General features: G+C 37.8%; 2 protein-coding genes across 5 annotated transcripts; both read left to right on the top strand.

The window, feature by feature from the left end:
- Positions 1-65,303: 65,303 nt before the first annotated feature.
- Positions 65,304-87,530, top strand: LOC124158670. The gene is made up of 7 exons (XM_046533888.1): positions 65,304-65,474; positions 65,562-65,756; positions 65,848-66,180; positions 67,578-67,698; positions 71,453-71,614; positions 73,678-74,303; positions 87,075-87,530. Exons 1-7 carry the CDS (start codon positions 65,406-65,408, stop codon positions 87,297-87,299), a joined length of 1,731 nt encoding a protein of 576 aa, XP_046389844.1. The 5' UTR covers positions 65,304-65,405; the 3' UTR covers positions 87,300-87,530.
- Positions 87,531-90,465: 2,935 nt separating this feature from the next.
- On the top strand, positions 90,466-136,245 carry LOC124158669 (inositol polyphosphate-4-phosphatase type I A-like). 4 transcript variants are annotated; one of them, XM_046533884.1, is made up of 23 exons: positions 90,466-90,717; positions 90,888-91,005; positions 103,819-103,890; positions 107,837-108,085; positions 109,612-109,890; positions 111,596-111,750; positions 112,087-112,461; positions 112,632-112,912; positions 113,005-113,165; positions 115,586-115,772; positions 116,426-116,519; positions 116,927-117,040; positions 117,771-118,022; positions 121,375-121,434; positions 123,372-123,548; positions 124,383-124,595; positions 125,189-125,626; positions 127,139-127,369; positions 128,061-128,300; positions 129,219-129,552; positions 130,718-130,849; positions 131,364-131,499; positions 134,759-136,245. In XM_046533884.1, the coding sequence occupies exons 2-23, from the start codon at positions 90,888-90,890 to the stop codon at positions 134,889-134,891; spliced, it is 4,431 nt and encodes a 1,476-aa protein (XP_046389840.1). In that variant the 5' UTR covers positions 90,466-90,717; the 3' UTR covers positions 134,892-136,245. The 4 variants fall into 4 exon arrangements, with proteins under 4 accessions (XP_046389840.1, XP_046389839.1, XP_046389842.1 ...); XM_046533883.1 differs by having other exon boundaries at positions 112,629-112,912; XM_046533886.1 differs by lacking the exon at positions 103,819-103,890 and having other exon boundaries at positions 90,467-90,717; positions 112,629-112,912.
- The last annotated feature ends 7,934 nt before the right edge of the window (positions 136,246-144,179 follow it).

The raw sequence follows: 144,179 nt of genomic DNA, 5'->3' as shown, positions 1-144,179 counted from the left end.
GCTGACCAAGTTTGCCAGTGTGAGGTTTAATAGCTGGTGATTACGATAGCCAACGAACAATGACAGACCTCTTGCAAAAAGTGAAGGGGAAAAGGTTTAAGAGCATTCTGGTGTATGTTATGGTAGTGTATGGAAGACTCGGAGAGAAATGAGCGATAAAGGTTATTAATCATTTTTTGAAAATTCGTTACCATATAATAATTATTACTCGTCATCTTTGTCTTTAAAAATTTATCGGTCGGTATTATCCTTCTCCTTGTATTGTCCTTCGTATTTTTATAAATGCTTTGCTATACATATCAATGACTCAATTGATTTGTAACTATTTAATAATTAATTAATAAAGTTTAATTAAAAATAGGCTGAATAGTTCGCTCCTATCATGTCGGGGTCTTTCGTCGACAACTAGATACCCTTGGTTCTGCACTCAACGGTGATACTTTATGTACGAATTTAAGCGTTACTTTTATGGTAGTTGTTAGCCTATTTCTGGCCACCTTAACCATATGGCTACGTCCTACCATTCTGAGCATATGACGTTCTTGAAGACAACCCGCACTTCTTTTTCATGTCGAATTGTCACAAACATGTTCTTGAAGCTTCCAGTAACTTAATCCATTTTTAGTTTATTTTTGGAGCTGGTCAAAATAAGTCCACTGATGGAAAGAGGTGAGTGCGTAATAGAAAGTCAATATGTTCGCATACTGCCTGTAAATTACATGCAAAGAGGCACAAAAGTAAACAGGAAATAGCATTGTATAGATTATTTTAACTTTCGGTCATTCAAAAATAAGCTTAACTGAAGATTCATGCCTTCTATCAAGCTCACTCATAGAAATTAATCAAGAATAGATTCTGACCTCGTTACCTCCCAGTGTAACTATATGACAACGGGTCACTCTGAAGGAAAAAGTTGGTGTATCAGCAGAATATTTCACTAGATTAATAAAGACAATCATAGGAACCAATATCGCAGCTAGGGGGTTTTGTGGGATAAACCCCTTCCCCCCCCCCAAGAGCTCAGAGAAATTATTAAGTTAAATCCATTTTAACTTAATTGGAATAATATTACGTATAGAATATTGTAAGGATTAATAAAATATCCCTCAGAAAGCCGTAAAACTCACCATTTTGAACCATTTATGTTAAAAAATGTCTAGAGGAGGGCGCCCGCACCTCCATCTTACCCTCGCGTGTATTCCTTTACATCTTGAACACCCTGTATTAAGGCCGCTATACACGGTGAATGATCAGGCAAATGATCATTCACCGTAATGCGAATGAAATCATTCGCCGTGTATAGCGGCCTTTAGTTGCGCTTAAACCCCCCTAGCCTTAATTCCTAGCTGCGCCCCTGATAGTAACGACGCACCTTCACAATCGAAAGCAGAAAGTTTTCTAGGCGGAAATATGTTAATGCTCGCGATGAAACTCAATTGTCAGTTCCGCACGTTATTTAACATTTACCGTCCGTTTTTTGGCAGCTCAGTGCCATTTTCTATTTCCAATTTTCACCATGTGATAATTTATCCATTTCTGCTAGTAGTGGGCCAAGTTTTGTTTGAAAAATTGCGCTTCAGTGCAATTTAATCGTAGTCTCTAGTTGAGTAAAAGAAACTAGGTGCTGTACATCTACATAATACCCCGCAAGCCGCCTAAAAGGCGGGTGGCAGGGGGTGTTAGGACACCAGCCGTTTACAACTATAAAGAAAAGAAGTACTCTAAAGAGGCTGGGACTAGCGTTTATTAAAGTCCTTTATGGTTCGGGGGAAAAACGAATTCCCATATCTATCCGTTCAAAACATCTCTCTTAATTTATCGCTTCTATCGGACCTGGAGAGGACCTGTATTCGGCTGCTGCAGCGCGCTTTGGCAAACAAAAAAAATGACACGTTTGCGTGTTAGCTAAGTGTAAAAAAAAAGCAGGCCCTTATAATTTTTTTCATGGCGCTTAGAAGCTACTTATGTCGCTTATCTTTCTTTCACCGTTCTTCCATGCGTGCGAAAGGACTCGCGTGCCGTACCTTTGTTTGCCGTGTTACTTTTGCGTCCTAAAAAATTCTCTCGGCATTTGCGCTGTCTGCGAGTTGTCCTCCTGGGCTGAGTGCACGCCCATTTCAAACAGCTGGGACATCACATCGTCAGTAGTAGGGTGTGGTCGGGGTGTGAAGACCACCGAAAACCGTGGAAAGGATACGTTTATGAGAATGCTAAAAATGAGAACTTGATGGCCCCGGTATTTTTTTACCATTCCTTTTACTATTCTCGTACAGATTAACTGCTGGTCTCCTAACAATTCCTGCCACACTCGGCTTGTGGGGTAGTATGTGGTGGTAGATATATATTCCAATATTGTACTCAATTTATACCTGGCGATTGATCGCATCCAATATTCTAAGGTAGTTGGACTGATTTTGAAAATACACTGCTCCGTGAAACACATTACACACGTTTTATATTGTTATCTATATGCATTAAAGTGAATAAATTAATGTCACCCCCATTCATATATAAATATTTTCTGCGGTCGTGACTTGTTTTGTTTATGGAACTTATCAGGTTCCCGTAATTTGTGAAGAATAATACGTAAAATTTAATGAAAAAAGTTCCCAAAAATTAACAAATGTTACCTGTTATCTATAAATTAAGTAAATAAAACAATTTTATGATTGTAAGTTACTGATAAAGTTAACAAATTTTACCTGTTTGTTTCCAATTTCGAAAAGACACGCCAGAATATATTTTTGAAGTGACGATCAGTTAATAAGTTGAATCGTATTTCAAAGAAGATAAAACTATTATTATTTTGTTGCTTCGATTACTTAGAGATAGTGTATGCTAATGTTATGTGAACTGAGGATGATTCTGGAAAAAAATTGAACTCGATATTAGCTGAAATTTGCATTTAGAGTGCTCCCTCTTTCACCTCGGTGATTTGGTCGTTGAGGAAATGATAGGTAATTTTATTTGGCTAAAACCTATTCAAATATGTGGGTGGGTGCGTTGAAGGCTGGAGGCGAAGAAGTCACGCTGAGTGAGCGGAAAAACTGGAGGAGAGAAGGGAGAGGAATTGGATGTGGCGTACGGAGAACGCGGAATGACTGGATTATGAACATATTGATAGGAAACGGCATATCCTAGAGACGGAATGCGACGTGATCTATCGCGACGGAATACTACCATGACCCAGTTTTGAAATTAGATTTTTTGAAATAAAACTGATGACATATAATCCCGACGAGGCGGAGATTATTGTGTGATGGAGTTGGCCCTGTAGATAAAAAAATAGTTAGGTGATTGTATGCATGAATCGCCTTAATAAAATGAGAACTACCTTTATTCGAGACTCATGGCTAAAACTCATTGCATCGCGAACGCGTTTCTCTTTAATTTCACTCGTTGGTTCGATTAACAGGTTAGTTTTTTTTAAATAGCAGTGAAAGGGTCGGCGCTGTATTCGAAAACTAAACGAGGGTAATAGTTTACGTTAAACCGTGAAAAAATATTTTCCATTACGACTCAGGAATAGTATTTTTCTATTAAAAAATCTTTCAAAATTTTATTTTAGTATTCAATACCTGGGGATTCCTTTGTTTAGAATTAGATCAGAATATGTCATATAACTGTCTGTTTGTGAATTGAGATTAACAAAAAAGAGATGTGAGATGCTGAAAACCTGAAGAGGTGGCTAAACATGAGAAGAATTCTTCTCTGGATTTTCGATAAAATGGCGAGAACGTTCTTGTAAAGGCAAAAATTTTGCCTGGCTATCTTCTTGGGGCCCCAACCACGAAAATTTATAGATGCTCCTATGTCATATGGTTTCTTTAGGGACCAGAAACTGCTCTTGGAATTTCGCCAAAAACTACGGAATCCCCCGATAAATTTCCGCGAGAAAATTGTCCTTCCGAAAGAGACGTCCTCCGAAAATGCTCAGGAGACCTGAGAAGTCGCACGTGAAAGGTAAAGAGGTGTCGCATCCAAACGTGTATTTGTCGTAAATGGAAAAAATGTATCCGCCTGGGCTGGATTAAAAATCCAGGTAAAGGTGAGAGATCACTTAAATTAGTTCAATGTTAATCATTTTAGAAATGAAATAATTGGCTAAAAATAGTGTGACCATTGATGTTCATAAATACTGTTGATGAATATTTGAATTGGAAGTAGGTATGTCTTTCACCGTCCATACTCTATCTTTAGAATTCAAACGAGCGTGCTGCGCCCGCTCTCAGCGGGCTTCCCCCGCTCTTTTCAATGCAGGTCCACAGAGGGATAGGCACGTTTCTAATTTTAAAATGTATAAAAAAAGGCAGGGTCTTATGTACAAATTTAATTGGAATGTTCATGTACATATTGAGGTCAGAGGACCTCTTTAAACACAACATTGGAAGTAATTACACCATCCTCTGTTAAACGCACATGATGACTCATACTTAAGTATCAACAGGAGACTTGAATGTGGAGTCAGCCGCATTTTGATAAAAGTTATTTAAAGAATGCGAGATATTGTTGAAAAATGAACAAATGTATCAGTTTATGCGCCGTTAACGTCAGGAATATATACAGTTTTTTTTTCGTTTTTTTAAATTATTTAAAAACCAATTTTAGGAAACAATAGCAATATTTATGAAGTAAGATATGCCGTCGCATGTTCTCTGATAAATTCTATGCATTTTGGTACCTCATTTGTAGAGTTTGGTAGCGTATAAGTTGAGAAAAAGGTATATATACAGTAGAGATAATATCGAAGATATATATCTAGGTAATTCGTGAAATTTGAAAGCATTATTAAAATAATAAATATGCTTATGAGCGTGATGCCATGAAGGTTGTTCTTCAAATAAGCTTTGTTCCTGTTAAAATGGATCTACAAGCGATGATCCCAGGTATTCGCTCTCGTAAATATAGTGTGTACATATTTTCCAAAGCATTTTACTGCGATGGAGTGTTGCTAACGGAAAAACAGGTTCGCGACTGTTATTTTGGTTGTGAAAGCGTTCAACTTAAGAATTGAAACAGAAAAGTATGGGAAATCATGAATGAGTAAAACAAACTATATTTGAACTTCTTGAATATTTTCCTGGATTTCGCTTTTTCGTTTGAAACTAGCTTATCATTTAAAAATTCAGTGGCTTCAGAAATCATTTCGTTTTACCCATTCATCATGAACTTCCATTATAAGCTTCATATGAATGAATTTAAGTGATTATCCGTTCGCTGGCACTAATTCATAGGTAGAGGTCAACCACCGTGAATCAAGGGCGGAAATGACATTTGGAAATCGAATTGAAAGTTTTATTGTTAATTATTTGGTAAACACTCAATATGCTGTCATCGCTTGCGAGCATGCAGCTCAAACAGTGAAACATACAAAAAGTATGGGAAAACAAGATTGAGTGAAGCATTAAACTTCTCGACTATTTCAAGGGATTTCTCCTTTTCGTTGAAACCAGCTTATCAATAAAAAATTCTGTAGTTTCAAAAATTATTTCGTTTTCCCCATTCATCATGAACTTCCGCAATATAATCTAAGGGAATGAATCTAAGCGATTTTCGGTTCACTCGCACTAATTAATTTGCAGAGGTCAACCACCGTGAATCAGTTTCGAATGTGGCATTTTGAAATCAATTCGGAAATTTTTATATTTAGGATTTGCGTAACAATGGACGGAATCACTATTGACGTCGCCCATCAAAAGATTTAAGTCCAATCCGAAATCGACCTCTGCTCTTCTATGAAATTCTACGCTCTGGCTTTATCTCCTTGTTTGCTGGATGCTCGTATTCGTGGGGGAGAAGTCCTCAGAGTGATTTACTAAGGGCTCCTTCTCTTTGCAGGATCTTTTCTGAGGGAAAACAGTCGACTCGGTCCGTTCCCAATTCCTCCTCGTTTATTCCATCCTCCCCGATGTCTCAACAGTTGGACGCCGACCATTACTTTGCCTGCGCTGCCACCGATGTGTAAATATATTCAGAGTTGTGGAAGGTCGAACGCCCTCTTCCCATGACATTGTGTTTGGACCGAGTCCGGACGAATCTTCCGTCGAGGAGAGGACTTTGATCACTCCAGATCATTCTCGTAATCTTTGATTTCTCCGGAGTACGAATGCGTTTGAATGATGAAAGTCCTCCGCGCATATTATAATGAGAAGAAGAAAACTTTGATGATATCTTCAGAAATGCTTAATATTTGAAGTTTGTTTCGGTAAAATGCTCTCTCAGGTTTTATGTGGATTTGTACATGTTTTTACCTAAAATATTTTTAGGCTTCCTGGAAGGTATCCACCATAAAAATACTTATTTCTGCCAAATCTTTCACTGACATCAAAACTTTACACTGAAAAAAACTGTGGCAAAGTTTACTATTTTTCGACGGAATTTTTAAGTTTTATTACGTCAAAGTTTTGCCATTATATGAAGTAAAAACTTAGATTGTTTTGCTATAAATCGTATTCCATAGTTTTTTATGCATTCCAATATTTTTCATACTTTACCTTTAATCAGGCGCGGTTCGACGTGTCATGTTGAGCTGAAACTTAGTCAGTATCAGTTTTAGGCCGACTGGCAACTTTTATACACTCCTCGGTGTATGATATATAAGAAAGAACTCTTGTCATCTACTTAAACCTCAACGACTATCTTATTCAGACCATTAAGGTCTTCAGGTCTCAAGATATGGCCGCTATGGTTGTTTCATCTTTTTATCAAGGTTTTCAATTTCTCTTTTCTCCTAATCTTCTTAGTACTTCCTCATTACCAATTCGGTCGATCCATTTGATCCTCTTCTGTGACACTTCATTTCGAAAGCTTCAACTCTTGATTTCTGCGCTGCTATCATTGTTCATGCCTAACTTCCTTAGGGAAGATTCTGAGTTTCTGATAAACCGTTTCTTTCTTCTATGCTTAAAATTCCCGATCTAAGTAGTTCTTTTGGTGGAGTGCTCTCTTTGTTTGGGCTATTCTGCTGATAATTTCTCTCTTTCTCCTCCTATCGCTTTTATTCTGTTTCCCAGAGAATTCATTCGTCTATTCCTGTTTTTTTCTTTGTTTCATGTCCGTCTTCACTTCTATTTATCTAATGAAAACTAACATCTTGGTTTTCTTTGTGTTTATTTTCAAGTGATATCTACCTATCTTCCCACTCATATTAACCAGAATCTTTTTCAAATCCTTCTCTGTCACTATACGTCATCGGAATATCGAGTCATGCGAATTTTTTCCTTCATGAACAATCAGTCCTGACTCCTTTTGTTTGATTTCATTGATGCTTTTTCGATGTAAACGTTAAAATTACAGGTAACAAAGGACAGCCTTGTCTCAATCCTTTCCTAATTCTTGCTTCTTCACAGCTGGGCCCTGATTTTTATCACCGCTTTTTGGTTTGTGCATACACTGTGGATGATTCTCCTATCATTGTAAAGAACTGAAATGCCTTTCAGGATTGAGTTCAAATTTACGTTGTCTCTAAGTCCACCACGCAACGAGCGTGGACTTTTTCCTTTTCATTCACTTTTCTATGAGCAGCCTTAGGGCCAATGTTGCTTCCATTGTTCCTTTACCTATTCTTATTCCGAATTGGTTCTCATTCAGGAACTCTTCTGCTCTTCGTTCTATTCTTCTGCAGATGATCCTCGTCAGTATCTTGGACGCATCTTTCGTCAGGAAAATGTTCATATTTCTTCGCCCTTTATCCTTGGGGAATTGGGATTAGCATGTTCCTCTCGAAGTCCTTCGGTATGACAACGATTGTATACATTTCACATATGATTTTCTACACCTGGTTCAAGGTCTTTCCTCCTGCATTTTTGATTAGCTCTGTTGGAATATCATAAATTCCAGATGCTTTATTCATCCGCAAATCTCTAACTGCCGCATCACGTTCGGATATTAAAGTTGGGGCTCCCTTGCCATCTTCATCCACTTCCCCTTCTTTATCCATATTCAGCTTTCGTTCTGACACTGTATACGTTGTACAAACCTTCCAGATCTTCTTCACCTTTTCTTCGTTTTTAATCATGAGTTCTCCATTTTTGTCCCGTAGGTATTACTTTTTTTGTGAGTAACGAGGAAGTGTTAAGAAGAGTGGCAGAAAAGAGAAACCTCCTAAAAACCTTGTGCAGAAGAAGGGACAACTTAGTTGACCACATTTTGAGGCACGATGGTCTGATGAAGACAATCGTTGAAGGACTAGTGGAAGGGAAGAAGGGCAAGGGACGGCGCCGAATGAGTTACATAGGACAGGTTATAAAGGATGTAAAAGAGAAGAAATATGTAGCTATGAAAAGATTAGCGGATAGGAGAGAGAAATGGAGAGCTGCGTCAAACCTATCTTAGGATTGTTGACTAATGATGATGATGAGGTATTACATCTTATGCCACTGTCCATGAATGGGTTCTTCACTACCGTATAAGCGCCTTTTACTTTTCCATGTACAAGATTTTCTGTACGTTCTCAAAGATAGTCTGCATTATATTCACGTTTCTTCTGAATTTCTTGCATTACGACAAATCTCTTATCTTATGCTCTTGTAATTATTCTGGCCTTCCTCTGTTTTCGCATTCTTGCACTTTTTCTTATTTCGTCAGCGAGATCTAAGATTTCCTGCATTATCCATGTTTTATTCTTAACAACCATTCTTCTACCAAAAACTATTGTTGACCATAGTCCACTTCTAATATATTTACAGCTGTCTTCCACTGATATCTTAGTATCATCTCCTAATTCTCCTTGTTCTCCTCAGTTTCTTGAAATACCAGTTGATGTTAATTCTCCAATCCTTCAACATGCCATATGTATTTTTTTTACCGATTTCTCTAGTATTTTTAAAGGTTTTTATTTTAGGTTAAATTTAAATTTTTGGGTCGAAACTGCATGCATGAGTGTATGTTGGAAAACTGGGGTACCTTTAGTTTTCAATTTATTTTCTTCAATCTTGGTGCTATAATGAACGAAATGGTTAAATCTGATGGTATTAAGCGACGATTTTCAACTTGGTAGTGTTTAGCCACGAGATTATTATTTTGTTACAAAACTAGCTCTTTTCCTTGAATATTTTGATTGGAAATTCGAAAAATAGTATATCTTTCGCACGCCCATCAATTTCCTAATTCCTAATTCAATAAGTTGGGTTTTCCCCAAGATTTTACATTATTTTCTTTCCACCACTTGACTTTATGTTGTAATAAGAGGGAGAAACGTGATAATACTTTTCCAATTGTTTTTATGAGACACATGCTTTCTTCGTTAATTTTAATTGAGAATGGCATTTCTCCATTGGAATAAATATTCACAAACTGCGAACATTTCTGGAATTAAAATTTGGTGTTTTATTTTATATTTTCTTGTCCATATGTTTCTGACTATGCTAATTTTCAAGATTATTTTTCTTGGAATTTTAGATGATCACTGACTTTATTTGAAGCGAATTAAATGGATATTCCTATCTAATTTTAAATCTGTCCCCTTTCATATCTTCCGTTGTGTTATTTCCTTATGATTTCAGTTGTCAGATTATTATCTTGCCTACGATTGGCAGTCTTTATATCTTTCTCAGCATTCCTTCTAATTGATATTTCTTGGAAATATTGACTCAATCGAAAGTTTTCACTTGTGCCGAAGAAAAATATCTCATTTCCTCGAACTACACTCTGATGACAGTGCTGATGAATTGAGGTTAGCATGGACATTCGGGAAAATGATGTAAAGCTGGGCAGCTGAAAAATTTACAAAAAAAGCTCCAAATTTTTATTCCAGAAATGTTCTGTGTGTGGACATGTGTTGAAATTGAGAAGTGTCATTCTAAGTCAGAATCTACGCACAAATCAAAATTGTCCTAAAAACAATAGGCAAAGGCTTATCAACCTAAAATTTCTCCCTCCTATTAAAACGTCTAGCCAAGAAGTGGGTCCTTGAATCTCGTGGGAAACCGAAATCATTGACTTGGGCGTGCGAAACATTTCCTACAATGTCTTATGCCTCATTAGGGTGGTCCTTATTTTATCGTGCCACCCAAAATGTCTGCCTGGGGTGGCTCGCGCTCACTCTTGGGAACCATTTGTCACAATTGGAAAATATTTTAGATGCTGCATGTCAAATGTCCATTGTATCGTTGGTTTTCCCACTGTCCCTATCTGGGATTTTTCTTCCTCATAGGAAAATCTCCTCGGGATGGTGGAAAATAAATTGCGTGTGCTTGCTTTCGCTATTCAGTGGGCCCTTTTCGCTCTGCAGCGTTGAGGTGTTTTTCCCCGTCCCCTTCCTTCCGCTCCTATCCTCTCCCAGAGGCGTCGGCGGGCTCCCATCGCGGCGGCGCACAGTGGTCCCAAATCGAAAAAAGCTGGCCAAAAGTCGTTTTTTCGAAAATTTTCAAGGAATTTTTGAACCTTATTTTCGGATTCTACAGGATATGGTCTACAAAATACACTACTAAGTTAGTATTTTTGTTCATCAGAGCGGCTGCAGTGATCAGTCAAACATGGAGCATTCGCCGTAAAAATCACAGTTGCGTGAAATCGGTCGATTTTGAGGAAGTTCAGCGTCATGCAGGACAACCTTTACGCGATATATTTGGCCAAAAACATTTTTAACTACAAATATAAACATTATTACATAGTGGAACATAACTTTTATTCGGATTTTACTATGTTTACTATTTTATATATATTTTGTAACTTTTAGTGTTTTTTACCCAAATTTTCAAATAAAATGTACAATATCGTTTAGAAAGGCACGTGAATGCACGGTGTCTTTTGCACCAATACAAAGGGAAAAGTATATGCAACGCAGTAGTGAAGAAAATTTTTGCTACTAGTTGCTACTCCGACCTCAGCATTGATTTAACTATAATGATGCAATGCGCTGACGCGGGCGGCGGCCTGGCTGGCGCGTGGTAGGGCTCGAGGAAATCCAGTATTTATGGGTGTTATTCAACATTGTTGGATATTTTATTTCTACAAAAAATATTTACCCTATGAATAAACATCTCTTGTCATACGTAGAACGTTTTATCATTAATAGTTTCCATTTGACCTTACCTTTTATTTACGCGTGCCCATGCTCTCATAAAAATTGCTTAAGGACTCGAGCGGAAGGATATATTTATGGAACGAAAGTTCGCAGCTGTGCTTATAGTAATCCTCAAAAACATGAATGCATTCAAAACAAAAAAGAATCCCTCAAATGCTACTCCACCCTTTCCTTCCGTTAGACGGGTTAGTTTTCGCCCTCACGCGGCACATTGTCCCTCTGTCGCCTCCTTAGCGGCCTCCTCAACCACATGCAGGGCAAACGACGGCCGAAAAGGCCTAGGCTATTGATTGCGCCCATCGGGAAAACACAACCACCGCTCTCCGTACACTTGTTATGAATTGCACTTTGGCCACCGGGGATGAACGGAGTAAGCCTTTTCACCTTTCAAATGTTATATTTACTAGAAAATATAGATAATAGCATCGCGAACCTCACACTGTGGAACCCCCAAATTACTTCTAGACATCGCTTGCCCGAAATTTTCTCGCCAAAACTCAGTTTTACTCAGATTTTGCCAAACGAAAGACGTGAAAGTTAGTTTCCTCAAGCGTGAAGATCGAGTCTTGAAAAAGTCGAGTATCCTCGAACTTTTTAAAGAAGACTTGTGGGGTTAAAGAAGAGTGCCCATAGTGTTTTAGTTCGATAACTCTGAAAATTTTCACGCGTCTTGAGATGCATGAAAAATTTCTTGAAATTGAAAAGGGTCCGTATCGTTTAAAAACCATTACTTATTGGATTGCTGGAGCAACAAGATAGAGTTAGATGAGGACGTTAATTCAAAAGTTATCCTAAAAAAATTGCGGAGAAGTGTTTTTTCTCTCAAATTATCTTCGCCGGTGGAAGGAAAGAAAAAGAAATGACAGGTTTCAGGAAATCGCAGTATTTTTTTCTCCACGGGTATTTATTCCGGAAGCCGTCTCTTTTGTGTAAGTGATGGCGTTCTCGATGATGACGCTGGCAGGGGTAAAGTGCATACTCCTGTTTCACTCCTTTCCTTATTTTTCTTCTGTACAACTAGACCCAGATTTAATCTCAGCTACAGGTCCTTTTTTTAAGCCTGTGGATATTTATTTTGTCACTGTAGTGCACTTCGAGTTCTTTCGGAATTTTAAGCATCGTCACAAGAGAAATGGCATTGGAGAGCAAAATATAGTGCCTAGAAAATCCCCTTGAGGATAGCGAGATTTTATTAAATCTGAACCTTGGATCATTTCCAATTTTAACGAAAGAGCTTTCGCATCCTGGTTAGGGGCTTCGCAAATCTGCGTGGTCAAAAATTTTATTTGAGTGTCGAATTTGGCTTCACTAAATTCGCTCGTTTTAAGTTAATTCAGTTTTATTCCGAAGCATTTACGTTGCTCGTAGTTTAGCTTAAAATTATTATTATAAAATTTATTCCGGACCTTGGCGTAGATGTCGCCACATCATCTTCAAGGTTCTAAACATATGGTTCAAAATGGTATGTAGTGCATTCAATTTATACAATTTTCAACCGTGGTAAATTGCAAGTGTTTATTTCAATATGGAAAAATTCCATTCCATAGCGATTGGGCCTTGAGATTTTATTATTATCGTGAGATAAAATGGCAAGTTTTGGTGGTTACACTTCGCGTCCTGCCTCTGCTTTTCTATTTCCCGTCAGCTGGGAACGTTCATTCTGCCTTCGAGTCATCCATCCCCTTCCTCTATCACACACGAGCCTCTTTGCCTTGACCGATTGCCATGCACCCAGGATCCCTAGTCTGCGATCGTTGTCCTTGCGCCCGTTAATCGAGGATATGAGGGTAATTTGTTTCCCTCTTTAGCACTCTTGAGCGCCTCTCCACTGCACTTCGGTTCAACTGCGTCAGCACGGTCGAAATTAAGCCCATGTTCTCACACCCACGGCCCAACCTCGCAATCGTCAGCGCGAACAAATTCGAGTGTCTCTGGAATCGTTGGCTTCAAATGCGGTCAGATCGTGATCTTCCGGCAAAATGGCTTACTTCTCTGTGATGGTATAGCGTTGCCCAGTGGCGTAACTAGTAATATGCTTTGGGGGGGAAATGAGATGGCCTGGGACGGGAAATTTTTTGAAAAATGACATGCCTGAATATAAATTTTACATCATTTTGGCGCTAAAAATATAAAGTTAAGCAGATGGAGTTATTATGTTTCAAAACTAGGCAATACTTTTAAAATAACTTTTTTATTTCTCTGATGCTTTTGGGGGGGGGGGGTGGGATCTATCTCCTCATCCCTCCCCCCATAGTTACGCCACCGGCGTTGCCTAGAGAAATATGTTTTCTTTGTTATCGGAAGGGTTATTAGAGATGGCATAAACTACTGGAAGCCTTTTAGAGTTACCTCAGACCCTTACATGTTCCATGTAATGTCTTGTTTTCAGAAAGTTATAGCGTTTATTTATGAATCTAAGGATAATTATTTTGTTTGTAAAGCACTTTACGAAGAATGACGTAGATAAAATGGATCTACCGTGTAAGTAATGAAGAAGTGCCAAGGAGAGAGGGAGAAAAGAGAAGTCTTCTAAAATCCTTATGCCGAAGACGGGACAACTTAGTTGGCCACACTATGAGGCATGATGGGCTGATGAAGACAATCGTTGGAGGACAGGTGGAAGGGAAGAAGGGCAAGGGACGGCCTCGATTGAGTTACATAGGACAGGTTATAAATTATATAAAAGAGAAAAAATACGTCGCTATGAAAAGGATAGCGGATAGGAGAGAGGAATGAAGAGCTACGTCAAACTAATCTTAGGATTGTTGACTAGTGATGATGAGATCACTTCGATTTCTTTCAGAATTTTAAGCATTGGCACAACAGAATTGGCATCGGAAAACAAAATATAGTGCCTGGCTAATTTGTTTAATGAAAAACGAGGGTTAATGATATACGTTTTTTCTGTCTCGATTCCTAATTTTTTATGTGAATCAATTTTCGTCCTCTACGTGACGCATTCTCGTTAAATTGTTCTCCCGTATTTCTGAGCCCAATGAATGGTCAAAATTTAAATCAATCTCATATGATATTTTTGGATAAAATTCATATGAAATTTTAAGAGAAATTAGTAGCGTGAATGGGAAATGAAATGGATGCCAAACTAAAGGGAATGAACTGTTATGCCTTCGTTTACTCATTCGAAAAGTGCAATAGTCTGAAAGACAAAGATGTCTAGCCGATTTCGGATCGAAATCTGTTAGGAAAGGATTTTCTTTAATTATCAAAGTAGAATTAAAGGAGGGAGAAATTTCCTACTTTAATTCCCTGCCCTTTCAAAAATTGGCATTTTCTTAATTTATTTATTCTTTGGGCTGAACTAATTTTGGGGTTGCCACATATTCAACGTATATTTGGATTAATAATTGGCTTTAAATTTGTTTCCGAGGTGTATGAATGGTTTATTAAATTATTAAAATACTCTCAAGTACTCTTTTATTTCTGAGAAATTAAAAATAAATCTTAAGTTCACAATGTGGCATAGCATTTATGTGTTTTCGTCAACAGTGGCTTTTTTAAGGGTATTCCCGACATAATGTGCTTTGTTTGTACTACTCTCACTTGAGGAATGGCGAAAAATAACAATTATAGAACAAAATATTGTGCCTGGCTAACCCATTTGGAGGGATTATTAAATTTGGGCCTTGGAAAGTTCCCAATTTCAACGGAAGAGCGTTCGCAAACAGGGTAGCGGCTCCTTCCACTCGATACATGATTAAGTTTTTCGTATGATATAAAAGTTGTCTGTGAGGGATGAGTCACAGACGCCATCCACTTCATCCAGCCGCTTCAACCCATGATTGTAGTCGACGTTTTAAGCTTATAAAATTTTTTGTTTTATTTTCAATTTTGTAACATTTATGTCTTTACGTAATAGCATTTGAAACGCGCCATTTTCTTCTAATATTTCAATTTAAATTATCGGGGAATATAATTTTGATCTTAGGATTGTGTCCGCACCGTCGTGTCGTTGATCTGATAGGCCAAAGGTTTGTTTTATCTGGTTTATCCTCCACAAAGGATTTCTGCGAAGTTTGGTATGAATCATGATGATTTAGAAATTTTTTATGCCGTCTTTTATAAAACGACTGCAGGATAGCCAGTAGTAAACATTTGTATAGTCTCCTGCAAGTGATCAAAATGGGCCAAGCTTCTTCTGATTGTGAGTAAAAATATTTGCCTTAAACTAAGGGAATAAATCCGCATAGGAAGGAGATTCGTTGACAGCTTACGTGGGGTTCGCGGATTTTGAGGATCCCAGTTCAAGACAAATAATTTTCCTTCTTTGGAATTTTCGCACTCTTTTAGTTAGAATAATTGGGTGAAGAGCTGTATCAAACCAATATCGGCATATTTTACCATAGTTGTGTCAATGTTTTTTATGTGTACTATGTATAGCATTCTTAGAATAAGCCTTCAACTTGTATATTTGATGTAGTAGGGATAATAAGTTCCTCACGTCTATTTTTCTTCGCCATTGTATAGGGCTCCATGTGTAAATTATATACATGAATTATGGTTTACGTATAATCAGTTTTTAATATTACCTCTCAGAAACGAAACTTTTTTATTTGAGCATTCTGAGTATTTCACACTTCCTCCTGTTGTTACTCTCCCTGCATTGTTGGCAATTGTTGAACTATTTAATTGGCATTTTTTTAAACATTTAGTGATGCCATTGTGACGCTTTTTTCTGCGTAGCGTCAGCTTATTCAGTGAGTGTTCAGGACGAATCAAGTAATCTATCTAATTATAAGCGACTGCTCTAAAGGACTATGTTAATACAATGTAGTACAATATATATTGTGAGCTACTCAGTATAAACATGAGCTCGTGTGCCCGTGAAATTTCAAGTGAAGGAAATAATTTGTTGACAGGTAAAACATTTGTCCTACTATTATGAACATTTGAGATATTCTGTTTGAGATACCAAATTTTGCGCAAAAACCTCCAATGCCTCATTTATGCTACTAGCCCCAATGGTTGGTTTGAAAATATAAGGGTACATTTTTGTGAGAGTGGCAATAAAGTGATTTTACCGGAATCAAACGTCGACTTAAACACTCTCGGGGAAGGATATTATTTACAATTTCGTCAACTCCTGAATCAAACTCGTTTTTTACGAGTCTTTGAGGAAGTAAGCTTCTTTTTTTATCCCTATTGATCGTTAAAGTCTTCACCGCATTTTCCCGGTTTATCGAATCTTGACTGGAGGAAGTTTCTTGAGGAGTTTGGGTGATTATATCTTCCACCGAAACGGTGGAGATACGAGATCCGATAAGAGTCCCATTGACGCGTCGGTATTTACGGAAAAGCTCGGAAACGGTGGATTACGCGGAATTCCTTTCTGTCGTCTTTTAACATCTCCGGTCTTGGGTTTCACCTGAAGCACGTCACTCGCAAGATCTCCGTCACTTGGTCCACGCCCTCCGACGTAATCCGTTGAGTCTACAGAATGCACTCGCAAGTCTATAATCAACGGTCGCGTCTCATGTTAATCACTTGAATCCATCCTCGGTGTGCTCGCGACAGCGTGGGCAAAAATTTCCTCGTGTTAAGCGCTATTTTTTCCGTGCTGCAACGCGTCTCGATAATCATGATTAGCGTCGCCTTACGCTGGCTTATTGGGCCCTCGGTATTCTTACCTCGCCACCTTAACATGAAGACCGAGATTACGCAGTAAGTGCGACGTTTTCTCGCAGTCAACGCCCACTTTTTAAATTGAGGCCAGTAAGGATAGATGCGTTATTGAGTGGTAGTTAATACGTACCTTCGTTTAATTTTTTCCTGTTTTAACTTCGCCTAATCATCTTCAGCAAAGGATTCGTCCAGTATACAGCTGCTCAATCGTTTAGACTTGGGTGACAATTAAATCCACAACGCCAGCAATTTTTATTCTTGGCTGCAGAAATTGCGGTTAATTAATTCATTTACTTTGTTTTCTGTGTTTTTTTCCAACGAATGGTGTGCTGGTTAATCTATACAACCGTCACATATTAAGTGCGCCTCATATTTAGACATTTGTTTCTTTAGCAATTCAGCAACTTTTTCATCCTTTGATGGTGAAATATGAGATTTTGTCATAGAAAATCATTATCCTATTGCTCGATCGTTCTCATATCAGTCATTCGTTTCAAAATGAAGAAATTTTAGTGTCGTTGACCATATCTTTTTCAAGCATCGTATCAATGGAAAGGGCTTATATTACCAAGCTCACATTTACTGCCCGAAGTAATGTTTGAAGCAACTTAAGCTATGTCATCAATGTGAATTAAAAATATGTAGCCATTGAATTTAATGTTTCTGTAAAATTTATATTGCTTGTATAATACTAATTCACAGCGAAAAATAGTGTCTCCGTGAAACATTTGAAAGTTGCGTAATTTTGTTTAGCGCTAGTGGAGTAGCCATAAGCATGTTGTGTGGAATGAAATTACATTTATATTATGGGTGCTCCTTCCTTTTTCGCGGCCTTGCCCATGTTTTAGTCGTAGGCCCTGTGGAGGGACTATCGATTGGAGGAAGTGGGTCGCTCAGTTGCGTGCAGGTTTTTAACTGGGCGTAGGACGTTGCGGCATAGCTCTCTTAGATACTTTCTATTTTCAATCCGTGGTAAGAATCGTAGAGCAACATGTTTGACTGGCTGAGTTAATGGAGAGCTCAACTGGCACGTGTATTGACATTACGGGGTGGAAGATTCTCGTTTTATGAGAGGGGGGAAAATTAATACAACTCCTCATCACTATAGTCTTTTCATTGTTCCATCATCATCATCACTGGTCAGCAAGAGAGAGCAGAATTGCCAACATTTACCTGAATAGCATGTAGATTAATCTCCTCTTCGAGAAAATCATTGCCCTCACTCAGGGACGCCGACTTACAAAAAATATTGGGGGGGCCCAAACCGGGATCTTGCCCCGGGAAATTTTATAAGTAGTGAGTTTTAAGTTTATTAAGCATTTTAGAAGTCATGTGATCAACATTAGAGCCCTGATAACTCGAATATCGATATCTGGACACTCCGGGGAAAATCAACAAGCCTGACACATTTTTTCATCAGACCTATAACGAATTTTTGAGGGGGCTCGGGCCCCCTCAGGCCCCATGGAGTCGGTGCCACTGTCCTCACTGGTCATTGAATGATGAATGACGAAGGAATGATCGATATGAGGACGATTGAGCTATAGAAAAATGCTTTTGTGCATGAAAAATGTCTCAAATTTCCGAGTTGAAGGATGAAAAGGTTGCTGAGTTTCCAAAGTCCTAAGATTAGTTCTAGCTCTCCATTCAATTCTCTTATCAGTTAATCTTTTCCCACCGACGTATTTCTTCCCTTTCACATCCTTCTCTGCCTGTTCCATATATTTCATTCGAGGTCTTCCTTTTCCGTTCTTGCTATCTACTATCGATGATAGTCTTCATCAGGTATTTTTTAGATATTGACGATTTTTTTAGAGATTGCCGATTAGGTTGTTTCGTCTTCTTATCAAGGTTTTCATGTGAATTCTCTTCTCTCCTACTCTTCTCAGTACTTCCTTATCAGTAATTCGGTTGATCCATTTAATCCTCTTCATTCTTCTGTGGCACATTCCAAATGCAAGTTCTCAACCATTCTGTGTTGAAAGTGTTCATCTCAAATTCCCTTTTCGTTTCAAAAATGAATAGGATAAAATGTATGCTTTCCACTTCCAGTTTTTGGAAACTATAAAATAATGTTGCTATTATACATACAGGGATGAATACTTAATGGTCCCTTGGCTGAATCCACCTTCAATTCTACATTGTTGTGCAAGAAATTTAAATGTGAAATCTCATCAACACCTCGAATCAAATGATGTCTTTTAATTTGGCGAATATTGTAGCCAAATATTAACCTCTATTGGTTCACATGTTTTTTTCTCTTCTTACGCGTTGTGTCGGAGCATGAAAACTAAGTTTTCATATTGAACATTTTACCCTTTCATTTTTGTACTTTTGAGGAAAGCCCTTTTTGTTTATGTAGACTGAAGACTACTTTTATATTTAATTGTGAGCGTTAAAAAACGTCTTTCGACATATTAGACCCGTATCTTTCTTGATTTTAGCATATTGATGTGGTGACATATGATTAAAGGTAAGTGTACTCGATAAGTTTTAGCCATTTTGTGCACTGTGGTTGGCATATTTAATTGGACAGGAAAAATATTTTTTTCGTTTGAGTATTACCGGCTCGATGTCTGAAAAATATGTATATGCCTGGAAAATGATAGTTTCGGTAGAAAATACTTCGTAAATATAAGCTCTTATTTCATTTAACTATATTAAACTTATTATTAGCAGCTTCTAATTGTGTCGAGAATCCTTAAAATTTTTAATCATCGAGAAATAATATCTATACCTACCACTCTCAGGTATAGCGAGTGAATTATCGATTGAAGTAATACTGAGAGGGGTCATTTTGGTTTTTATCAGTTCAAATTAGTCGCTTTAGTATTTGAAATTTCTGTGGTTAGGTGTAAGTTATGAGTATGTCCTTTTCTATGTCTAGACACATTTCATGCTAAAACTCGAGTCTTTGCTATACGCGGTAGATGACAACTATCAGCGATCACATTGATTAATAATTTGCATTAATTTTATTATATATCGCCTCGTATGCTTTTTAGCGAACCTAAAATTAAGCCTAATAATAAACATGGCTCGGAATCATATAACGTGGGATAGCACTTGTATAGTAAATGGAAAACAATAACTGTGAGTTACAGTACTAATTGCAGAAAATTGAGAACGTAATACAAGTAATATTGCTCGGAGTGACAGTATTGCGTGCATTTTTGTTACTACCCAAGCGGTCGGAATTTTTCTCAAATTTATTTTAACAATCTTATTTACAGTTATATCGTTAAAGGTTTGGTTTATCAGCCAGTGAGTAGAATTTCTCAGATATTATTTACATTCGATGTGAAGAATGGAGTTGAATACAAGGAGCGAAGCCGACGTTTTTAATACATGGATGTGAAAAGGATATAATTAACCACCCAAAGGAAAATCGTGTGCGGCTTATATCATTTGTGACATGAGATATGCAAAAATTGTGGACAGGTTTGTATGTCTGAAGATTAAAAATTAAAGGATACCATATTACTAATATGAACTATGAAGAAAAATGAACCATGGATCTCAAAAGCCTCAAGTCAAATTGCCATAGATTTGAGATGCAGATTTTACGCATATTTTTACTGTTCGGGGAACTTGAGCTGTTGCTTAGATTTTTTACATGAAGGGTAATCATGAATAGTAACATGGTAGTATCTAGCCATGGGTAAAATGTTGAACTTAACTGAACAGAGTTGTTCTGTTTTGGAATTCACGGCTTCAAATTTTTTTCTTATTAAAAATGCGGCAGATTGTTTTACTGAGGACTTATTTTACGAGTTTTTCTAGGTTTACTTATTACATTACGTTGGAATTACATTACTTACTTTGGAATGGGGTAATATTCTGATACTCAAAGTCTCAAATCTGAAAATGAAGCAATTACTTCGTATTCAAGTTCTGAGGCGGCCAAGTTGCCTGTCCCAAGTTTCATTGAAGTGCCCTCTGCAATAATTCACGCAGCGCTTCATTTGGCTCCGGAACCCGAAAGCCAACGCGTTTAGCTCAATTTAGGCCTCCAATTAGAGCCCTGCGGCAGTCGTGTCAATTTTCGCATCGGATGATACCCCTCGCTCCCTTTCCACCCTGCCGAAGGTTGCGTTCGCCGTCTCCAAGTCGCCTGCGGCCCTACCCGAGTCAAATCACTCGCATTTCACCCAAGTTTGCTTTTCGCATTCGCTTCTATTCAGGCCCCGCTATTCCCATAGCCGAGCGAAATTTATTTTGCATTAAAACTTCGATTCCTTGATTTATCGGTTGATGGAATGAAGCTGGTTTTACAAATTAGAAATGGGTTTACGCGTTCAATCCTCACACTACCCATAACCGAGCGAAATATATTTTCCATGAAAACTTCGATTGATCTATTTTTCTATTAATCGATTTTTCGATTAATCGAATTTTCGATTGTTGGAATGAAGCTGGGTTTCCAAGTTCAATCTTGGCTCTGCACATAGCCGAGCGAAATTAATTTTTTATGAAAAAATCCATCCATCGATTTTTCGATCAATCGAATGTTCTATCGTTGGAATGAGAATACGGGTTGATAATATTACCAAGCTTTTAAAAATTTAAACTTTATGTGCCTTGGAAATTTTTCTTATCAATACTCATTCATTATGTGTTGGCAAACTAAGGTATGATTTTGACGCGACTCTACATCTAAATTATATCAGCTAGTCTTTTCAATTTTACATTTGCGTTTAATTTTACCTCCTTGATATGTTTTCCGATGTAAATAAATGAAATTAATCTTTCTTTGCGAGTATTCCCGTCCAATTTTCCTTTGGCGGTTGTCTTCTATAGACTATCATGCCACATTATGTGGCCTGTCGGGTCAAATTTCTAAGGTTTTCATCAAACTTTTGTTCTCTCCAACCTTTCTTAGTACTTTCTCATCGCTAGCTGAGAAGATCCTATTTCACCCATAAATCTAGATTTATCTGAAAATGGAATTATCCTTGATACCTATTCGTTTTAGAGTATCGGTATTTTCCATTCTTATCGTGCGATTTTCAATGCACCAAATAACCTAATCACTGGATTTTGTATTCTGGGTAATATCGTGCAAAATAAGTTACGACTTTTACACATATCGATTTTCTATGAAAGTGCGGCATGATAAGCAAGCGACCACCCACACAAGCTTTCTTTGTGGTGCGGCTGATCCCGCATCTTATTGGATTTCTGAAAGTTCGATAATCCAACGATTGAAGAGCTGGTTCATTTGCCTAAAAAATCATAAGTGGAATCATTTTGAAACATTTGATGGATAACTTCTCTTTCTCTTCTTAGACAATTTTAATGTTGCATGAAAATGTTGCATGTGAACTGATGCTATTACGTAGTATTGATGTTTTCATCTCGATAGTGAACAAGTCGTTTATTCAGAACTGTTGAAAATGTATTGATATTAGTAATATTAAATAGTGTAGTATTTAAAATAAGGTTTCTTGATTCATTTATTCGTGACGAAATTCTTCCACGAATGCGATACGCTGAAAAGCCGTGATTTGATACCTTTTACCATGATTCAACGGCGCACAGCCCAACTTCTGGTTATAGAAACGTAAAGCGTTTAAAATACATACGCACTGTAGTATATTTGCATTTAATATGTATTTTTTCAGAAAATGAATGTTGGAGTTTTTTGTCCTATATTTGACCTTTAGTCCCATAAGTTTTTATTGGGAACGGTTTAAGTGTATTTCTAATGTTTTTTTTTATTTAAAATTCCCAAATACAGCATAAAAATTTATACAGCTCGAAAACTAAATACTTGCACGACTCTGTTTCTCAATCGATGTTCTTTGCCATTCGCTTATTTTCCGGAGTTCCTGTTATAAGCAAGCTAGTCGTTCATTGATTGCATCAAGTTAAATTTTGTTTTATAAATATTTCCCTGGTAATAAGGCGCTAATATGCATTAAAAATGCGGGTTCATGGGTTTTTTAGCATAGATATTCAGGACTGTATAACTGTCTCCAGTTTATTTTATGCGTGTCACCCAATTATACTTCGATTTCAGTCTTTATACCTTTTATTAATCGTGTTTTTTATTTATGTTTTACGAATTACAAAAATTTATTGAACCCACGCAAAAAATTGCAATCTTAAATTTTTTATGTTTTGACGTTTGTCGGCTTGTTCCGTGACTGGCACTCATTTTCTGCCGATATATTTTTTTACCATTAGATTTTCTTCGTTAATTCACTTGAAATTCTCCAAAACTTTTCGTCCTCAGAGCCGCTTTGAAAATGCCGCTTGTATTTCATGCATGTCTCCTTCGCTAATCATCACCTGCCCATACTATTCTCGTATTGTCTTAGCAGTGCCTTGAGGTCACAGTCGTGCAGACGAATACCCTCGGCACCTTCGATTGAACCGTTGGATTCTCACCAATCCGTTAAGGTGAGCGTGCGACATTCGCCTGTTTTCTTGCGGAGGTGTGACTCGTGTGACCCAAGGGTTAGGTCAGGGACTTTTTTCGTCACGAAAAGGAAACAATAAGAGACCGAAGGAAAACCGTCTTTGCAAAAATTCGAGGATTTCCAAGTACGAGCGGTCTTTTTTTTATCTCTTGGCTTCGATTCGATTTGTCGTCAAAATTCATCCCCTCCTTTTTGTGATAGTGGCGAGCCTTCCGCGAAGGAAAGAAAGATAAGTCATGGCTTCAATATTGAGCGAATCGCCGTATTGTTCCGGAACCCACAATCCGAGAGAAAGGGGGAGATAGGTAGAGCGAAGGCTGCTCGAATGCGTTTGTGTGGAGGGAAAATGGAGGAAATAACCTGGAGAGGAGGGCTGGAGTGCGAGATGGGGCGGAGAAAGATGGGAAAATGTCTGGAGAAAATAGAAGGGCCGACTCCTTGGGCGCACTGGAGATATTGAAAGAAAAATCGCCAGGGAATTGAAATCTGATAGCTTCGAGAATTTCGGCAGGGTTACATGAAAAAGAAGTGGTATGAATCGAGATTTCTTTATCCCTGTAACATCTGTACCATACTGTACACGTTATTTACTGCTATTATTAAATTCACATCGATAGAATAGCATAAATAATTAACATATTAAGATCTGTGCAATTTAATTGACAAATTTTACATGTTGTAAATAAAAATGGGTTATGTATATACATTAAATTGTGAATAATATGATTTTTTTACCATTATTTAATGCATGTTGGTTTTTTTATAATTATTTACAAATATGTAGAACAATTATTCATCGCTTCCAAACTTCACAGTCAGAAATTAATAAAAGGTTGGAAAGGATATATAGATCTCGAGACGCATTTGTCGCGTGAAATGGGCTTCAAAGACGAGGAACAGTTGAAATAGTCTTTTTCTACTGACATCGTAAATCACGAAATAAAATTTTTTTACGGAAAAAGAAAGGAAGCTTTGAATATTAAATCCTTTAGAAAAGTACGAAGACCTCATAGACGGTGTATATCTCCAGGTAAGATAAGGTGCGCGGATTTAACAAGAAAAGACATTCAAAGCGAGCGCTGAGAAGTAGAAGAAAACCGTGGACTTATAATGATGTATCACAACTTGAAGAAACCCACATGAAAGAAACAGTGATATGAAAGAATCATTAAGAAAGACCTGCTGAAAGCATCTTGGATGGATGATTTTTGCGGCAGATGATGGTATTTCGGACCTGCCTCTATATTGTGTACCACCGGCCCTAGTGATTCGCCTAGCTAGGATTGCAACTCACGTTTTTTTAATCCTATACGGTAATGAATCACTTTGATAAATCTATAGGCGATCGCATATCAAACAGGACTCAGATTCCGATTTCTTGTTATTTTTGAATCCGATATTCCAGATAAAGATCTTTTTAGTTTGAAGAAGTTTTATATTATTCTGTTTTTTTTTTTCAGTGATCTTTCCTCAATTTTAATTATTGTCCACTATTTACTCCTCCGCTACCTAGATATATAAATATTTGTTTTAGCCTATGTTTTGCCTTCTTGTGGATTTTTACTTTGTCCTCTTCCTTTAACTTTTGTTTCTACCTTCACATACTCTCCATGTGCTGAAAGTAAGATTGGCCTACATGACCATTCTGTATTTTTTTGCTCACTATGCATACATATTTGAGTAAAATTTAAAGTAATACGGATATTCTCTTTAACATCATTCGGTACCCAATCGCCTTGATGATAACTGATTTGCAGCTGATATAAATCATATGACGTCAGCATTTTTGATGCAATCAATGTGTAGGATATTCCTATTTTGGCTTGAGTTTTTGTGTTCGTAGTTACAAAAGCCGAATACGTAAATGCTGGGATCTGGTCCTCTTTGTGAATGCTCACTGTCGCTCAATAAGCTAGTTAATTTACGCTTCCATAATACGTTACGGTGTGTATATATACGATGCGGCATACGATTGTGTACCGTATTTAATCCGCGGTAAAACTCTTGTAGAGCCCAAGGGTAATGTGTGCCGCCAAGAGCTCTTTTGCACGCTGCAGCACTTTTCTCTCTATTTTTATTTTCATCATGCCCGAAGTAGATACCTTTTTTTCTGCTATTATCTCTTACTTCTCTCGTTACAAACACTTTGGTCACAGATTGCTCTGAGCATTAATTACTTTGAATTCAATGGGATACGTAATGTAACTCCTCTACTAATTCTTTTCTGAGACAACGCCTCCCAGGTTTGCTGTTTATTTATTTGCGCTTTATATTTGCGCAAAAATTCTTGTGGAAGTATAAAAATTCCTGTAATACTAAAGTTTACGTTAATTATATTTTTTTTAAGTTTTTTTTTTCAAAATATTGCTCGTTAATAGGTTTACCTAATATCAACTTGCCAATTACTGGGAATAAAATAACGTGGAATCATGGCAGCATGCCATCTTGTTTGTCGGTCAAATACGTCTAGTTTCCATGGAGGTGTGCTAATAATACTGTCATGTTTTTCAGTAGTTGTTGTAAATTATTGTGGTGGTATTGCCTTTTACTTTAAGATGCTAAAGTAACATTAAATTTCTGACATGTTGGTCAGTATAAGTATGGAAATAACTATAACGACGAGGGAGGTATTTGTACATGAAATTAATGAACAAAATTTTAACGCCCCGAAGATTTTTGACATGCGTCATTATCAATGTTGTCTATGTGCTGAAAATATGGCATGGATAAAAAGACCGTTGGTAAGCAGTAGACCTTTTGTTGGGTAGATAAAAATTTCTGTGTGGTTTTTCAACCGCGTGGTCGATATCCGCCCACGGAAGGGATCAAGGACCCTTAATGGAATTATGAAATGATTTCAAAATGCCAAAAGGTTGAAATAATTTTTCCCAGAATATTTGGGAGGGATGACTGGCTGAATGGCTGAATGTGATGACGTATTAATTCTTGTAAATTTCAAATGGAAGTAAATAAACAGTGTTTGTGTCATTTGTCACTTATACTAAACGGTTACGAATGTGCGGCATAAATCCTCTAAGTCAGCGATTCAATTCTACGGATGTCAGGATTAGTGAGGGTAAAGCTCTCCCGCAACCGAGCCACAAACGCGCAAATTTTCACATATTAATAGTAAGAAATACAGTTTCCAATGCTAGGACACCTAACTCAGAGCATGGGGTGTTTCAGTGTTTACCGGATTAGAACCGTAGACCTTAGGGTCTGTAGCCAAAATCTGTTCTCATCACTGGCCCACCACGCTCACAATGCTATTTAAATACGGATTCCGTTATTTAATAATTACACGTCCTTAAATAATATGTTTTGGTGTTTGTATTGATGATACCCTTTAAAAATTGAATGGCCAATAGAAATTACAAATTCCTTAGTGTAAATTGTTCGAAGTTGCAAAGAAAAAATGTTTTGCTGCATTTATGACGTTTTGTAATGTCGTGTCAGTTTTGTAATTCGTGTCAGTGTTGAAACACAAATTCATTTTCGGTAATAAGCATGTAAGAGATAATATAAAGGAAACTTTTAATTTTGTTTGTCTCTTGCAGTTTAATAATCCTTGCGATTGTGCGATCATGCAATGCTGATTTATTTTTTGCAAAATGGTAATTATAGTTATTAAAATAAATGCACATATCGCATTTTTAATGTGTTCAAAAGTCATCATTATCACTGGTCAACAATTCTAAGATTGGTTTGACGCAGCTCTCCTCTCAATTCTCCTATCAGCAAATGTTTTCTGAAATAATTATCTCTCCTCTATCATTACCTTCTTTACCTGCTCTTTGAAAGTATGAAAAAATATTGGTATTTCTTTTCGTGACGCAGGATCGAAGTTTAGTTTTTATGGAACTCTATAAGGGTTTAGGTTAAGGGTTTTCAAAATTTTGACGCACCTCACTATAAAAGGTTCGCCATCACCGTTATCGATGCTTCCATTATGCGCGCGAACGATCCGTTTGAAGTTTTTTTGAATAGGCCGTTTTTCTAGCAAGACTCAAAGAGTTCAAGCCAAGCTGTCATCTTTAATGGCTAGAGCCGTCTATTCGGGGGGATAGATGGAGGCACTAGACTATTGAGCCAGTATCCCTCTCCGTCGAGTGCAAACACCTTTTGAAGTAGGTCGCTACTCAACGGCTAAAAACCGTTCTATCCGAGAAACGCGGCAGACTCGACGAGTCGAATTTTTCGGAGGAATAAACGGCAAATTTCATGCATCTCCGCTGCAGTTGGGGTGCTTTATAACTCTTTGTTCGCTTTGAGCTGTGCCGAGCTGCGCTGCAGCGTCGAGCATAGGGGTGAGGGGTATGCCCTCAGACTCTCTTGATGCATTTCAAATTTCACTGCGGCGCAGATTCGTCGAGTTAAAGCCTCAACCGCGACCAGTAAACTAGCGTAGCATGTATTCAAAATATTTTCCTCTTGCGGAAGCGTTTTAGCGGAGAATTTTCGGCTCTTATGATGTGGGCATTGTGGGTTTTAAGGCTTATCATAACAATGATTCCGCGGGCGTTTGTTGAAAATTGTTTGAATTCGGAAACGGCTTAAATATTTGATTTGCCGTATTTGAGATGTGAGTCAGGGTAATGGATTATGTTAATATTATTCTAGAATCATTTTCGTCGAGGGCACGGGAAATTTTCCGCTAAATCGATGAATATTAATGGGTTTTAAGATAGTAACCTGGAAAATTTATTAAGGGAGGATGTGCCCACATAGCAATGAACCTCTCAGAGACGTCTCACTATGGTCTCGAATGTCTCGAATATCGCGAATGTTTCAGAGATGTAGTCGTGAGACGTTCAGGAATTAAAAAAAAACGTATTTAAACGCCATCAATGCTTTCCATGTATATTTTTCGGTGCAATTATGAGGTTTTGATTATTAAAATCACGACATTTAATACGGGTTTCTTATTTTCAAAAGGTCATCCATCAAAAATTTGTTGCTAAAAATGATCGAGATAAGTAGGCCATAACTGTATAATTTGCATTCAATTATTTTTTGCCTTCATTTTTAAGCATACCTTAGTACAAAATCTCATGAGATATCTCAGAGACTTATCTGAGACGTCCCATGAGACATCTCAGAGACCTTTTTGTTGGACATAGTGACATCTCAGAGAAGTCTCAGAGATGTCTCCGAAGCTCTCAGAATGTCTCTGAGACGTAACATGCGATATTCGAGACGTCTCAGAGACGTATTTCTGCTATGTGGGTGGTTCTGATTGAAAAATTAGGCAATTACGGCTTAAAAAATTATCTATTTCTGTGTTAGATGACAGCCACAGAGACAGTACTTTACAGCAATGGCATATTGAATGCAGTTACGCGGTAGCAGGGTTCAGTTATTTTCAGGCTACTTGATAAAAATTGACGGTTTTAAGACTAGTTTAAGTTTTGCCTAGGTAGAAAGATGCCATATTGATCTACGAATATAAAAATTGTGAATTTCACAATTAATCTATAATGATTGCAAAGAAATTGTCGAAGCTGTATGAAGACATTTTCTTTTGATCAGGTCATCAGACTCATTGGAGTATGTAAGTCCAAAATATTTGAAAGGTATTGTTTGAGATTCGAGTTAGGGTAAAATATAATAAGGCCATTTAATATTTCAATTTTTCTCATTGTATGATTTTGCCTTCTCAACTCAATCGAAAAATTAGGCTAATGTTAATTGATTACGGTAAGTAAAATTTCCTGACAAGTGCAGTTGCTTTACTAAAGACATTGAACGAATGTTGTATTGACAAAAGAAATTATTTATATTTCACTTCCGTTGCTTTGTAAATTTACTCAATCTCCTCAAGGATGGACTTATTCACCAATTTTCTTTTATTACCGATTGTAATAGGATTTAAAAAGAAGTAAGGAGATCCGTATTTTTCTGTTCTTTGATCTGACGCCCACTCCTCGAGCTATTCGCGACCAAAAAGCAACTGCGTTTACCCTTTTGTAGAAAAATTGATGAACTCACGAACTCATGCCATGCGTTTCCTCTTCGTGGGCTCCGTGTGGTTCGTTGTTATTTGCGCAATTTTTAGCGGTTACTTTCGTCGTTAAAATGTTCTACCTGCTCAAGTAAGTGAACCAAAAATATAACCACCAACTCATGAAAATTTAGCGGCAATTTTCGTGTTTTGTTCATTTTTAACGTTACGGGAAAACGCATGGATAGGTAGTATTTCTTTTTAGTATTTACTTAGCTTTAAAGATACAGTTTCCGCAATTCATTGGAAATCTTTGACATTCAGCATAATGAAAGCACTTGCTTATTTACACATTTTTACCAACCCAGGTAGAAATGAAGAAGTGCGGAAATAGACAAATGATTTCATTATGTTTAATTTACTTAGCTTCCATTTCCGTGTACCGATTTATTCAGTAAATTTACACTTGATGTTTGAATGAATGACGAATGGAATATGTTTCAGTGCTCTTTGCGGCAAGTTTACCTTAATTACAGGTTATGCCTGCGTATCACTTACATTATCAGTTGTCTCTATCTTCATAATTTAATAAGTAATCCATTTTTTTCTCGCAAGTGAAATCATTTTCTTCGCTAATATCCTGGAAAAACTCTCTTAAGCATATTGCTCTTTATGTACTGTTCATTCACAGAGGCGCTTTAAGCATAGCGTTGTACTTTTTTACGCGCTGATTTGTCGCTCATAGTTTACAGTACTAATAATTACTTCCAAAGTGCATAATGAGAGTAAGCTTTTTGTAGTAATTACTTCCTTTTGTGGAATATACTTTCTCCGCTTTGCGTATAGTAGCAATCAAATCAGATTCAATCAATTATCGCAAATATAACGTAACCGTACGTACCGTAAAAATAAACGTAACGTAAATATAATATAAATTACGTAAATATAACCTCTAATCTTGTTAAATTATCATAATCAATCGCATTCGATTTCTTTCGTGTATTCGAATATTTAATCCCCTCGTATTATGACTCGTAAAACTATAGTGGAATAATGGTTCTATTCTGCGATGTAATGCAATGCATAAAGTGTACATGGTACTCTAACCGATGTCTATATTGCTTAGTAAATTGTCTTTATCATTTACTCTATTGTTATGTTTGTAGGCGCATAGCCATTCAATGAATGTGGTGCTGGCTGGAAATAATTAATTAAACCACCTGGATATTTGGAATATTATTGTGTGCAATGTGCATGTTTGCGATTTTGGAAGAAATTAAATTGGACATTAAATTGAAATTATGTCAAACTGTAGCCGTTATTCCATTTAATTTGTTTCTTACGACTAACGTTACAAATGATACGCCAATCACTATTATTTCACAACAATATCAGTATTCACTCAATCAAAGGTCTGAGTAGGCGGCTACGAGTGTCAGGTACTTCTGAGAATATATTGTGTTGTTGATCGTTTTTGGAATACAGCTGAAAAATGGTAATGCTTGACTGAACAAAATGTAAAAATTCCATATGCATTTTGATTACAAATGGATCACTGCATATCTGCATATGTGAGGTGTCAACCGCCTTAGCGCCTTTAATAATTGGCAAAAAATAAATCCTTTAAAAAATTTGATTTCTTGACAATTCTCATGTTTAGAACATACGCTACGAACTTGATAGTTTGAGGTGTTATACAATTAGAATCGTTAACTAGAACCCCTAGTACTAAAATAAAAAAGTTACCCAGTGCCCGAAAAAATACGCGGAGCGGTTTTTTATGCGCCTTCTTGTGAAACTTAAATCGCGGCTGTGGTTATAGGCTTAGGCTTTCAGTGTGGTTTCGTGTGAATTCCGTGCTTTACGATTAGTACTTCATAATTTCGTGACTCCCATCTTGAGGTCAAGAATTTTTCGGGTTCTTCTGCCTTTCCGTGTCCTTCGTCTTCGACGTCATCATTCGTCGTTGGGTGCTAACCTCGCCAAGACGCAAAGATAAGGGGCCTCGATTGACGAAAGCACGGATCGGATTGGGAATATAGATGCGAATGTCCATTTCGAAGAAGGGGTGGGGAGGGTGGAGAGAGGAGATAGATAACGTGGAAACTCAGTCGAGAGTGAAAAAAAAGATACGAGCGATTAAAAATTGTCGTATTGCGCAATCGGAAGTCTTTTATTTTTTTCCTTACCCATTCTGTCGCTTGATTAGATGCTTGTGCACGCTGATTTTTTTTTGCGGATTTCTAATTCTTTTTTTTAGCGATACAGCCAGATATGTTTCCCCGCCGAGTTACGCCGGACCGCGTAACGATTTTTCTCCGTATCTTTACTCACTTTGGTCGTTTTCTCCTATTCCCCCTGCTCCCTACTGTACCGCCCGAGTCGGATCGCGGCGTTGGCTGCTGCCTCGGTGCATCCACTTCAAAGACACTGTCCGTGAGAGGGGCTTGTGCTCTCGGGGAGCATCGCTGATGCTGCTGCGGAACACGCACATAAAACTCCATAAAACTAACGAGTGCAGTTGAAAAATATATGTGTGCCCGCCTTCGTGAGATCACAAAAGGATCCGCCTACCTACTTGCCTTAAAAGCCATTTTCAGCGTCGGTAACGTTTTGTCATGTTGGAGAAAAAAAATATGGCGTAAATTTTCGCATTTTATGTGTTCATTAAATGAACTGGGAGATTTTTAAATCGACCGCCACATGGGAGCGCCCTGGGAATGTGTTTGTCGCGCAGGAAGACGATTCAGTGAATCGCCACGATGACACTCGTGTGATTTTGTTGCGAAATCTAAATAATTTTTAAGCGAAACTTACATTTGAAATGATTGATATATTCTCAGAGTGGTATTATTTTTTTGGTTGAGAGTCATTATATTTTATATGACACTAGTGATTTTTCAGGATGAATACATTCAGGCTAAATACATTTAGAAATTGATGTGCTATATGATTTTATTTATTTTCAAAATTATAATTGCATCATCGGGTAATTATTCTTAATCTCCTTCATCTACATACTAATCATGCGGCGGCTTCAATTGATATGTGGCGGGGGGCGTTAGGATACCAGCGGTTAACTAATAAATACCACCTAGCTTTTATCAAAGTCCTTTGTTATTCGGGGGAAAAACGAATACCCACACTTATCTGTTTTGCAAAATATTTCTGTTAATTTATCGTTTCTGTCAGACCAAGAAATATACTACTGTTTTAATATATTGTTCTTCGTGCCGCATGGGCGTACCCAGCGAGGGGCAGGAGGGGGGGGGGGCAGCTCCCCCCCTAGAAGCAAAAATCGCAATAGTCTTTAAGCAAAATCAGCACCGAATTGAAACGTAAGTATTGAACAAATTTTTTTTTAAACCCACGAACAATGATATATATTAGTGTAAGATATGTAACTAAAATAAAACTATTTTTTCAAAGGAAATAATCTAAAAAATCTCATGGCTTCCCCCCCCCCCCCCCAGTTAAGATCCTGTGTACGCCCTTGCCGTGCCGCTATAAAAGATATTAATTCTTAATTGCTGAAGCAATCTTAAGCTAAGCGCGCAGCCTCCGAAGTCATCTAGAAATTTCCTGTCTCATATAGCTTTAACATTTTAAAATGATAACGGTGTTTAATAAATATGTCTGCGGTATTTAAATTAATTAAAGTGAATAAGTAATATCTGTCTATGGCAGCCATAAAGTGGGCCCATACCGTGACGAACTGCCTCAATCAGACTTGGAGACTTTCGCAGTTCTGAGTTTTATGCATCGTATACATTTATCAGTCCTACTTTCCTTAACAAAAATGTTTTACTCGTAGTTACCTATTGATTATGCGACTACAGCATAATCTTACCTGCGTACATTTTCCCACTACCCTTGGTTGTCGCTTGCCCTAGTTCTGTTCATCGCACCAAGCAGTTTCCTTCAATTAAGCCCGCTTTCCGTTGAGTATCACTCAACGTCTTCGCCAAATCGTAGCAAAAAGCGTGGCGTCACTCACTGGCTCATTCGGAGGAATCCGTGCCTTCCACTCTGAGAGTTTGAAGCCTGTAGAAGCGCCGGAAACTTCACAGACCTCGTTCTATGGGTTCTTGTACCCGTCGCTTAAGCGAAATGGGTTCACGAACTCCATATTTTGCATCGAATATTTTTTCAGTTCAATTTTGTTAGCAAAATGTGAGTTTGATGCTGAAATTTAACATAATATATTCAAATATAACATAAAATATTATGTTATTTTTCAGCATCATATATTATGTTATTTATTGTTTATATTGCTGAATAAATACTGGAATAGATATTGGGTATATTGTATTAAGGTATTAATAGATATATGAATAGAAGAATTGGTAAGTCTTCGAATTCGATTCCAGCATATTGACGTTGTAATTTAATTCGTGAAGACAATCTTTTGTTTACGGACTTGGTTACCAAAAAATCAATTGGCCGAAAATCAACACCCGAATTTAAGGGGAGCAGAACATTTATGCAATGCAAATAATAGAATATTTTCTATTTTATGTGATTTCTATGTCAAGTTTTTGTGCGATTTGCTGAAGTAAGTCGATTCAAAGAAAGAGATTGAGATAAAGGTTTATGAATCGGATAAAAATGGCTTGGGTGTGTGTTGAAATATAAAAATTAAACTACCTCATCGGTATACAACCTTCAGCAACTGCACCGTTTTTCACCGTCTGCGACAATAACTTATGGGTATAGGTCTCTTGTGAAAAAATATTATAATAATATAAAAAAAGTGTAAAGTATTTTATTTGGATTTATTTATATCCAAAATCAATACCACGTTGGCTTTAGTCGAATGTCATGGGTAACGCTGATTTTTAAAGTGGCCCAATATACGCTAGTGTTCAATTCCTTGTGTGTTAGAATATTTTGCATGAGCTCGCATATTCCTTCTAGTTTCATTGGAAAAAATAATAAAAGACGTAGGAATTAGCTTGATTATCATTGCCTTCTCCTTTTACCAATAGAAATTTTTCATCGGATATCTCCACGAAGTGAAACAGATGTGACCTCCATTCGAGGAAGCTATGCTTTTGCTATCCAGCTGCGAGGAAGTGCTTTACTTTAAATTATCCCACCATTTTCTGATTCTGCGAAACCGTTGATAGAGGATATACAGTCCAAAGTTTATCCCACATTTTAGTTTAAGCCATCGTATTTGCAAATCATTATTTTCTCCACAGCATTTTTATCCGCCAAAGGTTACTGGAAGCCTGTTTGTTCTTCCAACGCTCGCTCGTTCATAATTTCCCTAATTTTCTTTTCCTCCCGCCCTTGCTCTTGAGTGCTACCGTGCACTCTGTTGAGTGGCTCTTGTAGCTCCATTAGAAGGATGCTGCGACGCTGAGGGGTCCACTTCAGAAACAGAAATCCGTAAAAGCCTTTAATGATGTTCTTAAATTGAAAAAAAAGATATCATTCTTTTGAAAGCCTTCAATAATTTTTTTGCAGGCGACTCCGAATAATCGATAAGCCTAATCCTGAGAATCCGCGCCCACTATCGTCATCTCGGGTATTCCACAAAAAAGGGCAATATTGGTGCATTTTCTCTCTCCCGTCGTAAGAAAAAATATATCCTCTCCGATATTGGATCGTTCTCAGCTTTTACTATCTTTTGATTCCGTTCGTAGCTCGCGACATTGTTGGTCTCCCCCTTCCTTTACCGTTCTTGCCGGTGATTTTTTTTCCATTTTTTTCATTTTTCATCGTCCTCTGCATGTCTTTACCTCTCAGTACGCAAGATCAGCCGATTCGACTGCATTCTTCCTTTCTAATTACTTTTATCTATTCCAATATATGAGTTTATTTAATGATGTTCATTTTTAGTTGTGTATCCAAATGAATACTACTGACCTTAACCTCCCGCATCATTTTTAAACCGCAGAAATGATTATCCCATCCATTTTCGTATTATTAAACTCTCTTCTCAAGATTGTCACAAATAAGTTCGTAAAACTGTTACGAAACATTAAAAGATATTAAAAATGTTGGATTATATTAATTTATATAATGGGATTAAAATGGGTTTCAAGCAAATTAAAATGATGAAAGGATTTATCCTTTAAAAAAAGAGTTCTTTCCTTTCAAAGCTCTTGTGTTAAAATAAATGATTATATAAGTGATGTAAGTATAAGTTATATATAAATGAATAAATAAGTGATGGCATAGTATGCCTAAAAGCATTACTAATATACTTAAATATGCAATTATATTTTGGAAAAGGCTAACATTAATTTCTCTTTGAAATAATTTTTTAATTTTAAATAATAATCTTCAGGTCTTATTTTTATAAACTTGTTACTGTTTGTCAATTTATATTAAAGATCACGAGCCGAAATTATCCATGTTTAGAGAAAATACGAGTGTTTCACATTTGTAGTCCTCTACAGTAGTGGCATCTACATCCTATCATAGATAAGAGACTTTCCCTGTAGAGGATTCTATTAATACTAGTTACTCAATTTTATAAATACTCAATGTACTTTTTACCAACTGTTATTATTTCATAACATGGAATGTAATTCTTTATGCGTGTAATTCAGTATTTTCCACATGCAGATGAAATCTCGAGAAATAATTGAGGTGTTCATATTCCCTGCTGGTGGAGTAGCCAGGAATTTCGTTCGGGGGGGGGGGGTCCAAAACCTGGGAAATGTTTGGAAAACAGGGTACTAATTAGAGGGTTTATACTAATTTTAACACTTTTCATAATAGAATAAAACTTCATTTGCGTAAGAAATCTTGTGTAAATTCATTATTTTTCAATATTTTCTTTTCTTTTATTAAGGAAAGTAATTGTGCTCTAATATTTCAGGGGGTCCAGGCCCCCCGGACCTCCCCTCTCGCTACACCACTGTTCCCCACCGTGTCAGTTTATTTCCCTCGCTCTCTACTATCTTCTACGTCTCCGAAACCACAATTCCAAACCCTTCAGTCAATGCCCGTCTTGCCGTGTTGGCCATGTTTCTGAGCGGTATTATCTATTGTGGATACCACTGCGAGTTTAGTGAATCTCGACTTTTGATGATCTGCTCTCATATTGAGCACAAACAATATTTTATGAATCAAACAAATAATTTCGCCGTAACTCGGTGAAACGAAGTAATGCTTCTCGTAAACACAATAAAATACGGCTCATCAAACCATTTATTATTGTCGACTAGTTTAGAAAACTATTGCGTTATTTTCAAGGGGAGAATATATAGTCTAGCCTTATATACATTTCAAATGTAACTCAGTAACCGCCTCATTGAAATGAGCCGTTGCGTTGGTGTGATTTCAATGTCAAATTGTTACATAGGTTTATATCGAAAAAGTGTTGAACTGAATGTTTTAAATATTCAGTAAATTATCAGATGCTCTGTTTAACTTAATAATCAATATCAATAGTATCAATGTTTCACTTAATATCACAATTTAATTGGTTGATGAATTTTAAATGTTTTTCAATTCTGGTCCTCTGTTTTTAAATTTTTTGTTCCTTTCTAATCTTCCCACTCCCTTCGATGACGTCATCACCTCCCTTCTCAACCCCTCATGTTTTGTCCGTTTTGACGGAACTCTTTAAATTTAACCTTTCCTTCCAATTTTCCCTTTGGTTTGACGTCAACACCGTCTGAATCTTCCTCATTGTCCTGCCCATTTTCCGTAAACTCCTAAAATTCTCCTTTGCTCGCGCCCACTCCTACTCCCTTATTCACTTTCCGTCGTCGAAACTGGTTGACAACATTTAACAGTTTGTGGAACAGTACTCAGTTTTGTTTACTAGGACTAGTATTTTATAGCCATGCAGGTAGGACTAGCGACCACCCGATGTTGCGACCAAAATTATTTAAAAAAATAAGTTTTGAAAAACCCCCTAAATTTCTTCTTAGACGTCAGTTGATTTAATATTTTCTACGACAGTGGCAGTATTTATTACCATTAATTCATACGGTATCCATTATTCGTTTCGTGGGTAGTAGTTTTCGAAATTTTATCGTCATTTATTACTCATAACGATTTTTTTTAATATTTCAAGGGTCGTGCATTGAAAGTGCGTGTACCTCACGAAGAGAATCGGCTCAGTAACTTCTTATGCTAGATTTTGGCTTGTAGATGATTGATGAATACCTGTGTATGTCATTTCCGAATTATGATCAATCCGACCTACGACTACGAATTTTGATCGAGGTCATTTATTACTCACAATGTTTTTTTTTAATATTTGAATGATCGTCCATGGAAATTACGTATACCTCTCAATTATGGTATTTTGAAGAGGCGAACCACAGTTAAGGCCATTTGCCCCATAGGAAAGGGTAAAAAGGAAGGGTGGTGAGAAACCCGACGTCGGCATTATCCTACTTCTGACGAAAGGCGACAAGGGGACCACAGCTTAACGTCCCATCCGACGGACTATGTGCTGTACTCGAAATGTCCTCCACAAGGCACTCAAGTAAGGATCGGGCAGCCTATGAAAAATCTTTGCCACCGCCCGGATTTGAACGCGGATCGAGTTGCTGGGAAGCCAGCATTATGGCCATCACACCAACCCAAGGGATTAGGTACCTGTACTTATTAACATGGGCTGTCGGAGGCTGGTGATTATCGTTCCTCCCGCCTTAATCGCCTCCGTGCCTGTCGCTAATGCGGTTGAAGGACTTCGCGATGATGACGAGATTTGATGAGCGGAGGTTGGGGAGGGGGTGAGGGGTGAAGGGATGGGGAGAGACCGAGTTAGTGGCGTTAGTAGTACTCCCGCATCCCGGATGAGGGAGCCACCCGCACCTCTGCCGCACTTTTAAAGAGCAGGCGAGAATGAGAGTCTCTTTACACGGTCGTCGTTATTGGCGGGATCATCCATTTACAAGTCTGCGGTCTCCTTAAGCCGAGCGGGAGATGAGATTGAGAGCTGTCGCATCCCGCCTACTTCATGTATTTATCCATCGGGAACGCTTCTGTCATTGACACCTCATTTTAAAGGATAATTGATGGATTCACGCCCGCTGATCGGAAAGTGCTCTCGCTAATGCACAGTAGAGAGATGTGCTAATTGTTCCATATCCGATACTCACTTTCGAAGAACGTATTTCTCAGTTGGAATCGTACATAAAATTCTTACCTCTTAAGTATTTGAGATGCATATCGCTGAGGAAATTTTTTATTCTAACTAAAAACTTTGTGAATTTTCTTCGTTTTTATTTCGAGAAGTCGCCAATTATTGCCTGTAATTTTCCTTAATGGTCACATGCATAAATCATTCACATTAAAGACAGTGTCTAATTTTTCACAACTTTAACGATACAACTAGATACATCTGACCCTATGCAGAATCTCTCCCCAAAGTGACATCTCGTTTTAGAAATCACTTATAAAATTTTGTATAAATGCTCAATACATTGCTATCAACTAATAAATACGCGTGAAGCAGTTCATTTTTGTATGTGGTGTTTTTTCCGGTGAAAATTCTACTTACACTATATCTATATGCATAAAAGAGAATGTCTGTTTTTCTGTCCGCCATGCATTTCCATACGGCTGCACGGATTTCAACCAAAGTTAATCCGTAGGCTCACCTCAAGATATCAAATCCCGCAGTATCACTCCGGGTTGTGTCCGACGCGTCCTTTGCGTTGTTTTCTCATTACCGCTTGTTACGTCACGTCATGCAACTTCTGCAGTTGGACACCCTGCCGGTTAGGCACACCTCTTGATACGCTCAAAGAGAAAACATAGGATTCTAAACTTTATTATTTATCCTCTTGATGTATACCTTTTTGCTGGGGTATGCGTTCACCGACGTTTTTGGTTTACGCACGTACGGAAACACATAACAATCAATTTGTACGAATAACGGGGTATAAGCGAATCCGGTGTACGGAAATAATTTTTTCCACTGCCAGCTGTTACATACTTATAACATCATCACACCTGTTTTGTTCTTTTTCCTAAGAATCCTGCCATGTGACCATGAATTCCAAGTTCCAAGATTCCCACTTATCTGGGTAATATTCTTTTTGAGCAACACCGGGTGGCCTTCTGGTAAATAATAATTTTCCTTCGTTTTTATTTCCAGCATCTGTCAATGGACGAGATCCATTTCCAGCATCTGCATATAAAATGGACGAGAAAAATACTTCCTTTATTTAAAAGAGCCTCTAGTTAGGCGTTATATCACTGAACCGTTACCTCACACTATTTGTATTTTCCAAGCGACAATAGAAACATACATTTCCTCTTCATAGATATAAAAAATTTGTATTTCCATCGAACTGCATTTCATCAAAGGAATACAAAAGGAGTAAAAAAGGCAATTTTCCCGGGTTCTATGTCTAGCTTGCCACTGAAGATTTTAAATATCTTATCAATGAATAAAATAAATTTTTGCCTCTTTGTCATCGAAAGGCATTCAAATGGGTTTTATTTTTTTATTTGACTTTTCTCCTAGTTATGGGTTGCGTATATGTACGTCCTATTTTTTAACGAAGGAAGTTTTATCACGTAGCGCTTGAAATGATCAGCTGCAGCTGAAAACGCAGCTGCATGATGTTGCGAGTTTAGAAGGTATTGTTTTTGCTATATCTTTTCTTTGAAACAAAATAAAGCGTAGCGAAATATAATTGGAAAAGAGCCTGTGCAGCTTGGGTTATAAGGAGTGAAATCCAGCAGCTGCAGCCTGTCTGAGTGGCGATCCTGAATGTATTTACGATTCGTGTCACAAGATTTTGGATAGAACGTAAAATTTTCTTGGTTCGAAATAGATTCATTTTCTGTCAGCTTATGAATCCCAAGTGATATAATTACATTTCTATTACGGATTTTTCAACGGTTTTTGGCACAAAATCCGGATCACCATGTCGCCGTTTCCCAGATAGTTGGCGTTGTCCGTTGGATTCTTGATGGTGCTCCGTTTCGGTCTTTAAAGGCTAATTTGGTATGAGGCTGGTTCATCATCTATATTATTACAGAAAGGCCTTTTTCTGACATTCGGTTTATGCTCCCTTAATACTGCAATTACAGTGATAAATGAGGAATCATTTTAAACGATTAAACCGGCTTCCGACGAAAAATACAATCTCAATATCACATTTCACTATTTACCCATTAATTTGACTTAAAAGTTTCGATTTTTCCATGCCGATCACTCGCTCGAGGTGTGAATCCACACATTTTTTATTCTAAACTTCAAAAAACGGCTTAAAAACCCGTTAAATCCATCACTAAACCAAAGAAAGCAGGTTAGCAAAATAATCGGGAAAAAATATTAAAAATAAATACTAAGAAGTATGAAGAAATTTTTAACGGTCTCTAAAAGAGGCATCGTGGGTAAGGCACTTAAAATATAATAAATATCACGAATAAATAAAAATATCGTGTTGAAAGTATTCAGGATTTATTATCATCAAAAATTGAAAAAAGTACGAAATGCACACAGTACATGGGTGAATGGTATAAAATTTTTCTTTAAACTAGTTTTGTAAAATGCGTGCCATTTTCAGTAACAGAAATCATGATTGTTCCTACCGGTAACAAACTCTCTGGCCTGTATTGTATTCATATGTTCAGTATATTTTTGCAAGAAAATAAGTATAAAGAAACTACTTTATGATACACCTATTTCTCTATTTAATATCCAATTACACCGTTTCCTTGACATGCTTATTCCCTGATAGCGTGAGAGTGCGAAATTTTCGCTCTGGTTACCTAGTTACATATTAATACATTTATAATTCATGTAAAAATTTTTTGCGTAAAAAACCTGCGTCCCAGTAGTTGAAGAATATGAGCTTTCGTATGCGTATTGTCTTCTCTTCAATAACTTATGATTTCCCTGTCGCACCGAACGGTGTCTTGAGTTCAGTGCAAACATAGAACGTTGGCGCGGTGATAACCGGGTGCCCCATATACAATCAGCTCTATGCATAGATCCGCATGGGACCAGCGTCGTATTTTATAGGCGCGTCGATACGCTCATGTATTGGAATCCATGGATTTTGCTTGCAACTCCAGCCAATGCTCATATTTTCACCGTGAACGTACGCGACTAAAAAAACAAAGATTCCAACCGTAGGAGGAGCATATTTTTAAAGGGAATAATCCTGTTGTCGCAAATGTGCGTGTATATTTCTATTTGGTTCTTATTTCTGATGGTTCTATAATGTCAAAGTATCGCCTTAATAGCATAGAATTATTATATTAAACCCCACATGAGAGTTTATTCTTGCACGCGGTGATAAAATAGCTGTTTCTCGTTTTTATCCCGAAAGTGCGAATGATTATGCTTAAGATTTTAATTTCTGGGAGGGTTCTGTAATTCTCATTGAGTGGTGCTGCTACTTCATTTCATTTTTAAATCCATTTTGTCCTTTTTCGTAGATCTTATCTCATCTACCATGTATTATCTCATTAAAGTAATGGAAACATTTAAGTTTAATTTATAATTTAACAAATTAATCGGACAACTTTTCTTATTTATTTTTTGAGAACTGTTAAACTGTTTAGAAGCATAAATTCTTCACAGAGTCTATCTTATTGATGAAATGCCATTTTTTAGGAAGAACCTGGCAATTTTTCCCTCATAAAATCAACTCGTTGCGTTGAAATCGATTAAATCTGATGTATGAATGATTTAATGTGAGTGGAAGGGCACAATTGTCTTCAACATTCTCTTCTTGACATTTTGAAAACTACCTCACCGTTGGTTTCAACATCCCTCTGTAATCATGGTTGATTATGTCGTGGGTTTCTTGAATATTGTTTTATACTAAATTGAACATAATAAAAGGTTATAATCACTACATTTTTCGTTGGTTGTTCAAGCAATCAAGTGTTCTATACCTACGTTGGCAGATGCGTACCACACGAAGATATAAAGTCCCATAGCATCCTGCGAGATTGATATTCCATTGCAGTCATATCCTTTAATCTAATAACTTTTAGCCGCCACTTCTTGCCCTGCATCAGTCGAGGGCTTTTAAATATAATCGCCGAAGCTTTGGTTAATGGTTTCGTGTATCTCCTTGGATTCAAATTAATATTTTGGTGAGAATGATGAAATTTATGCTGGGAAAATGGCGTTGGAAGTAGAATCCTCGAAAGATAACAGTTGCTGACGTTGATTCCATAAAATTAAAAGAGATGATCTGAGTAAGTGCCCCTGTTGTTAAGAAGCCGGCAAACTCGCGGGAAAGAGAGAGGAGATGAAAATCATGTGAGTGAAAATCGATGAAAGCGCTTTCCGTGTACTTTTCCCTCGTGTGGCAGGTAGTGTAGTTTTTTTCCCTCTGCCGCGACGTAATTAAAATGTTCTCCCTAATTAGGTTCTGTTGAGTGCTGTACGCATACCCTCAAGCTCACGAACCGCCAAGTCTACAAAACGCTTCATTTCAACTTAGAGAGGGATGGTTTATTTCAGAACACAAGCCTTAGATAGCGTTATCTCTCGAGCGAAAACAACTGTGCATTTGCTATGATCCATGAAGTGTATAATGAGATAAATGTTGTTTTTTTTCACGGTTACTTCTCTGATTTTTATCGTTATTTCCTTGGTAGAATAGATCGTATTAAAACCTGGGCATTTTAATCTTGCTCAGAATTTGTCTGCCGTGGATTGTGGAGGGAAACAAATTATTTAAGCCGTGTCAAATTTTTTAGTTTTCATCTAAAAGTCTATTCTTAATTTTTTTAATGTTGAATAATTTACCCCTACTTTAAATGAATTAATATATGCTCACACTGGATAACAAGAAAGTCTCGTTAAATTTCTACGAGTAATTAAAATGGAATTTTAAGCAGTTCTGATGAATATCCTACTTTAATTTAGGTGGTTTACAGCCAACGCTTATCGTTAAAGGGTGTAGAGTGGTAAAATCAGTAGGGTGTATGCACAACTTTGTTGGAGGCAATCTTCAAGGAGCTCTAAGTCTAAAAATAAATTGTTTTCGGCTCTACGCTACGCTCCCCTTACTAGTTTACTGCTTGCATCTTTGTGCTTTCTCATGAGCATCCATTTATACTATCCGGGTTGATACCATCATTTGCTAATTCCTCCTGTCGTAAGTTACCTTGCCTTTTTAAGGCTAAATTTATTCCCACAAAGCCTGCTAATTTATTTTGTTCTTGCAGTGGTGATCTATCTTTCTCATGTCTTCCTAGGCCTGCTCCCGAACGTAATTATCTGCATCGTTTAGCATTCTCCTCATTGGCGCCTTATTTGTACTGCGTTCAGTATTATGTTCATTTTCTACCCTGGAAAAGTTTACTACTAATTTCAGTGGGCGTCATCTACGAGCAAACGTTTAAATGTGTACCTCCATCTGCATGCGTTGCCCTCTGCTATACGTTCTCCTGGTTAAATCCTTCCGTAATTGGACTTAATGCGAACTAATTAGCTCCCTTTTTTCTCTATTCATTAAATACCAGACACTCTTAGTACCTAGATTACCATATTCTTCAACTTCTTACAATTTTCTATGTTTTTTCTTATAGGGAATTGGTCATCCTACTTTTTCTAGTACATAACTATTTTATTTCTACGTTCATGACTGAGTTTTAGCTATGGATATCCAGTATGGCCACTCAACTTGAAAACCTAGAGAGTCAGTAAATTTCATCGTGTGTATTAAGTCGTGGAAATACAAGAAAAATGGCAAAAATCTCCAGAAATCATCTTTGTCGTAGAATTAAAGTCGAGAGTTGGCTCATCCTCTAAAGCATATGCAGGCACAACATTGCCCACGTCTTCGATATTATATTATCCATTTCCGACGTCGTTCATATAGTTCTTTATAGCGTCTAAAATTAATATTATATCCTAAAATTCCTTAATTTGTTTTTGACTAATTTTTGACTCCACTTCAAAACATTTTTATCAGCGTTAAAGTTGAATACTCCATTCAGCATATATTGTAGTAACACAAAATGACACCAACATTGTCCGGCTGCACTTGGATAGCTGCAAGAGCTTGGTTGCAACAAAATTTACGTCATCGATTTTCTCAATGGCCATCTTGCTCATTTTCCAAAAGGCGAATGAAAGGTCATTTAGACACGTCATTAGGTCGATGAAATTCAATATGGCGGAATATACTGTTGGAGCATCAGACGAGAATTTCCACAACTTGAGCACTCCAGGAATGAAATTTTTGCCGGCCTAAAGGCCAGTAAAGTCCTCGCCTGCCAGACCGAGGGTCGCGGGTGCGATTCTCGCCTGGGCATGTTGTACCTGGGTTGGATGTTCATGTACGTTTAATTTTTAATTGTAATGAAAACCCCGGGGTAAAGTCCAAATCGCGCTGATTACTTTGGTGAGACATTAAATAAAACAAAATTGAATTAAAAAAATAAACTAGAGAAATGTTTAATGTCTTAATACCTATGCTTTTCGTTTTGTGAATGGAATTATATCTTAGATAAAGGAAATACTTAAAGTTACTACATGTAGCCTTATTACCATATTTTCCTCTGTAAATATTGAAATTGGTATTTTTTGTTTGCAAGTAGATTTTTTGTAGATTTTGGAACAAGGAGTATGCAGTAGCTTTAGAAATGGATGCACTAGATAAAAACCGGGGGCCATTTTTGGATTCAGTTGTAAAAAATTGGTTGTAACTCTGTATCAGATGTAATAAAACAGAACATGAATTCCGAACTACTCCTAGTTTTATTAGCCTAGCTCAATTAAGCAGTCGGCAAAAATTATATGGCTTTTCCGAGAAAGCCAGGAAATTTGAGAATGATGTTTGGATCTTAGCCTCAGTATTTGGCAGTGGTGGATACATGTGAGGGCGCACCCACCATATTGTGCCCCCCCCCCCCCCCCGCATTGACGAACATTTCAGAACCACAATTGTAACTTTTGTATATAATAAGATGTCATTGTATTGTATGTGTGTATAATCCTTCTCAGTAAATCTTTCTTAAACTTTCCATGGGACTTATTTCTTTATTACGATAAAAGTAAAGCTAGCTCTAGATATATTTTGCAACCTCCCACATGGGCGTACCCAGCGAGGGTCAGGGGGAGTCAACTGCCTCCCCTAGAAGCGGAAATAAATTTAGTTAAAAAAAAAGCTTTGAACAAATTGTCCTTTTGAAGAACCAACCATCTTCTTCATCAACCTTTTTTGTGCAAAAAAAGTTACAACTTGAACGACCACAGCTAGTTTTGCCCCCCCTCCCCCAGTTTTGATTCTGGGTACGCCCATGACCTCCCCTTTTTTCTGCATTCGCCACTGGTATGTGGTACCTATGAAAAAGGTTAGTAGGGGGGCAGTTCCATTTGTGACGGAATTACTTTTAGAGAAAACTATGCCATAGTGCATTTCGATAAAATTGTAAAATACAAAAAAAATGCAAAACTTCTAAGTGTATATGATCAAAGAACATTTATAAAGGTGATGTTCACATAGAGAAACAGAATTAATTATCGAAATACCTTCTAAATATGCCCAAAATTGACATGTGACGGAATTACTGTCAGGTCAACCTCCCAAGTGCAATGCTATGAAACTTCTTCACAACTCTAGGGAACGAAGTATAATTTGAAAACTTTTAATAAGTCCCTGAATAATTTTTCAAATACCGATTTCTTAAAATTCGATCATGTAGCTATTGATTTATCAAGATAAAATATTTCCAGCCTAAATTTTAATTCAAGAGAAAAAGTTGACATTATCATGGAAATGCCCAGGGACAAGAAGACTGCATGGGCACATTGTTGGATATCAGCTCGGTTACCCAACACCCCAATGTCGCATTATCTGAAGTGAAACTATATTCGCGGACGAACGTGATTGCATGTGACGACCTACGCGCCATTTGGAACATAAAAATCGAACTTGCGTCACGGATTGACCTGGAAACTCCGCATAAGTCACCCCCGGCGGGGGGTCACACCATTTTTATTATTGAAAACGACCGATGTGCAAGCTGAACTTGACATTTGACTTGAATTAAATGCTATCTCAAATCGCTCTGATAGTACCATCTTCGCGGGGGACTGGAATAGTTAATCGCTTTCACTTGTGGTGGCTTTAGATTTTCTTTAAATGTGTTTTTTACCCCCAGACGAGCCTTGAAAATAAATCATTTCAGTGGAGCTGAGAACTTCATACTTCAAACTCCCAATCAATTGCGGCCAGCAATAATAAAATTTTATGAGTCATGAATTGCTTTTTAACGATGATGATTCTACTGATCTAAAAGACATCGATACGTAACCTACTTCAAATACGTGTTTCTCTATATCTTGTCCATCCTCCGCGAGATGTCGATCATAAGCATTTCCTCGTTTTCGAGCATTTTAATCTTTGGATTCATAACCAGAGCAATTTTTTATCATTTGTTGCTGTTGTAAGCTTCCTCTTCAAAAAATAAAAAAAGTACTTTGTAGACAGTCGAAAATAGTAATGGGAGTAGAAAGATATATTATCTTTGGGATTAAATATATGTCACTGAATGTAAGATGCTCGTTATACTTTCTGTTATTGTTTTCGATAGTAATATCGAAAAGTTCCGCTTTCAGTTCAACAGCTTAATTTGAGATTTTGTCGACTAATATTTTTTCTATGACGTTTTTTTGCCCGTGTATTAAAAGAAATCATATCACGAGGGTAACATTTTTTTCCGTACAGATCGTAAGGTATGAGTACATATTGCAGCTATGTGTTTTTGAATTTTGAGGTGTAATAATTAATATCCTTATCACCAAGTACATATCCTCATGTGTTATCATTCACTGTATTCTGGGAGTGGAAGATTAAAATTCAGTAGCTAATATTTCTCTTTCATAACCTTGTAGGGATTTAGTTAAATAATGCCAGTTATTTGTAGAAGAGTGACGTTTTCTCATATTTTTATCACACTTGAGATATGTTTTCCTAAAAATGAAAGATACTCTTATAACATTCTTTCATTTATTTAATCTCAACTCTTTCATATGCTTTTTGTAGGATGAATTAAATTCATTTTTCGTGAACTTGCCTCGACCAAATGAAAATTTCCTCATGCACAGCTGAAATTCAATTTAGACCATCCCCATGAAAGCGTACTTCGTGTAAAATTTAATATGGTCGTGTTTGACGGCATGTGATCGGGCGAAATCGAAAATTCACGCCGCTGTCAATATACGATTCCAGGGGCGGAGTGGTGCCCATTGAAAATGTGCTCTCGTGTTTGGGCAAATTTTATTGCATTAGTGATTTATAATTAATTTTGTTAAATAAGTAATATGCGTAGCACCAAGAGCAACAGCTGAAGCATAATCATACATTAATTTCTGAAAGAAAGAAGAGACTTCTCTGACTGATTTAACCTTTCATACTAAGTTTAGAGTTAGCAGGTTTAAAGAAAGTCATTTGTGGACTAATAAAATGTATCTTGTTCTTTTCAATAATAATCCATTTAAATATTTTCGTGGAGTGAAAATTACCCTTCACTATGTTTTCATTGCGTATAATTAACAATTTCTTGTTAATCTTCGAGGATTAATGAAAATCAATTTTGTTGTGTAAAAGTCTAGACGGAACGTAACCAAACCCTTTCTCGTGCACAAATGAAGTTGAATCCGTAAAGATATCCTTGTAAGCGTGCGTCGTGTGCAATTTAATGAGGTCGTGTGTGACCACATGTAATCAGGGGAAATCGGAAACTCACGCCGCAATCAATTTTCGTCGAGATGGCTTGACATCGATGCCCATTGAAAATGTGCACACCTGCTTGGGTAAATTTTATTGCATCGATGATTTTTAATTTATTTTGTACAATAAGTAATATGCGCCGTGCAAAGACCAAAGAGCTGATGCAAAATAATCCATTGCTTTCTGTGGATTAAAGAATAGACTTCTGTTGCTGATTTCCCCTTCCATACTTGGTTTAGAGCTAGCAGACATTTAGTGTCTTAAAGTCAGTTATTTATGGAAAAATAAAATTTCTCATGTTTTTATCGATAATAATCTAATTAATCAATTTTCGTGAAATGAATTACCCTTCATCATCATCACTTTTCAACAAACCAAGATTGGTTTGACGCAGCTCTCCACTCAATTCTCCTATCAGCTAATCTTTTCGCACCTACGTATTTCTTCTCTTTCACATCCTCCTTCACCTGTTACATATATTTCTTTCTTTTCTGTCATTACCATCTACTTCTCCCTAGATGATTGTCTTGGTGAATTACCCGTCTTTATGTTTTAATTAAGTATACGATTAATTTAATTAAAAATTTCATGCAAATCTTCTAGGATCAATGAAAATCAATTTTGTTTTGGACAAGTCTAGACCGAGTATAGCCAACCATTTCTCTTGCATTAATGAATTCGTTTCCGTATAGATGTAGTCCCTTGATAGCGTACGTCGTGTGCGATTTAATGAGGTCGTGGGTGACTACATGTAAGCAGGAGAAATCGGAAACTCACGTCGCAATCAATCCGCGATCCCAGGTGCGAGACTTCTTGATTCTGATGTCTATTGAAAATGTGCACTGCTGTTTCGTGGGGAGGAAAAAAATGCAGGAGCGTACCGTATGGCATCCAGAAAAATATAATTTGGCGTTTTCCACGCCGAAACGGTCGGTGGGGCGTGTAAAAAAAATTACAACTTTCAGCGAAGAGGTTGGATAAAACTCGCATTCGCGCGTTGAAAATTCTGCCCGAGCCATTAAAAAACTTGTCCGTCATCAGGGGAACGTTTTTTTTTTGAGAGCGCAAAAGCGGAAACATGCTACCGCGCTTGAGAACTCTCAACGCCCAGCGGATAAAGCAGCATATCGCATACATTTGCGAGTGAGACTATGGAGGAGGGGTGCTTGGAGAGTATCACGGCGGGAGGAACGGGCGTCTCACTCGAAATCGCCTCATTCTTCTCCTTTAAACCAGAACACTGCTGTACGTTGTGTATATATTTTCCGCCCATTTCAAAGAGTTTCGATCATTCACTGGTCCCATACATCGCGACGTTTTGAACCAGCGAATGATTGACGCGTCGCGTCGGCTTGAAACGCAGAATAACGGTAGAGTCCCTCTTCAAATATATAATAAAACCGTTAATTTAACACTGTACAACGGATGCTAACTCCAGCTGTCTACATTTCAACCATCTCTATTCAATTATCGTTATTCGTGTTTTTGTAACGCCAGAGTTCCTCTTCAAACCTATAATAATACCGTCATTTTACCATTGTACCTACTACGGAAACTCTCTCTATCTGTCTGTAATTAAACCATCTCTATTCAATAATCGTTATTCGCATTTTTGTAGCGCAGTAGTCACTAGCATTCCTTGAAAGAATTCCATTCTTATCCTTTAAACCAGAAGACTGCTTTATGTTGTGTTTATTTACCGCCCATTTGTTTGAAATTCGCTGAATGACCGATTGACGCGTCGGCGTGAAACGCGGAATAACGGCAGAGTTCCTCTTGAAATCTATAATAATCCCATTTATAATGATTATAAATTAATTAAAAATATCACGTACTGCCCACTAATTTTATCTAACAGTTCATATTTCGATTGCCTTGCAATCATCATATGATATCTATGTTTACGTCAGGTCACGATATTTATGCTTATGATTTGATATGCTGTTCCAATTTATCTTTCCGGAAAAAGTTGACTTTATAATGCCATTATTTTATCGTTTTACAACCGTAAAATTAGTGGGATTCTCTCTTTAGCTTGTCTGCATTTTAGCCATCTCCTTGCAATTATGGTTATTCGTGTTTTCGCATCGCAGTAGTCACTAGCATTCCTTGAAGTCAAACCTGAAAATTAACTTAAATACGAAATGGTATGCGCATGTGGCATATTGAAATTGGTACAGATTTAATGACCTGGTATTGCGGTATGTACTTAATGCTATACTGTCTGATGACTTACTACTGATGATACTGACTACTTACATTCGAAGGGTTCATAAATCAGCAAACAATTACATAAAAAAAAACTATTTTTATTAATGGAAAGTACCTTGAGCGTCTTATTCGAAATTGCGTCATTTTTCTCCTTTAAAACAGAACAATGTCGTATGTCCTGTATATTTTCCGCCCATGGCCAAGAATTTCAATCATTTGACGGCCACAAAAGGTCGGCGTGGAACGCAAAATAACGACAGCGTTCTCCTTCAAATCCAAAATAATGCCATCATTTTATCTTTGTACTCCGGTAAAAGCAGTGGCTGTCCGAATTATGCTCTCTCTGTAGCTTGTCGGTATTTCTGTCGTCTCTATTCAATCATCGTTAATGGTTTTTTTTGCAGCGCAGTAGTCACTAGCATTCCCTGAAAGAATTCCATTTCAAGAGTGAAATTCAACGTACAGTTCAAAATGGCATACGAATATTGGAATTGGTACAGATGTATTGACCTAAGGTATGTATATAATGGCATACTGTCTGGTTTGCGTGTATGACCGAAGGGTTTATAAACCAACTACAAAAAAACATATTAATAAGAAAATTTGGAAACCAGGCTGAAATGAAAACAGAAATTCCATCCAAGGAAATACCCGCGTACATTCGGCGTACTTTCGTTGGCCTACCTTCGGCGGCGTAGCGTAAGGAGCGTAGCGTCGCGTCGTTTCTTTATTCATCATGATATATTTCTCCAGCTTGGCGTGTGTCCTCTCTCTCGTCCAAATATATAATTACTGTTATCTCCCGTCTCCTTCTTTACTATATCGAGACCAACTGCATCATTGTCAAAGACTTAATTGCACTTTCAACCCAAATATCTTCAGGAAGTTTACTCTCCCCTCCTATCTTTGTAATCGAATCCATTACGGCAGACATAACTGATAACTTCAGGCTTAACACTGTCAAACCTTTCAATTTTTTAATTAAAAAGAGTCATAATTTTTTCAGTGAACCCTATAAAGTTTTATTCCTTACAATTCCAAAACTTCCATATTCATTTTTCCTTTCGCCCATTTCACGGTATTCACTCCACGCTGCATTCACAGCAAAGGTGGAAACGATTCTTATTCATAGTATCCTTAGAGATGATTTATCATGGTACTGTAATCCCTGTTCTAACCTCTTTGTCGCGTTTTCCTGAAAATGTTATCGTATGTCCTCGTGATTAACTGTATGGTGTCAATTTTGTGCCAACTCGCTATCAAAATGAGGATATAAAGATAATGAGCGTTATTGATATAAAATATAATGCAGAGGAGGTTTTAGAGTAAATTCTCCGATTGATTTCTGCTGGCGTCGAGGTTAAAAAGAGAATTTTCATTATGTGCAAGAAATCAATGGTGCTTGCGCATCTGTTCATCGTAAAACATCCGTATATTTTCCCTTGGGATATATTTTTGAACTTTTTTAATGTTTAATCGGAAAAGCGATATGTCACGCCCCGTGAGAGTACATTTTCGCTGCCTGGGGTCTCAGAGTAAATATTATCAACGCTTAACGTGGCTGCGGTCCAAAAGCTGAGTACAACATTGAAATCCACAGCATCAATATTATAATGAAAATAAATAAGTTGAAATTATATATTTCTTAATTTTATGAAAACCTGCTGCCTCTCCTTCATCAAGAGTATTAAGTTTTCTTGCAAATAAAATTTTCAATGGAAATGAATTACTCGTAAACAAATGATATTGTTGCAGTCAGCTAATCAACGATCTTTCTTTGTACAGTAAAATCAGACGGGAGGGGTGGGGAATAGAGTGAGTTCAGATTTTCTTTTTCCATCTTGGTCGCATGCGCGGAAGCCGAAAATCCTTCTTATTTATATATACTCATATGAGGGGATGTGATACAGAACTATCCAAAACTCTTCAGTTTCTTTCGCAAAAACATTTTGCGATAAAATGAGTTTAGTGAGTGAATTGAAATTTATTTGAGTCAACTCAAATCCGAGCGTCATTTTCAGGGTAAATGATTATTATTGAAGAGAAGTAATGCACTTGAAGTTTATTTAAGACCCAATTTACTATTTTTGGATTGATTTTTCCTGGCGTTGCAACGTATAATCTCCTTTATTCATTACTCTTATTTTCCTGGAAATATTTTCTCCCAAAGTGAATAGTTGCAGACTCAAGAGGGAGATGACAATAACGTAATAACCGTTGAATGCTCCGTCAGAAGTTTAATGTTTGTTTACGGGATGCCAGCTACTTTCATCCATGCTCCATTTCAGTATGAGCACCATATTTTTCTTTGGGAAGGTCAAAGCTGAAATTTTAGTCCCAAAACTGCTGGCGGTCCGCAGTATGATTAAGCAAAGCCCTCAGCTTAACCTTCAAACGGGTTTTGGTTATAATGATTTTCCTTTGAAGGAGGATCTAAGTTTTGCATCAATAATACGTTTATACGATGGATATATTCCTGGACTTAGGTCCATTTCTCCGCGGGCAGTACTGATGCTTCATCATGTTGGCTTCAATATACATACAAAGAAAGTGAATACTCTCCTTTTATACGTACACAAGTAGTTGACAGCCCGTGAAAAATCATAAAACTCCTGACGGAAATTTCAACGGCTATTTTTTGTCATCTATCTCCTCCCTCTGCAACTATTCACTATGGAGGAAAATATTTCCAGGAAATGGAGTAAATATAAATCTTTTGTATGCGGCTACAAGTTGTCAATGCCCAATCTTGTGTTTCTCTATGACTTAAAGATTTTAATGGTCTTTTTTTAGTACTGTTCGTGGCGTCGTTGACCAGGCGCACCGTAGAAGCATGCCCTTCAGCCCGAGAGCTGGTCTGAATGGCTTCGGAAGGTTTAAATAGCTAGCTTACTCTTTTTGCTCTGTTCCATTTTTTTAGTAGGATCGTTGCAGCTTTCTTCTTTTTCACTCGCTCAGAGCAAATCAAGGGCCTTACAGTAGCAACCAGAGATTGAAAATGTATTGTATTATAATGTAATATCAAAAATTTATTCTCATGTCATAGAGTTTTAATAAAATTGAGGCTTGACATTAAAAATAAGGAAAATAAAACGCCCAGTGAAATCTTCCATTTCGTGTATACGTACCGTTGTTGATCACAAGAAAGTTATAACATTTGCAAATAAAATATAGATAGCAAAGTTTAAATCGGGTCAGCTCACGAATCTAATTTTAACTCTCCAAATGAATACAGAGGAAAATCTTTTGCTAAACAGCAAAATAATCAAACCAGCCATTGGGATCTTGCAGATCGTACTGGGCTTGGATTGAACGGAAGGTGGTTATGCATCCGTCTGAGAATTAAGCCAGCGTTAATTTTCTCTCTGAAAGTGCGTTCATGCCCTGCAACAGTTCTTCCATTTTTTACTCACTTTGGAGTAAAATCTGTGAACATATATTTTAAATTGCCCTTCTTTTTCGTTACACTATTCCTGACTCCTATAAAATTTTAATATTGAAAAATGCATTAGGTTTGCTTTATCAATACAAGCTGGAATGCCTCAAAAGATTGCCCGAAAAAAAATAAATGTAACCTGCAAGGCCGTCAAAAATTGTGATAAAATGCTCAAATCGTTGCCTTCCGAGACACTTTGAATCTCCTTTGGTGTAAGCGTAAGCCATTTCTTCGTATCTTCTGAACGTGTGGACGTATGAGGCAATGTTCGAAATGTTAGAGATTCGCACAATGGCGTTGCTTCAGAAACGTATATTGGTTTCCAGGGAAGCATTACTTTGTCGTGGATTGAAGACGTCAGAGCAAGAAAAACAATGCATCAATCGGAGTTTTACGACCAAACAGCGAACAGAAGGAGACTGCGGTGTGAATTAACTTTTCCAGCAGGTGCTTGCGACGAAACTATTCCACATTTGTCACCAAAGTTTGAATGTTGCGCCGCTGTGAATTGGCCGAAACGTTATTATCTCCATTTTTTTCAAAATAAGTTGCTATGAGCAGTTCGGTTTAGAATATTGTTATATATTATTCTCGTATCAAATTCAGGAGAGGGAACTTTGCGGGGACAGTCGGGGCTTTTAATGTAGGCCAACCTCAATATAGATTTGGAAGTTCTACGATCAGGATTAAAGAACAACTTCAACTATCATAAGTGTAGTGAGGAAGTGAACTAAAGCTATTTTTTTCAAGTCGGATTCTTCATTACATCTGAAAAATGTTTTGTGTAATATTTTTATTTCAAATCAGGCAAGGTAAAGGTCAGCAATGACCGGTGTCAAGTTCGGGAACTAAAGGAAGGTAATGCGATTTCAAGGATTTATGATTCAGAAATTATGCATCAAATTTGCGACGGTAACCGTGTGACGTTGTAAAACAGACATTTTTTTAAAGTTTTTACAGTGATCGGGAACAATTTCGTCGATTTAAAAAATGAATTGAGTGCAACCATTAACGCATTTGGGCCACTATGCGTTGGTAGGAGTGTAAGATAGTATTTATTTAAGAACTTAATCCATTGGACTCTTGGTTCAATACTTTAGTGGTTGTTCGGGAATTTATGGCAGACAGAATCCCCTTAGACTATTAACAGGGTACATATGTCCCAGGTAGATTTGCAAAAAGTTCTGTGGGACATATTTGTCCCACCGATTAGAACCAGTGGGACATATATGTCACTCACCCCCTACGAAAAATACTCAACCTGATTTTAAGAAAATGAACCTATAGCCTCTTGAAACACTAATAAAGAGATAGGAAGAAATAAAAAGCTTGCGAATTGAGAAGGAAAAAAATTGTAGTCTAAGGGTTAATAAGGCGTTATGATTGAAAAATGTTTTCGGATATGCGAAATCATCACGTTGTAAAGCAGACGGCGAGTGGTAAGTGGTTGTTCGATTTCATTTTGTACAAGCTGTCGATGATGCTCTTGCCCTTTCGCTCGTGTTTGAACGTGCATATTATTTCCCTTGGGGGATTTTAGCGTAATGAACCCCTATTTTCAATTCGAAAACGGCAATGTCGCGCAGTCCATTCGCAGTGCTCGGGGCGCTCGAAAACCAGAGTGAAGATCGACCTCAGCCATGTCGCATTCGGATACTTACGGAGCGCATCAAACCGCGTGATTACCAGACCCATTTCTCCCTCATCCCCTGTCGCGGCGGCGATGGATGTCTAGGGCCGTCGCTGGAGGGACCCTTGAAGAGGGAGGGACGTAGCGCGCTTAATGGGGGTTGGAAAGGTTAAAGGGGGGGGGGAGGGTGATATCGATTTGATTACGGTGGGGAAAAAATGCTGGAGACATCTTCTCTAGGGAGAGAGGGTACTCACGTCTATGTCTCTGGCCGCAGCTGGTTTGGGTAATCAAGATTAAATCTCTCTCCTCTACGGTATAGGTGCTACTCTACGAGTCCGGGATAGCGGGGAAATATTGGGAAGTTTAAAAAACCCGACAGAAAAATGTTGGGGGGAATCGAAGAGCTCGTAGGAGAAAAAAATTTAAAAGGGTAAAGATCGATTAATGGGCTTGTTTGCCTTGTTTTACACGCTCTTTTTCGTAACTTTCATTGTCTGTTTGTTTCATCGATGGAATCATGTCATGACTTTTTAGGATGATTTTTTAACCCACTCCCCAATGTCGGATCGACTTGAAATTTTGCGCAGTTGCTTACTTATGATGACAATTCAGTATTCAATAATCCCACATTTGGCATTAATTTGGCATAAAAATTAGTTTTAAATAATCCTAATAGATGGCGTTAGTTATATTTTTTTTTGGCAGAAATTTCTTTAACAGCTATGGTTTAATCAATTACATGAGTCATCATTAATAAGAAAAAAATAATAAAAAAGAAACATTTCGAAAAACAGCTTAAATTTCACAAAACAGTGACAAGTAAGCTTTTCATCTCTCGGAGAATAAAGCGTGGGTGATTATGTTATGATATTTATATGCGTGTCAATCTTCATTCACTAGCCATTAACAATTACACTAATTTTTAATAAACTTTAACAACACTCACACTATATTCTTCGAGTAATGTAAAGCTTAGTTTTTTACTGCTTACTGCAATGCGTACTGGTTTTGGAAAAACAATGTTTTAATATTTTTTTAATTACTTAACATTAAGTGTAAGAGATTGCGAAAATTTGAGAGACTAACGAATTTCCATTTCTTCATCTGTCGCCTTCTTTTTTTTAAGATATTCAGGGAAAAATCGGTTCGCTTAATTCTTTCTTAGATATGCTGTTGAATCTTTATCTCGTCGAACTATTCGAACGAATCTATGTATCTATCGAACTATTTCGACGAATTGCGATCTCAGTTGAAAAAATGAGTGAGCGACCCTATTGAGCAGTGGCCAGCGCACAACAATTATAAGAAAAGGAATGAGGCGTTCTTTCAAAACTCATCTCTTCTTTACTAATGCAATTTTGTAAAACCATGAAAACTGTCATTAGCTCACTTCTAATTCTAGAAAGGCAGTATTTTTCCAATAAATATAGAAAAGTAGTTATTACCTTACGCCTCGTTATCATCAACAGTCATAAATCCGAGGATTGGTTTGACGCCGCATTCTCCTCCAAAAAAATCTCCTATCCACTGATCTTTTAACATATACCAAGTCCTTCTGCGTTACTTCCTTCATCTCTTGATATATTTACCCAATCCTTGGCTTACTTGTCCCGTTATTCTTTTTCTCTTTTCAATGATAATTTTCACCAAACCATTACAGAAATACGACACCGGATTCCAGCGAATGTCTATATTGTGCATTCTGAAGTCTTCAATAAAATGGTTAAGACATGACATGATTTGTTAGAGTAAAATGGATTTGCGGAAAGTTAAAAGGCAGTTGAGTTTTCCGTGAAAATGAGGATACCGCTGTATTTTCCCAATGATAGGTTTGAAAAATACTCAGCGTAAGTATGACACTCGCCAAAAATTAAGGATGAAAACTGACTGATGATTAGTTAATTGTCTATTTTTAGCCTTTAAAACATGGAAGATAAACGCATATAAAATGTATCAGCTAAATTAACTGGTTAAATGTAAATACTTCAATATCAACTTTAAATTTTATTTTTTAATCGTTGATCCCGGGGTCACGTTTGGAAACTCGTTTCAGTAGAGATGGGAAACATAAATCACGTCTGTAAGAGAATTCATAGTTATTCATCAGTTGGAGGTTTCACCAGGAAAGTGAAAGGTAAAATCCGCGGATGTAAATCACCTTAAATCTACCCATCAGTCAGTTCACCTACTTTGAAGGTATCAGATAGACATGACAGCAATAGAGATAGGTGGGTACTGTGTCGAATGGAGAGCGCTTGCGCTTAAAAAAAGGTAAACATTGTATAAAAATGGCGGCTGCATTTTAAAGATTAACGTTTATCTTTATTCTTTTAAATCTTTTATTCCGCTTATGCTTCGATGGTAAGGCTTCCCTTTCTGAGCTTCGTTTTATCGGAAACTCGTTCAGTGGAGATTCGTAATATAAATCACGCCAGAAGAGGTTGTGTAGTTATCGATCAATTGGCAGCTTTCTCCTTGAAAGTGACTGGTAAAATCCGGAGAAATAAATCTTTTTAAATCTACCCATCAGTCCATTCAGCTAGGTATCAGACTGGTGGAATAACAAATGGGAAACGTTGGCTCCCCGGTAAAGAGAGAAAATCTGCTCTTTCGGTAAGAATTAAATTAAACTGTCAATACCATTTTAATTTTTACTGACTAATCTCAAGTACAGGGGGAGCGTGGTAGCCTAGTGGGTAGAGCACTTGGCTGTTGATCGAGGGGTCCTGGGTTCACATCCTGGATGAAGAAATTGTGGATAAGTGCATCAGTATAATCACTACCGAAGGCAAGATGTTATCCAGCAGGATGGAATGAAGAAGAGAATATGGTTTATGGATAGAAAGAAAGGGTGCAGGTCATTGTGTGAAATGAAAAGGAAAGTGCATTATGGAAGGGGGCATACTGGTGTAACTCGCAAAATGATCCTTGTAAATCTGTCTAGGATACATTAAAGACGAATTAACGTTATTCTAGTGAATTCAAGCTTTCTACAACTGTGTGGAAGGTTTCAACTCGATTTAAAGACCTGGTTACACGATACATTAACACGTACGGGTTAATGTCTAAATTTATGAACGCGAGAATGAACGCCAAAATGCACCGTGTAACCACCCAACTTGTCGAATGCATGCACAGAAAATAGAACCTTTTCTAATGTGGTTCATGCATTCGTACATGTTCCGTTCTGATCCACCGAAATCATTCACGCAAACGTGCATTAACTTGTACGTGTTAATGTACCGTGTAACCAGGCATTCAATCACTTTCCGGTCTCCAATGGTATTGGATCTCATTTTAGTATTCAAGACGATATGATCCACGTTCCTTGTTCAAGACTTCTCCAGTAGTGTGAAAGATGCTTAATAGTTTCCCATGATAGAAATGCTAACAGTGAAGGGTGCAAGGTTCGGACGGGAGACGATGAATGACTGTTTCTTGCCGTGGCGTGTAGTCCTCTTCCGAATGGCTCCCTTCAATTTGTCGCTCGTTCGAATCGATGGGAAGGGAGCGTCGTGCGGAGTGAACCGGAACCGAACGGTGGCAGCCGGATAGCTCATGTCTTCCTGTCGACTGCTCGGGGGGCAATGCACGTATCAAAAGCATCGGTATTGCTTTTATATCCATGACTTTTTTTTGTCGCAGCGAAGAGAGGATAGAGTTCTCGTCGGCGAACCTCGAAGTTGCTGTTTCAATTCTCGTCAATGTCAATATGTGATGTTGTGACTTGCCCGGGGATTTGTGGACAAATCCGTTTTTGGAGGAAAATGCAGGAAAGGCGATCTCTGTTGAAATATTAATGACCAAAAGTTAGGTACTACGTACAACTCAATGGAATCCATATTTGCAACTGCCTTCGGAGCAAATGTACCAGATGATGACGTGCCACGTCGAAACCTAGGTCGTAATTATATTTATGTGGAATTGCAAAGTTTTTTTTTACATTTCATTGGATATTTAAAACGTTGGGGTAAGTGGAGTGATATTTTGATAAATCATTTGAATGAGGATCAAGATGTTTTTTATGAAATAGGTATGCATTACCACATTTATGAATGAAATAATGCGTATCATGCTATACTGTATATGCTAAAATGTGGAAGATATGAACGCTTGAACGCTTGCCAAAAGTTTGCACGAGGATAGAAGTATCAACTTGTCCCATAGGCATATCAGCAGAACCTAAAATTTTCTTTATTCATTAAGATTTTCTCACATGACAAATGGGAAAAGGCCCCGGAAGGGTTTTATAAATGTTGTTATGTAATTAACTGTTTATTTCAAATTTAAGGATTACGTCAGCCCTTCTTGCAAATATTTCAATATTTTCTATAAATTTTTATTCAAAGAGATTTGGCTCTTTCTGGACGATGGGTACAATTACTTCACCGAGTCGCTTTCTAGCCCTCAGATTCTTTATCAGTCAAAGAGGGTTTTGAAACAATATATGGAGGTCATTTGATGTGTGTACTTGTTTTAACATTTAAAATTGTGATCTTTAACAGTTACTTTTACTACTCATCCAAATTTAATTGAACTTGTGGGATAAATGCAAGTACTTGGGATAAATTCTAATGTAATAGGGTAGATCTATGGAGTTTTGGCATCTGCTTTAGTGTGTGCAATTCCTTACAGAAGAATCGCAACATCGTTGGGGCACTTCTCTAAATTACTAATCATAAGTAACTTATAAGTGATAGAGATATTTATTTTAGATATAGTGAAAGATGGGCTCAATCATTTTCTCGTGATAACATTCGACGGATTCTTTCGGACGTTCTAGATACGCTGGAATATCAAAACATTTCCGTTTCATATCGTAAATGAAAAAAATTAAAGACTAATATTTCCTGGTTCACTGGCCTTAATTGATAGAATCATTGGGCAGAAGAGCAGATGAGACGCTTGGGATTTGATCTCAGCAGTTCAGATGAGGATGAATGAAATATAAGGCTCATTTATCCAATTGACGAACACTTGTCTCATGCATAGAAGTGAAATTTCTTTTTTTATTGACCTAACTGATCAGTTTGGAGAGTTTGACCGCATTCTTTCCGGGCTAGACATTGCCGTCTCACTTGCCTCAAAATAATTGGACGCCGTGTATTTTAATGAATGAAAGCAGTTTTATTAGCTTCGTCGGAATGATTATTAACCTTGACTTCTACTCTCTTCAGCACGGGATGAATGGAGGTATTGATGATTGATCCGTATTTTTTTATGAATGAAATTGTCGGGATAACGTGGGATAAAATTGTGAAAATGGTTCCTCTCGACACCAGTTTTCAACCCCGCCCCCGTAACTCTAGCGCTACGATTCGTAAATGCTTACCTATGTGCGTTATGGTCTCTAAAAAGCCGTATTGATATTTTTCAAACATTGAATTACAGTTCATCTCGTGAGTATATTAAAATCTTGCTGCTATCCGAAATGCATTAATCCATAGGCGGATTTAGGGAGGGACACGTGCCCCCCTCCCCCAGCTTAAAAAAATAGAAAAAAATTTTAATACGGTTATCTTTACGTTCGTTTTATTATGTGTATTACGGAGCCTCAATCATTTAATTTAATATTAATAACTTTCATACCTAAATAAAGAGAATATTTTCTGCAGTAATTGTTGTATTTTGCTTTTAATCTCAAATATGAGAACCCTTCAAGCCGCCAGGAAAAAAATCCTGAATCCGCTACTGCATTAATCCTAAACTCAATCGACGCTCTGGAAGTGGCACTAAAATCCGGTTACCACTGCCGTATCACGTCAAACCGTCAAATTTGGACCGCTTACCCATAGGTGTAGATCTGGAACCAGTTGAGTCCCTGTACTGGGAAAGGAGGACGAAGTTATGCTGCCACGTCTGTGCTGCCTTGTCTCGGTTGAGTCCTTATCGCTAACCAAGCAGCAGATGATATCCATCGGATATCCAATTAAGTTGGATATATCCAAATCGCGTTTTATTAGACGATGGATATTTTGACAGCGTTGCATGTTAAAACGTTATCCTATGTATAACATGTGATTTTATAAGTACAAGAACGATATTACTATAACTTGCATATAGCTTTAACGGCGACTAGCATATGGATACATATCACATCATAGTCTACGAGATGAAATAATTGGGAATCATAAATAAACTGATTGCCTAGGATATTGGCTCAATGTGATCAACACATGAATATAATCAAATGACATGACATCCACGACGAGTTGTAAAAATAACGTTATGTAGATATCCAAGTTACCTATAAAATCCGTGATGTTATAAAAATTGTTGTTCCAAACATTATCCAGTGCGTTTTATAGCGTATATTCGGTGGCATATGTTCTGTGTGGAATTAAAGAGCACAAATGTTTTGTCTGTCTGTCTGGGGATTACTAAACACCATAATAAGCACACCCATCATCTTTTCATTAGATATCGTGAAGATATCCTAGAGATGTTGTGATGTAGACCTCCATGTCCACTGAAATGTTGATACAGACCTTCGCAGAGTGGTGCAACATGCGTGGCAAGGTTTTCGGGTTGACCTCCGCGTCGATTCATCTTCATGACGACAGTTTTGCCGCCGTTGCAGCTGGTGTCTTCAGGTTCGGAGTGTTTGGTGCAGGTTTTTGCCTGTCTTATATAGGCCTTGGTTTTGGCTAGGTGCGTTCTGATTTGTCCTTCTGTTGAATGCGGACGTTTTCCCTATTTCGATAGCCTCCCGTATCAGAACGCACCTAGCCAAAACCAAGGCATATAAAAGACGGGAAAAAACCTGCTTCAAACACTTCGAACCTGAAGATGCCAGCTGCAACGCCGGCGAAACTGTCGTCATGAAGATGAATCGACGCGGAGGTCAGCCCGAAAACCTTGCTACGCATTTCAAAGCACTACAGGAACAAGCGACTTTGTACGCAGTCACGCGCACGGGTGCAAAGTTAAATACACCAATGGATAAAGTTTGCCATGATAATATTTGACTTAGACGGGATTCGAACCCGGATCTCCTGATTGCCGGTCAGGTGTGTTAGCCAGCAGCACCACCAAGTCATTTTCTCAGAGTGAAAACCCATCTCGAAGTTCGCTCTATAATATACTGCAATAAAGTCCCTTGATACGAAAAGAGTAGTTAAATTTGTTATTGATCCTTTCCGATTTTTTTTACGCTGTAAATTCCCTGTAATTCTGTTCGGGAGACGGGAAAAATAACGAATTCGTCACGCCTCGACTGCATGCATGTCTTGTGTCCACTCACCTGTCAAGGGTCTGGTTTCTGGGCTGCAAATTACTATGGAAATAATGTTCGGCGATGATACCTGGATCTTATCTAGTTAAGAAATGTCTTAATCATACTTGCGTCGGATTACAATTACAATCGGATTAAAATATAAATTGAATTTTGCGTGTTAATCTAATATATCATTGGTCATACGTCATTAATTTACCTCCACAATTTATTTTAAGAACCAAAATTTTTCCTTGCCTTCGACATTGGCCATGAATTTCATCAGGTTTTTCCCTTGAGTTACGGCAAGTTCCATCGGATATGAATGGTGCTTCTCGCCTCTGCTCATCCGCGTGTCCTTGAATCCTTAAGAGCCTTATGCATTATTGAGATCCTTCCCACTCGGGATCATACTTCGATGAAGAAGGATATTGCTTTAAGGTCATCGCTAAGATACAGGCCCCTCGATATGGTTTCTAGTTGCTCTCTGGGGTTGTAATACAAATTCGGTTGGTAAGAACCAGTGGCGCAGCGAGGGGGGGGGTTTGGGGGATAACCCCCCCCCCCCCCAGAGATCAGAGAAATTTTATGTTGTATCCATTTTACTTAATTTGATTGATATTACTAACAGAATCGTGTAAGGATTAATAAAATATCCCTCAGAAGGCCGTAAAACTCACCATTTTGAACCATTTTTCTTAAAATTCCGCAATTTATTAATCTCGCACCTACCGCTTATCCTGGTGGTATTCCGTACCCCCACACATCCCGGTATTAGTTGCACCTAAACCCCCCCAGCCCTAATTCCTAGCTGCGCCCCTGGTAAGAACAGCCATCCCGCAACTTTACGGCGAGCTGTCTTGCGACTTGAACGAAAGTAAACCACATTAAGTAACTCTCATAATTACTTTATATTTATCTTACCCGTTGCAACTGCTGGGTTGTGAAACTCAAACGAGGAAGTGCATCTGGGCGGTAGTTTAAAGCCCGCCTAGTTATATGTAGTATTAATTTGAATACTACCATCCTTCTCACTCCCCTGAGTAAAATTCAAGATGACTCATGTAATAACGTTGGCATATGCGCGTTGCTTTTTGGAAAAATGAACGTAATATTTGATACTTAATATACCTGTATTCGAAATCGTTTGAGTGATGCCTACTTTTCTCCTTTTGTGCGCTCTTTCAAGAAGCTTTTCCAATTGGTGCCTTGCGCTTGTATTTATTTTAAGCTTATATATTGGGACAAATTTTGTGTAGCTTCTAGACTAGATCCCGTCAATAACCCATTGTCACCATCATGATGGCGGTCAAAATGTGTCAACATTTCACTATTAAGATTGTGAAGCCTTCTTCACGGGTTGGGGGGAATAAATTAGTAATTTTGTTCTGCAAGTAATGATCTGGCTAGTAGAGATAGTGCTAACTAGCGAGCCGTCCCTAGGGCTGACTCTGCTCCTTTTGTTCTCCGTTGTAATGAACGAAGATATGTATTCTGTTATTTGAATGGAAGGTTGGAAAGATACAGAGAGTTAGAGAGATTAATTTTGCAAAATAAGGTACTTCGTTGATATTATTTTCCATTTCGCGCTCGTCAAGAAAAGTTTGTGAAATAGGTCGCGAAGAATTCCAGTGTAGATGCAGGCTATAACTTAGTGTTGTGTGGTTTTGAAATAAATGTATAGAATGCCAATGAGGGTAAACTGGTAAGGGGGCATCCATTAATTACGTGAGGCGATTAAGGGAAGAGGGGGTCAAGCCGAATCTCACTCAATCTCACCTGGGGGAGAGGGAGGGTCCTGCAAGTATCACGTAATTTTTTCCGCAAGAAACAGTGTAAAATTGCGAGGAAACTGGGTTGAATTGAGCAAACAAATTTGGTTCTACTAAAATATGACTTCATTCTAAACAATAATATTTATTGCAGTTATGCGAACGCCAAAAAAGTAGCACAGTAGCTCTTCAACTGTTTAGCTACCGGCCAGCGAAAAGGTAGATCGACATTTATGACATTCTATAGTGACATGGATTCAAATTATTTGATTAAAATTAAACAAATTGTTTTTTAATGAATCAAACGCGATGAAACATAGTTTAATGTATTTACTATGAAAATGCGCATTTTGAACAGCCTCACGTGAGGAAGGGGGTCGAGCCAAATCTAACTATATCTTACTAAGGGGGAGGGAGGATCTAAAAATCGCCAAAATCACCTCACGCAATTAATGGACACTCCTAATAGGTGTGTGGGAGATAAGTCGGGGGGCTAACCGATAAGGAAGAGTTGACATAAGGGAACTGAGAGAAAAATAATTAGAGGCACGAAGAGGGCAGAGTTGAATAGATAGATTGGTAGCATACATTTAACTAACGATGTGACTGCCGGTTTGAAATTTAAAAACAGTCAGGACTCTGCGTCTGAATTTGCAGTTGAGCTATTCCATATCTCGGTTAGTTTAGAAACGTTACATGAAATTAAGTAATACCAAAGGTAAATTTCACAATGCTTAATTTTTATGCGCAAGCTTTTACATGCCATGAGGAATGGAGGGAAGGAGGGAAGGTTTAGGGTTAGGAAATTGGTGCCATGAAATTTGCCTGTGCTGTCCATGGCAGTGCTTCGCAGTGTCTCCTCTTTTCTATAATATATATTTTTGTGTTTTATATCATCTCTAATATAAATTAGGTGTTGCGCGATAAAATGTTTGAGCTGGTTTTTATCAATCGGTAGCCAAGAGTTATTAGAATGATAACTTTTTATAAATTTTTAAAGTGTCCTTAGTAATACGTTCTTCGCGTAAATAAGTATAATCATCTAGGGCTAGGACTATTGGCGAAATAATCGTGACAATTCTGTTTTTAAATACTGTTTATTTGTATGCAATCGAAAATACCCGCATATAAAGACAAAATCAATTTTTTCATGCTTCCCAGAATTGAGTCGCTCTAATTAGCTTTTTTCTCTAGTTTTTACGATTTTTTTGTCTTGATCGTCGATTAGAAGGTCGATCATTAATATCTATCCAGATGCGTTAATATATTTGTGGCGTTCGAGGCTGCGTTTGTTCAATATTTATGGCTTGTCCCATGGATTCGCTCGCTGTTCGATGTGTTTGATATATTCGTAACTTAGCAACAATGTAGGTTTGCTTATCAAAACAATTCAGCTTAGTTTTATTTCATTTGTTTTTACTTGCATCAAAATTTCCAGTAAATACCTCGCGTAAAATATTCCCGAAAATGGAATCTGAAGAAGTAAATTCCAGTGAGAATTTGGATTGGAAAGGAGAAAATTCAAGTGATGAAAAGGTACGGTAATTCTTTGATCGTTACTTACGGTAATATACTGGCAGTTTTATACACTGGCTTTACTTTGCGTATTTATTTACATCACAGTCGTCGACCACAGCTGTAGAAAACCCTGATGAAAACCCCATCACCTCTACGGAGCAAATGTTTCTCCTCGAATGCCAGGTCTGCAGAGTACTCATATCGAATCCAGATCTTAGATTAAGGCTTGGATCTGACGATTTGGTTCTTTGTGAAAGCACACGCCTGACTGTGACATTCATGAATTTCCCAGAAATAGAGGTATGTCATTGTGTTAAGAAATCATAGCGGTGATAGATTTTTAGCTATTGAGTAATGGAATCCGCGAATTAAGTTTTCTCCTCTATTTCAGCTTTGCGAAGATGAGAGCAGAGATTCATTTGATTGCACCAAGTCGGAGCCAAAATGTGGAAAATCGTGCCTTTTTGCACTTTCGGAAAAACAGCTCCAGCCTTTCGTGTGCCAGCCCTTGCCTCCCTGTAGCTTCCCCGTCCAAATTAAACTTTATAGTCTGGATTCCATATTTTGTGGCGATTCTAATTCGAGAACGCCTATTGGATGTTGTGCCGTACCGATGGGGGAACTCTTTGCACAGATGCTTAGCCAAGCCAGTGACATAATGGATGCACCCCTAACATGTGGAACAAAAGAGGATTACCCTATCAGAGATTTTACGGGAACGGAGGTCAGTAATTATTAAATTTTGAATCAATTTGTACTACCAACTAGTTGCCTCGAAATTTCTAACATCATGCTGCTACCATTCATTTTAAATTACATGCAGTTTAGTTTTGTCTACAAGTTATGTCAAATACAGTTATGTTGTGACTACCAATGCTTCATTATTTTTCGATCTTTCGATTTCTGCGCTCGCACGTATGCGTACCTTACTAATCATCAAAATCGGTTGCTGTTGATTACAATTTTGGCTAAAATATGCAATCAGCCCTCTGAAAATTTGGAGTTCTCAACCTAGAAATGAAGCAGCTAATTTTACTTTACTGGCTGCTTACTAAGCAGATAATACTTCTTTGATTAAGGTTTTAGTGTTGACCATAGGTGTAAAGTTCACCTAGATTAGAGGTCTACTTTTACTAACAAATTTTCTTAATGTTCCAAACATAATTTATTGTTGCTTAACGAACAATTCCGTCTTAACTTACAATATTTTATCTTTCACTGTGTCTAACAATCACTTAAGCAGCTGATTATCATTTGCCTTTTATTAGTATTTTAAATTGGAAAATCATAAGCTGTCAGGACCAGTTGAATGTCAGCTGTTGTATTAGCATATATGTGTTGTGTCAGCATCTCGCCAAAGTTTAGGCAATGGTCCACCGACTATGTTATGAAAGTACATATCTAGCGTAAACGTTTATAATGGTTCGTATAAAAGTCGGTCGAATTGCCATACGCTTATTTGATACCACTAACGATTCAGCTGTTCTGGTGAAGATATCCAGCACATTAAAGATGCCTTCATCCTTTCTGGATGTTCAACTCGCCAGCGTCTATGAGGACTATGTATTTTATTTTGAGGGTTATTGTGACGAAAAGAACTGTTCCTGTTCACCCATGGCCCATCTGTCCTTCAGTTAAAAAACTAATTGAAATCTGTAGTTTAGAAGTTGGAAGAGTATTCGTCAATCTCGGATACATTTAAAGAGTGTGCGCGTAGTGAGACGCAATTTTTCACTATTTTTCAAATGAAGTTAATTCATAAATAAGGTTCTGAGAATCCTTACAATTGTTCATTTTTTCTTTTAGCAGTGTTTGAATGCCGGTTTTCATTTATCAGCACATTTTAAACTTTTTACTTTTTTGATTATATTGAGTTAAATGTTGTAACTGGAGTTATTTTAAACATTTACATTTATTTATTTATGCAAGGCACATAATTGTAAGTTTTTAATCAAACTCTTCTTTATGACAATTATACTCGTAATAGAAATTTCGAAAGTATTTCAGAAACTTTGTAATGCCTGTTATCTTGGTAAAATACATTTTAAAGGAAATCATTCTCCTCAAGTATAGTAATTCGATTGGACTTTATTTAAAGTAAAATTATCTTTTTATTTTCAGATTGGCTCAATGTTTGCTTGCGTGCGAATATCATGTTTTGGAAAAATGATCCTAGCCCCAATTTCTGTGGGAGCGTGTATACAACAGTCAGATAGTGAAAATGATAAGGAAATGACTGAAGGTATGAACATTTTTTTCTCCTCGATGCTCTTTAGTGCATGTTTTTGTGTTGCAATATAAGATTTAACAAAATGGCAATAGTTTTAAATCACTTTTTAAGTATATTTTAGTGCCATACCAGTATTTGTTTAGAAACACACGATCACCACTCATTAGGGTGACCCAAAACATTTTTTTATAGTGTGGGATAACTTCTTGGTGCCGGTTCATTGGTAAACAAATGACAGGAAAAAATAAGGTTAATCGCCCAACATGTAACCTTTCTGAATCCAGCATTAAATTTAAGGCACAAACTTATTGAAAATTGGCTGCATTACTTGAGCAATTCTCAGCGTGAGGTTTTTCGGGATTCGACGGCAGGCATTGCGGTTATCGGAAAAAGGAAATTACTCCTGGTTTAAAAGTTATCTTTCCTATTTACTTTGAATTGGCCACAAAATATTTATGGCACCTCCAACTTCATCTCAACCTTCAACCGCGCGTACTACAGGTAGGATTGGTGAGCACTGCGAGAAATGAAGAATATCACCACTTGAGCCCCCTGGTTTTCACGTCATTTTAAAGACTTATTTTCCGCAGTATCATCTGATTCTACCAAATAAAAAACTTATTCGCTTAAGAAAACAATTTATGGCGATGGTCGATTCATGATTTCACTGCGATCCCTCATAAAAATAAAATTATTGTTGACCCTGTTTTCACCAAAAATCAGCATCATCAGGAACATATTTCACTAGGTTATCACTTTAAATTCCCGGGGTAAAATGAGCTGAGGAATGTGTATTTAAAGTGACCAACTTTTCAATAAATTACCTGATGATCCTTCACGTCTGCACTACCCAGCTCTTGTAATAAATATATTTTATAAAGTGGAATTGAAGTGAATCAGCTTTACGAGAATGAAGAAAATTGATGGTTGACTCTCGGAGGCTTCCATCTCCATGCAAAAATTCGGAATTATATCTTGGATTGTTTGTATGGCAGTTTTAGAGAAACTCTTCAAAATTGTCCGCGATCGTTTAGGCAAAAATTACGGGTATCAATTCATCCAAAAATATTGAAATTTAAATAAAGATGGCGAGATAAAAAAGTCGAGACAAAATTACGTTGGCACTAAATTTGTTTTCTGCGCACACCAAAAGGTGCCGTTGTATTAGGAGTCGTATACATGAGCCATTAAAAAAGTATCGAATTATTACATATACGTCCATTTTACAATTGCCGATTCGCTAGAACATTAAAGGATCGTTCCAATCACAGAATACTTGAAATATAAAATATTAGAGAACTTTAGAGAGAACGTTAGAGAACTAGAATAGTACTGAAAGTTTTAACTATGTTATTTTAGGAATTCTAATGCTTTATAAATGTTTCCCTCTATTTTAACGCTAAATCAGAGGAAAGGGCCGTTTGCCCGGAAGAGTATGCAGTATTGTCTATCCGAAAACTTTTTAGTGGCCCAGATCCACACTCTCTTCCATATCGGCATCCCTTCGTTGTAAATAAGTGACGACGCGACGTTAACACCCATGGTGCGCCATAGGACTTTATACCGTGATATTTCAATTTTCATTCTTGTTGTTATCCGTATTGGAACCGCAAAGTAGTTTGCCCTATCGACCAGTGATAATTTTTAAAATTTTATACTTGAAAAAGCCGTTAAAAAAACGAAACGTTCATAAGGATATCTTAACCGTCAGGAAATACGTGACTAATCTAATCCCACATTACTTGTAGATGGCCTCCGGCAGTCCTCTTCAGTGGTTTCTGCGGCGGCCGATCTGTGGCTTTTTTTCGGAAACTCGCTTCCTCCAGCATGGGTTTTGTCATTCGGGATGTAAATCCATGATGACAAATTTTACCCCTTAGCCTAAATTCTTCTTGCGTCGCCTGAATTCATTCACAACTCCTTCGGCAGCTGAGTAGCCTTTGTTTCTTAAAAAATAGTATTCCACCGCGATGGTCTTCAAGCATTCCTGACGAATTCGATTCCATCCTTGTTCTAATATCATTTAAGAACTCTACAGGTCAAGGTAGATTTATATGTAACATTTTGTCGATCATGCTATATTCCTCACAAAGTTCGTCTAACGCATCCATTAGAGCCTGAATCCCTCTCAAAGACTGTCTAAACAACACCTTATCATCTGCGAAATTCGTTGATTTAAGCTTCAGTCCCTCCAATTAAACTCCTGCTTCCAACTCAACCCGCGCCTCCCTTACCGCCTCATCTGTGTACAGGTTAAAAACCAATGGCGATAGTGGACAGCCCTGCCTCAATCCTCGGCCAATGCTTGCCCACCTTGATTCTCCGTCCGCTAACCTTACATGCGTATTCTGGGCCTTAAATAATTCGACGGAGTCGCCTATTCTTCCAAACGACGCCTATTTTCTTAAGAATGTCAATTAGCTTTGCACAGTCCACTCACTGTATTGAATTCGCTTTGGCTGAACTCTGAACTGGCTTTGATTGTACTCTTTATTCTAGTGTTTTTTCAGTATGATTATTGAAAGTTATCCCAAAACCATGAGTAAATTATGAGTTTGTAATTATATTACGACAAAAAAATGATTTCATTAAAAATAAATAAAATTTTGTCGTTTTCGAATGCTCAAATTTTGTAAATATATCTTTGAAAAATAAGTCGATTGAAGTCGATCGATAAGACTTTGAAAATAAGGGTGATTGAAATATGTATAGCGGGTTCCATAATGCATGCGGCACGGGTTGCATAGCTTTGTCAATGCTGTGTGCGGCAGACGCACCGGTGCGTCCTTAGTTTTATTTGTTAAAAACAATCATAGGATTTATTATTATTATTTTTACGGTATCCATAGAGACATATCTACTTGGTTATTGCAGAAAAACCACTGCCGCTCATGGCGACATTTTTCATCAAAATGGCCAGCAGTGAAAGTGTTAATAAAACCACTTCCTGGTTATTATATTCTAGGTTCCCCGTCAGTATTATGGCTCATATCATTCGTCACTATTTTCACTGGCGCCCAGGCTTTGGAAATACTCTCGCCATATAAGCATTGTTTTTCCACAACACTGTGTCCTTCCGAATAGCTCAAAGTATCCTTTGAGGACGCGAATGTTGTGGTTTAAAGCGATACTCTCCTCACAAATCCTCTCCTATCTCCGTGGAATTTTTATTCTTTTGTTTCATTGCTCGCATTCATGAAACGCGACGGTAGTTCGTCGTCCTTCTCCATTCATCTCCAAACCTAAATCGCGAAGGCTTTTCTCGTTCTCCTTCTTAAGTGTGTGTGTATCTTCTCTTGATTGGAGATAAGATGGAGATTATGTCCACATATATGCAAGCCATATATTTAGAAGATGAGCGGTCTTTCATTTATAAGAATGGGATGTAGTTTTTAAACTTTTATGTTCATTTTTTCATGTGATACGACCTGAAACTTCGGAATTATTACTTACTTTTGGCAGTTTATATTTAAATTAATTTACGTTTTTATTTTTGAATGAATGTTTCCTGAATCTACGGTGCTTTGAGGATTAATTTTCTCTCGTAGAAGGTAAATTTTGGGCGTCTTTCCTTAAATTTCTGCCGTTAAATCATAATTTCTCGCTAATATTTATACGCTGCGTAATTTGCATGTAAAGCCTAGCTGTAATGTAAGTGCGATGACACCTTGAGCGTGCCACCTGAGCCCGCGAGACATTGAGTGGCCGGTTAGTGTGCCCTCTCTTCCTGTCCTCACCGCTAACTTGACTCCTCTATTGTTTACAGGGAGTGGGATGGAACCGTGCAGTTTCGGAGAGGAGATGGCCGATGGGGTTTTTTTGCCCTGCGAGAGCGGCACCGACTTCAGCAGCACCAATCTCACCGCCGGCAATTTGGAGAGCGAAGCTGACTGGATGCAAGGCTCGGGACAGATACAGGCCATCGGACGTATGTTTTCTCCCACTGTTCCGTCTTCGTATCATTCTAACCTATTCAATCAGGAACTGGCCGTCAAATACGGTGAATGTAAATCTGCAAGTTGTCTGCATAAATATGACATTTGCAGTGAGGTATAAGAGCTAGCGAGGTGCTTGAACAAAAACGGTTCAAGAATTGTGCCTTGTGGAACTCCCCCGAAACTGGGAGAAAATTTGATAAAAATAAAATTTTTCGGGTCTTACCGCGTAGTTCAGGTTATATCCCGACGTTTCGCGACTCTTGCTGGCCGCTATTTCAGTGGTGATTGGGCTTCGACTCCAGCAACATTCAAAATTGGCGGAACACGCGGCTCCAGGACAACGAATTTATTTTGAAAAAAAAAAACAAAGCTCTCGCCTGGTTTAACAGATTTAAACTTCAGTTGCTTCTAGAGGCGATAGAAATTCGAAAACAAAAATAGAATACCAACAGGGATTTCGGCCTCCAATCGAGCAACTCCTGGATGCCTGTTTTGAACCGACTAATCTCCTCAACCTCTCTTCCGTACCCCCTAACCCACCAACTTGAGGAGCATATATTTCAATCAACACCGGTAACAGCCCAATTACACCTGAAGAAACGACCAGCAGAGGTCACGAAACGTCGGGATATAACCTGAAGTACGCGGTAAGACATCGAAAAATTTTATTTTAATCAAATTTTCTATCAGTTCCAGAGGATTTCTTCAAGGCTCCATTCTTGAAGTGTTGTTTTTCACCTCGCTGGCTCTTACATCTCATTCAAATGTATCTTTGTCTAGACAACTTGCAGATTTGTCTTGAATCCTATCCAAATAAATGGAATGAGGTGTGGAATTGATCAGCAAATATATCCAATGTTTCTGTAAATGGCTAATTGTTCAATGCCTTAACTTAAAATCCTGACTACACTAGTTGTAAGCCAACAATTTTCGTCAATATTTCCTATCAGGACTTCATCTCTATGAGTGGCCTTCCCAAAATAAGATTTAGAATATCATTGTAAATTCCTCAATTCCTGTGAAAAGTTTCGGAAATCTATTAATTGATTCCTTGAGTTGGCGGGAGCATGTTAAAGCTTTATCAAAAAATGTGTATTATAGACCATTTACCAATTAAAGCATTGAAGGCATACGCTCCCGCTTTAATTAAGCGTTTAACTGGTTCAAACTCTTGTATTCCCACATTTCGACTATTTCTCAATGATTTCCTCAGATGTTTACTTTGAACTCTACACCAACTGACTGCGTCTTCAGAACTCCTATTTGCGTTTTGTTTTTAACATCTGCTGTGGTGAAAACTTCTTGCCTTATTATCATAAAATAAAATGCCTAACATTGCTTAAACGCCGGCAACAGCAAAAAGACTTCATTCGTAGGCAAGATCCTGAAACCCAAAAACCCCACCTATTAGTATTTAAGCACTTTGTATAGATAAAATGTAAAATAGGAAAGAAATTAATACTGGTCTCTGACTTATTCGTTGTTCATAAATTCCATTCCTTAATATTTGATTGCTTTTTCCCTAATTATTCCCGCAAATTATGGAATTGTTTACCCGAGAATGCTAGTTACTCGTCTACAATTTATAATTGTATAAATAAAATTAGCGGTTATTTATGTAAATTTATTAGTTTTTTGCTTGTTATTAATACAATTTTCTATAGTATATGGAGTGCTTTGACTGGCTGATATAATGTCTTCCCTCTAATTTTGAATGACATTTATCATATGCTATTGAAGTATCATTAAAATTGATCAGCTTTGTCACCCACTCAATCAAATCAACCCCTTTGAAGTTGAAATTGAAAGGTTTATAGTTTAAATCTCTGAAAAGTTACGTTATTTCAATTTTTGAGTCTCCACTGCTGTTTTATTTGTGTTTTATAGGTTCTGCTCCGTAGCGAATTGAGTATTGGTGTTACCGTGTTACCACTGCATATTAAGATATTTTTTGTCAATTGTTTGTTGTGGCGTGTAGAAATTTTTTCTAGGGGACTTAATTTTTCCAGAACAATAAAGACAATTTTCAATTCAATTTATAATATGTCCAAAGAGCTTCGCGACGACGCGACAAGCGCCTATATGGAGATGCCCGCGCAAGAGGAGTTCCGGTACGAGGAGATCCGCGCCTCCGTGAACGGCCACACGCTATACTTCAAGGTCCTGAAGAAATGCAAGCCGTCGAATGCTCTCGGGGAAGCCGGAGGCCAGGATGCTCTGGCCAAGCTCGCGGCGGTCGAGGCTCCCGTCTCCAGTGACTCTCGGCGATGTCCGGCGGCGCAGAGGTGCTCCAAAAGGGACCAAGTGGAACCGAAGGAGGAAGCGAATGAACGGAGGCCGCAACAGCAGCAGCAGAAGAGGTCATCCCAGCGCAATTCGGCCCAGATGGTCGGTTGCGGTCGCGGCCCGGGAAGATCTCTGCAGGCTATGGCGGAAAAGGAGGGTGGCTATCGGGTATCGTTCGACCCTGAGTGGGAGAATGAGCTCAAGTCAGAGGAGATGTCCGATGGCTTAGTACCCTACGACGAACCCAACAATGGTCGCCGTTCTTCTGCTCGTCGTGACAGCAAGACAGAAGAGGTTTCGGCAAAGAAATCCAATAGCAAAGAAATATTCAGCATCAGCGTTGGGGAACAGGTCATGACGGATGGAAAAGCAAGGCCAAAACTAGTGCTCGAGGTAGGTGTTAGATAATTAAATCAAATTAAACTTCCTCTATATACTGAAACTGTAGATTCCTCGCGGAGACTTGTACCCAACATCGTTTCGATATGATATTTCACTATCAAGGGTCTAGATATTGCCATCTGATGCCGAAACCATGTTCAGAAAGATTAAAGCAAAAAATACAAAGCGAACCTGCATTTCCAAGATAATAGATACACAAATATAAGCTTCAAACGCTTAATTGCGTTCGTGAACCAACTTTGTTGCATCCAATCCTTTTCTCTATGAATATTAGAAAATGTTTTCGACGACGACGACGATCCTCAAAAAATGTTTTCGATTGAGGGAAGCCATAGTGAACTAGATCTTTCTATAGATAATACCTTGTAAACCTGCTGGCATACTCAGAAGCATATATATATATATATACTGGCATATTGTTGCCCTACTTATATCTTTTATTTTATTCACAATGTTAGCTCTATTATGCAAGGATTTTTAAGAGGAAGAAAAAATTCACATTGACCTGGCTCAAATCAGGATTTCTCGATTCTGTACCAATAACATCTGATAAAGTCATCGACAACCCATGATTATCAATGCTACCAATCCGAACTTTGGATGCTGAATACATGCTTTACCTGAGTATTCAGTCAATTATTCGGATTCTGTAGAGCTACTTTAAATAGTATCAGAATAGCGTTAGATCTTTAGTTGGTTGGCAGATTCGAGCATCCGCCAATAGAAATTATGTTAAAATTATAGAAAATGAAGAAGAAAATAGAATTGTTCTTTAGGCAACGATGGTCTGAGGAGAAAAGATGCAGAAAGCCATGTACAAATGATAAAATTTCATTGAATGCAAATATTTTCTTCTTTTCGTGAGAAGAACATGGAACACCTAAATATCTTATCTTTAAAAATATCGAGAGTATGGTAGAAAGAGATCAGGATTATTGCTTAAATTTTATGATTAAAAGGTTTTCCCCTACTTCATTATGGGGTAATCAAACTTCGCACTATACAGTGAAATTTATTTTACACTCGCCCAACATGTTTCACCACACCGTGTCGTATTCATGCGCAAAGAAGTTTGATTTTTACGTTATTGATGTTCAACATTTCCACTGTGTTACCCGTAGAGTTATCAATTTTATTTCCCCCCCTCAATAGCAATTTCTTCAATCGAATAGTTCACTTAACGAGTTTTGATGTGAATGTAGACCTACAGCTAATCTCAAGCACAATTTCATTTCTCAATCTTGAGAAAAATCAATAGCCAATGGGTGACTTAAAGTTACCTTAAATACAAGGTTGCTTGAATTCGATGAAGATTATGTGCTTGTGATTAAATCTTGTTTCTATAAGTGTTGATGGCCGACGCAATCCAAATTTCCTAAAACTGTAGTTTCTGTCCGTTGGGTAAACTTTTATCTTGTACGTTTCTGGAGACTTATGTCCCGAATCAGTGCACGATTGTATGGTGAGTATTGATACCCCAATGATAACATGTATACTTAGTGGGTAGATTGTAGTAGAATGAATTGGATGTGTCTCACCAATAACTCGAATCCTGACTGCGATAGGCATGTAGTGCGGTGGATACTAGAGTGGATTTTAGTGTCATTCGTAGAAAAATGTAATATCTGGGAAAAGTTGCCTGCAACAATAACTAAACAGTTGCGATTTTTTCCGATTAATTTCAAAATTTTACCCCCGCTACACAGTAAATGATTGAGATATTTTATCTAGTCGATACTATATATGTCATAGCAATAAATATTCGAAGAAATCGGGAACAAGGGAAATTAATGGATACCGGGGGCGCAGCTAGGAATCAAGGCTAGGGGGGGTTTTGGTGCAACTAATGCCGGGGTGTGTGGGGGTATGGAATACCCTCCAGGATAAAAGGTAGGTGCGAGATTAATAGATTGCGGAAATTTAATAAAAATGATTCTAAGTGGTGAGATTTATGGCTTTCTGGGGGATATTTTATTAATCCTTACACTATTTTAGTAATAATATCAATTCAATTAAGTAAAATGGATTAAACTTAAAAATTTCTCTGGGCTCTGTGGGGGGGGGTTTATCCCCCAAACCCCCCCCTCCTCGTTGCGCCACTGATGGATACACCATTTCTGTATTTCCAAGTTTTACTTATTTTTATGTTTCTTCAGATTTAGGGCAAGTTATGTCGTAATTAAGTAAAGTCCCCGAACATATGGCATAACGAATTATTCTTTCTCTTTTACCATTCATTTTTATCGATTTCTGAAATCATTTTGGAATTTAATTTAACGAATTCCCTTTTCTCGTGAGGTTTTGTTACCCATGAAAAATAATTCTTTCTGGAAAATTATTTCTATCCATATTTGTGTGGTTTCAGCGTGAGCTACGAATACGAGAGAGATTTGGGACGAAAAACTATAAGCAAATAGTACAATCCCGAAAATTATTAGCTATTACTGGTTAAGTGTGCTTATTAGAACTTATCATGGTAAAAGAACTAAAAAATAATTGCTGAATACTCATACCACGACAATACGCCCCTCATTGAAAATGCTTTTTATGCGTAGCCCCCGGAAAATGCTATGGTATTAGGGTTTTTTTTTGAAGAATGTAGCGTTTTTATGGCTATTTAATGTAACGGAATTCTAGTAAAACTGCAGCGAATAGTCATTACTGGATGTAATTACTTTAAAAGTATGTTTTTATGTATTTTCTGTAAGGACTTTTTAATTTAACGTGCTAACATAACGGATTCAGTACCGAATATATTGTTGAAGCATTGGTCTATCTGGAAGGAATCCGATTCACCAATACCTCATGTCAGTGCTTCCATATCAACGGTTAAATATCACATCTGCAATATCGCAATACATCATATAGATTAAGTTCCCATTTCGAATTTGCCTCATTATTTACTTATTTGATAGGAAGACTTTCGTGTTTCTTCCATTTTTTTAAATTAAAGTTGAGCAATATTTTTACCCTTTTATCCGAGCTCACTGTTTCTCATGAATAAAATATTCACGTTGTCTTCGAGTTCTCCATCGCCCGAATGAACCCCTCAACTCCTTTGTGGAGCTTCTGGACGGTTTTAATATTATAAGAACACTTTTCTACCCCTCTAGGCCGATATCATTTTCTAGGTACTCGAGCATTCGGCCCGTGATCGATTCGTCGCTCGGAAATGCGCAGGCCGTGCGGCGAATTTAAGTCGCAGAGAGGGCATTTAAAGAGAAGTGGTCTTTCGCCGTTTCCCGTAAAGCGACTAGCGTTCGCCGTGACGTTCGTGGCTATGCTCTCCATTGTATCACCTTGGGAGTTGCGCAGTCATTGAAACCAATATTCCATGTAGCTAGACGATGGGGAGAATCTTTAGTACCTAATTCCTCTCATATCATCTGGTATTTATTCCGCTTCCCTGTATCCACCGGCAGCAGACGGTATCCATCGGATATCTAAATAAGGTGGATATATTAAAAAAAAAAAACGTTATTACACGATGGATATTCTGACAAAGTTAAATAGATATCATATTTTTAACATCGACGACGAGATGTGAAAATCCGTAGATATCCAAGTTGTAGTATCCTTGATATTAAAAAATTGTTATTCCAAACAGTGTCTATAGGCAGAAAATGTTCTGCATATAGTTGAAGAGCGCAATTGTTTTGTCTGCATGTCTGAGGATTACCAAAAACCATAATAAGTAACCCCTCTCGTAAGATATTGTGAAGATATCGAAGAGATGTTGAAATATGGACCTCCATGTCCACTGTTGGACGTCGCTGCGACGTTGTTTGGCAGTTCCTAAGGGTATTTGACAGATATCCATGCAGCGTTAGTTGGATTGATATGGATAATGCACGGATGTCGTAGATTAAGGCCGACCATGTTGTCTGGGTGTTGTTGGAATATTGGTTGTTGCTTGGGTCGCTTCTTGTAGTTTGTTTGGAAGCCCCTGGTAAAATGGAGGACGAAGGATTTTCGATTGGCTTTTTCGGAATGGTCGTGTCCCTAAAGACGAAATTTGACTTAGCATAATTTCTTCACTATTATCCGAGCTCTCCGTTAATTATATTTTTTAAGCGCTTATGGTTCTTTTCCGATTCACTCCCTTCTGGCGACACTGTGCAATATTATTTCTTCGAGTCTGTAAATTCGTTTATTCCATGCCAGAAACTTTATCACAAAACATCGTCGCATATTTATTCCGGAGCGTTCCTCTCTAGAATTCGGATGGGAATTTTGGATGGATCACAGATGTCTTTCTGTATTGCGCACTAGGGAAAGCTTTTGCGGAGCCTAGCCACAGCTGAAACATTTCGCTTCGAACGGAATCATATATATTTTGTGGTTATTTAAATGATAGAAGGGAGCGCGAGAAACCTGTTTCCTGAAAAGATTGGTTATTGCTCTTAAATTTTCTACGCGCGGTTTTTTTTTCGAGTTCGAGCTCTCTGCCTGGGAATCCTTGGAATGTTTCAGTCATCAAAACAGTATTACCTTCGTACCCTTTGGTTTTTCGATTTTAGGGCATACTTGTGCATAAATGTTTTTCTTTATGATCTTTTCATTAATAGTCCTGCTCCTATAAACGCCTACGTTACATCTCCATTCCTGATGTTTGTCCTAGGCGTTTATTTAATCGTAAAAGGCCAACGGAATCCTATTAAATTCACCCATTAATTGAGCAAAATAAGTTGGATAATAGGTCATTTACGACGCTGGATTCAAATTAGTTGTTCATTGCTCTTCTGCTCTTTATTTTCCTTATCTTTGCCTCATGACTATCTGACTGCTTTGTATCGTAAAATAATGCATGTCATTTGCGTTAAATATACGTGCATACGTAGTAAAGGGTAATTTTCTTGGCATTTTGAGTTATATTGGTTAGTTGGAAGATATAAAAGTCCTTAATGTTAGCGATGATGTTAGCGAATCTTCTGTGTTATATGTTGGAAAATATTATTTATTGTTGGTATGTGCACTCTCCCTTGTTTTGTAATCATATTTCTAGAGAAAGATTACCTTTTATTTTGTCTTTTTGTTTTAAAAACTTAGCTTCTTACCTTTTTGCGATTTTATTTGCGTTTGATTCCTTTCCATTTTTCAAATAGTCGATGTTCATAAGCAGATTTTATTTATTTCTGCAATATTCCGTTGATTTCAAATTCCGATAGCTCAGTGCTGTCGCTATATTTACTTGTACTTCAGCTGATACTAAGAACTCCTTGGAAAGTGGATTCCTATGAACTAAAGTGGAACTGTTGGGTGCCTTCAGAACGAAAGTCGCGGATATGTTCGGTGGTAAGACTCAATACTCCGCCAATATCAAGTGAGAGCGAAGCAGGTTTTAAACACTGTCTTCATAATATGCATATCTATAATATTTCGTTGCGATTGTCATGGTTGAAGCTAGACGCTTTCCATTTTATCCTTGATGTTCTATGCCGTAAAAGGTGGTATTAATTATTGTTCTTAATCTGCATATTGCTGTGCCTTGAAATGATGGATTTTATTTACAGACGTGATAGATTGTAAACGGAAAAAAAATGTCCGTTAAATATGGAATGTCGTGTTGAATACTTCAGAAAAATACTCTCTGATGAAGCATGGCAGAGAGGAAATAAAAGCGGAAGAATTGTTTATCTCGAGCGAGGATAGCAGTCTGATGAGACGCTCAAACGACGGAGCAAAATTGTTTGGAGTGCGTATCGAAATGAAGGAAATTGATTGAGAAATGAGGAAGAGGAAGCGTGGAATTTGGGACGTTGTGAAAGCGGGAAAAAAATAACTGAGGTGAAAGAGAATTCATGTTGGAAAATCGATACTATTCCTGATGAAAACCCTAGAAAAAACTCCCTGTGGCAGAAGAAATATTTGCCAATGTCGTTTTGGGATCAAACACTCATTTGGTGCAAGTGGTAGGCGAGAAGATTTTAACTAATGAATTTTCTGTGTTTACTACCGCATTGGGTAAATTAATGATTGTACTTAATTGACGACTCATGCGCTGAAAAATACTTTCTCTTTGATGTTCAATTTTATAAGGAAATAGCATTTCATCAACATTCAATGGCTTATCCCCAAAGGTAGATTTATCTCACAATTAGTGCTAGTGCAGTCCATACCGCTCGCAAATACGCAGGAAATCTTGGTATATCAAAATCTCTATGATATGGGTTTATATTACCGATGATGTTTATGCGCTTTCTGAGGAGGAATCTACCGCCTGCCGTTTAGAACTATTGTAGTAATTTCTATTTATCTACGAGTGCTATCGAATTTTATTTTTTTTAAATTTTACTTACATTTATTTTAGGTATAAAATATCATAGGGTTTGCTTATTTTTAATTAATTAACCTAAAAAACATAAAAATTGACCCCTCCCGCAAAATATAATTTATATAGGTATGCTATTAATTAGCGTACACAGTAAACAAAGCACCACGATCTGCCGCACGTCTCTTTTAAATCCGATGCACTACACGCAGTGAGAAAAACTAGAGCCTCATTAATAGCCCTGCACTTGACGGTAGGACACGAGTTACGATAGATGAGGTCCAGATTCGAGCCCCAGTGGCGTAAGAATGTTTTCCGGAGGTAATCCATCCCCCACCCTCGAGTTTACACGATTGGTTATCCTCTGGTAAGTACGCACACAAGTAAAGCTCCGTCCGTGGATTGGGGCGTTTAGGACCGGTGCCTTGTCGTTTTTCACAAAGGGTTATATTACAGACCGAATCAGTATTTGGCATGTTTTATTACCTTCTGAAAAGGTAGGAATAAAGTCCGATAATTCGTACATCTGGACTGCGCAAGTGGCCTCTCCCCTTGGCCAAGGGCTAGTTGTTTAGATTGGTTTAGATCTGGCAACTTGGGTTGGATAGCAGTGAGCGGGATTTTTCACCCAGCCAGCTATGGAATGTGGGGACGATATGCTGGGGTCAGCGTGGTGAAATCAAATTGATAAAATATGGAGAGCAAGCTAAAAGTTATGCTCAGTGAAAGGGGCCAAACTTCTACTTTAATGCAGCTTAGTATTCAGGAAAATTAGAAAATTTACATCTGAGGAACAGGGCTGGAGATGTTCGAGAAAGACCTGGAGTGCCTAAATATTTACGATGGGAAATGATAACATTTTGTAGAAATGGATGGCAAATCACTCTCACGAGTCATTGTGGGAAAAGGAGATAGCGTTTGATTTTGGTAGCCTTTCATCGATTATGAATTACATTTTAGGTGGCGCCCCGGCACCAAACAGCGCCTTACTCATAAGCCGACACGGCTTTCATTAATTGATAAGTGATTGTTTAGACTAGCTCTTAAACCATAAATTTTTACTTTTAGCCATGTTGAAGAGCAAAGAAGCTGTTGCTAAGGAGAGATGGATGCGGAATGCGAGGTTGTAAGTCTCACGGTCAGGTTTTCTCGCTATACCCAGAGTCGCGTTTAAAATAGTTTTGGGGCCATTGCGGATTATCTCCCGGATCAGATAAAATTTGCAAAGTACGGATTAGCCGATGATAGTAGGGGATAGTAGGTAGACGATAGTAAGGTAAAAGCAAATCGTGAAATTTTTATGAGGGATAATGGCACTAAAGGATTGTTTTTTAAAACTAGGCTGGAAGGAGTGCATGGAGAGATAGAACAAGGAGAGTGAGGGAGTTATAAGTAGCAACCGATACCGACATATCTTAAACGCATGAAGCAGAAATGGCAATATTTCCGGAGCGCGAACATGAGGTTGTTTTTCGAGATGTTATATAATAAATAATATGAAAAATTTACTTATTTATCTTGGATTCTAATGATTTATGAACGCCCTTCATAAAAAAGCCTAATATTAGAGCAGAGAGGCTAGTTACTCAGTTATAATAGCAGCAATATGCGAAGTTCTGATGACAGCGGTCAGAGAATTACAGGTGGAGGTGAGGTGGTCAATGGAGGTTTGGGCGCTTAGAGGAGTACAGGGGTTATTATCTTTCGGATTTGTTGAAATTTGAACAGATCAGATAAGCTTGAACCATACCGGCGTCGCGTCGGGCGATTTGACCTAAACGTCACCATATTTGGCGGGTTACACAGGTCAACACAATAATAACCTTGGCCTATCAGGTACGAAATATTGTAGGCCATATTATCGTCCAAAATCCATATACACAATTCAAAAGTGTCTTGTATAAAGTCGAAAATATGACTTTTAGCCTGCTTTTTTTCGATTTGAGACCACTGTGCGACGATACTATCTCTCCCTTACATTCGATCACTTACATCCTTCTGCCTGTCATACCGGCCACTAAAGTAACGTAAGTCGTTTTAGGATAGGTTGATAGATCACTGAGAATGATAATTCTTCCCAGTTCCATGCCTCAGGAGATAAGTCGCAATAGGCTCAAAAAATAATTCCGAAAGAATCCAAGGTAATTCAGCGCAAAAACGACTACATAAACGGTTGAGGTGAATACTCTGTAATCAACGTACGTAGAAATTCTTTTCTCTCACGTTCTGCTTTGACCACATTCACACTTGAGAACTTTTGAATTGTATTCCCTGCTCATTGTCAGCCATCTGATCGTGATGATGACTTTCTGCTTTCTTTTTAGGAGCTGCAGATTTCATTTTAAGGGTTTGACGAATGTTTTCCTTGGATTCCCGGTTTTGACTTCTTGATGGGAATTTCTGGTCAGCTCAGCGTTTCCTTCCGCGGTTATGACGCATCAAGTATACCGCGTAGGAAAAACACATACCACTTGTCGGTACCTTGTTTTACGCTGCCGTCATCACCATAAGAATTCGTTCTCTATGTGAGTGAGAGAAGGGTTATGACTCCCTGCTGTTTATGGTCATCTTCCGCAATGGCAAGTCGAAGTAATTTCAAGACACCACTTCCAGATACTTTTTCCTTGTTCTCGTCTGCTTATACGTATCTCAATGTCCCCTGCCAATAACATGTTTCTCGGCTCGTGAGTTTTCATACGATTTGGCAATTTCGTACGGTTATTTATTATATCTGTCCATGTGGTCACATGCATGTGATTGGTATCAGAATACCATGAACAGATAGAAATGAATGTTATTCAATGGAAGGGGGATGGGGTTGGTGTGGTGGCTAGAGTGTTGACTTCCACCCCCCCCCCCTTGGGCTCGGGTTCAAATCCAGGCAGTGGCAGAAAATTTTCAGAGTCTGCCCGATCCCTGCTTTTATGTTGTCCGGAGGACATTTCAAGCGCAACACTCCGTCCATCGGGAGGGACGATAAGCCGTGGTCCTCTTGGCGCCTTTCGTTAAGAGGAGGGTCATGTCGCCGCCGGGTTTCTCTCCACCTTTCCTTCCATACCCTTCCCTCATGCTGCAAATTACCTCAGCCGTCGGTCGCCTCCAACAAATACCATACCGATTATTCAATTGATAGAGGTGAGGTGGTCAACGGAGTTTTGGTCACTTACGGGAGCACGGAGGTTATTATCTCTCGGAATCAGTGGCGCAGCGAGGGGGGAGTTTTGGGGGATAAACCCCCCCCCCCCCCAGAGCTCAGACAAAATTTTAAGTTTAATCTATTTTATTTGGATTAATATTACTTATAGAATAGTGTAAGGATTAATAAAATATCCCTCAGAAAGCCGCTAAACTCACCATTTTTAACGATTTATCTTATTTTTTTCTGGCGGAGGGCCCTCGCACCTCCCGATTACCCTGGCAGGTATGCCATACACCCCAGTATTAGTTGCACCTGAAACCCCCCCCCCCCCCTAGCCTTAATTCCTGGCTGCGCCCCTGCTCGGAATAGTTGAAATTTGAACTATAGGCTCATGCCGGCGTCGCGTCGGGCGTCGCGTTAATTATTTGTAAACATAGTTTGGAAATGTACAGACATACATGTGTGTTGACAGATATGTATCTATCCCTGTACCTCAATGTAACAGGTATTGTAATCTTATGAGACATCTTGTTAATCTTTTGAGTATAATTCCTGTGACTCTTCTATGATTACACTACAATATACGGCGACGCTGTGTAGCAATAGGTTGCGGATTTATACGGAATCGTTCGCTTTTGATTTGCCTAGTTAATGTTTACGTCGAGGAAATTGGTGAGAAATTTCACGGCAATAATTGTTGAAGGGAAATTTATAAATTTATAAGATTCGCTTACGACCACTTATGACAGGCATTGATAGATTCGCTTTAACTTTGCGAGAGCATTGAATTCAGATTAGTCATATGAGAGCTATGCTGCAGAGTTATACCTACTGAGATAGAATTAGGACGGTCCATGACGTGTGGGAATAGTGGGCAGAACGAGATAGATGAAACAATTAAATCACGTGGGAAGTGTGGAGAAGAGAGCTGCGCTTGCGAAGGCGTCTTTTGCGTTGGAGAGTAAAGTTATGAAGGAAATATAGGGGTTAAATAAAATAATGGCTGAAAAAAGTTTTTTTTGCGGAGTCTAGCCTTGTGTTGTCCATTGAAGTTGTCTCAAGGGAGAATATAACGGGGCTGGAGGTGTTCGAATTTTGGGCGAGGATGAAACGAAAGCGTTGAGTGGGTTTTAATGATTGCAAACGAGGTAGTCCACGATATAGTGGGTAGGGAGGAATTCCTTAAATGGTTTCAGCACCCCAAAATGGTTTTAAAATATTCTTAAAATATGTACGCGAAAAAACTTCCAGCCAGTTTGGCTGAGATATCTATAGCATCTAGGTACTACTAAAAATCCCCTAGCTGGAACAGAAAGCGTTTTCTATCGACATCTCATTAAATTAAGGTTCGACTTTGAAAATATCGGCGTATGAAAATATAATTGTTATTATTATTAATGATTTTTGCTATATATTTAATGTGTTCATACTTTTATTCTAAATTATTATTTTAGTGAATGAGCTTCCTTTGAAGTCCTGTAGTCATGATCAAAGAAATTCTCGGAGACGTTTTGGAGCTACGGTACTGCTTATATGGCGCTTAATTATTCTCTAAAGTCATACTTGTCAGTTATACAAAGTGATACATGTGTCTAAGGTAGTTACTAATTTTCCCCATTCGGTGATGGCGGATTTGTTACAACTTACTAAAGATAAAGCACAAATCCTCACCGCCATATGACAGCTCCTATTTGCTGTGAATTATTTTATATGCATTTTTGTTATGGATGGAGTGAGTACTTAGCGGGGAGGGGATGTTGAATGGGTGAAAATGTTCAAGTTTGTGACTGCCCTCCCCGACTTGTTTTTTTTCATCAATGCCGCAACTCGCGCCATGATGATGATTAGGTACCTGGATATTATTACACGAGTATTCAAATGAATAAATGATCACCCGAATGAATTCTGAGGACTCAAATGATTACATGAGTGCTCACGGATGAGCATACTTAAAATACATAACCACACTGATACCGTAAGAAAACAAGGTTCCTGACTTGTGTTGCCATCAAAATGTCCGAGCACGCAACAGTGGTTCATTGATTTCGAGTGTTATTCTTCAATGGTATTCACTTCGGAACCCGCAAACTTTTTGCTATGTTATTCATTTCGGGAATGCCGTAGCGGGAGTGGGGGAGGATTTTCGAGGGATTCAAACCAGTGGCGTAGCGAGGGGGTGGGTCGAGGGGGTCCGGACTCCCTCCCCCTGAAATATAAAAACACAGTTAATTTGCTTCGTAAAAGAAAGCAAAATATTGGAAAACAACGAATTTACAAAAGATTTCTTTGACAAGTGAAGTTTTTTTCGATTATTAAAAGTTAGTGTTTTTAATTAAAAATTAGTTAAAAACTGTCTATTTAGTACTCTGTTTTTCCAAAAATTTTCCATCCGATTTTGGACCACCCCCGAACGAAATTCCTGGCTTCGCGGCTGATTCAAACCCCCCGAAATGTTTGTGAGATAGACATAGGTCTACTGCCTGCAAATAATCCCCCTCAGAAATCTATCTCCCCTCTATGTGAACCACCCGAAATATTTTTCTGGCTACGGCCTAGTGTCTGGGTATTCATTGTAATCAATTGAACTCTCAATCATTCGGGTAATTTTTTTATTTAATGATAGCACTAGAATGAAATTTTTATATCTAAACTTTAGATTCTAAAGCCCAAATTCATAGTCGTTTTCTTGGAGTACACATGGCTCTCCCCTCGGAAAACGGTTGGGGGTTCCCATAGTTACGCAAGTGAAATCATGCATTCGTGTAGAAATTGGTGACATACGTACAATGGATGCACTTTATGAGCCAAAGGGTCATGCAACGAGCGTTGGACACCCAGGTGATGGTTATGAATTTATGCCTAAGTAATCATAAGAGTACCTCACTAAGGGGCGCAGCTAGGAATTAAGGCCGGGGGGGGGGGGGGGGGGGGGGTTTAGGCACAACTAATACTGGGGTGTCTGGAGGTGTGGAATAACTGCCAGGGTATGAGGGAGGTGCGAGGGGGAACTCCTTTAGAAAAAATTCAATATAAATGGTTCAAAATGGTGAGTTTTACGGCTTCCGGAGGGATATTTTATTAATATTTACACTATTCTGTAAGTAAGAAATATTGATCCAACTAAGTAAAATGGATTGAACTTTTAAACATTTCTGAGCTCTGGGCGGGGGGGGGTTATCCCCCAAACCCCCCCCCCCCTCGCTGCGCCACTGACTTCACTTACAATGTGTGATAGCTCCTGGCACTCCCCTTCCGTGGGCGTTTTGGGACACGATTTCAAACGGAGTTCCCGAGTTCCATCCCTTCTGCGAGACACGAGTGTGTAAAGAGTATCCTCTCGCTCCCGTTACAGATCCGGGCTCCGAAGACGAAGGAAGATCTGGACGAGGAGGAAGCTGCGATCGATGCTGCAGAAGACAGGCAGAAGAGGAGAGAGGACCGGAAGAGGGCCCGCGGATATGTTACGGATGAAACGCAGTATGTTATGTCCGACTTTGGACCACCAGGAGGTTATAATGAGAGCCCAAAGAAGGAGGGTAAAGGTAAAGGCAAGGGGAAAGGGAAAAAAAAGAAATGATCGCTGAATCAAAGCCTTCCGCTTGATTCCCGCTTCTGCTGTCGTTTCGGAATGCCATTCATCGTTATCAAGTACGTGTCAGTCGGTCCTATGATCGTGCATTTAAGAACATATTTGTGAGTCCCAAGCCTTTCTCCTAACATCGTTTCATAGCTTGTTAATGTCGTCAAATCAAAGTCTCATTATTCATGTCCGTGATGTATTCATCGAGGAATAAAACTGTGAATTCATTATGAATTTTTCATTACTTTCTGTGGTTTCGGCGTTAACGTAAACTATTCAAAATAAGTGTTATGTTTCGAAGTCTGCTACGTGAACGGCGGTGAAATATACATGAACTGTAATGAGAAAAAAACCTGCACCGGAAAGCGAACCACGGGCTAATGGTGATTGGCTGCTTTCAGGTTCTCTCCTGCGTCTTTTCATCTCAGGCGACGACATGTCTCGCAAGCGTGGCAGTTTGTTCTTCAGGTCCGAAGTGTAGGATGCAGTTGGTGATTTCCTTATATAGTACCTTTCCTTCAGCCGGGGGCCGGTTCGTTTTGGTGCGCGTTCTTGTTTTCGCTGAAAACTCGTTTCCAACAGCTGGGTAGTGTGTAGCCATCTTCTCTTTTGAAATTATTTGGGTTTTTCTTTATTTCGATGGCTTCTCTGATGAGTGTTGGATAGTAGCGACTTTATTTTGTGATCAATATCGCTTCTTCTACTGATATTGAAGTTGTTTCGGGTTTCCCACCGGATGAGGTTCTCCATCTTTGCCGACGTTTCGATGGTCGTATCGTCCATCGAAACGTCGGCAGGGATGGAGAACCTCATCCGGTGGGAAACCCGAAACAATTTTAACATCATCATACGCCGGGAAAACCTCAGATCTTGCTTCTCATACATTTACATTACGAGAGAAATGGGCAGTGTGTAGCTATCTTCTCTTTTGAGATTATTTGGGTTTTTCTTTATTTTGATGGCTTCTCTAATGAGTCTCGCATAATAGCGCCTTTCTTTTGTTATCAATCTTGCTTCTTCCACATTTACATTGTGTTTCGGTCCGCTCCATGTGTGTTCGGCGATGGCTGAGGTGCTTGTTTTTAATGGCTCTCTGGTGCTCTTGAAGGCGCATCTTCGAGCTCTAGACGTTTGGCCGATGTATGCCTGAACCGGCCGGCGATACAAACTGGCCCCCGACTGAAGGAAAGGTATGTAACGAAATCACCTACTGCATCCTACATTTCGGATCTGAAGAAGCAAACTGCAACGTTTGCGAAACATGTCGTCGCCTGGGATGAACATACGCGGGAGAGAACCTGACAGCAGCCACTCATCGACACCACTCCGCGGAAGCCTTATTTCCAACACAGACTTTTGGCTTTCATGGCCTCTGCGCAGACCCAATCAGCCTCGTACAATTGCCATGGGAATTTAGGAACCTTAATGAGAATCCAGGAACCTGTAGTGGTGTGCGCAGTAGCCCAAAAAGCCAATAGTCCGTGCTTCGATCCCCGGTCCAGGGGAATTTTTTCCCATGGCAATTTGTGTGAATTCGAAATAAGTTCACGAATCACCCATAACCCCTCCATACCTTGAGTGACACCTGTCAGTTTGTCACTCTTGAGGAACTGAGGATAACCCTGGTGATTAGTTTTTCTCGCTCTTTGTACTCTGATTTCAGTGCAAATATAGTATGAGATTTTGGACTAGGATTGCAGAATTTATCATTGAAGTTTGTACTTTTGATTGAGAAGAATAATGGCAAGATTTTATAACTACGCATTGCTTCTTATATTTCGGGAAAACATTTCAACTACTCCGAGAAATCTTCACTGATTTTTAATTTAAGTCTTCAGAAGGGCCATGTGATCCTTGGTGGCGGTGTGTAACTGAATTGCAGGGGCGCCGACTTATAAAAAATATTGGGGGGGCCCATATCGGAGGTCTTGCCCCGGGAAGAGGTTAAATTCAAAGTGTGTCGCAGCACCGAAACACTACCATGATTCACAACACTTGATTCAGTTAACCTGCTTAACCTTATAATTATTTTTTTCAACACTAATTGTTGAATTTATTTTAAAAGGTAACTATCGTCAAGCATGGGAAATAAAAATCACCAATATATTTTTGTGATTTCACAAGGCATAATATAACTTAATTATTTTCTTGAATTATTGAGGGGGCTCTGCCCCCCCAAATGAATCTTTGAGGGGGCTCGGGCCCCCTCAGGCCCCATGGAGTCGGCGCCACTGCTGAATTGATATACTTTAAGTTCATTGGATATATAATTTGCATGCCTCGGTTTTCATTGGTTTTATGTGGAGTTTCACTCATTTGTTATCACCTGAGTTTGGCAAGAATAATATCCTAGGCAAGGAGTACCGTTAAAAAAGCCCTGGTTCGAGCAAGTTGTATTACACTTCTGATCATGTAGATTTATTCCATTCCATAAAAGTATGAATTTCAATCCTTGAATGATCATCGAGTCGGGGAGAAATAGGCTTGATAGCGAAAAGTTTGTCGGAAAAACATTATTTGCCTGCCTGAATTTGAACCTGGGTCCCCTAATTCCCGTGACTTGCGCCAGGTTATCACACTAATAACAAGGCATATTTTGGATGAGTGGATTTTGGACAGTCCACCATTTTTTCCGAGAATTGATGAGAATAATGTGGATTTTCTCTGATTAAGTTCCGTGATTTAGTATGAAGTTGTTTGCCGTGGGATGTAAAAAGTGATATTTTGATTAACCTCGCTCTATGAGAGCAAAAATGTAATTACAAAATTCTCATGCCGGCGTAAGTCGGATTTCCTTAAATTTAAAATGTCGATAAATGGACAAAGTTGTGTTTATTTATAAAATAGCATTGTTTAACCTCATTATAGTGATGAGAAAAGTAAATTTATTTTATTAGGGTAAAACGTTTGGAAATAAGGTAATCGATATTTCACGTATCAAATATTATAATAAATTTACTTCTCCGTAAATACTTCGCAATTAACAGATATAGCTCGATTGATGATCTGTTTTCAGATTATTACATAGGGATACACTAATAATGAGTTCATAGACCCTTTTAGTTGAATATTTATAGAGTAAAGCAGGTCTGCGGTATTATGTGATTCAAATTCCCGCTGCCTACGTGTGCGTCAATACAGATGAAATCGGTATGGCGAAGAGCGTAGGTCAGTCGTAGCTCGGCTGGCTGGAACGGCTGATGCAGGAGCAGGCTGGAAGGCAAGGGGCGAGTTGGTGAACGTATTGTGTCAATGAGCCCGGGTCGTGTCACAGTATGTGCTCTTTGTAGTGATTGAAAATGTTTTGGAACATTCTGCTTCGCTGTGGAGGCATCTATTGGCGCTAAATCACCATTCATAAGTGTATGTGGGAGAAACATGGGTGTAGTGAACCCGTTCTGACGTTCTTGTTAAGGTAGGGGGTAAAGTGTTTATACATCCGTAGTTCTTATGTGATGTGCTAGTAGCTGTGTAGGTGTTTAATCAAATCATCGGATGCATGTACATGCACGCTTTAGCTATTGATATATGAGTGTAGATCTCGATTTGGCTTGTTAATTTGATCTATGTTTACTCCCACCGTAGATGAGGTTTAACAAGCAAGAGTTGATTACGCTTGCTGTCCAGCCGTCTCAGAAGTTCGACAAAGAGGGAATTCTTTTTCTTCGGGAAAGACAGGAAGGTTTCTTTAGGAGGACTGAAAGTAAGTACATAACGTCGGTTTTTTTGAGAAATGTGTTCTAAATGTTTATAACAAAAAATATTTATCAGTTGTTGAGATGAAAGGCATAACTTCGTTCTTGTTTCTTGTGCGAAGTGCCAGCAAAATACCAATCAATTTAAATGTACTTGTTGAGTGAAATTCCTTAGGAACGCTCAATTCATTGTGATCAAGCATGAGCATTAAGATGTCGATACCGCATTATGAATTATTGCTTGTCTCCTGCATGTTTTTGTTTATATGTAAGGCATTGCAGATGCAGTATATGTATAATTATAAATATTTTTTAGAATACGCATGACAGCCATGCATATATTTGTCTTGTTTGTGTATTGTAAATTTGCGGAGAATGTTGAAGTGATGGGACTGAATTCATGAATTCTGTCGTAGTTGTGGTCTTTACATATCCCTGTTATATTTTTTGGCTTTCTAAAGAAGATTGCCGTATTTTGTGGTTTCCCTCAGTCTTGTTAAACTTGTAATTTTGTGATTTATGAGAGATTTTTTGCCAAATTGTCTCATATGTTTAACTTGTATTTGTCTCTGGTATGATTTTGTGGTTTGGAGCGACTCGCGTTAAGTTCAGATGTCTATGGTTGTACCTCTGTTTTTTTTTTTTAAATTAGATAACTAATTTACAGGAGGCGCACCCTCGGTTATTTTTTGCGGTATTCTTAAATTTTATCCAATTGTAGAGACCATATGTCTTATATTTTTGCTTTTTTTCTGAGCTCATGTCTTTTTAGTTTACGTGGTACACATTGTAAATTAAGTTTGACTGTGCCCAGTGCACCAATGTATGGAAACTATCTTTTTATAATTGGCGTACTCATTTAGTTACAGCCTACTTTTTGGTATGATTTTTCTGTCATTCTAAATTCCTAGTTCTTAAGTTCACATTAGTTTCTATCCCTGAAGAGGGTCCTGTTTCCATCAAAGTCTTTGCCAGTAAAGGCCGCCTCAGCCTTATAATTTTGTTGCTTAGCTTTCTTTAATGTGCTTAAAATGTGATGCCGGTATTGATGTGCCTAGGCAAATACAAGTATTTTGTCAGTATTTAATTTTTTGCAGGTGTGCAGAAGTTATTTTCTATCTGACTTTTATAAAACATTGGTGTTTGGCCTTTTGTCACACGATCAATCTCTTTAATTCCACTGGTATTCTTTGTGCATTGTGACAGGTATGAGCTTTTTCTTTGATACTAGTGTTTTTTGTGATTAAGATGTATGAGTTTATTTTCTCTTGTTATCTCACTTGAAATCCTTAGTGAATTCAACCTGTTGTTAGGAATACCTTGGTGAACATATCTGCAGGAAAATCGTTGCTGGCTCAATTCTACTGAAACTGTCTGAAGTGCACTGATATTTCAATAGGTTTATCATTCTGAGCCATATGCTGGGAAAGCATCAGAAACCAGAAAGTAACTTTTTTGCTCTGGTACCTCAAGGTGCTTAGAAGTTATTGTGACCTACTCTCACTTGTTCAAAGGAGTATCTTACATCTCAGATGTGCTGTTTTTAAATCAGTTTGTCAATTGCATGTATGCTTTTTTTTGCTTTGACGATTTGTCTCTTGTGGCAAAACCTTATGAGGTTAGTTCGTCACAACTAAGATGTTTTGTGCAATGAGCATAGAAGCTCTCAATATATTCAAGCCAGCAGTTGTGAAGTGTTGTCAGTATTCGGCGCTTGAATACCTAAGGATTGTATCAATGTCCCTCACTACATCTTTGAGTGGGTACAATATTCATTTCTCTATCATTCAGTTATAAAAGTTAAAATAAGCCAGGCAGACGTCTTTTCCATGGCAAATGTGCGTGTCTTTAGCTTATTGGATCATACTGGTATGGTATTTGGAGGAGGTGACCGGCAGCTGAGGTCATTTGCGCCATGAGGGAAGGTTGTGGAAGGAAGGGTGGAGAGAAACCCGGCGTCGGCGTTAGCCTGCTCTTAACGAAAGGCACCAAGGGGACCACGGCTTAACGTCCCATCCGACGGACGGAGTGTTGCACTTGAAATGTCCTCCATGAAACATTCAAGCAGGGATCGGGCTGTCTCTGAAAATTCTCTGCCACTGCCGGGATTTGAACCCGAGCCCGCCGGGTGGGAAGCCAACACTCTAGCCGCCACACCAACCCGATCCCCATTGGATCATACTCTGTGTTGCAGTGTTTATAGTAGGACATGATTGAATGCTTAAAACAGGCTTTGCTGTCAGGAAAGAGATGAGATTCCTCTGCTTTGATGATGGTACTTAATAAGTGGAATATTGAGACATTGGCTGTGATGAAAATATTGTGACCTGGTTTACCATTTGAGAAAATTCTTATAGTCTTAGTTATGCCCAGTTCTTTTTAGGTTCTCTTAACGAAAATCTATTCTTTAGGGTTTGAATGGGGAGCTTTTCCTTTTCTCTCCCTGGATCCACCATTGAAGAAAAGCTTACCAAGCTCTTGAAAATCATTGTGCCTGCAACATGTGCCATTTTTCAGCTCAACCTTCATTGTATCTCTCCTCAGAGGCACACCGAGGAGGAGGATAAAGGATATTTTGGGGAAAAAACCCCCAAAGCTAGACCTTAGAGAATATTTTTTATAAAAATATTTTCATGTAATTTTAATGACAAATTTTTTAAGTAATACTAGGGAGATGGATGACTCACAAAGAAAACATCAAACTATTCACACAGCCATGAAACTCCATTTCAACTCCATGAAACACCATATTGAACCATTTATCTTAAAAAAATTTGGGGAAAGGTCCTCCCGCTTATCCTGGCGGATATTCCATTCCCCCATTATTAGTTGCGCTTAAAACCCCCGCCTAGCCTTAATTCCTAGCTGCGCCCTTGTCTCTCCCAATATTACCCATTCATGTGGTTTGTTCAATATCATCCTTTTCAACTCTGCATTCCTCTCCAATCATTCTTGGTTCAAGATAATTTCCATTGTACAACTCTTCCAGGTTAATAAAATCAACTGATTTGGAAATTACTTGGTGGAATGATGAAATGTTCATGGTGAAACAAAACCAGTACTGTTCCGCAAACCTTTTATTATAAGCTGTCAACTAGTTTCGACATTTATACCATCATTATCAAGACTAACATAGCAATAGCGTACAACGTCTAGCCTTATATACCCAACTATAGTGTGAGGGAAGGAGGGGGGGAGAGGGACATAATTGAGGAAGAGGGGGTTGGGCATTGTTGGTTGAATGGAGGGTAATTCGGGATGAGTTGAAGTTTAAGGCACTTGTTGTTAAAGATTATGTTAAGGCTTGCAAGATGAAGCTAGACTGAAAGCTTCTTGAAGAGAAACGCCTGTTTTGCCGTACTAGCATTGCGAATAAAAACGGTATAAAAGTCGAAACTAGTTGACAACTAATAATAATAAGTTTGTGGAATAGTACTGGATTTTGTTTCACCATGAACATTTCATCGTTCCACCAAGTAATGCCCGAATCAGATGATTTTATTCACTTACCCCTTGATCCAATACATCGCCCGGCTGCCACTCATAGGTTCAAGGCAGCTTTTTTTTCAATGTGAAAGGCTGTTGTGCAAATCTTTGCAGATATTATTCATCCAAGTTTTTTCAGCTTTCTTCGCTTTACATCTTATTTTGTTCCTCATTTTCTTGTAGTTGTTGCCCTTCTTTGGTTTTCACATTCTTAAACTATTATGTTTGAGTTCAGTGAGTTCTAATACTTGATCCATGATCCATGGATTTTTCTTGACGGCTTGTCTTCTCCCAAGAACTTCTTTTATGGCCTTCTGTAAGCCATTAATTTACATTTTTATCTTGAAATGATTTCTCGGTAGAATGATCCTTTACACATTTTGATCGCTACTGCTTTTTTATGGGCTGCCTGATGTTGAACCTCTTCAGTTTTTCTACTTGTAGGACATTGTTCACAGTTATCTTCAGTTTCTTGAATTTTAGGTTGCATTTTATAATCACTAAATTATGGTCACTATCGATAGGTATCTGCCCCAGGGTAGACTATGATATCTTCATTCTGATTTCTGAACCTTTGCTTCATCCAGATTTTGTCTACTTGAAATCTTCTCACTTCCTCTGGAATTTTCCAGGTGTAATTTTGTAGGTTGTGACTTTTAACTAACGTGTTAGCTACTGAGGTTCTATATTAAGGGCAGATTTCTAGTAATCTTTTTCATCTGTCATTTCATTTTGCCTAATTCATATTTTCCAGTTATTCTTCCCCATTTGAATAATTCCACAATATCCTCCTATATGTCCTCTACTTCCTCATCTTCATGATATTATAAATGATTATACTTTTGTTATGATTATGGGAACTTCATACACATTCCTGCGCTCTTTCTGAGTTTTATCACAACTACACCATTCCCATTTACAGATCAAGTGTGTGTAACCATGGAGCTTCCACTCCAAACATCTCCTCTTCAGTCTACTTCCTCTTGTCGATTCCTAGTAAGTCTACGGTCATTCTTCTCATGTCCACCTCCAGGTTCTCATCTCTTCCTCAGGCTGGCAGTGAATCCACATTCTATGTCCCTATCCTTAAAATTTTGTCACCTTCGATCAATGTATCCCCACCCAAAGATCCGAATACATAGGGTAATACTTAATGTCCAGAATATTTTGTTTGAAATAATGCTATCATGTATTTTGGGTTGATGATTAGAGTAGCTGCAACACCTTGGAATATTAATGTGGTGGTTTCCTATTTCTTTCCACATGACAGCACTTCAGCTGTTATATTAAATGTTACCACATGTGCAGTGAAATGAGCATCACTATATTTACCACTGTGGTCATCAACTTCACTTGATGAAGAGGAGCTGTTGTCATCCCCTCCTTGGGAATCATAGTTTTTGGAGACCTCTCAGAGACAAGCCATAACCTCTTCACAGGTTGCAGTATACTGCATCATGATACATCATTTCAATGGATTACCTTACCCAAGGATAGGCCCCTCAGAACACCATCACTTTTTTTCCACTACTCCTTATGAGGGAAGACACAAAAATAGCTCGACAAAATTTTTAAAAACTCAGAATTCATTTCTTTGTATCACAAACATTAGTAACCTCTGAGGTACTCTTCATTAACACTGATGTTCAAACATTTTTTTCATTGTGCGAAACACTTTTGGTACCTGTCCTTTCCGATGGCTTCTTGTAGTTGGTCGTTGATTCTCTTTTCACCTCTGGAAGGTCATCAAAACGTTTCCCTTTCATCTGGGGAAACAAAAAGAAATCACAAAGTGCCAGATCTGGTGGGTGAGGAAGTGGTGTTGTACGGTTTTTGCCAAAAACAGTTTGATCAGGAGTCCACAAGCGGGGGATGAACTTTGTCTCAATAAGTCTCATTTGCAAATTATTCACTGTACAGAAGTCCACTAAAGGCCAGATTGTTGAGTGAGTTCCTCGTTAGTTAGCCTCCTATCCCATACACAAGGGCATGAATTTTTTCCTCATTTTCATCAGTTCTGGACGTGGAAGGCCAGCTTGGGCATTGAATGTCTACGATGGACATCTTACGGCATTTGCATCAAGAATACCAATGGTACCCTGGAGTTATTTTAAAGGCATGTTCTTTGTAAGGTTTAGACTACATATCAACAGCATCCAACCTGCTTTTGCCAAGTATAAAAAAATTTAAACATTTCACGCTGCTCTCGAATACTAGCCAATTCTAAAATTGAAGAGGTTGAAAAACTCTACCAATAGCAAAATTGTCACTGGGACTTGCTCCAGCCATCTAAATCCATGCCATTTTGCATACTGACTCAGAAAGGGTGAATCCCAAACTGCTAGAGTAACGAGCCGAGCGATTTCCTTCTGGTTATTTTTGGGTTCCCCTCTTATTCAATGAGCAAGCTCATTTTTATTGCAGCTAACCTCTAGAGGTTGACCCGCCATCTGCAACCGGATGGATGCTCTCAGTTGCTTCATGCTTAGCTACTAATTTCAATTAATTCTAGAATATTGAGGAAAAAAATCACACGGCCCATCAAGGCAGATTTGCTCTTGGAATCTTTGGTCTTCTTGTGGTAAAACAAAAAAAAATTGTCATCAGAGAAACTTCATAATACTGGTGTGATAATACATATAATCTCGGACAGTTATAAGGATGGCTCCAGCTTCGTCCCGCACTCCCTCCAGTAATAATGGAAGCATTTAATACTGCAATTGGAATCAACCCCCTGCTTAAAATTATTGCAGTACTTACTGTTTGTCTACTACTTCTGTCATGCCTCCATGTATTTTAAAATTCTAAATATAAAATATCACGGATTGTGTTTATTTCAAATTACTAAAAAAATAAACTTAAATTATATGCCCCTCCCTCCCTCTGAAGATATAATCTAATCTTATATTTGGCTCTGCGTCTCGGTATGAAGTAAAAAAAGGTTATCAGATACGATTTCATGAGATGATCTTCAATAAAAAAAGAACAATGTTACATGCATAAATTATTTTTTTATTTTTATACACATAGTCAAAAAGAACTGTATTTGAGGGTCTGCAAATTACCTGGTTTATGCTATGCTTGATTTGTAGAAATGTAAAGACAAAGAAATCAATTTGTAATGAAGAAAATTAAATAAAGCACAGTAATGAATGAGTATCAATCTTGAACAATTCTAATCCATCTTTAAACTCAATGGCTCATTTATTAATGGGGGCTAATGAAGATTGAAAAGTCAGACGTCATGGATTGGTATGGCCTTAAAAATATTCTTGCTGGATTATGTTTAACACTATCACTGTTTAGTGCTTGTTATACTGATTTAATCAGGGACTTATCTACTGTCTGTAAAATAAAGCAAGACACCCGAATTTGAGAAGCACTAGCGTCTAAGCGAAGCAATCAATGTCAATGCAACAAAAAGCATAGAAAAGAATTTATTTCCTTGTTGCATCATATTCTATTAAAAACCTCAGACTCCAAAGTATTTCCTGTAGTTAATTTTTTCTCAAAAAAGTGCCAATTTTTTACGTGCAAAATCAAGTTGCCCAAATTTGAGCACTTTGTATTCCCATAGTATTTGTTCCTGATTCAAAATAAGAAAGCCTAATATAGTATTAACAGTTTACAGAAAACAAATTGTTCATACCTCAAAAATTGATTGATTCGTTGTAAACAACGCAAATCTATGCTAACATTGAAACCAATGGGTGAGTTGAAAATTAATTGGTACTGATGTATGCTGTACAATGAATGTAAAATTTGCATTTATTATCACTAAAAAAGGTCAATATTGCTTATTATTTACATAGATTTTTCTATAGGTGTACCAGCAGCTTCGTCTTGGGAGAGGGAGGAGAAAAGAGGTGCATGGTTGCCACTGACTCAGCAGTTGGCCCTCTTACTTTAAATGATGGGCACTGTAGTGTGCGTCGCTATGCACGATGTGGCAACAGCGCGTGGCATCGAGAGAGACTCTTTTCTACTGCTTTGTTATGAACTGCCTTGCTAGACAGAGAAAAAGCGACAACCGCAGCTCAAAACAATAATATATCAAACGATATTGAATATACTGCCAACATTTAACATGTATGGCACTAAACAGTACCAATTCATTTTCAAATGACCTATTGCCTATTGGTTTCAAAGTTAGCAGAGATTTGCGTTGTTTACAACAAATCAATCAATTTTTGTGGTATAAACAATTTGTTTTCTGTAAATTGTTAATACTAGATCAGGCTTTCTAATGACAAAATTGCAAGATACTGGAACGAAAACTACAGGAATAAGAAGTGCTTAAAGTTAGGCAACTTGATTTTACGCGCAAAAAATTGACACTTTTTTGAGAAAAAATTAACTACAGGAAATACTTTGGGGCCTGAGGTTTTTAATAGAATGTGATGCAACAAGGAAATAAATTCTCTTTTGTATGCCTTTTGCAGCATTGGCATATCTTTGCTTAGATGCTTGAGCCTCTCAAACTCCGTTGTCTTGCTTTTTTTGCAGACAGTAAATGCTATAATTTTATGCATTTAAAAATTGGTCTTACAAGTCATTTCTTTTTAACATAGCAGTCAAGTAAGGTTGATAAAAATATATTCTATTCTCTGATAGATAAGTTAGTTTATACATTAGCTGCCATGTTACCCCACTTGTGGCCTTATAAGGTCTGTTCACTTTATCTTTGCGGGTGAGCTGGTGTGGCTTAACCGAGTTGGGGTGAGAGGAGGGAAAGTTTATCTACACGTGACTTTCCCTCTTCCAATCAGCAGACAGTAGGCGTGGCCTAGCACTTCGGAATTTCAGTTGCTCTCAGACCTCCGTCGCGTCAACTTCGTGAATCTGCTAGCTGTGTTGCCAAATCTCGCGCGTTCTCTTGGTGCTCTTCGATTCTTCCATTTAAATCCAACTTGTAACTTACTGTTCCTTATTCTTCCACATCAATCCTTTTACATCGCCTTTCCAGAAAATTTTTATTCACCTTTTGCATTCCCATAAGCACCGACTCCCTCCCTCCACCTATTCCCTCTCAGTAATTTTCCGATCCCTTTATTAACAAACCCTAACCCTTTTCCTCAACTCCGTATTTACTTTTGGGTATTACAACCTATATATTTTTGTATACCTCTGATTTAAAAGATTAACATCCAAGCGTGTTTATTGACGGCTCCGAAAGTGACTCCGAAAATTAAGACACTGACGGAAGGGAAGACGAGGAGGTTGATTTATTAGCCACACCACTCCAGCAATAAGTACAAAATAAATTATGTAATAAAATACCCGTCGTGCTACTTTTCTCCATTCTTTTTGCATCCTCATCCTCACAAATTCCCTTGCAATCCCCGTTTATCAGAATGTTACGCTTATGTATGCCTTTCACCAGCGGTCTCGCATTTAGCGGACAATATCCTGGCTTCTGAGATGGGATTATCCTCAATCCCCTGTAAATAAGTAGCTATACATTGTATGCATTGTTTCGCCGCCGGGCCCAAAATATCTGTGGCCACGTATGAGTCACACCTTTTCAGTGCGACACTAGGGCGCCTGTGTACATTTGGCAACGTTAAGGTCGCTCCTGCTCTCTCTCTCTCGGTACTACCCCTTCCCCTTCAGCGAGGCCCCTCCCCCTTCAGCGAGGCCCTCCGATTGTGTCCGGGATCTCACGAAAGCTGACCCGCAGAGATAAAATGAACAGATAATAGTAACCCACAACAATAGAGAAAGTTTTTTCCATTCCAAAATTCATCCAAGGGCGTAAGTAGGTATTGCTTTTCCATTGTTGGGAAACTTTTTCTAGTCATTGTACCTCCAAAGTGGGAAAGTTAAGATCATCTTGAAGCTCCTTCCTTCAACTGCCTCATCCATTGTCAAAGAAGAAGAAGAAGGTATCTAAGGATTTGGTTATCAGAGTACCTAATCATTTAAGACTTTTATTCTTTTTGATTTTCATTCTGCATATAAATACTTACAGGTGTATGTTAAAACTGAAGCATAAATACTTTTATTCCTTTTCTTTCTCCCTAAAGGTTATTGAGTCAATTAATTTCCAGGTTTCTTGGTTTCTATAGTCACCGAGTGGTTGTCCACTGTAATTCTTGGTACATTCTACAAATGTGCTGTTAAAGTTATCATGCTCTGTATTCACCCTCCAAGTGCTGGCAAAAATATTATGAAATTGTTGATATACATTTATTTTTTGTTATTTTTATTTTATTTCACTTGGGACAATTCATGATGAAAAGCACCACTTTAGATTGTCTGAAAAGTAATTGTAATCATTATAGAATGATAAAATGAAATAAAGGATATTTAGTGAGCCAATGACTTCAATGGCGTGCCACATTGTTACAAAATCAGATATATTGGCTATACAAACTAACAGAGTTATGGCAGCACCAGTCTATACTGCCAACATTAGGAATTAGACATCTCTGATCATGATGAAAAAGTCATTTTTTGAAAATACTCCATGAAAGCTTTTTGACAGATTTTAATATTGTTGATGTCTTAACTTTCATTAGATCAGGGAGTATTTGAACAAAAAAGTTGGGGGATGGGATACAACCTATTGTATTTTATTATGTACATTTAGGTGTGATTTATTTTTTATTTAATAATTGTCGTTACTGAATTAACCATCATTTTTTTAATAAGCATTTGTTATAATGTTTTGTAATTCCTCTTTAGGGGGTATTTGAATTCATATCTTTGAACCAAACTTGTAGAATTACGTACCAGTTATTTAACGGCAAGTTTTTGTAAATGTATGCATTGGGAAGGTTAATCATATACAGCATACCCCCGATTATCCGGGCTAATGATGGGTAAAGACGGCACGAATAATCGGAAAACACGGATAACCCAAACTTTCACTTTAAAGGCTTTTAATGCTCATAATTTATGTAAAGCAAAGTATGTGGTATTGTTTATGCAGTTATTCTGTTATTTTAGAGTGCTTCCCGGACCCATTGAGAGCTTTCTTCGGCAGGTCGCGATCTTTTTAGCAGGGATAATGTGGTTTTACTCGTATTATTAATACTCCAAGTAAGGCCTGGTTTTGAAAACCACACATCCGTGGCTTTGTGATCACGGATACAGAAAAGTGGTTTGCACGAATAAGTCAAAACCACTGTTCGACGTCGGAATTACACTGTCAGGCACCACGCCATGTAGTCGCCTCTCGCACAAGTTGCCCGGGTTGTAACTGCTGCGGGACGTGTATTCGTGATCACGGAGCGCAGTCGCGCTGCGGGGCTTGGAAAACAGGAACGCGGTACTCCCTTGAATGCAGCCTGCGCGCGATCGCTTCCGTTTTACAAAGGGGATTCGAACGGAAATAATAAGCCCGGTGTATCGTAGCGTCAAAGCAGTAATTCCGGCGATTTTGCGTCTGATTTTTAAAAATAAAGATCGCGGAAAATATCGAGCGAGAGTAAAAATCATGTACGGATAATCCGCAGTACGGATATACCGCAGCCGGATAATCGGGAGTCTGCTGTATGTGGTATATACTTCAGCAGTGGCAATGTGAAAAAAATTCTGTGCTTTTTATGTAGTCAAATTGTATGTTTGTAGCATATTGTAAGATATGTGATTTATGGTTGCAATAGAATATATGGATCATTTCCTACGGATATCCAGGAAAGAATTGTCAAGCAACTGGCCGCCTTACCTAAATTTTGTGAAACCACATATTTATGGTGTAAAGAGGGGTGAGCTCTGTTAACACCAATCCAAACCTACCTGGATAGGTCTTTTAAATGAAATATTTTTTGTGCCTGGTGGTGAAATATCGGATTTGTTTCATGGAATTTGTGTATAATTGTGAACCATGTGTTTTAAAATGCATAGAAAGTTTTTTGTTAGCTATGTTGATTAATTATTTCGGCAGTGTTCTATCGTCACTAAGTGTTTGCTTGTATTGTGTGCATTCATACTTTAAAAACCTTGCAATGATATCCTTTCTCCTGGAAATACTTATGCATCACCAGGTATTTGACGCATAGGGTTTACTTCCAAGTTAATTTTATCATACATTTCCATCTTAGCTATGATAATAGAATTTAAAAAATTATTTTTCTGATTAGTCATGTGATGGTTTTTGTGCATTTATAAATATTTAAGAAGTACTTCATGGAAACTGGATAAATTTACTGGGAAATAAGTGTCACTTGAGATTTATTAGAGTGATTGGAATTGGCATTTTCCACCACCAGAATTTTGAGCCCCCAAAGAAAATTTCCTGAATTACCCTTTTAGGTCCTTGATGCCTTACACTGTTATGGTTCATATGACACCTTACGTGCATTTCTATTTGGGTGGTTGCTTTTAATCTCTTGTGCTTTTTTGAATGCAATAAAGTCATGAATACTTGAGTAGTGTTATTACTGGACATTATTCAGTGGAATATATGGGTTATCTTACATATTTATGTATTTCTGTGGGTTACATAACATTTATATTAGTTGATGGAGAATGTGATTTCAGTTGAAATTTCTTGGTTTTTCTGTATCATTGTAATTTTCCCTGATTAATGGAGCATGATGTAAAAATATGACTAAATTGGGTTGAGGATTTCATGAATGTCACATTGGAAAGATGATCGATTTTAAAATGAAATATTCATTTGGTGAATATGTTCTAATTAGGCAAATGGGTGTAAAATGACTAAACGCGTTGGGGTTTACTGAAATATATGACTAGTTATTGCATTATATGTACTCTTTCCAATGTAAGAAGTAAGTTCTCTTATTGATGTATCTTTTAGTCTCTTCAAAGAGTTTGAAATTTGGATATTGTGTATTTTTCACTTTTTCCCTTCATTATTGATTTTATGCTTTGAAATCTGTTGTATTTGGGATCCAGTGAGTAGTACATATAATAAGTATGCTAGAGTCAGTAAATTTGGAGAATGCTCCTTGAATATAAAAATAGCATTCTGCATTTTAGTTCAATAGCATCGGGCATATTTAAATCTTTATCCATTGAACATTATTAACCCTCATTAATTCATGTCTGAACTATTTCTTATATTCTAATAACCGTATTAATCATAAAACTCTGGTTTGTTAGTTGCCATTTTTGTAATAAATAAACTAGGGTGTTAAATGGAGAATGTGTTTGCTGTACAAACAATAAGATACCCTCACCAAGAATCCCCAGTAAACTGTAATTTTAAGCTAATTCCAAGTATGCTAAAACCATTATGTACTTGGTTGTATGAAATATTTTATTTTTAGGTAATGATTTTGGAATCCATTGAGTTTTCAAGCCACTTGCCTTGTTATGGATGTCGTAGAATTTGTTTTTGTTCAGTGATTTATAAAACTTTGCAGGGAATGAGAGCAAAAGGGCCAAAAGGTCCCATCTGCGTGAGCTGAGCTGCTATCGAGGGACGAATAATAAAGGTATTGCCAAAAATTTCAATGAAAAGCTGTCCATCTGCAGCCACTTATTGCTCCTCACTCACTTGATAGACTGGTTATGGTTATTTAGTTTTGAGGTTTAATCTTTTTTTTTTTGCAATGGGGGCCTTGGTTTGAAATGAAACTACGTTGCTTACTCTCTCCCAAATAGATAATGAGAAACTAAAAACAAAGAAAGCAGCCATTTTTTAATTTGTCCTGTTAATATTTGCCTAGCAGCTTCTGTTCCTAAATACTGGCTCAGTTTCGACTTGTGCTGGTAAGTGTTAGACAAAAGGAGAAGAAAAATATTGAGTGGAATGAAGCAAGTAAGGTTCTATTTGGCCAAGAAACTCATTGCTAAGCACAACTATCACAGTTACTTAACTACAGTACTGTGGGCCTAAACTCACATCAAGATACACTGTCATTAGTCTGCAACTTTTGTCATGTATCTAGATTTTACTGTTCACAGTTCACAATCATTGGTGTGTGCTGCCTAGGTTTATTGGTTTTACGACTGGCACAAGATTGTAATAATTACTAATGGTAAGAGGATTGCCTTAACATTGAATACCAAGAAGGATTTTTTGTCAATTGGTAATTTGTAGTCGGGCTGGTTTTCCTTGCATGCTATTGCTATTAGTTTTTATTTAATATTTTTCCTTTGTATGTATTATGCATGTTGGTTTTTTAATTATTGGTATGGTGCATCCTTTCCTACACTTACTTACTACTTACCAAATCTTTGGGACATAGGAAACGTCATTTTATCCTCTCCTGCTGCAGCATTCTGCATTGTTGTTTCTCGTGGTTTATTTGTGGCATTCATTTGAGTAACCTGTATATCTGTTCAAAGGACACTTGGCATTCATTGCAAGCACCGAAAGCGACCTGCTGTAGTTATCTATTGAGCACTTTTTATGGGATTGTTAATTTAATTTTGGTTTTACGTTTGTACAGAGGTAAAATTTACGAAACTTTTTAACAGAATTATGAAACTATTAAAAATGAAATTTCATAAAAGTTTGTATTTTGAGTTTCTTCTCTCTGTAATTATAATTACCTTCCAGGTTATTGGTAATTCAATATCTGTGATACTAATTGAAATTCTCACGTACATTCATGTTTATTTATGATTCCAGAAAGTAAGAGAATTGAACAATAGCTAAAGGATGGAAAGCTAGGTTATACAAAGTGATTTGATGATGATAATGTCAATGCAAGAAAAATGACACATCTTATCTTTCCTCACTTTGTATGTCATGCAAAAACAAAGTAATCTATCTTGTGTTGCTATGAATGTCATTGGAAAACATGAGTTTGACTACTCCTGTTTTCCAATGACAATGACATTTCCAATGACTCACTTCAAGTAGCAATGAATGTCATTGGCAGTCGTACAAGTATCCACTGTCATAAGTATGACATCAAATGACAGTAATTACGGACTGTATAAAAAGCTGCTACTCTGTTGTTTAGGAAGGAAGTTATGAGTAGGTCTATGGCCTAGGGGTAATAATAGAGTTATGAAGTCTTCATCATCCTGTTCACTCTTGTGAAGAAAATTAGTATTGATTCTTTTTATCTCAAAATTGTGTTCATTCTTTTCTCATGAATCAGGGCACATTGTTATTTCACACTCAAGCCCTCTCATATTCTATTTAAATGTTCCATCAGTTATTGGTACAATTTCATATGTATTTATTTCGTGTAAATCATTCCTAGGTTACTTCTCTATTCAAAATGGATCTCTCAATGGTATCATGGTACTACATAATAGCAAGTTCAATTTAGTGTCATGTCTTTCTTTTCCCTTGGGAGTACAAATTAGGCTCTTGAATTTTGTTGAGAGATTTTCTCCGTGAGTAGGCCTTGGTTTTGTATGTGTTAGGTAGTTGCATATATTTATTCAGTTTCAATCATTTTGTTTCAATGATGAGGGGCGTGTGTCATTGCAGGTTGAAAGATCAGGCCTTAACTTGCGATGAAATAGTCGTTTTCAGCTGTATGAATTAGCAAATTTGTGATTCATTCTGCCTTAAAATAGTGGTAGATTTGTTGTGCATGGACAGTTTATCCTTAGCTGTTACATAGAATTTTGAAAGTATTTGTACTCAAGCATATATGAGTATGGTAGCATATAAAGAGTGCATGAATGAGATAAAATTATTGAATCAATGTTAACTTCATTTTTAAGCAATAAGTTTTCATTGCATTAGATATGAGATTAACATGTATTTTTTAAGAGCATCCTAGTCAATGTGAATAGATAGCATAGATTTTTCTGCTTGTGAAAATTGATACAGTTTATCAATGCTTAAAATTATTGCATTGGCATTATTATTTTTTTAGCTGTTTTATATGCTTGCCGTAGTTAATCCATATTCAAATTGCCATTAAATATTTTGAAGCTTGCCTCAATGTAGTTTTTAGGTGGAGTTCTTGCCATTGTTAGCTGAATATAGCTAGTATAGATATATTCTATGTGCGTGCCTTTTACATAAGCATGTGTAAAAATCTAACAAGGAAGTATATTTCATGCATTTCTTTCATGATTTTTTAAAAGATTTTTGTACGTGGAAGTGATTCTCATTTTATAACTTGTTCTAAACTTAAGGTTCATTTATTTACAGTCTTCGCAATGTCTCTTGCAGTTATTCCATAACTGTATTTCATTGTACATTTTTATTGCGGTTGGGTTTAGATAGAGTATTTGCAGACAGGATATACTGGGGAAATTTCCATTTTCTTTCATTTTCTTGATACTGACCATTTTTATTCTTATACCTTTAATTTTCATGTTTTAATTCATGTTGATTGTTGTTTTAATTCATGTTGATAAAAATGTGATGACCATGGGAAAAATGGGATGGCAGCTCGGTAAGAATTTTGGATGCCCAAGTTTCTATTACTCTGCCATAATTATTGAGGATATAATTTAACGGTGTAGGCTTTACTTAAACAATTCTATGGGTGCATCTGGGCATCTTACAATGAGGCTTATGCTTACCATTCTCCCTCATTTTCTTCATTTTGCCAATGAGTGACTTCCTAAGTCTCTGTTTAAATTATTTTTCTAGAGTAGGATCATTTAGGACTCCTGTATTATCATTTCTCATGAATCATGGTCAGTAAGGTTTTTATTTTTTTGTTTCCTTGCTATACCCTTGATTATAATGTCGGAGTAGGTTAATGAAATGTCAGTTTCTGAAATTCTCGTGCAATATGTATCCCATCCTTAATATTCAATCGGAAACCACTGAATGCAACTGTTGTCGAAGGGTGTGAACTGTGATAAAATTCACATTAATTGCCTTGGAAAAAATTCCCTGAGGAATAAATAGTAAATGATGTGTCTTTTGAAATTTAGAAAAATTGAAAGGGCTCTAAGAAGGGCTTCATTCAATCAGTTTAAAGACAGAAATTAGTTTTCTGAAATTATTTTTCTCACTGATAATTGATTGTACTCATCCCAATGAGTTGCTTCATTACCACTTAGAGAGTATTCAATCTAAATTTTAATTATGTTATTGTCAATTATTTTTTCCTGATAAATTTCACTGCCACAAATTCAGGTATAATTCATGAAACTTCTCCTTATTTTCTAAATTCATTTTTACCTATTTTTGCTCCATTTTTGGTGTTCTGGCTAAAACTGGTGTCACTTTGATAAAATCTTGGGGAATATTCCTGCAGGAATCAAACTGCATGTCTTGCTTATTTCACCATCTGCTTTAATGTAAAAGTTCATATGTGATTTGATTTGCAACCTGAGAGAAGTTTGATAGTTACATTTTAAAAGTTATGAATTCAATTTAAAACGCACATTATGATTCAACTCATCTTACTGCATTATGGCCAGGTGCTTTCGAGGTGTGGTGCCTATTGTTTAATGATATCAATGACTGTAGTTGCAGTGTATAAAACAGTGGTTTTGGTCCATTAGTTAGTACAGAGAGATGGTGCCGCCTGCGTGGAAATCTGTTGTTTTACCTGAAAGGACGAGAGCAGTGGTCCGAGCCCGCAGGATTGATTGTTTTGGAGCAGTGCACTGTTCGAATAGAAGAGGAAGGAGAGGTGCCCGTCCCAGCTCCTCAAGGTCAGGGTATCACCAGCCCTTCCGGCACGCCTACCACTCCAACTGGTGGCAATGGTGCGGGCCATGGTGAACTCTTCTACTACCCATTTATTCTTGGTAAGTTGAAGAAGTGGTTAAAAATGTAATTAGAGAGATGATGTTCCTGATTATCTTTAACCCTTTAAGTGCCAGCCTTTTTTGCCTGGTATATGCGAAGAATGCCAGGGCTTTTTTGATGAATTTGCACGATTTTACTTAAAATTTTATAAAAATTCTAATATGAATGTGTTGAAGCTAATTTTTTAAATTTAAACTTCTAATGCTTACGTCATTGATTAAAAAGTTCACCTATGTTTTTATCTCTTTTGTACAACTTGGGTAAAATATTTAATTTTTAAATTAATTTAAATACACCCGGCCGATAGATCGGCCCGTGGCATTCTTCGCGCATATCCCTCAGGCCGATAGATCGGCCGGCTGGCACTAAAAGGGTTAATGTGTTTTATTCTTTTGCATTTGAGCTTGTAGTAATACCACTTTTCCGAACTGACGGCGGCTGGGTGGAAGATAGAAACTAGCCAATGAGAAGCGCTGCCCCTTCCACCTCTCCGTTCCCCTCCATCCCCTTCCCTTTTTTCCTCCATCCCCTTCCCTTTTTTCCTCCATCCGGCCGACTGGCGTTGCCAGCATTGGGAATAACGGTACTTTAGGGGGCAGCAGAACGAGCGCTGTGCGATCTCCAAAGATTCGGCTTGGCAACACTGCTAGCTTGAGAGCGATGTGCACTGCACGGAGTTCGGAGAGAGACTGCGGGCTCTTCCACACTTTCTCCTGTCGCTATTCTGTGATTGGCTAGAAGAGTGGGTGGGTTTGGAGCACGATCAAGGTCAGCCGCCGTCAGTTCAGAAAAATGGTATTATAAATGGTATTATACACGTTGAGTGGATTCTGATATCTTTTCACTATGCTCAAATGCGTTTTTGATTTAGGTCATGCATTATTGCCAATGCATTTTAGAAGGTCTCATTTACAAAGTTCCTGCCAGCTATTTGCAGGAAATTTTAAGTTTTGGATTACATAAGTCTGCCACCAAATTTTATTTTAAATTGGTCATAGTATCTCCTCCTTATCTCTGGTAAACATAATTCGTAACCCGATGATGGAAAATAATGGTTTTGCCACTACATATTTCATTGCAAAAGGCCACATGTTACCACAAAGGTGTATGTGCGTGCATGAGTTTATGCTACCAATTTTTTTGTAATGAGTAAAAAATGACCTGCTTAGTATAAATGCCCATCACATACTAGCAACTAGTTCGTCTTCCTTTCTCAACTCATTCTCAATTACGTTGAAACAAAGTGCAGAAATCTTCATTTTCATGCAAACGATACTTCATATTTAGCCGGCCGTGTTTGTTAGTGAATTTTAAATTGTATCTTTTAACTACCAATCTTGAAAAAAGTGATTTTGAATGTAAATATTTGTGTGACCGCGTTACTCTTAAGAATTTTAAAAATTTGTATACAAATGTAGTGATTTTTATTGAAATTTTCATTTTGCGTTGCCGAGGCAATTATTTAATTGCAAGGAGGCATTTTGTTCACAAATCAAAATAACTGAATACACTTGCTTTTAACTAGTGTTTGATGGAGGTAGTGGACAACAAACGCAGCAGTTGGGGGCACTCTCTGAAGAGGAGAGGGATGGGTGGGTGAGGGCACTGAGGCATGCTGGTCATGACTGTGTGCGAGCTCGCCTTCTTTCCCTTCGACATTCCATTGAAGCCTTACGCCTGCGGCGACGGGGATCACCGCAACCACCATCCGTGACTTCTTTGTCTTCTGCATTGCTGTCACCATCTGTGGGTGACCTGCATCTTGATATTCATGCTTGGAGACTTAAGCAAGGAACGACCCTTGGTAATTATGTTGATTGTTCATTGCCATTGTGTTATTGTGCTAGAGGTTGGCTATGGTGTGAAATTTTAGAAAACAGCGAAAGCATTAAAGCAGCGTAAGAAATACTGCCTTCAGAGCTGTTTAGCAAATATTTATTTTTCTTGATTTCTTTAGATTAAATACATAATTGAATTCTTTATATGATGTCATGTTTGAACCCTTTATTTTTTCTGAAAGGATTAGCTTTTTTCCTATGATAGTATGCTGTTTGTCCACCATGCGGTGCTGTCAACACTCAGAAACAAAAAGATATAGAGCTCTCGCGAAGGCAAGTAACATGCGATTGTGCCATTGCAAATTTTGAGACCACAGATTCACGGTTCATGAATACAAGTGCTTAATGCGGATAGTTTAAAGAGGTGGGAAGAGGCAGAAGACAAAAAAAAAACAAATCAAGTGACGGAGGAGACCTGTGATAGAGATGCAGACTGATATAAGCGAGATTGTTCTCCTATTGTCTGTTTTTAACTGGTTTACCTACTTACCCTAAAGCAAACCTGACACAACTCTGCCCTTTACCTGCACAGTCAATATCCACTGTCGTGCTACAGGTAGGATGTATCTGCCTTCTGCTCTGTGCATTGGAATTCAAGATAAAGAATTGCAAAAGACTGTGATCTCGCAAAAAATATATCAGGGTAGGTTATAGATATTCAGTGAGCAAAACATGTGCATCTCGAGCTATTTTTTGCACTTGAGACTGCACTCTAATAACACTGTGGATTCAAACAGTATAAATTAGTAATCGAAGATCAGGAATTTTACTTTAAGAAATAGGAAGTGGAAGATAAATTTAATTTCCAAGGAATGAGATGACGTAGTGAGTTATCACGGTCTGAATTTGAATATAACACAGAAGCATCTTTCAACTGAAGGGCTTGAACAAGTTTTTGATTTCAAGATGATGCTCTAACTATTCATTATGTAGACATGGCACACAGTGGTGTTGCAAGGATTTTGAAATTGGGGGGAGGGGGGATTTACCGGAGATTTCGGGGCCCTTCGAGAGTGTATGGAGAACACCCTGGGGCAAATGGGGGTTCTCCCCTGGAATATTTATGGATTTTTTATGTTGAAAACATGATTTTTTTTACTAGAAAAGCAGTAATTTTGTGCTCCTGTTTATTAAAAGTTATTTAATAAGGCCATCTTACTTGTTTTTGGCACCTATTTTAAAAACTCGAGGGGGGTTACCTGGAAACCTCCCTCCCCCTGTGGCTATGCAAATGATGGTACACCTTAAATTCTAACTAGAGTAACATATTTACTTGTGTGAGCTGCACCCTTGTGTATCCTGTGCACACCCAATTCGGGGCAGGCTCATGAGGATAAATGTTATTTTTATGAATAAATCCAATTTTTACAGTTGAGCCTGTATTATTTTGTCATGAGATGAATTCATATTTTTAAATCAAAATTCTATGCCTAAGTTAAGTGCTTATGTACATCTTTCTCATTAATTTATTGTTTTATATTTTAATATTACTACAATGCACAGCCTTTTTTATTATGCATTTTTTCTCCTAGCACTACACAGTACGCTGTAGGTGACAATACTGACCATATTTTTCTACAATCACCCAGACCTATTACCTCATATGATAACTTATTGTGCAGTTTATGTAATTTCAACTGCTCCCTCTATTGTCAATGTTTTTTTTTTCAGATCCCTCGGAGGTGCCCCTGTGTGAAGTTTCTCTGTCTTGTGACAATTTGTTATGTGATGGCCACGGACGCCCCCCAAATCCCATGCTTCTTATCCACGCTTTTATTCCACTTGAAGGTGCTTGGGTTGAATGTGCTAGGACTGAGGTAGTTGAGGTAAGTACCCACTAATGTTTTCTCATATGCTATATTTGCCTTCAAATTCCCTTGGAAATATTTTGGCAAAGGAAAGTGATATTGGGAGAAATATTTTCGCTTAATTCATTTTGGAAAATAAAATTATTAAATTGAATAAGACAATTCAATTAAATAGATGCCTTAGAATAAATCAACCCTTCTTATATTTTTGGGGAAGAATTCTGGGGAGCAGATTTGTGGAAACCTCGGGGGCTGTTTTTGGTGTTGATAGGAATAAATAAAATAAAAATATAGGTAAGCTCTCTTCGGGTATTATGGTATTATGTTTACACTTGGATCATTTATTCTTTACAGAGGAGTAGCAACCCAGTGTTTTTGAGCACAGCTCTTTTTCGAGCTTCAGAAGGTTTAGGTCACGAAACGAAGATTAGAATCTCAGCGTATGATGTTCGAGAGAGGCTGTCTAGGACGGCCACTCCTCTTGGTGCTGCTGTGGCAACCCTTGGGTCTCTTTGGAGTTCGGGGCGTAGTCGTCTTCCACTCCGCTCTCCCCACTCCCCCTGCCCTCCTGGTGAGGTGGTTGAAGGTGGTGCCGCTGTCGGCTTTGTCACTGCTTCTGTCTGGGTGTTCGAGATGGAGGAGGAGGGCGAGTCGCTTGTCAGTGGGGGTGGAGGCAAGGGCAGCCATGAGTCCACGCCGGTCCACTCGCTGCCAGAAAGCCAACCAGTGGTGAGTTTTTCCCATTCCTTCCGCTTATATTTTTCTGGTCTGGAGATGAGTGTCGCATTGGTTTGACTGTTTGTATGGGATATAGTGGTGTGTTTGATTTATGTGTATGTATTTATTCTGAGAATAATGTCGCTATCATATTTTTATTCAAGTCTCAATTTCTTTAGCAGCAAACTGAAACTGCTCCTGGTCAGCCGCCGTGCCACAGGAGGTCTCTCTCGTTGCCGCCACGGCTCAATCCGCTGGGTGGCACCAGTGGCGTTTGGGGAGTCGGCTCAAGGCCTGGAGGAGGAGCTGTTCGTTTACCAGCTCAGTCCAGGAACCTTCCACTCCTTCATGCAAATGCCACCATTCACTCGTTTCGACTGCACTCAGGTCTCGGAGGTGACATTTCCGTTCATGAAATGATGGCTGAAAGTAGACTGTGCTTTGCTATACCACGCCAACTTCTGTAAGTGCTTTATCTAGTGTTAAGAATACTGAACTGGAGAAATACGTAGAACTAGTGTACCTATTACTGATTTTGTCTTTTGATGATTCTAGAGCTCTCTGGATGCAGGAAGAGAAAGAATTGCTTCAGGAAGTAGCTGGTGTTGGGGAATTACGTGAACCATGGCGTGGTAGGCAGTTGGCCTTGCTCGACAGACATTTGCACCTGTTACGCTTATACTCCCATGCTAAACAAAGTCTAGAAGCTCACGCAGGTATTATGAAAATCATATTGTATTGATTGCTTACATAATAGCTCATTGATGCTATTAAGGGTTCATAATCAAGACAATAGGTGTTGTGTTGTAATGAGCATTTTCAAAACCAAAGAAATTGCCCATAATTCTGATTTTAATACATATTGAACAAGTTAAATTTGTGTGACTGTTTGCCAATCAATGTTAATTCAATGTGACCACTTCAGCTTGGCTCAAATGGTGGAGAAGTAATACCAGAAAATGTGTAAAACTGGAGCAATCTGGGATAGAGGATCAGGTCTTCATGGTTACCTAACAAAACTGAGATCTTAGCTTGCTCTTAAGGAATTTTTGTGTTCTACCCTTCATTCTCATTTTGGCATGTGAAGGAAATTGAAAAAAAAACTAATTTTTTTCATGTGTAGTCATTGGGACTTTTTCTGAATTAATCAATCCTGTGGGATCTGGGATTCAAGATTTGTATTTTAAGTGACAATATTGCTGAGCAAATGGACTCAGTTCATCACTATTCCTTAGGTTTCAACTGAGGAGAAAGATTGCTCACATTAATATTTTCTGTTTGTGTTAGTTTATAAGGCAGTTTGAGCTGGCTTAAGAACTTCTAGATTGATCTTAATCCTAGCAATTTAGTGATTGATTGGTGAAACCAAACTAAGAGACATCCCTCCAGTTTATTTCTATATCTTGCTCAGGTTGTTTCCAGTACCCCTTAATTAAATGAGCAATTGGGCTCCAGTCTAAGTACCGTATAAGCGTGTGTAAGAGGCGCACCCCTATTTTGAGCATCGAAGCTATAAAAGAAAAAAAAAATTTGCGGCATTTTTTTATCCCATCGTGCGGTGTTGCAGACGTATGCCTGGAATTTCGACAGTCGACTGTCGAAATGTGCACCTTTTTTTTGATAACTACGGCGGTAATAGTGGCATAAGAGAGAGTAGAAAGAGTTCCGATCCTCTCTTCGCATACGCCGTTGCTCTACGATGCCAGTCCTACTCACGAACAATTTTGTTTAAAAGCTCTCGCAGGAGTATTGCAATAGAATTGCAGCCGTGGAAAATTTAAGGTAAAACACGACAGGCACATAGCATGAACCTTCCCAAGAGATTGGACAACAATCGGGGCAATCTCAGCGCTGTAGGATAATAACCACGCCGTAGATTTAACGGAACCACACTCGACCCTCCATCGGCCAATACCTCTGCCGTTTTTTTTTCCTTCCCGAGACCCCACTGGAAAATAAGAAAACATCAAGTTACAGGAGAACAATAGAAACGTGTTTCATCCCTACCCCATCTCACCAACTGACCTTTTTCGGTCTACCAGGTTAAATTCTCCTAGTTTCTGGAGGGCAAATGCTAGGTGAGTCACATACTGAGCTCGAGGATATCTCGATATCTTTCAGTAATTGTATGACACGCACGAGGTTCTAAAAAGAATGAGACCTAACGCAACGTATATCTGACAGAATTTAAATTTTTTAAGCTCTAATTGATTGACACAAGGATTTATAGTTAAAACAAGGCTACTAATATTCAGCATAGTCCAAGTGCACAATATCGGAAGAAACAAGCGTAGTATAAGCGCATTCAAACAATACGAGACGGACTGGAAACTTCAGGCAACGCAAACTGCATATATCACATTGCTGCGCCTCTGCCCCTTCGCTTTTAAGCCAACGACGTCACATGCAAGATTGGACGTGTTCTTCCCTTGCTCCTTCGCTCATAGCCTCGTTGCTTGAAATACGGAGGGGAAGGAGCGCGCTCCTTCCCCTCCGTATTTACTATTAACCAGATATGTCCTTCAAAACTACGCATTTCTCTACGTTTGATAAGCGATTACTATATGCAGTATAAATGCCGCGGGATGCCCACTCGTGGCAGTAAATTTAACGCGCCCTCCGGAGCGAAATACCCCACGCGATCTTTTCCATATTCACCTCTGGGGTACTGACGTGGCGGCGCCATGCTTACAAGAAAAGCAAACAGGCGCATTTTAAAAATACGTCACTAAGGGAGAAACTCCCCTGCCTGCCGCTTGTTTTTGACCCAGGGTTTCAGATGACTGACTCACGCTGAAAACCAAGGCCACTCAGTTCCCCTTGGGCTAGCGACCGGGGAAAGGGAGGGGGGGAGATAAGAAGTTTGTGTAAGAGGCGCACCCCTATTTTCGGCTGCAATTTTTGGGAAAAAAGGCGCGCCTCTTACATGCGCTTATACGGTATTCCACCTTTTATATATAATGTAAACTCAAATTGAGCTCAGCACTTATCATACTTAATTTTTTGTGGCAAAAATCCTTTTTTTTACTTATAAGTTATTTTTATTGCCTCATACATATGATGAGCAATTATCTTTGTCCAAATTTGGCATTTCGTTATAAAAAAAATGGTTCCATTGTGATATTTTTGTGTGTAGGTGTCTACTTCAAAGCCAGTTCACGCAAGGAAGATAGGTCTCTTGAGTTTGCTCCGGTCAACCTTCACCTGCAGCGTATGTGGGCTCAGAATGAATCTCTTGGTACCAAGGGTGGTGTGCTTCATGTAGTCACAGTTGGTGCTTTTGCTGCCCATTGTCATCCAAAAAATACCGGTGGTTTGTTACAGTAAGTATGTTACAGTATCCCTGCTGTTTTTAAATTTTGTGAATGTTTTCTTAATCAGAGTGATAGTAATCTTAAAAAATTAGAGAAGTGCATAATTAACTTTGTTTTCCTTTGCTATTGTTTGGGAATATTTACTAATTTCATGATTCATTTATGTTTCATATCCATGAAATGAACAAAATCATGATTATTGTGATTTCCTCTCATTTAAAACTAGGAGAGGTTTTTTATAACTTGTATCTGCACTCTGTGACTTCATCTGAAATTTATTTAGCCTTTGTCACTCAAAATCTCATTTATCAGTTATGTATTTTGGATCCGAAAGTATGCATGTATAAGATTACTTGTGTCATTGTGATGTCCTTTATAAGTTTAAATTTTCAACATGCAGTGGAAGGTCATTTTAGTGAGTATTGGACATTGCAGGAATTGTATTGTAACGAGTGATTGACAGTGGACTGTGTACTTCTTGTGATGAGCTATTTTGAATTGCATTTAGGTGTTGGGAGTGAATTTTTAGAATCTGTACATTTCATAGTTTAGGTCATCATGAAAATGTTAATCCTTTACTTTTTTGAACTTAAATGTTAAGCTTAGATATAGTATTAAGTCTTCTTTTCACATTATATATGCAAAGAATCCTCTTTGAACAGGCTCCTGCATAAATTGAAGGAATCTGCTGCTGCTAGTAATGGTGATATTTGTCAAGGCCCTGATAAAATAGCTGTGGCATATGATGCTGTTCAGGTGAGGCTCTATGTTGTACTGTGAAAATTCATCTTTTAGTATCTGAGTCTCATTTCATCTACTTAGAGCTGCAACAGTTATAAGTGATAAGGAACTCCATTAGTGGAATTTGTAATAAATGTATTGATAGATTAAACTGCAAATTTTTTCTTATCAATGAGTTAATGTAAGATTTTGGTGAAGGTCCTTCAGGGGCTCCATTGGATTAAGTGGTCTATGGCTAGATTAAATAAGCTTATCATCCACCATCCTCTGAAGCTTTGGTGATTTACCTAATGCCATGAGGGTAAAAGATGAATTTTTCAATGAAAAATCAGCCATAGGAAGCCTTATCCTGAGGAAAATCTGAGAGACCTCCATCCACGGTACCATAGGGGATACTCTTTAAATAAAATTTTGTTTTTCAGGCAATAAAACAACTTCGTCGTGAAGTAGTGGAAGGAATGCGCTCGCTAATGGGATTAGCTGGCGAGAAGCGTTCTGCTGGGATGATCCCTATCAGTGAAGATATGATCAGAAAGGTATGTAGTTGGAGATTTTTTTGACCTTAGGGTAGTAATGAATTTCTTAAATTTGAGGTATTTGCTGTTTTTTGACCTCATGAGTAGATGTGCTGAATTTTCATGAACCATGATAAAAATTGAATCGTTTATCCAAAAAAGTAAATATATAACCTGAGCACAAACGAAAAAACGGCTTCGTTTTCTTCCACTAATTTATTTTGACGGTACGACATGTTTCGACCTTGAGCGGTCATTTACGAGTACAAAATTTTGTCAAAAGTCGGGTAAATTTATACCAGGAAGGGACTTGAGAAGGTTGGAGGGGGAAGTGGGTGTTAGGAGGGGGGGGGGGTAATGGGTGGCGCTATGGTGAGGGATGGGAAAACCACTGCGAGGACAGTGCAAGGGTCATTAGTAAAGGATTAGGGTGGATGTGGGTTATCAGTAGGTGTGGGGTTGAGTGGGAGGTTAGGGTTTTTACGTCTTTCAGTGTAGTTTAGAGATACTTTTACGAGGGGGGAAAACCTTTCAAATAGGATATCGTTGAGTAAGGGACATTTTCCCATATTCTTCCTTATTTCAAGCTCTTCTTTCTTGTCCATCTTTTTTCCTTTGTTCTCGAACACCATTGAACGTATATAACCTGAGATGTTATTTTTTTTTAAAGTAGCAACAGAAGTTTTTTTTTCCTTAAAATCAAGTTGTCAATAATACATTTCACCTGGTATTTTTATTGATTCTTCCTCAGACTCGAACTCTGCTAAGTCTTTGGGATCCAGGCCTGGTAGAAGAAGCTTTGGCTTTTGTTGAAGAGAACAAAGTTTCACCAACAGGTGCAGGCCCTGCACCAATGCCTGGATCTTGCTGTGCTGCAGAAGACTCATCAGGGTGCCATAGCAATATGAGAGAAAATGAAGCCAAATGTAAAAATGGGTTAGAAAAAGAAGAGGATGAAAATAAGGAGGTGGTTTTGAATAACCATGAAAAGTCTCAAACGAAGGTGATATTAAAGTTAAATTATTTTGTGAATAGTGGTTAACAAAAGTGTTTGCGATTTTGGTAAACATTGTTTTTCATCAGACACTGATATATCATTTGCAATACATATCACTCTTTATTTTCTATTGATACACAAAGATCATTTTAGTGGCTTTATAGCCATTTCTTGAGCTATGCTTTTACCAAATATTCCAAATACCAGTTACTTTATTCTACTTTTTGTTCATTTATATTTTAAACAGCATTGGACAATCAGAATTGAATCGCTGGAAGTTATATGTGGCATGTCGTTTTTAAAATCAAATTCTAGTGCATGCATTTGCTTAAATACTTCCATGATGAACTATCTTCTGTATGGAATGAAGACAAGACAATCAAAAGTTTTCATTCAATACAGTAAAACTAAACAATCAAAAGATGATAGTGAAATGATGTGATGGGAAAGTGGCTGAGTTGGGATATTGAGCTTTAAAATGTGATGATTTTATTTGAGTTATTTACAAATAGAGTGGAACTCTAAATGCTTAAAGGAAAGAATGCTTCATGATACAATTTCGTTTGTGGTTAAGTATCAGAAGAGTTTCCTGTAAAGCAATTAAATTTTTGCATTAGACAATTCTAGTCAACCGTTCAAGCAAAAATGCTGTCATAGCCCTTGAGTTGGTGGAAAGGCCTTGAAAACTATAAAAATTGAATGAATGGTATTAAACATAAGCACAGTTTAAGGTCATTTGCACTTTGGAAGCAATTTATTGGGTCAGTTATATTAACTGCATTTTTTATGGCTCATTTTTGATAACATGTATTTACCAGAGAAGTAAGTTTTTTGCATTATTTTTTAAAATTACATCCTATAATGATTCTAATTGATATTTAAACCATATTTTTGGCCAGTGGCTAGTGATGCAATGACTAATTTCAATGATCATGTATGGCTGTCTCTTCTTTTTTCTTTTCAAATACCTCTGCGGTTAGGTTCATTATAGGGAAATTGCTTGAAATATCCACTCAGTTTGTAAAGTTGACAAAAAAAATTCTTGAATGCCAGTAATTCAGTTTTTGTACATATTGATGTTTTTCTTTTGCCAATACGGAACTTAGGAGGTACTCATTCTTAATTTTTGTGGTTGAGAATTTATCAGCATCGTAAATAATATTGTATAATGCTGTGTGAATTGATCCATGAGTACTGTAAATTGCTTTATTTTTAAAAATCAGATTAAGCTTCATTTTGTATGTTACGTTGTGTATGTATCTTCCAGACCATGTCAAAACATCCGTCTCTATAGCATAGTAATTAATGAAGGTGGGTCCACAGTATAATGATTTTGAGATGCATTTGATGAAATTTACTTATTTCTCGCTTAATCGCTCTTGCATAAAAATACATTCTATATTAGATTTGGCATATTTAAGTCTTTCTTTTTTGCAACTTAGTTTACCATGAGTACTTGAAATTTTATGATATTTCATCGAAGAAAACATGAAAAATTGAATTAAATCACTATCCCATGAAACGGTTCATAAGTAAATGCATCACTTTAAGATTTAATGTAATCTTCACAAACTGCTGATGATAATGGTAAGCTGAATTCCAATCCAAGTATAGAAACTGCTAGGAATAGGTGCCTTTGCGGGAAATATCTTCGACCACCGCATCATGCTGTATTTCAGTGAACGTTTCAGCCAATTTTCCCAACTAACGGATTTAGTGGTTAACATTTGAAAACTGGACAATATTGATATTATCATTTTAACATATTCCCAAAATTATCCAAAAACTTCCACCGCATACCAAGTATATTGATTCCGACTAGTTGCGCTGTTTTAACAGATTTATTCGGCGATCAAAAAATATAAAAACGTGAATAAAATCTCCGAAACTGGAGGAATTAATATTGTATATGATTGAAAATCCCCCGTTTCTTTCTTTATATGTGTTGATAATCAACCAGAATGTTCCTGATAATGACTCTTTACCTGTTTAACTTCGTTAAATACCACGGAAACAAAAGAAAAACTGTAAATATGAACGACTTTGGGACTTCGGTGGGTTAATTCAACACCTTTGGATGCAACGAACGCTCGTTTTTACGAGTCATCTCCGAGGGATTGTGAGCACTCGTAAAACAGGGCTTCTACTGTATCTCTAGTCAAAAACTTTTGAAGTTTAAGAGATAATGAGGAGATAAGTTTTCTTTATGAAGATTTTAAACTACTGTGCATTATGTTGCACACCATTTCTAACCCAAAAGTGTTGCTAAAATAATATTTTAGGAGTAAATAATATGGTCATATGTTAAGCCTTGTCTGCAATGCAGTGGCTCCAACTCCATGGGGCCTGAGCCCCCTCAAAAATTCGATATAGGTGTGAGGAAAAAATCTGTCAGGCTTGTTGATTTTCCCCGGAGTGTCCAGATATCGATGTTCTAGTTATCAGGGTTCTAATGTTGATCACATGACTCTTCTAAAATGCTTAAAAAACTTAAAACTCACTACTCATAAAATTTCCCAGGGCAAGATCCCGATTTGGGCCCCCCCAATATTTTTTGTAAGTCTGCATCCCTACTGCCATGTTTCTTTTGTAAGGTTAGCTCAGCTCCATAGTTTGCCTTCAGCTGAACCAGGTTTTAATTGTTTTAATCGTGAAGTTTGCTGTTAGCCAAAAAACATTGCATCATCTCTAGAAGCTGGGGAAATTTAAGTATGCTTGGTATACCCCAAAGTGGATTGGAATTCGGCTATAGTAAAAATGCACTAATTTAATAGGAATACTGGCAAAGTAATCTTCTTTCAGTTGAAAAAAAAAATCCAAAAATATCAGTCCCCTAATATCTTTTTGTACAATTTACTATTCTTCGGTTTGAGAGCATCTCTAATGAGGCTTATGTAATTGCTCAAATTTGCTTGATCAATTATATGGGTATAGAACTAAGTCTTCTTTATCTAATGTATGTTTTCCTGCTTCAAAGAGGCCAAGTCTGCTTTGCTATAAATATCCTGTTGTATGTTAATATTTTCAACATCTCCCATCTAATTTTATCGCTCTGTATAGTTACTTTTCCTCATATTACCGTTACTTCCTCTCAGTGATGCATGAGTTGCATGGGATTATTAGCCTTAATTTCATAATAGAAATGTTTGTGTGTTTGTGTAAAATGTCCATTTTTCACATTTTTGTTGGAAGTCTTAGTGTTCCTCATTCATATTTTAAGGAGGAATTTCTTACCTGGCCTTGTAGGCAGTTCCAACAATAGTGGTTCTCAGTTTCTGTTCTAGCTTGGCTGAAGTTAAAGTCACTTTAGTTTTGCAGTTGTAGCATTCCCTCCTTTGTTTACAATTCGTTCCATTAGTTGCAGGACAATTTAATCAGAGAATCACTGGCCCTCAAGATGGCAGATTTCCTTCCCAAGGTATGGTGAACCATTGTCTTTCTATGTTGTGCTCGTAATTTTCTTTGAATACATATAGTTATGTATCGATGAATTCTGGAAAGAACTATTCAGTTGTATGCAACATAAGCTGCTCTTCAGAAATGCTAGACTTCTACTAGGTGGCAGTGATAAAAGTGAAGTTGGTGCATAGATGTGTATATTTATGGTGTCCTTTGAAGAATGCTGATTTTGGTGAAATTTTCTTCATCTGATATTAGTCATGTTCTGATGTGGGTGCAGATAGTAATTTTTGGATAACTAAAAGTCTAGTACATATTCCAATTAGTGTAACAGCTGTGATTTTCATTACATTGTGATATTTGCGATGTTTTTAGATTCCTTGTGATTTTATTGCCATCATGAAAGTGACGTTTCTGGACCACATTGCTGAATTTCGTACTCCAATATTGAAATCCATCCACACTTCCAAGCTATAAATATCCTGGACTCATTTCACTTCTTTACAAAAAACTTTCTTTAGTCTCTAATCTCTCTTTCTGTCTATCTCTGTACATGATTGATTTTCATTCTTGAATAGTTACCTTTTACTCATCTGAAATTATTTTCCTAATTTGGTGTTGGGAGTTCAGTGCTGAACTATCGCATCCCACAAGTACAAGCCTTTGTAACATTTAGCCTATATCATGTATCAACCTCAATAATGATGTATTTTAGACTTTTTGCTTCATACTTTAATCTATCTTAGGATAATTTCCTTGGCATTTGCTTTGTATCATAAAATGAACCCTCTGAAGGGTGTAACTCTGATGTAGATAAACATAACTGCTAGTGTTCAGAAATCCTTCAAAATTATTATCTTGAAGTGGAGCAAATACCAGGTGTGTATTGAGTTGAGTACTGCTACTTTAATGCAGATGTAAATTTGATATTTATATAGAAAGTCACTAATTTTTGCTAATTTGAGAATTATGCTTGTACAAGGCATGTTTTTAAGTCAGTAACTATCTTTTCAAAAATTTGAAAAGTATGTACTACATATTTCTAAACTGCATAAATAATTTCTGGTGCAAGTTTATGCCTCAATTAACATTTTCCCCATAGTTTCAATTAATAGAAGGTATTATTCCTATGTTACCATCAGAGCTTGAATCCCATCCTCATAAAAGTAAGACTGCCTTTAAGGCTGTTTTGTTCTAATCATCATAGTTGTGGGCTGACCAACCATATGCTTCTGAGTATATCTATTATGTAGTCACTCAGCACTAGCTGAGGACTGTGTAAACAGTAGTTTTTTTGTAGTAAAATGAAGTGATGCGATCTTGAGTTTAATTGCCTGCTTATGGATGGGCAAGATCCCTTTAGCAAGTCTAGCCTTCATTTTAGGATTGCATGGGTTTTTGTAAAATTCCATCATTCATGTTTATTCCATACACTTCAGTGATCTAACAGTGAAGATCAGTCACACTTTTGCCCTAAGGACTTACAGATATTCAATCAAAGTGCAAATTTCTCAATCTGAGGATTTTTTGATCAGAAGAGTGTGTTTAAAAAGCCTTACAAACTTACCGATGCATGTGTTCTTTCAAGAACAAGCATGAAAGTCGAAGAATCTTTGTAATCCCATGTATGGTTGGCCTACAAATATAGGTACATATGTGTGTTGCAATACAATGAATGTAATTGGCATTCAGCAAATGTGCTGAATGTCAATTGCAGCACTGCTGTAACAAAATTCCAGTGCTGTAATTATTTGAAAAACATGCCTTATGTTCCTTAATGAATGCAGTGCACTGAATAAATTGAAGTCTGTGATTTAGGGAGAAGGATTTTTTTTGGAAAAAGCCTTAGCTGTATAAAAGTTACTTATTGTACACGTAAGCATTGTATGTATCAATATTGCTTTTTATCATTCCATAAACTTCATTAATAAAAGTTGATTATTTCCTTGTTCCCAGGACAAAATGTCATTAGACCTTCAATCACCAGATGGCTTGACTACTCCTGATAGTCCTCGGTGTATTAAAGCCTTCTGGAATACCCAAAACCAATCTTCCCACCAAACTTGTATGAGTCAGTCTCAGATATCATCGTCTCCTGGGAAATCTTCAGCATGTCCTGGGAAGGAGTCAGAGGTGAGGTCCAAAATTTATTAGTATATTCATTGATGATGTCCCATTTGTGTTCCTTTGGAGGTATTATTTCATATTGTAGGAGGTTGCATGTATCCATCAATTCACAGTCATATTTAGCAAATGACTGTTATGTATTTGGTTTGGCATTTGGTCATTTATTTCATTTTGAGGTCACCGTATAGTGTTGTTCAATTCTTTTTCTCTCACACTTATAACATCTGGAATGTCAAAGTCCTTTAAAACTGACTCCAGTTGCAAATGATTTTGTTTTTACCATTAGACTTAACTCTATCATATATGTATTACCATAATCTTAGCTGTCGCCCAAGTTGAAAATTTACTTCATATATTTGCGTGATCTATTTGACTTCTTGTTCAGTTATGGTAAATCTACCATTGCTTTCTTCCTCTTGTGGCCTCTCTAATTTCTGTGAATGGGTATTTTGACTCTAATGAGGATTTCCTTGAAGGAAACAAATTAAATGCATCCCTCAGCCATAAAAAATACCATACCAAATACCAATACTTGTTATTGCTGAAGGGCTTCATTTAATCTTTTTAATTCATCCTTGAAAGCTCATCAATAAGAATAGTTACAGAAAGCAAAATGTACTCATGCATAATTGTGTGAGGAACAATGTGAAATTCCTCTTCTGGTCTGCATGCAAGTTACTTAGCTTGGCATCATAAAATCGAATGTCTCTTTATTATTACTAATTGTTAAATTTTTGAAGGTGATTTTAATTTTTTATGATGACTTGAGTTATATTGTACCTTTAATTCTTGTTTTAAGATTCCATATTTCTTGACGTGATGTTTCTGGTTGACTTAAAGGTAAATGAAGTGAAAGACTCGAGGGGAGAGGATAGGGTTGGTGGCGATATGTCTGAATCTGAGGGGTTGGAACCTGAAGGACGTCGATTTCTTGACACGCAAGCCATGTGCTCATCGCCCTCGGCCAATTACTATCGACCGACTGAAGAGCCGGAACCCTGGGATCTCACGCAGCTCAATATTGAAGCTTCCATGATGTGCCTAGTTAGCAAGGTTGGTTTGGGATTTCATTTATTTTGTATTTTGTTGCGATTCAAGAGTTGTGTCCGGCAAAAACTCTTTTGTTTGTCGATGCTTCTTAACGCACTCAATGCAGATGCCTTGAATTCAAGGCATCCTGCGCTAGCCTAGGATGCGGATGCCTTGAATAGAAGGCATCGGTCCCATTAGGTTTCTCGGCCCGCCATCTGCCTCCGTGTCTTCTACTAGACCCTGCAATTGTGCCCAGCGTCTCAGTGTGTTTTCTCCTGTGACTGGATACAAGACGTTTGCTTGCAGCAGATTTTTTGGTTTATTTTTATAATAATATAATTATTATAATTTTATAATAATATTTAATATTTTCTTTATTAATAGTGCAAATTTTAATAATTTTAAACTATGTATGATTGTATACGATTAAGGGAGACATAATTTCTGATATTATTGCGAAATATTTTTTCCGCATGGCTGTGTGTTACGATAAATTTTCTCAGCATTGAGTGTGTTAAAACTCATGAAGAAGTTGAACATATGCCTTGGGAAATGAAATTAATGTGATATCACTTCATGATTTATTGCACTTATTCCTTTCTATTATTATGCAGGTGAAATTTTTGTGCGGGCGCTGCTCAAGTCCTGCTCTGCGCTTGAGAGAGCGTCCCAAACCTATGTCAGTGCCTTTGATTGCTCGAGGATCTGGCACGGGCCCTCGAGTAAAGGCTTTAGAAGCCAACCCCTTGAACAACTCTGGTCTTCCTGTTGTCACGGAGCAGCCCAAGGGCAATGGAGAAATGAAAACCGTTGACACAGATGGACCTGGTCAAGATAGTTCACTTGAAAATCAAGCTCTCTTAGGGAAAGCATCCCTATCAGATGGTGCAGAGAAAGAACATGATGGTGAATCCCTTTCCCCTGGTTCTCCTGCAGCGAAAGAGGTGGAATTTGAAAAAGATGAGTGCGTGGAACCAGAGAAAAGTGTCTTGCTGCCCAAGACGGAGACTTTGAAGAATGGAGACTTAAAATCTGACAAATCAAAGCATGTGGTAAGGGTGAAAAGAAAAAAAAGTTGAATGTTTCAATCTTTTGGTGTTGAAATATGCTAGTATTGATGCTTAATCTGAATTTTGTTGCTCAATATTCTTATCATATGGCTCACTGTCAGTCAAGGAAATGATTGGTTGCTTAGAAGGCTAGAGAGCTCATGGTAGATGTCTTGGAAAGAGTGAGTGGAAAATTACTAGATGGAAGCTTTCTTACTGCCTAACACATTTCATGTTTTTGTTAACTTATCGATGTTAATGAAAGTTTATTGCTCTTGAAAAAACTTGACACACAGTAAAATTGCATTAAAGTAAGGTAGCAATGCAATACAGCAGGTGTTGGTCAACTTAAATAACTCTATGTGAAATTTAATGATGTCTTTTACTAATGAAAATTGGATGGCAGCATTTAAGATTTTTTTAATTTTAAACTCATGAGATCATGTTAGAGCGTAGGTTTCCGCGGCGATGGTCTGATCTCTGCATTTCTCCAGGGTTTTCTTCCGCGTCAGGTTGTTGGTTGATTGACAACAGTTTCGCTGGCTGTCCTGCCAGCGTCTTCAGGTCCTTCGACCTGAAGACGCTGGCAGGACAGCCAGCGAAACTGTTGTCAATCAACCAACAACCTGATGCGGAAGAAAACCCTGGAGAAATGCAGAGATCATGAGATCATGGCTGAATGAGGGAGATTTTTCTCCGGTAACTTTTCTTTCTCTTACATCTACTAGGGATGTGCAAAAGTTTTAGTGGAGTGGCTATTTATAATGGTCAATTCAAACAAGGCAAAAGATGTCTGATTTTTGATTAAATAGTACTCAACACTGGCCAGACATTGATAATTTTAATGCCCAGATGAGTGGTTGAGGCATTTTATTGATAAACACATTTGTTTTCTGGATAAAATCAATCTGTTTTACCTGCTTGGAAAAGAATGTTTGAGATGTGCCATGTTCATATTGTCTATTCTTTTTGTTCATAATTTGAGTGATGTTATTGTGAAGATGTGATGTAGTTCAATTGTGTAACGGTTTTTAATTCGAGACTAGTTACAAAGAGGATGCACTTTGGTTGAATACTGCCATTCTGGCCTTATTATGTCATTAAAATCATGATATACCGTACATAATTTGACGTCCTGAATTCTATGCTTCATTTTTGCTGGATTTCAGTACTTGGTCAAGTGTATTTTATATTGTGGCATGACTTGTCATTATATCGGAGTTATTCTCTCAGACTTTTTTTTGCTTAAACAATAGCCTTACTTTTTGTTTACTACTATTGGTGGTTAATATTGTTACAAATTTACTCATTTCCCTCTTAGTAATATTTTTGATTGTTGCTTATTCATTTTTTATTAGTTTTAAATTTCAGACCTTGTTAGTTAGAGCTTTGAGCACCGTTAGTAAGGCAGTACGGTTGAGATTCATTTTGATGCATTTTCTGTGGAGATAAATTTCAGATTTACCTTGTCAGTGTTATGTGCACTAATCCAGCAATTATGAATTTCTTTTTTAGACCATTTCAACCCCTGGTCGCAACAAGTTTACTGAAGGTCTTGATCTCGGCACCCTCAGTGACTGGCGGCGGGAATTGAGGCCTAGTATGCGCAAACTTCGCCAGGCTATGGACGGTCTCTTGAAGACTGCAAGGCTAACACATTCTGTTTTCAGGCTAAGGGAAGATCCAATGGAAGCTCAAAAAGCGTGTTCAATCCGCTACCGCAGAGATGTCTGCTTTTCTCAAGCGGTGAGTTTTAACCTTCTTTCTTCATCAGAGCTGTGCTTTGTTATTATTGTGGAATATTAAAATGTTATGTAGTTTAGCAATAGTTACCATAAAGATTCCTGTTGAAATCACTTTAGACTGTGTGGCAGTTTTGCATCATATTTGTTAATTTAATTCTAAGTTGAGTGAGGTCATTACCTTGGAGAAGAGACCATTGCTTGAAAGTAAAAGCAGTTGTAAGTCTTTCTATAGCTGCATGAAAATAGTGTGCAATATGTACTACATTTATGAATATTTACACAGCTGAAGTTGGAATTATGATTGAATGTTTCTAGTCCTTCTGCAGATACTGTAGAAATTGGTGAAAAAATTTGAAACTGGCATTACGATATTCTACATTGTAGCTGTATATATTTGTAACTACAGTGTTTTGCGTATGTACCACTTTTTATACAAAGAAGGATTCTTTCCTCCTATCTCATGACATCATTCAGAAACTGCATGGTGAAAAATGAAAATAAAATGGTTCGAAGTCCGTTTTCCTTTGAATCAGGATTGAAATGAGCAATGTCTCACATTGGCTGCCATATCCATCCCTATGAACATACTGAAAGCTAATGGCTTCCCATTACTATCATTAAGCTACAACAAGGAATACATATTTATTGTTATGAGTTAATTATTGCAATTGATGCATGCTCTTTTCTATTAGTTGACTGCCCTCATTGCTGGCCTCATGGCTCGTCTATGGTGTGAAGCGCCTGATCCTGGTTTCATCATGGCTTTGGTCGCCTTAGGCCCACTTGCTTGCTTTGAGGGTCTTCTGGGCAGGAAAGGCGCGGGTGGGGATGAGGAAGATCAGGAGTCAGATATGTGGGGCGATATGGCTGTAGCTGTTGAGGACTTGTCAACTGTGACGTTCAGACTTGTTGCTCATCGGCCATCTTCACAGGTTGGACATATTTTTTTTTGTTTTTATTTCATTTGTATGTGACTGTGATATAAATTTACTGAGTAGGCAATACTGCTATGGATTACTACTATGGCAAATGTAGAAAACAGCTAATAAAAGCTGAGCAAAACGGTGTGGCTCATGTGAAAGATGCTTTTGCAGTCCAGCCCAAATTCGTCATTGTTTAATCGTGAATTTTCTAGTCTTTATTTTAAATGTTGTTTTTATTCTTCTTCGTTTGACAATCACGTTGGCGATGGTATCTTTTGTGAAACTCTTTGATGATTGTCTCAAATGATTAAGTTTTTGTGATTTGTGTGTTGTTACATTTTAATTCAAGGGTGCTATGCAAAATTGCTCTCTCTGAATCATTAGCAAATATCCCTGGCTGGAAGTTCAATGCACACACTTAACGCTCAGCCTACATTTATGACTCTTATTTTCATCCTTTGGCTTACAACGTCATAAGAGCAAATTTTAATTCCAGTATCATCATTGCAAGGAAATGTATTGTAGGAAGTTAGAGAAAGCTTATCTTATCATAGCAGATGGTGACAAAAATGAAAGATCATGGCTATAGAACTAGCAAAGAAACTCTGTATTAAACATATGTGATTGAATGCTCGGTTGACTGATAGAAATACTTCTCGTCTTGGAATTCATTTAGCTCTTGTGAATGTTCTATGTTTCATACATGGTAATCGATACATTGAGTACAATGCCTTTAATGAAGTTTCTGGTATCATTTTGAGTGATAGGCTTTATTAATGGAGAAATGAAGCCTATCACCTGTTGCAGAGCCTAAAAAATTTCTTCAATATAATACAGTGGAAAATCTTTTATTTATTTCCTTTGTTACTTTCTTTTCTTTGAAAAAATTATCATACTTATGCAATTTCTCATCTTGTGTCTGTGCAGGGCCCTGAGAGCAGTAGTTCAAGGACTCCGATGCCTCGTGTATCTGGGTCAAGAGCTGCCCTTGCTGTGTCCTTGCCTGTCCCTGACTCCCTTCTCTCAAGGGTTGCCCTAGTGAGGACAGGGTCAGGGGGAGCGACAGCGACAAAATCTTTTCGGGTCACACCTGTTTTCTTTGATGTTGGAATCCATGGTTGGGTTGAGGCTTCGGCAGCAGGAACTACTGGAGTGCAGAGTCGTCGTCCAGAAGAGAGAAGTAATGCTGACAATTTTGAAAGGCTGCACGAGTATTATCATCGCTACAGAAAGTTACGATTACCACCTGAGGAGGGAAGAAGTAAGTTTATTGCCCTCTAATGCATGTCTTTTGAAGTATGAGTGAACTCTTTGCTATCAAAAGTTAGCTAAGAATAATTAGCAAAAGATATGATCTGGTTCTAGCTAAGCTGTTGTTACAAGGGAAGAAGTCTGGGAGTTCAACCTCCCCTGTCTGAAATCCCAAGTGTACCCCCTCCAGTGCAACCCTCCAAATTGTTCCCCATCCAAATGAACCCCCAAATTTTTTTCTGGATACAGCTTTTAAGTCTCTTAGTTGTTGCTACTTGAGTGAATGTCTAAAGCTGTCCCAGAAGTCATTGCTACTTGAGTGAATGGCTACAGCTGTGCCACAAGCATTGTTTCTGTAAACTAGCAATTTCTTCCTCTAAGGAACAGCACCCTTTGCATGAATTCTGCAATGCATCGACAGATATCTGCATGAAATGTGTTTGGAAAGGATATTTTTCTACTCATCAGAATAGAATGGCAGTCGTGCTTCTTATAAATGAGAACCAGCAAAATCACATAGAAGATTTTACTCTTTAAGGAAGAATTAAGGGGGCTGTACGTGGCAAAATACCAGGGGGGCCCAAAAATAACGGGAATTACACAGTAACTTTTTTCTAATCAATATTTTCCCACCAAATTTTTATTACCTCAAAGTAATCCCCATTTACTGCAACACATTTCTCTAATCGTTTCTTCCACTGCTCAAAACAATTTTTAAATCCACTTAAATCAATGTTCTTTAGGCCTTCCAGCAATTTTTGTTTCACCTCTTCTAAATTTCCAAAACATTTTCATTTCATGTCCCTTTTCAGTCTAGGAAATAGAGAGAAGTCAAGGCAAGGTCCGATGAATAGGGGGGGTGAACAATTGGCATCATGCCATTTTTCGTTAAAAACCGCTTAACGGACGGCACGGTGTGCCAGCACGTTGTCGTGGTGGAAGAACCAATCACCTATGCCCCAAAGATCCACCCTCCACCTCTGGTAAAGCGACAATTCATTATAGCGGGTGTTTATTTAAGCACCATGAGGCCTCGTTTTATCGAGGTTGCACAGTACTACACTGAAATGTTTTAATAATTTTGTTCTCATTGACAAGAGCCTGCTGTATGTAATTATGCCAATACCTTTGTTGAATGTAGCTCATATCATTCAGACTCGATTTTTCTTTTAAAGGACCATATGTTGCTGCTCTACAACCAACATTAGGGGAACTCATCAAAGCACTCAGGCAATCTGTGCAATCATCTCGACCAAAGAATGTTGAGGTACTGCACCTTGCAGCTTCAATCTGCCGTAGAATGAAAGGTATATTATCATTCTCAGTCCTTTCATTTGCTTTTCGTGGAGTTATTTTTTTTTGCTAAGATGTTTGTGAAAATCCTTTTTTTATGGTAAGAAACAAACTTTGTGAATATCTGATGAAAACTTTTGTCCATTAGTCATGACATACTTTTCATTAATGCATTGTCTCTTTAAATAAATAGATCATAGCACTTTTCCACAAGATTTTTAACGTGTTGTACTCATTGTCTCCTCTTCAGTTTTTTTTTTATTGGTGATTGGAATTCACTAAGCTAAAATTTTTCTTCATTCTTATGTCATTTTCTCTCCTCTTTCTTTCTAGAAGGAAATACTTTCATTACATTATACATACAGTCGCTTGAAACTCCTTGTCATAAGTAACAATCAAATACTTTCATTTGTATGAGCTGTATTTATTACAGCAGGATATTTATCATCAAGAATTTATGCTTCAAATTCATGCACAATTATTTCTCTTCTTTCATGTTTGATGGATTAATTTATTCTTATCTTATAGGTCTTCGATTTACTAGCTGCAAAAGTGCAAAGGATAGGTCAGGAATGTCTGTGACTTTGGAGCAGGTTCAAGTTCTTGCAACACAATATGATCTTTCCCCCATGGAAATCCAGCTTGCTTTGGATTGTATGAGAAGGTGAGGAAACATTTTTGGGCAATGATATGTTCTTGACGGATTCCATTATTTGAGTTCTGATCCTCTCTTTGCTTGCGCCGTCGCACTCCGATACTTGTCCTTTTCATGAACCACTTTGTTTAAAATCTCTCATTGTGGTTATGCAACAGAATTTCAGCCATTGAAAACTTTAAGGCAAAATACAATCAGTGCATAGTGTGACTCCTCCCAAGAGACTGAACAATCATCGGGAGAATCTCAGTATACTAGGATAATAATCACATCAGAAGTAACTACAGTAGAACCTCGCTTTTACGCCCCCGCAATATACGTTTTCCCGCAATTTGCGACATTTTCGTCAAGTCCCGATGATTTAAGTATCTCTACAATGTTAAGTCTTCCCCGCATTTACGCTGACGAAATTTCAAATGACCCGCTATTTACGCTAGGATGCCAAAGGGAACATGGCGGATAGCGCACCGTAATCAAGAAGAAAGAGTTTTAGAGATCGGAGCCTGGGATAACCTTTTTGCACGAAGGTTGTAAATATAGGAAAGGAAGTTGTATTTACAACCTCCTTGCCTTTTTGGCATACCTGTCACCAGCGCCACTATCATTAATACGGCCTCTTTGCAATACTACAATAATTCCTTCTTCATCTGTTTCTGACCACTACCGCGGGCATAGAGTTTATATTACTATTAGAGTATTTATGATCGCGGGATTTCCTGGAGATAGGTTGTTTGCGACGTTTAAATTTCATTCCAATTGTTGGTGGTAAATATTGAAGGTTTTCCACTTCACTTGTAAATACCATAGTTACGAATGTAGACGCAATGTTTCTATTCGTGGTCGTTCTCGTGATGATCCACGCAATGGGTGTTCTCCTTCGCGTACATTATTGCGTCAAGTTCTTCGATCAATTTTAAAGTCGTTTTAATCGTAATCTCTTTTTTCCTGCTCTTTTCGTGACAGCGTCAATAAACGCAAATCAAATACGGAATGGCCCAGAAATGAGAGAGGAAAACTTTTTCAAAGAAGATAAAATTAAAATTTTGGGAAGAGTTGACTCACATGTAGGCTCACGCGTTTCCCTTGCCAAAGAGCTTGGGATTCCAGTGTCCACGTTAAACACTGTTGTTAAAACTCGCAAAAAGATAGAAACCAGTGCAGTGGAATGCGGACCCAGTGCAAAGAGGCGAAAATATACAAAAAAAATTTATAAAATATATAAAAAGTACTCGAAATATGATAGAGTAGAAGAAATTTTAAAAGAATGGTTTCAGTACACTAGGTCCTCGAACGGAGCCGAGTTATTCTAAAAGAAAAAGCGCAACATGTGGCAATGAGGCTGGGAATTGAAGACTTCAAGGCTTCAAACGGATGGTTAAGCGGGTTTAAGACTAGGCATAATGTGGTATACAAAACAATTTGTGATGAGTCCAATAGTGTTGATCCCCTAACAGTGGCACAGTGGAAGGAACATTGTTTAAGTGAGCATATAGAAGGGTATGCTCCAAAAGACATTTTCAATTTAGATGAGACGGGGCTTTTTTTCAATACACTTCCCTGTAAGACTTTAGAGGTGAATCTTGCCCTAGTGGAAAGCATAGCAAAGCTCGTTTAACAGTATTATTAGGTGCTGTTGGTAGTGAAAAGTTAAGGCCATTTGTTATTGGAAAATCCAAAATCCCAGATGTTTTAAAAATATCAAGACATATCCCACAACCTATGCCACTAATACCAAAGCTTGGATGATGTTACATTTCTTTCAGGAACAAATGCAGGCTCTAGATGTCAATATGGGTGGACAAAACAGAAAAATTATCGTATTTTTAGGCCAATGCCCAGCCCACCCAAATAATATGAATTTCAGGAATATGAAACTGGTGTTCTTCCCACCAAATTTTACCAGCCAATTACAGCCATTAGATTAAGGGATAATCCATGTATTCAAATCCAACTACCGCAGGATTCTAGTGAGAAAAGCAATCAATCTTATAGACAGTGGGAGGGACCCTAAGAGCTTCAAAGTATCAGTTTTAGATGCACTACACTATGTAGCACGATCATGGAAAGAAGTTGATGAGGGAGAAATTGCAAATTGTTTGAAAAAGCTGATGAAGAACATTTAAAAGACCGATCTATGAAATCAGAAAATATGATCTAAAAATCTGATCAGAAAATATGATCTACCTCACTGAGAGTTCAGTACTAATAAAGAATTTTTTGCTATCATAATTAAAGGTTTTATACTTACTATTCATTTAGAACATGATTTATATGAAAAATAGAACATTTAACTATATTTAAAGGGGTTATTTTTCATTAAATTGTGCCTAACCTCGATTTTACACTTTCCCGCAATTTACACTTTTTTTCCTTGTCCCCGTCAAAAGTGTAAAAGAGGGGTTTTACTGTATGTCGCAGATTTCAGAAAACCACCTTCGGCCCTCCATCAGCCGGTGCCTCGGATGTTTTTTTTTTTTGTTTCCGAGATCCCAGAGATGGTAAATTATTGTCTTCGAAGGAAAATATCTAGTTACATGAGAACAATGGAAGCGTGTTTCATTCCTACCCGGTCTCACCAATTGACCTTTTTCGGCCTACCTGCTTCAATTCTCTATTAGAACACATTTTCACTTTATAATTATTGTATGAAGTTCTAATTTTAATGACCCAAAGGCTCCCTGAAAAGTTCCATTTGTACCTAACAAGGTAACACTGTTTTACCTGTAATTTTGAGTGAATGGTGATCAGTGGCATAACTATGGGGTTGATGAGGGGGATAGATTCCCCCCAAAGCCTCAGAGAAATAAAAATAATATTCAAAACTATTCATGGTTAAACAAAACGTGGTACTATTCCACAAACTTTTTATAAGTTTATTCCACAAAAGTTTGTGGAATAGTGCTGGGTTTTGTTTCACCATGAACATTTCATCATTCCACCAAGTAACGCCCAAATAAGTTGATTTTATTCAAAACTATTGTCTAGTTTGGACATATAGTAAATTTGAACTTAACCTCTTAATGGCACCCAAATTTTAAGTGACTGCCAAAATTATGTAAAATGTATTTGGAGGAATGTCATTTTTCCAAAATTTTCTCATTGGGGGGGGGGAAGGTCGCCCCTCTCCATCCCCCTGAACCCCCCCCCCCCCCCCAAGCATAATCCTGGTTACGCCACTGATGGTGATGGCTTATTGAATGTAGTCATTGTATTTCTAGCCTTTGAATTTAAAAGAATGTCTCTCTAAATGGAATCTCTTTCATTTTAGTGAAGGGTGTCGTCGGGAAAATTTGTTCAAAAATACTGGAAGCCGGAGGTATGCTTTCAGTAGTCAGCAAATGGCTTCGTTACCTAAAGCTTATCGACCTCCTCCTGGTACTTATGGTTCTGGCCAAACCTGAAGCAAGTATTATTTGATATCTTTGGATGTAATCCTGGATATGTTATTTTAATTTGTAACATAGTTGAATAATGATGCATACCATTGCAAATGGCGCACAAATTGTATTTCCTCCTGCTGTAGTTAGGTTAACAGCAAATTAGAAAATGAAATAAAGAAGTGCATTACTTTATGGGTTCATGATGTTTTAACAGAATGGATGAAAACATAGGTGAATTGCTCTAATAGTTTAACTATTGCGAATAATGTCAATCATTTGTATCTACATATTAATACATTGTTGTATTTCTCTCACTTCATAAATGGAACTAATATGAGTGAATGTACCTCTGTCATCGCGGACATGCTCTGTAAGAGTGGTGTCAGTGTTAAGGAATTTCATCTTTAGTGAATGTATTGTTGTTCTGGTCAATTGATGTGTTTTAATTTATTCGATATATTGGCACATATTTATATTATTTAAAAATGGAATCTGAGTACTCTTTTTGATACTGTTACATATTGTTTTTACCTATTGAATGTATATATATTTTTATGTATGGTGCTCTGTTACTATGTTCATAATATTTTACACTTGGAGCTAGTGCCAAAATTATTTGTAGTGCTCACCCTGGTAGTTCATCTTCTTCTATCTATGATTGTCCTTGTTGCTAAAAGTGTCACAGCAACTTTGTTATTCTAATTTTGGAAATGTTTTGATTAAAAATGACGTAATGAGTGCATATTGGAATGGTAGTCACTTTTCCTAAAAAAGCAGTCATCCTGCTGCTGGCTTGTAATCGCTGTCTTCCTGGCTGCTTTAAAAAGTAGTTAACTTAATTTCCAGAGACAAGAGTAAAACTTTTAGAGGTGAAATAAATTTTCCATATCAGCCTAGTGAGTTTTTTTGTTGAGCATTCATTTTAAATATCTGGTTATCAATGTGCTTATCTCTCTGTTTGTGTAGAATTTGGGTTCTCTTGTTACTCAGGGATATTGGTTTTCATTTTAAACACATTTGTACAAAATTACCTCTTTCTGTGTATAAAACTCGATTACTTTTAATATCTTTGACTTTTGATAAATTCTATGCTGTCCTATTTAGTATGTCGGGTTGATTAGACAGGATTTTTTTACAAGATGCATACATCTATTTTGCTGTAGATTTGTCTATTTGTGAATTTGCCTCTTTAAAATCTCCTGTGCACCATATTATTTATTTTTCTTTATTAATAGATAGATACATCATTAAAAAGTTTATATGAACAATCCTGGTTGTACCTGTGCATTCCTGAAAAATTTAATATGCTTCAATTAAAATTTATGTAAACTTAATGACAATTAAAGCCCCATTACCCTATGGGAATGTTCCTTAATTAAGCATTGTTACTGCAGATATGGTCACTTTTATTCATCTTGCTTTATGATAGATTTTTATCATGGTACTTGAGATGTCCATGTACGCCAATTGTGTGTCCTTTAACACATTCAATGCGGATGATATTTTCACCGAAACCTCCAGTGACGGATGGGTGATTTACCTTCATAACGGTGGTCTTGGAAGTAATACAACAGAATTTGCAATTTTTTTTGTTTCTATTTCAAGCAATTTGTAAAAAACCCTAATGGCATACATGTATGTCACCCATCACCAGTAATTGACAATTCACGCAACCCGCATTGCACACATGCAATTTTTCTTGTATGAAGGAGTGAACTTTTCATATTTCCGTTTATAATACTTCTTCTACCATTGATTCCTTAGGTTAATGGCGGAAATATCTTGGAATTAGTCTTTACGTGTATTTTTTTTGTTTCAACGGCCGTAGATTTAATTTTTTCAAGTCAATCAAGTAGAACACAATGAACGGCAAGAAAAATATAAACTTATGGGATAAACATTTTTTTTAATCTATGTTACCTCAGAGTTATGGCAAAATTGAAAAAAATCAATAAAAATTCTCACAAATGTTTATGATACATTTGAAAGCAAGGCCTTAGACAGAGCCCTGGTTGACCTTCACATTCTGGGCAAATTGCAGTCACTGTCCTACGGATGCCTTCACGGTTAGCGGAGAAATGAAGAGCCTGCATCATTCCTAAAAACCTATCACGGCATATTTTCTCCCGAATATCGGTACTCACACTAATTCTGACCTCCAATCGTTAGAAATCGTGTTACCCCTAATTGAGCCCATGTGGAGAAGAAGGCCCAGCCAAGTTTCCAGTTCTCCCTGCCCAACAGCTTCCAATCCATTATGCCCTTAGTGAAGGCCCTTGGTGAAGGATTTCGGAGGAAAATGCTTTCTGCATTTTTCTTAGTCTATGAGAGGATTATTTCAAAGAAAATATCATTTGCAAGTTGAAATAATCTCTGGGAGTGCCGCTGGTAGGGAGGGACTCCAACCTTGAGCCTTAAAAATTATCCAGCAAAATAGTATATGTGATTAATACCTTAGTTTTTATGAAAATTAAGACTGTATCTGTACCTAACACTAGAATATATTAATGACCTACAAAATGAAAACACCATAATGATCAGAGGACAAGTAATTGATGCGGAGCAATGACTGAGAAAATATTCCGTAAAATTAGGAAAAAAACCCTAATTTTGTAAAAAAAACGTAATTTGCAATAATTATTTTAAAATTATTAATAAAGTATAAAATACGACCTTTTGGACCGCATGGAAACATTTTGGAATAAAATAGTAAGTTTTGAGACGGGAATACACGTTATTAACAAAAACTAAGTCTGATAATAATTTTTGTGGTTGCACATAAGATATGAATAAATTAAAAAATAAGATAAAAATACTATTTCAAGGGAATAAATAATGGTTAAATGCCGTAATGCTTAAAATACCTCTGAGTCTATTCTTTTCCGCAATTTCGTTTACAAAGCTAAGGAAACAAATAAACGAGTAAAAAAATACAGACCAATACTGTGGATAATGTAATGCAGTGTTGCATACGCCATTAATATGTTATTTTTTTATGAAAAGGAAGAAAATCTGCAACTAACCCAACACGTATGAATAACTCAGAAAATGAAATAAAATCGAAATGAATAGAGGATTGGTAATTGACCTAGGGAAACGAATGAGAAAATATGCCGTAAAAGTAGGAAAAAGACCCAAAAAAAATCACCCAGGATAAACGTAATTTGCATTAATAAAAAATGTTCCTCGCAAAAGAAATTCAAATATAACATCATTAACTTAAGCACCGCACTAAGATCATTTTTTTATAATGTAGTGAGTATGAAACGGGGATAAATATCTTTAATAAAAAAGTTAGTCTAATCATAATTTTTGTGATAGCACATAAAATATGAATAAATTAAAAATGAAGGTAAAAAAACAAATTTAAAAAAATAATCCATATGTAAGACATGATTATGATATTTACGATAAGAATGATGAAAAAGAGACGAAGGAAATGAAAAGAAAAATCTCACCTACCAAATTGTTCCAAAAACAGCAGTAAAGTAAACAAAAAAACACTAAAAATGAAGGTACACGTAGAACTAGAAACGGACACTTCCGCAATGGTGTAAGGTCAATCCCGAACTGCGGGAGGGTGAAAAAGTAACGCTAGGTGCGCTCGGAGCACCCTAGTGACCAGCGGAAAAACGTACTCCCGAAGACATACATTGATGTCATCCGCCTGAGTGGAAAAGCCCTCATGACATAAATATATGTCATCCGCACTGAACGTGTTAAGGCCTTCTTTGTCTAAGCAATGCATTGGTGAAGGTTCATTTGAGAAAACATTTTAATGGATGAAATTGGGATTAATATTTTTCTTGAACTCTTGCTTTTGATTCAAATATTCACCATGATTGAATTTGGAGGGTATATTGCTAACGTTTATAATTTTTGTTGGTTATATTGTCGAACAAAAATGCTACCAGTTGGTAATGTTTGCTGTTGGAAAGGAAGGAAGATGCTTAAGGAGATGCGAGTTGAATAATTATAAGAAGTTTTAAAGAGGTAAAAGGAGGGTGGAGAGTTCCTGGCATTGCTTTCACAACTGTGACTTAAGGAAAGTGTATGGTTTCCCCCTGCCATTGTTTATATTTGAAGTAATTTTTTAAAAGATTTTCGCTATCAATACTGCATTCATCCACCCTAAGGTGGTATTTTCTTGGATGAAGAAATGACTGGGGATATCCCATCATTTCTTGGAAATCTCTCTCCACCCAAACATATTTTGTGAATATGTTTGGGTGGATAGAGATATCCAAAAAATTTTCAATGCACTCATGCAAGGTGTGGAATTCATATAAACCGATTCAACTGAAATAATGGAATTGGCTCTCTCACTTTACTTCTCGAAGTTGTTCAGAACATTGAAGAATAGTGTGAGCTTGTGTCATTATTATATACTTCACACTTTATGTATGACTTCACACTGAGAAGTCATACATAAAGTGTGAAGTATATATGTGTAATTACATTCTTACATTAATGGCAGCGAACACAATTGAGATGCATACTGATTGTTTAGTTAGGGCCATGTGATTTTCTAATCTAATTGTGAAAGGTGATCCCTTTGCATTCTAACCAATATCAGTGGATTGGTAATTCAAGGTACATAATTTTACATCTAACAAGTCTTATTACTGCATTATTTCAGATTTTGTCATAAGTTTTCTGGCAACTTAGAAAATTAATAATAGATGCCAATAACATTTCATCATCATCATTAGTCAACAATCCTAGGATTGGTTTGATGCATCTCTTCAAACTGCCATTTCATCTCTTTACCTGTCCTATGTAACTCATTCGGGGACGTCCCTTGCCCTTCTTCCCTACCACCTGTCCTACAATTGTTTTCATCAGGCCACCATGTCTCATAATGTGGCCAACTAAGTTGTGGTCTGCTCCCTAACATTTTTAGAAGACTTCTCTTTTCTCTCACTCTTCTTAGCATTTCCTTGTTACTTACATGGTCGATCAGTAACATTTACCAAATACAGTAAAACCTCTTTACATCGTAATGGGGGGGACCAAAATTTGGGCAATTAGATAATAATAATAATAATTTTTTATTCACCGAACTGGCAATATACATTGCATGGAGGTTCGCTATAGAGAGGTTTCGGTGATAGGCATCATTTTTTCATATCCTCCGGAAATAAAAGGCACAAGTCTTAAAACCATTATATTTATGTGTTTAAACGAACATGCATGCATTTATGTGCTAGCAATAAAAAATGCATGCGCTATCGCATGATTTTTTTACCATGATTTGAGAGAAAACGATGTGATCTCTTTTAATTCAACAGTCATTTAAAATGATTGGGATAGTTGGATACCTTTTTTCTTGTTTACTGTTAGGTATGCTCTCATAAGGAAAAAATGGCCAGAACTAATTATTAACGTGAAAATTATAGCATATTAAAGGTGTATAAGTAAAAAAAAGTGAAACATTTATTGCTGAAAATGTCAATCCATTATTATTGTCATGTATGTAATCGAGGCTGCATTAATGGTCTCTAGTTGGCTCGGTACAATTTGCGGAGGTAGTTAGGCTGTCTTGGGGGTATAAGTGGAGGTTTTACGATATAAAGAGGTTCACTACAAAGAGGTTTGCTTATTTATTTACATGTAAATCTGATGGGACCATAGGGGTGGTATGTGTTGTATCCAGGGTGGTAGCCCTGTCCCAAGGATAAGACATGTGAGGACGGGGCACGCCCGGCAGTTGTTGGCGGGACTACGCCATGCGTTGTATCGTGCATAGCCCAGAATTAAAAGTTTATTTCCTAATGGACTCTTGTGTTTTCCTGCAATAGAACAATTTGGCGACGAGGACGGGATATTTGGAGTCCGATACTGTCGTGGGTTATGTGTCGTGTGGTTGAGGCTTTACGTGAGTTTCGGGAAAAAAAAAAAACTGATCGGTCGACCGCGCCTGTGGTACGTGCCATTCTGTATCTTCACGGACCTATTGCCTAAATATGAGTATAGGAGTTTTTGATCAAAGTGTCGAGAGCATCTCGACCTACCTTCTGCGCCTAAACAGCTATATGAGGACATTACGTCCTCCTGTTGAGGATCTCGGCAAGAAGGATTTCTTAATTGGTCACATAGGAGGGGCAGCATTGGAGAAGCTAGCTGTGAATCTTCACCCTCTCACACCGGACCAGCTGACTTACGAACAATTAGTGGAGGAGCTTAAGACCATATTTACACCGGTGCGCTTCTTTCGTGCTGAGAGGCTGATCTTTCAACGTCGTGTTCGAGAACCCAATGAAAGTTTTTCGGAGTATGCCCTGGCGTTAAAGAAGTTGGCTGCCACCTGTGATTTTGGGAACAGTATGGAAGATAGATTAATTGACCAATTTCTGTATGGTCTTAATAGTGAAGAAATAACCACTAAATTGGCTGGCGAAAATGTTCCTTTTAAGAGATTCGTGGCCAAAGCGTGCTATATGGAAGGATCTGCGGAATACGCCAAAAGCACTGGGGATAGTCCTGCCTCAGTTTCGGTAATTAATAAGAGATCTCAACCTCACTGTAAGCCATTATCACCAAAGAACATTGTGAAATGTTTTAATTGTGGAGGGCCTCACTATGCTAACTCATGTGACAAGCCTTTGAAGTGTACTCATTGTGGCAAGGACGGGCATTCAGTGAAATTCTGCCGTCAAAAGAGTAAAGATAAGTTCAAAATGAAAAAGATGGTAAAATCCGTGCTAGAACAGACACCAGAGGAATCTAGTGACGAAGACTGCCACAGGTATGTGGGGTTGTTGCAGTTGCATCAAGTGCAGGGAACCCAACGAAATCGGCGCACGTTGACTGTTCAGATTAATGGTGCACCTGTAACTATGCAAATAGATTCGGCCGCAGATGCATCCTGTGTAGGAGAAGATATTTATAAGAAACATTTAAGCCACTTGAAGTTGACGCCCACCTCTAGGTTATACAATTGTTCCAGTGCCCCCTTATCATTACTCGGCGAATGTCAGGTTAATGTTATGTTTGAAGGAATTGAATATGTGTTACCTCTGGTTGTGCACAAAGGGAAGTTTCATTGCTTGATGGGTCTTCCGTGGCTAGAAGTGCTTCCTATAAATTGGTACAGTCTTTTTCCAAAGAAAGCTGTAAATGTGGTTGCCAATGGTAAAACTGTGTTAGAGGATCTTAAGAAAGAGTTCCCTTCTGTATTCTCTGGAAAGCCTGGGCTAATCAAGGGTTATGTCGCCCAGATTGTATTGAAACCAGATTCTGTACCAGTTTTTGTATCTCATAGACAAGTGCCTATTCCATTGCGAGACAAGGTAAGAAAAGAGTTGGAAAAAATGGTTGAACAAGGGATTTTGGAGCCCACGACCAACACACAGTGGGGTACTCCAATTGTAGTGGTCCCGAAATCCAATGGCGAGGTGAGAATCTGTGGGGATTACAGTTGTTCAGTAAACCGTTGTCTGAGTATGGATCATTACCCACTACCACTGATAGACGATTTGTCTTTACTAAAAGGTGAGTGTTTCTGTAAAATTGATCTTTCTCAGGCATATCTACAGTTAGCCGTTGGTAAAGAATCACAATCTATATTAACTTTGAGCACCCATGTAGGTTGTTTTAAAGTAAAGAGAATGCTGTATGGGATAGCTTCTGCGCCCGCTATTTTCCAGCAAACCGTTGAAAAAATCTTACAGGGTATTCCTAACTTATTTGTGTATCTTGATGATATTCTTATTTATGCTGAAAATTGGTGTGACTGTTCCTCTGTTTTAAAACAGGTATTAGGGCGATTGGCCCAACATAACATTGTCATTAACGTACCTAAGTGTGAATTTTTTGTTAACAGAGTCATATTTTTAGGTCATGTGCTAGATTCTCATAGGTTACATGTTGAAGAATCTAAGGTTAAGGCTATTGTGAATATGGGTGCGCCTTCAAATGTGTCTGAGTTGAGTAGTTTCCTAGGAGCTGTCAAATTCTATTATAAATTCCTCCCAGATGCATCTACTTTTATGGAACCCTTAAATAAACTATTGAAGAAAGATTTCCCTTGGTCTTGGGGTAAAGAACAAAAGGAAGCCTTTGCAAAATGTAAGACAGCCCTTAGTAGTAGCCAGGTACTTATTCCTTATTCCCTTAAGTTACCTATTAGACTAACTTGTGATGCCTCTCAAGTTGGGGCTGGGGCAGTTCTATCTCACATTCTCCCTTCAGGGGAAGAGCGCCCAGTGGGCTTTGCCTCAAAAACTTTTACCTCCACCGAACGCAATTATGCTCAAGTGGAGAGAGAGGCTGCAGCAGTAATTTTTGGTGTCACCCATTTTAACAAATTTCTTTGGGGGAGAGAATTTGAACTGGTTACTGACCACAGTTCTCTCACAATAATTTTTGGGTCAAAGACTGGTGTCAAGCCCCTCGCTGCTGCACGTCTTCAGCGTTGGGCAGTATTACTGCATGGCTACAGATTTAAGATTGTGTATAAAAAAGGGATAAATATCCCTCATGCTGATGTTTTAAGCAGACTTCCATTGGCAGATGATACACCAGTGGAGTCTCCTGAAAATGTAATATGTTTAGTTAAGACATTAGGTGTACCTTTGAATGCCCAGTTGATTGTGCTAGCCACAGAAAAAGATCCTGATTTATTAAAAGTACGGATGTACATCCAGCATGGCTGGCCCTCTAAATGTGATGATCTGCGGTTACAACCTTACTTTAAGAGACAGTTAGAACTCTCTATTAATAACCAGTGTGTCACCTATGGTTCGAAAGTTTGTATCCCAAAAGCTCTACAACGTGATGTCTTAAATTTGTTGCATGATCAACACCCAGGAATGAGTAAAATGAAAGCACTTGCTCGTGGTTATGTCTATTGGCCCACTCTTGACCAGGACATTGAAATTATGGTAGCTTCTTGTGAGCCATGTCAACAGGTCCAAAACTCACTTCCTCAAATACCATTTTCTCCTTGGGCATGGCCAAAATCTAAGTGGGAGAGAGTTCATGCCGACTTTTGTTATGTAGAAAATAAGACATTGCTTATTGTGGTAGATGCTTATTCTAAGTGGCCGATTGTTGCAATTATGAAGGAAACAAGTTCTTCTGCAGTAATTGAAAAACTTGAGTCCATGACAGCTGCATATGGGTTGTTTAAAGTGTTTGTCTCCGATAATGGCCCACCTTTTCAGTCCCAAGAAATTAGTGAGTTTCTTGCTAGTATGGGTGCCAAACATCTGTTTTCTCCCCCATACTTACCAAGAGCAAATGGTCAGGCAGAGAAAACTGTGCAGCATGTAAAACAGGCTCTAAAGAAATCGGTGCTTGATAAAT

This window comes from Ischnura elegans, chromosome 5 (genome assembly GCF_921293095.1).
Source record: "Ischnura elegans chromosome 5, ioIscEleg1.1, whole genome shotgun sequence".
Taxonomy (NCBI): Eukaryota; Metazoa; Arthropoda; class Insecta; order Odonata; family Coenagrionidae; genus Ischnura; species Ischnura elegans.
The sequence above is the reverse complement of the archived record's forward strand: the minus strand, read 5'-3'. Positions and strand labels throughout refer to the sequence as shown.

What these genes read in the sequence shown, in the direction of transcription:
- LOC124158670 (XM_046533888.1), top strand. Translation starts at nt 65,406, where the DNA reads ATGGAATCTGAAGAAGTAAATTCCAGTGAGAATTTGGATTGGAAAGGA. An exon ending in TGATAAGGAAATGACTGAAG is followed by an intron (nt 67,699 to 71,452) that starts GTATGAACATTT and finishes TATTGTTTACAG; the next exon opens with GGAGTGGGATGGAACCGTGC. An exon ending in GGCCAAAACTAGTGCTCGAG is followed by an intron (nt 74,304 to 87,074) that starts GTAGGTGTTAGA and finishes CTCCCGTTACAG; the next exon opens with ATCCGGGCTCCGAAGACGAA.
- LOC124158669 (XM_046533883.1), top strand. Translation starts at nt 90,888, where the DNA reads ATGAGGTTTAACAAGCAAGAGTTGATTACGCTTGCTGTCCAGCCGTCT. An exon ending in TTTCTTTAGGAGGACTGAAA is followed by an intron (nt 91,006 to 103,818) that starts GTAAGTACATAA and finishes AAAACTTTGCAG; the next exon opens with GGAATGAGAGCAAAAGGGCC. An exon ending in TCGAGGGACGAATAATAAAG is followed by an intron (nt 103,891 to 107,836) that starts GTATTGCCAAAA and finishes TTGGTCCATTAG; the next exon opens with TTAGTACAGAGAGATGGTGC.